At 37.0% G+C, this 123,785-nt stretch overlaps 3 protein-coding genes across 5 annotated transcripts; 1 reads left to right on the plus strand and 2 right to left on the minus strand.

Annotated features, from left to right (window-relative positions):
• Nucleotides 1–13,633: 13,633 nt before the first annotated feature.
• Nucleotides 13,634–51,099, minus strand: pkd1l3 (polycystic kidney disease 1-like 3). Its single transcript, XM_039762460.1, has 20 exons — nucleotides 51,029–51,099; nucleotides 46,059–46,120; nucleotides 45,520–45,582; nucleotides 43,983–44,153; nucleotides 43,076–43,203; nucleotides 41,139–41,265; nucleotides 39,368–39,496; nucleotides 38,195–38,417; nucleotides 37,829–38,010; nucleotides 33,150–33,380; nucleotides 31,951–32,052; nucleotides 29,416–29,594; nucleotides 29,142–29,288; nucleotides 28,461–28,663; nucleotides 22,867–23,066; nucleotides 22,614–22,749; nucleotides 21,311–21,518; nucleotides 20,541–20,763; nucleotides 16,713–16,791; nucleotides 13,634–13,842 (listed from the first exon to the last, which is right to left on the minus strand). Exons 1-20 carry the CDS (start codon nucleotides 51,084–51,086, stop codon nucleotides 13,805–13,807), a joined length of 2,889 nt encoding a protein of 962 aa, XP_039618394.1. The 5' UTR covers nucleotides 51,087–51,099; the 3' UTR covers nucleotides 13,634–13,804.
• A 1,282-nt stretch (nucleotides 51,100–52,381) lies between these two features.
• Nucleotides 52,382–62,754, minus strand: LOC120534871 (lithostathine). Its single transcript, XM_039762386.1, has 3 exons — nucleotides 62,349–62,754; nucleotides 54,146–54,292; nucleotides 52,382–52,560 (listed from the first exon to the last, which is right to left on the minus strand). Exons 1-3 carry the CDS (start codon nucleotides 62,752–62,754, stop codon nucleotides 52,382–52,384), a joined length of 732 nt encoding a protein of 243 aa, XP_039618320.1.
• Nucleotides 62,755–70,429: 7,675 nt separating this feature from the next.
• Nucleotides 70,430–109,809, plus strand: dhodh (dihydroorotate dehydrogenase). 3 transcript variants are annotated; one of them, XM_039763303.1, is made up of 10 exons: nucleotides 70,430–70,579; nucleotides 72,343–72,412; nucleotides 73,010–73,222; nucleotides 81,878–82,077; nucleotides 87,540–87,622; nucleotides 90,990–91,177; nucleotides 98,296–98,409; nucleotides 99,137–99,290; nucleotides 108,388–108,547; nucleotides 109,131–109,809. In XM_039763303.1, exons 3-10 carry the CDS (start codon nucleotides 73,016–73,018, stop codon nucleotides 109,276–109,278), a joined length of 1,254 nt encoding a protein of 417 aa, XP_039619237.1. In that variant the 5' UTR covers nucleotides 70,430–70,579; nucleotides 72,343–72,412; nucleotides 73,010–73,015; the 3' UTR covers nucleotides 109,279–109,809. The 3 variants fall into 3 exon arrangements, with proteins under 3 accessions (XP_039619237.1, XP_039619236.1, XP_039619235.1); XM_039763302.1 differs by having other exon boundaries at nucleotides 72,343–72,408; XM_039763301.1 differs by lacking the exon at nucleotides 72,343–72,412.
• Nucleotides 109,810–123,785: the final 13,976 nt, after the last annotated feature.

Genomic DNA, 123,785 nt, shown 5'->3' on the forward strand with positions numbered 1-123,785 from the left:
TGGAAAGTTGACATTGAAATAATGATGGAGAGTACAGTATTGGCTGTGCAATCACTTTGTATATAAGAGACACGAGACACACTGAGTTTGGTTACGTTGGCCTTTTCCCTTTCAGCAATTGGGATTTCTGAACTCATTTATAACCTTATGAGACCACGGACATATATGCGGTAGGTCTGAATGGATGTTATGTAGCGCATAGCTGTATTTACAAAAATCAAACTTGAGATTTGGAGCCACACTAAACAGTCCTACCCATGAACTTCTAGGACTTTTAAATACGCACACTCACACTTCTCTCTGTTTTCTGTGCAGAAGATTTCCTCCCAAGTTGGTCGTCAGTTTCTGTCAAAAGATGACCCTTAGTGTTCATAGTTTGGCCCAATCTCTGCTGATGCATATTCAGTCCCCACATATTAGGGAGCATACTATGACTCTGCCCAAGCGCTGTGTCCCATCCTGCAGCAACTCCATAAACTTAATACAGCGCTTCCTCATGTGTGTGCCTATCCTATGGCAGTTGCTCTTGCCACACAGTTCTCTCTTGAGCCCTATCTCTCTCATATGTATTCTTTACCATTGACCAGGACTTTTAACTCAGCTGTTATGGCTATTTTTTTTGCTTGGCACTACACCTTACTTTCTGCCCTCTCTCCTCTAGCCATGGTAGGTTTGCAACATACTGTTGACTTCATACACACTGAGCTGTGTGTGGACCATGTACTCCATGACCTACAAGCCTAGTTTATACTTAATTCATTGGTATACAGTGAAAATGACATCAGATTTGGAGATACGCTGGTGTTTTCACCGTGCACTGCATGTGGAAATGACTGTGTGATGTGATGGATGCGGCAGCTGTGTATCCAAAATGGTGAATTTCAGGGAGAAGATGATTATGTGGGAGCCTGAATAATGATCTAAGGGCTGATTGTGACGTAATAGGTTCTCAGAACACAAAGAAAGCCGTGCAAAAACATTTAAAATGCATCTGTTCATCAGGGAAGTCCCCCATTCATGAGAATATTACACTCACCCTTCCTTCACCGTGATTGGTCAGCAGGTCTGACTCCCCACCTTCTCTTTTCCTTCCTCTTAAAGTCAGTAACAGCAGGCAAAACTGTTCTTCCATAAGCAGAGTCTCACATCCTAGGCCTGCAATAATGACTGCCTTGAAGCATTTGCTTTTTTTAGCTGCTGACATTTTAAACGTTTACATGCTGCCTGTGTTATTTCACTTTGTTTTTTTAGATGAGTTTGAGTTTATTAAGCAAATAGAACTTGTGAGTCACCAGACTGAATAAATAAATGTTCAGCTGAAGAGAAACAAAGGAGGTTTTTGTTTTTTCCATGGAACACTGTTTTTCTTCATTACTGAATATTTAGTCTTTCAGGGCCAGAAATATATGTCAGGAGACAAGTAGAATTTTGCTTAAATGTAGTTAGATTTAATTAGACAGTGCACTGACTGTTGCATTTTTAAACCAATCCAATTCCTCATGAAGGCGGCGCTCAAAGAAGAGGCAGTAATTTTGACCTGCAAAGAACAATGATACTCTTGTTAACCTGGTCCAACAGACAGAAAGATTCTGAATATTATAAACTGTATACAGCTAAAAAGTCTCCCAAAAAAACCCTTATTACGCATTTATACTGTATGTGTATGACATGTGCGGAGAGCACAATGAATGAATTAAAAATAAACATAACCTGCTGCAAGGGAAAAACCTTTCTGTACAATCGGATTATACATTGGTATTCAAAAACATCAATGGACGAGTGGTAAACGTGAACTTTAACTTATCCCAGATGCCGTATGTGTTCTCTGTGGTTCAGTTACAATAATAGTGTCAGAGTCAATGTAAGGATGAAAAATATGGCAGCTATGTTTGTGAAAATATTTATTGCAAAATATGCATTCAAAGTAAACCGTGTGTCACACGCCGTCAAAAAGAGGTGAAATGGACTATTAAGAGAGTTGATGATGAAGAGCCACAGGAAATGCGGAATTTCAAAATACCTGAATCAAATTTGATTAAACCAGTAGAACAATGAAAGAGGATGCACAGCACCCACCTTCTTACTGCACGTCTAAACAAATACCTAAAACATAGCATTACTGTCTAATTGGAAATGCAAACATGTCATGCCAGAACATAGCTGCTGTATTTTAACTTGTAGTATATCAATCGATCACAATGCTTACCTAAATTCTGTTTACTGTGTGGACAACCGGGGTGCGTATAGCTGCCCTAACCTGACACAGACAGGCAGAGACTCGAATTGCCACACAACACACCTTTATTACGCCATATAGTGAGGCAATAGCCAAAATGACAGAAAGATATTGTAGCAAACAGAAGCACTTCTCAAACGCATGGAGCCAAGTGGCTGCAGTGGTCTGTTTGTGTGTTGTGTCACTGCGCTCATTATAATATGCAAATTAATCATTAAGCTTAAGTTACCTCGTGCTACTGAGTCCCTGAATTTTAGCTTTTAATTTTCTCCCAGTGTCAGGTTTTTTGTTTAGTTTCTTTTGCTCTCTCCCTGAAATCACAGCCATTTAAAGTGCACAGACTGGAGAAAATTGGAGGTGGGTGTTTTAGGAAGAAGCCCTGTGGGTGGCCTTTCCATTGGTGGATTACTCCACAATTCGTTACACACCTTTTAATGAATTGTCCCCAGAGATGTGTTCTCGTTCAAGTATCACATCTGGCAACATGAGAGTACTGAATATCCAAAGGGTGCCGTGCCAGTATAGTGAGCAGGGCTGCTTGGACCCCAGTGTGATCCCCCGGTGTAGTCTCTTACATGTTTGTTTCTTCATTCAAACCTGTCGGTTCTATTGACTTATCTGCTCTGAAATCTTTAAGTTGCCAGTTATACTTCTAGACAGTGTGGAGTTCGTCTCATCTGTGTGCACAATGTAAATAAATCTGACAAAGAAATTAATACTTTTTAAAAAATCTTTAACCAACAAGTTATTTGTAGGCACTGCAGTTTTTGGCCTTTATCAGGAGTGGATTGTAGCATTAGGCAATGGAACACGGCCGACGGCGGCCAGAGGGAGCTAGGACTATCTGTGGATACAGCTTTTCACTAAGCTTTGATTCAGATGCTTAGACGTCACTGAGTAATCCAGACATTTGTGTAGGAAATGCACAGGATGTGAGAAGAAGAATTGATTGCTTGATGTTAATCAATCAAATCATTTTCAGTTTTGTCTTTGGCAATGTCAATAATTAATTAAACAATTTGGTAAGGCTCCCAGTTTATTTTCCTTACCATTCTCTGTAGGAGGTGGTATCTGACAACTGAAGCCCAGTCCTTTTAAATAACAGAACAATGCAACTGATTGATAAACATATGAATTATAAGAATATGATAACTGCATATTTATATATTGACATAGAAGAAGGGACGCAAGACAGGCAAAGTTATAACATAGAAGGGACTGCCTTTAACTGGATGTTTAGCATTCTAATTGACCTTGGCACAGATAAACAATTTTATGATACCAAGTCTTTAAGGATGATGTCCAGTGCTGTGTGGAGTTGAGTGTTGTTCCTTCAAGTTCAAATAGAGGACTCTATTTGTGTAGGAGTGCACTCTTTGTCTTTGCTAAACGTTCCTTTGTTTGTGGTGTACTTTTCCCACCTCTTTTTTAGGCTCTTTGCTGTGCCTTCTTCAGCTTCATAGGGAATAGCATGACTCTTCATGGCACCAGAGTTTAGGCTCTGAAGTTCCCTTCTTGGAGAGTGGCTGCTTTTCATTCTTCTCAGACTGGGCTCAGTCACTGGCACAAAGCTTGGCTTCTGGGTGTATGGAGAGTCACTTCCAAGCCACAGTAAGTTTGTGAGCTTTTTGCTCCACAGATAGTGGATGGCTTCTCACCCAAAAAATGTGGCCTATCAGCTTTCAGCTCCCAAACAGAACAGATAGGCAGCTTTTCAGCAATCCTGAAGAGAGAGCAGCCCCTCAGCTTTCAGGCCCACCAAAGAAAGTGGATTTTCAGCCTTTATCCCCACAAAGGGACTGAAGAGATGAAAGCAGCTGGTTTTGAAGAAAAGTGTAACTTCGGGTGCCTGGATCAAGGTCCTTTTCAGTAGCACATCCAGTGCTTCCTTGATGGGATGCTATTTTGTTTATCACGTCCAGACAGGATTCAGTTAGAAGTTACATGCCTAAGATGAATGTCAATTTGGTTGCTGATTTGTCTGAACTAGCTTCTGCAGATGTGTCAGCTCAACTCTATATACCTTTGTAATCAGATGAAGTACAGAGCTGATCAAAGTGTTGGTTAAAGCTTATGATTTTGGACACTTCAGTCACCTCTTAATCTTTGCTTACCTAAACTGAAAGTATTTAACCCCTCTCCTAGTGGCTTATAACTCAGTCCCAAAATCAGCCTAGCTGGTCTCCTTTGGAGTTTTTCAAGTGCTATTATGACCTTTTTTGCAATATGAAGAGAAAAACTAACCACATAACTCCAAATGAAGTGTCAGTAATGTGTAACTTAAAGTAAAAATCCAAATTCCTCTTTCTTTCATAGAGTGCAGAGATGAAACTCCAGCTGAATTCTTTCAACTAAATAGTGAATCATTTATTTGAGGACATTAAACAGAAGTGTGTTTAAGTTAGGAAGCACTTCTTTACACAAAGATGTATGGAAAAGTTGAATAAGCTACAGGTAGGTGAAACAGAAAATTTTACAACTTTTAAAAAGTATTTGGATGAGATATTTGGGCATCTTGGCTCTTAGCTAACCAAATGAGATTTGGTGGACCAAATGTCCTCCTCTTGTTTGTCAAACATTCAGTAACTGTGGTGCCTATGCTTGTTCTGTAGAATGAAAAAAGTTTTTTATGGTGTGAAATTGATCAAACTAATGGGAGTCTACCAATGCACCAGAGTGAAATGGAAGGACACTCTGAGAGCACTGAGGTACAGAAAGGACGGGCTATGACTGAGACAAGGGCCTCCTTTCTGACTACTTCCTTTTTTTCTTTGCTCAAGATGATGAAATTGTGAACTTGGCGAACGTCACAGATAGCAAGTAATTGAAAAAGGGCAATGTCAGAGGATGGACATCTAAATGTAACTCTAAATAAGTGAGGCATGAAAATTGTTATGTTATAGGCAGGCCCTTGCTTTTTTTTATTTTTATTGTTGTTTTTTAAAGTATTTTTCATGTTTTATGTGTTTTCTGTTAATATTGTTATGTCTATTTTTTTTATCTAGTATTTATGTATTGTACAACGTTGTACTTCTGCATGAGCACCCCTTTATACTTCAACGTCATTGATTTCTGGAAAGCCTTTGTCAGCTTTAGCCTGTGACACCTTATGGAAAATCTTACGGTCATATGGAGTTCCTCCAAAGCTGGACACACTTATGGGGATGTTCTACCGTCAGTGTCATAGTTCACAGAGCCCTGTCAGAGTGTTTTCTGATGGAGTCCGGTGTGCGACAGGGATGTATCAACTCTCCAATCCTCTTTCTGCTTGCCATTGACTGGATCATGCAGATGACAACAGCTGATGAACGTAGAGGCATCCAGTGGACTCCATTATTCTAGGCTGAAGATCTTGGCTTTGCCAACAACCTAGCTGCCCTCTCCTTAAAATTACAACATTTGAAGGTGAAGATTGATAGAGTGAACACTTTTGCCAAGCAACATCAGTGCTTCTAAAGCACAAGTTATGTGCATAAGTGCCAATCCTAGTGCACCCATCACAGTAAATGATGCTCCACTTGAAGATGCTGAGGAGTTTACATATCTTGGCAGTCTTGTTAGTAAGGTCAGTATAGCACAAAAAGACATCAGAGCAAGACATGCGAAAGCATGCAGTGCATTTCCAAGACTTCAGCCCATATGGAAGTCCAAATAGTACAGCTTGAGGACAAAGGTCAGACTTTATAAAAGCAATGTCAAGCCTGTTCTTTTGTATATTACCCCTATACACATGGTGGCAGCATCCCTCTGGTGGAACTCCTATTTGTACAACCACAGGGCATATTGGGAGCTGTATTCCTGAGGGGCTGCCCTGTTGGGGCTCTTGGGTGCCGCCAAGGGGAGTTGCAGGGGAACCACTACTATGGGAGGCTTTGGGAAGTGCTTCCAATGTGCAGTGCTGTGGCACTGAAAGTACTGGGTCTAGCATAAAGAAGCCATCTCCTCAACATCAAGGATTCAGAGTTGGGAGGAGGTGGACAAGGCCTGTTTGGAGTTGGAAAAGAAAGGAAAAGAACAGAACTGAACTGTGACTGATTTATACGGTGATAGAAGCCTGTACAAGATATTGTTTCAATTGAGAACTTCTTTCATTGGACCTGTGACTGAGTGTTTGGGGTGCAGGTGCTCCCCTACAGGTCACAGTGCATAGTGTCTAAGAGTTCACTTTCAAACTGGCCAGTTTGGCCAATAATCTTGAGACAGAGAAGACTGTGTGACAAAGCCAAGATACAAACTCTTAAGTAAAGTAAAATGCCAATCTTTAGAAAAATTAGCCAATTATCAGTGACAAAACTCCAGGGCACCTGGTGTCAAATCAAGTCAAGTCAACTTTATTTATAAAGCACTTTACCGACAACAGCCGCTGACCAAAGTGCTGAACATAGACTAAAATAAATTTTAAACAAAACAAACTAATAAATAAGTAGATAAAATACAATAAATAAAATAAATTAAAACATAGTAAAAACAACTAAACAGAGTTTACACAGAGTAAAATCAACTGCTCACACAGGATCAAATGCCAAACCAAAAAGGTAAGTCTTAAGAGCAGACTTAAAAATGGGCAGTGAGGAGGCCTGTCTAATGTGGATCGGCAGTGAATTCCAGAGCCTTAGAGCCACAACGGAAAAAGCCCTATCCCCCTGAGCTTTCGCTGAGTCCTAGGCACATCCAGAAGCAGTTGATCTGAGTGAGCGGGAAGGAGAGTGCATATGCAGCAGCTCAGCGAGGTAGGGCAGAGCACGCCCATTTAAGGACTTAAAAACAAATAAAAGAATCTTAAAATGAACTCTAAACTGAACAGGTAGCCAGTGCAGTGAGGATAATACAGGAGTAATGTGCTCACTCTTTCGCGTGACATTTTAAAAGGCGTGCAGCAGCATTTTGCACCAGCTGCAGCCGAGACAGAGTGGACTGGCTAACACCAACATACAACGAATTACAATAGTCCAATCGGGTTGTAATGAAGGCGTGGATTACTGTTGTAAATTGATCTTTGGAAAGAATGTTTTTTATCTTTGCCAAACGTCTTAGCTAAAAAAAAACAGATTTCACCACGGCACTGATCTGACCGTCCAGTCTAAAATTCTCATCTATCCTAAAACCCAAATTCGTAATAACAGGCGTACCATATTGTGCAAGGGGTCCCACATCCACAGGAGCAGAAGTAGAAATAGACCCACTGGTGCCCCCAGGACCAAAAACTATAACCTCTGTCTTATTTTCATTAAAATTTAAAAAGTTCACTGCCATCCAAGCTTTCACCTCTTCTAGGCACATAACCAACGTTTGTATAGAGTAAGCATCCTTGCGTTTGAGGTGTACATAAACATGAGGATCATCTGCATAACAATGGAAAGCAATTTTATGCTTTCTAAGAATAGAGCCAAGAGGTAGGAGATACAAAGAAAACAGCAAAGGACCAAGTATGGAGCCTTGCGGAACCCCACACGATAGTGAAGCAGAGGAAGATCTAAATTCATCTAGCCTCACTGAAAAAGTTCTTTGAGTCAAATATGATTTAAACCATGCCAAGGCATTACCACGAATGTCCACACAGTGCTCCAGACGAGATAATAAAATACCATGATCTATAGTATCAAAGGCAGCTGTTAAATCAAGCAGAACTAAAATCACATAATCCCCTGAGTCTGTTGCCAAAAGGATGTCATTAAAAACCTTCAGTAATGCGGTTTCAGTACTGTGAAATGGCTTAAAACCAGATTGAAACACTTCTAGCACATCACTTTCATCTAAAAAGGCTTTCAATTGAATATACACACTTCTCTCCAAAATTTTGGAGAGAAATGGAAGCTTGGAAATCTGTCTAAAATTAGATAGTACAGTGGAATCTAGGCTTGGTTTTTTGATCAATGGTTGGACTATGGCATGTTTAAACAAATTAGGAACTACGCCTGAGGAAAGACTACTATTGATAATAGCAAGAACAGATGGCCCTAAAACAGAAATAATTTCTTTAAAAAGAGAAGGTGGGACAACATCAAAAGGAGAACCTGAGGGCTTCAATTGACCAACAATCTCATATAGACAAGAGAGTCACCGGCTCAAACTGATAAAAAACAGCAGAGCAGGGGAGAACGGCTAAGGGGTCAGAAACAGTGAGAGGTATATGAGCCCTAACATTATTCACCTTATCCACAAAAAAGTGCAAAAATTTCTCACATGTCTCAAAAGAGGGTTCCATACAGGCATTCTGTGGAGCATTTAAAACCCTATCTATAGTGTCAAATAACACACGAGGCTTGTGACAGTTTGACAGAATAATATTTGACATGTACACTCTTTTGGCATCTTTCACAATAAACTGATAACGACGCCAGCAGTCTTTCAATACTTGAAACGATACATGCAAATTGTCCCTTCTCCACTTGCGCTCAGCTTTTCGGCACTCACGTCTGACAGCACGAGTTGTGTCATTCAACCAGGGCTCGGATTTCATCTTAGGCTGCCTGGTTTTTAATGGAGCCACAACATCTAAAACAGTTCGGCAGGTGGAATGAAACCAGGAGCAGAGCTTCTCCGTATCGGAGGACGCAGATTCAGGAAGATCACATTGACTAAACAAAGCAGAAAAATGTACAGCAGTGGATGGATTAATGACACGACAGCGCCACGCAGAAGCACGGGGTTTACCAGCTTTACAAGGCAAGGTGATGTCAAATATTACAGGCTTATGATCTGAAAACACTGCGTCCAAAATTGTCAAATTCGACACAGAAAAGCCAAGCGATAGGACAAGATCCACCGTGTGCCTAAGTTCATGCGTCGGTCGAGACACCCACTGCATAAAACTAAAAGAGAAGGTGTCAGTAGATTGCCATTTCTTTTTCACAGATGGCAGTTGAGAAGATATACCTTCAATAGTCAGCCACCCTGGTAAGCGGCCATAGGCAAGTTGAATCCGTCTCCAGCATCTTCCCCTTCCTGCCTACAGCTCAGATCATTTCATTTCAAATTTGCACAGCTTTGGAGGCCTCAAATATGCCATCTTCTAGAAAAGGATTGGGAGTGACAATGATGTTATTGAAGAAGTTAAAAAGTGGCTACAATTGCTGAAGTTTTTGTTTGAGGTAAATGAAGTTTACAGACATTATGAGGAAAAATGATGAGTGGATTAAATACATCTGGCTATCCTTTCAGTAATTTCAAACAATTCTATAGTAAGTTAATAGTGTAGTAAAACTTTTTGGACAAACCTTACATAGTGTTAATACAAATAAAAAATCAAAGTTGCTTAACACAGTCATGGTGGGTGTTGACAAAAGTCCCCTAGCATGAATCGTTTGGTTTTATCTACTAAACCGCAGAGTCCTGCACACCTCAAGCATTCATTTTCCATACAACATGGTATCATATACAGACTATTGCTCTTGTAAAAAAAATAAAAAAATTTGCAGATACGAGATGTTCAAAAAGTTTCTGCACTTTTATATTTTTATTGGAAACGGTGAAGGCAGAAGGAGTAGTAATTGGGCATTAAAACGTTGGTAAGACGCTGGGAAAATTGCATCGTAGTATACATCGTACTATGTAGAAAAGTGAAATTCTTAATAGAGATTAACTTTCCTCTTATTTTACTTATTGTTGATGACTTGAATTCTACACTGTCAGATTGATATTATGAGCTGTCATACACAAGTGACAATATGATTGCTGCTGAATGTCCTGATTTGTGACTGACCGTGATATTACCTTAGAAATTCCCACAACTGGTATTTGGGAGGACAATCCAGAGTTTGAACACTGAAACCAGCCCTTGATGGTCTCTTTATGTGACAGATTAAAAAAAAAGAGATATGGGGTCCTGGTGGACTGTAAGCCAGCTGATTATTACAAATTGTTTTTCAAGAGAATGCATTTGAACTGATGACTGTTGTAATCAGAATATATGTTTAATGTCACTGTGGTCTGTGCAGATATTTTAAATCTGTTTTTCTTTTCATTCTACATGCACATCTGAGCCAGATTTAGCACACAGGGACTCAGCATTTAGAACTGCTAGGCAAGCATTAGAAGACGAGAAAGGGACAACTACGATAATGGGCATTGTACTATTTCTGTGTGCATGAAATTGAATTCTCTCTTTGCCTTGTTTGGAATGGCATGATTTACCTAAGTAAGGGCCTGCACATGGAGAAAGAGTATAAAGCCTTGGAACATTGCCCGGCACAGTTTGGAAGCCGACGGACGGATGGAAGATTACGTTATCCGATCCTGAAAATCCTTCTAGAGCAGGGGAGACTCTCACATGGGTTTGTCATTGACTTCCTCATCTGTTATGCTGCATAAATCGTTATTAAAGACAGCTAAGTTATTTTCTCTTATATGTTTTCTTACCTTTGTATCACTATGGGAGGGATATCGCCTTTTTACATTATATCTATATAGTTTCGGGTTACTTAAAACGCCGCAATTACAAAATAACTTATTCCAACCAGGGAGCTAGCGCTCCCTACTGGATAGAACTGTGGAGACAAACAAATATGCAAAACATTTCCTTTAATTCTCCCTGTGAGTTATCAACACATTCCTGTTTCCTAACTTTCCAGTCAGCTACATGAAGAAGCCACCCCGTGTAGCTTGTAGAAACAGGCAGAGGGAGCAGAGTCAGCAGTGCAACAAGCGTGGCAAAAAGAGTGACTTGCCAATGTTGAATTGTAAATCTGCTTCAAAATGATCATGTAGGGTTCTAGAGTTGGAAGACAGAACCATTTGATACAAATGTTGTAGGATCCTGTAAGACCCATCACAATGCAGAGACTCACTCACCCACTCACTGCACTGCAGCAAGTTAGATCTGCTGATCCACCGAATAGCACATCTTTATAAGGTGGGGCAAACTAGAATCGCCAGATTAACTCAGACAAAACAGGGAGATCATGCATACAATACACGGAAAAGAGCCACACAGTGTATCAAACTGGGATCTAAACTGTGTGGACATTACTATTTCAATCTAACATTTTCAGGGACATTTTTTCGAGTCAGTCCTGCAAACAAACTATAAGATCTTGGGAGCTTAGGAGAACTGTGAACTGCAGGGTAAAATTGCTTTGAAGAGCGAAACAACAGCAGGCTGGTTGAAGTCTGGCCTTGACTGCATAAAAGTCTATTTACAGAAAATCTTACTTGCATTTCATACTTAAGGCTGAGGATAAAAGTGGAGATTTTAAAAAGCATAAATGGGAACTAAAGATGACCACCATCTGTGTGTTGTTATCACGCGTGTGAATGTACCTTCAATCTTCAGCCCTTGTCTAGTGACCTTACTCAAAATGATCAGCATAGCTCTTGTGCAATCATACAAATATCATACATCACAGTGGACGTGCATTGACTGCCTGCAAAATGATTAACTAGAGGTCAGACATACCTGAAACACAATGTTTAATAGGACTAAAATAAACCTAACAGCAACATAGTAGGTGACCTTTAACACAGTGAGGGATTTCGACATGGCCCACAGAACAACACAAGCGCTGTGGTTGCCAGTTTTTATGAAAAATCAATGATGTCTCACTGTGACTGATCTTTTATTTTTACTCAAGTCAGAAGTTTTTTCTTCTGGAGTGTGTTTGTGGAGGATAATATTTGTTTGAGGAAGATATTTGTTATATTTATTTTTTTATTGAGCTTCTGTAAAATCTCATTTCCCCTTCATACAAATGATCTATCTATCTATCTATCTATCTATCTATCTATCTATCTATCTATCTATCTATCTATCTATCTATCTATCTATCTATCTATCTATCTATCCTTTACATGGGTGTAGGAAAATAAAATATAAAGTTAAAATACATAAATATATAGTGGTTTTGTCAAGTAATAATTATTAGCAAATCTAACTAGGGTGGCACAATGGGTAGTGTTGCCAATTATGGATACCATGTTCTTGGTTCAGATCCTGGGCCTGAATGTTGAATGTGTGGAGGCTTCTTGTTCTCTCCATGTCAGTATGGATTTCCCTCCTGGTGATGCCTAACTGGCCCTGTTGTGGTTGTATGACTGGGCACTGCAGTGCCCTGATAAGCATGGATTACTGCACCCTGCACCCAGTGCTGCCAGGATAAGATCGGACCCCCTTTGACCCTGGATTGGGGTAAATGGGTCTGAAGATGAACTGTGTTGAGAATCTGCACTGCTGATTATTAATGATACATGCAGACCCTGAACGTTTCCTTTACAAACCATCCATTTGCTGAGATACGAGTGCTGCAGAGGGTACTACTGCTACCAAATGAAGTCAGCATTGTGGATTTAATTTGTGTGCCTAGATTTTTTCCAGATGTATGGGTGAACTTTTCTTTAACAAGGTAAAAGTTAGATTGACCACTCTGATGTGTACCCTGTGATGGACTGGTGTCTAGTCCATCGCTTCAACAAGATTATTATATGTTACAAAGCAAAAACAATAACAGTACATGAAAATATTCTGAACATAAACCTCTAATAAATCTGTAACAACATTTGCTATTTATTCTCCTTAAATCTTTATTAAAGGGATACACAGACACACTCTGCTCTCTTTTCAGAATCTGGTTATCTGGACATCTTATCAAGTCAAAGCAGTGAAAGTTTCACATTTTGAAGGAAAGAGGAATGGTAAATTCACTATAAGTTGCTGTATCATTCTAATAAAATGAAGGGTCATGGCTGCTGTCTACCTGGTCCTTGAATCGGAGACCAGTCTCCCGGCAGGTCATTGGGTGTGTGGATTTTTTATGTTTTCTCAGTATGGGTTTTCTTCTGTAACTCTGCTTTCTTCCCTCACCTCAAAGACATACATGCTTGGGCTAAAAGTGAATAAATGCACCCCATGATTCACAGCTTTCCTGCCTTGTACTCAGTGCTGCTTGGATAAACATGTGAACTCCCCAATAGACAAAATACATCCACATTTTTTTTTCTCTAAATGATGTGTGTATTTTGGATAATTGATCACACACATTTGTGTTTTCAGTTCCAGAATAATGGAATCTGATGGTCAAGATGACACATGAATACCTCTGTTATCGGGAGGACATCACCTGTTGTGCGAGAAAATGCAAAACAATCCCAAGGATTTAGTAAAGGAAAGGCCGGCCAGGAATTTCTGACTCTTCAGATTTTATTTTATGATCAGTTGGCAAAATGAATTTGAAGTACTATTGCTTCAAATAAAAACTGTACAGGAAACATTAGAATTAGAATAACAGAACAGAAAGGGTAAACATACAGTAAATATTCAGAGAAAATATGATTTTATAATTTCCTTACAAAGCCGCTGATCTGATATTAGTTTTGCTCACTGCTCTATAACATGAATACATATTTAATTGAAACCATTTAATGAAAGAAAAATAGAAACAAAATAAAATTGGTTATGTTTAGAATGTTATATATATATATATATATATATATGAATGTCAAAATGTGACTAACATGCTGTAAAAATAACAATAATAGGGTCAGCTGCTGAGGTCCATTGTTGCTTCTGAACATGGCTGAAGTGCTTTCTCCATCCATGATCCGCTTTTCAGATCTATATGTTTTCATAGCTTTCTTTCAGATATGTGGTGGGCATAATGGAGTCCCAGTAGCACCTGCAATACCAATAGCAAGAGTCAGTTGGATCATTGTGGACTTCCAAGATGTTGAAAGCATACTTATGTAGTCTTACAAATAAGCCTGGCATGTTAGAATCCTCCTGAATACACTGTCAAGTAGCCTTTAATTACCCAGCACACTGATCTGGGCACACTGCTGACTTCTCAATCTGTGACAGCATCTCCCTTGTTTGAACAAGCAGGCAGTGCCAGGTAAAGCAGCTGGGAAGGCAGGCACAGATTGTGTTTGGAGGAGAAACAGAACAGACTCAAAACAGCTTTGAATACGGCATAGTAGTGGCACCTGACACAGCACCGTCAGTGTACCAGGAACCACACGTCTGGTGCGGCTTTGTCTCAGGGTTCACCAGACAAGAGACATTACTGTTATGGTGGTCAAAAATAGACCATTAATGAAAAAGGACCCCAGTGATCTAATTAAAAGTAAACGGCCCATAGGAACAATGCCAAGAGAGGCATATGATGGCAAAATGAGTTAACATTTGGGGGTATTCCTTCAGACATCTTAAAATCCAGTTCACCTTTTCAGATATGAGAAACTGGTTTCAAGATACCTCAAAACATGTTCCTTTACATTTTAAGATATTTGCAGCACATTTTGAGAAATCTCAGATGCATTTCAGGATATCTCAAATATATTTTCAGATGTTTCAAAATAACTTCCTGTACATTTCATGATAGCTCAGATAAATGTTAAGATATTTCAGACTGATTTTGCATGTATTTTAATATATCTGAAATATTTCAGAATCACTTACTGTGAAATTTCCTGCTGGGACACCTTTGTAATGGAATTATCTGGGGAAGGGACATTTTTCATTTAGGGGTGTACTCACTTTTGTTGCCAGTGGTTTAGACATTAATGGCTGTGTGTTGAGTTATTTTGAGGGGACCTCAAATTTACACTGTTATACAAGCTGTACACTGACTACTTTACATTGTATCACATTGTCATATCTTCAGTGTTGTCCCATGAAACAATATAATAAATATCCTCCTCTGATCGACTCCATGCCACGCCGCATTGCTGCAGTAATCCAGGCCAAAAGCGCCCCAACTATATATTGAGTGCTGTACATGTTCATGCCTTTCAGTTGGCCAACATTTCTAAAAATCTTTTCTTTGCATTGGTCTTAATTGATATTCTAATTTTCCGAGATACTGAATTTGGGACTTTCATTAGTTGTCAGTTATAATCATCAAAATTAAAAGAAATAAACATTTGAAATAAATCAGTCTGTGTGTAATGAATGAATCTAATATACAAGTTTCACTTTTTGAATGGAATTACTGAAATAAATCAACTTTGTCATGATATTCTAATTTTATGACCAGAACCTGTAAGTCCAAATGCATTTAGGGTTACACGAAACAAGAAAGCAAAAGCAAATTTCATGTTGTGCACAGAAGGTGATATTGGAAGCAGAGTGGACACTGGAGATGTATTTTAACGCTAAATAACTTAATCTGGTTAATTTATACATGGATACAATTCAGATATAAATCGCATGTTAGTGCCCTGTGTTAAGGTGGCATCTGTTCTAGATCTTTTTAACCTTCAGTTATCATTTTGCTAAACATTGGTGGTTGCTGAAGTGGTCCTCAATGCCTATGTAAAATATGTTGATGAATTAGAAAAACTCTACATACATGTAATTAATTAACCTGGAAAAGAAGTGATTTTGTTAGACTTCTAGCCTGCGTGCTCCCTTATCTAATCTCTGATCAAGTTGATAACATGCCAGGAGGGTTGCAGGGACACAACTTTTTTTTTGGGATACTAAGGGGCTTTGCCCCATGCTTGCCTCAATCGCCAACCCTCCCGGCCTGTGTTACGCGCCAGCCACTTCACGTCTCTGCCACTAGCGTATGAATATTTCACTTTCACGAAGCAACAAATCTTAATTCTCATGGATACGCCTCTTTATTGGGAAGAAAGTCTACTTTTCCCTGATGGCAACACAAATCAGATGATGTACAAGTCTCTGACTTAAAGTTTAAATCCGAACAATATATTCAATCTCTTTTTGCTCTTCTGTTATTTCATAGAGTAATAATTTCCATTTGTTTGCGCTAATACGATCTTTACTATCATTTTTTTGAGACTTTCGAATTTTAGTACTTTCATTATCTCTAACCTGATCTGCATGTGTATCGCACCAACATTTTTGAATTCTTTACGATGTTCAGCTTTGCCATCTACTCTTTGTCTTTTATTTCTGGCCCCAGCTGTGGTTAAATCTCTTGGCACAAAGTCTCGTCTCGCAAGATATGAAAGTAAAAATCACGTCTCGTCCCTGGCTAAAAAGTCTCATCTTGTTCCAGGACTTTTTATTATAATAGAGAGACATTTGTTTAGGGGTCTGAGCAATAGATAGCGGAGTGTGACTAAGGTGCAGGGTGTTGCCTGGTACTTTATCTTATATTAGCATTGTTTAATGTTGCATGTCTCTTTTTTATGTGAGGACTTCCAGTGCAAAACAGGTAAAGATAAAACGGATACTCTTCTAGGACAAAACAATACGTGCCACTTCATGCAACAGCACAAGTAAGAGCTCCCATTGAGAGCTTTGATGGCATGACATTAAATAATGAGACCTTTTACACACTTTGTAAAAAAATGGTTAAACACAATGTATTCCCTATTTAAAGCAATATAACATTTGAGGGTATTGTTTTGAATGCCTCTGTTCTTAAATTGGGAATTAAATTCAAGCATTTCTTATCCTTGAAAGCTTAAAGCAAATTACAGTTTGATATAAAAGAAAGAGACGTGAGTACAGCTAGCTGTACTGTAGGCACCAAAGCAAAATTCCTTAATGCTACATTTGCATTTCAGGCCTCACCTAAGAGAAGAGTCTCCACTTCTTCCTCTTCCTCCACCTTTTTAACAATCAGTGCAAAGAAGATTGCCAGGAATACAACCTTGTTGACAGGTAAAAAAAAAAAAATTCATGTTAAAATGCCAGTAGTGGCTTCATACGAGTTACTGTATGTAATTTTGGGCACTGACTGCACTTCTTGTTCTGTAAGTATTCTTGTTGAATATAAATAAGAGACATCCAGTAGGGAAAATAGGAACAATGAAGATTAGGTGTGTGAGGGGTTGACTGGGTGCTTGCACCGGGAATGTTAATAGAGCAACAGTGGAGAATTTTAAGAAGGTGCATTAGCTACAAAATGATGCCTATTTAGCCCTATATTTATGAATTAATGATTATGCCTTATTGTATTTTAGATGTATTCACCTTTCTTCTGATCAGGTTGTTGTATAAACTGTTGAGTTATTTGTGTAGATCTAGCAGAGTGGTGAAGGTTAAGCTATGGTCTGACTGATTATAAGAAATAATTTTTTTATTTATTTTTTTTTAATTTCATTTAATTTTTTTAAAATCAAATAACACTCCATACACATAACTCGAGTTTTATAAAAAGAAAAAGGTTCGAAATTAATCAACCCCCACCCCTGAAGAAATCATTTTTAAAGTAAACTATCAGAGCATACAATGATAAATGAAGCAGTGAAATCCCAAATTTCAGTGTACTTTTTGTTTCAGCAAAGCATCACAGGCCATGTAGCATATATAGGAGTTGCAACTCTTACCACTAAGACCCCTTTGCAGCTGAGTGTGTGCCTTTTACCAAGAAGGTAAATCTGTGAAACAGCTAAGAATTTCTGAGGCCAGGCTTCTTGCTCCCCAAGTGTTTATGGTGCTGATTTAAGTGAAACCTTAAAATCTCCCTTAGTCTGCTCCCTCAGTTATACCATTTAAGTGAACACTAAAGTGAACACTCTGCTTCTCTCTTGTTTTTTAGAGTTAGTCATTCACTCTCGGAGTTGGACTCCACTATACATTACTGGACTCTTAAATTTATTTTACTGTTTCTTATCAGCTTCTGCTTTATTGAATTTCTTTTTTTTAACAAGTGCAGTGAATAATATGAAAGTAGCACCGTATGAATGACTCTGTATACGGCATATATTTGATCAATTTGATCAATTATGATCATTTTTCTATCTGTTAACTAACAGGCTAAACGTAGTTATTATATATGCATTTCCATGTGCTTCCTTTGGAAACAAAATGTGAAAAACATAGAGGCCTTTTTGGCAAAATGGTAATCATAATATTTGAGAACATCAAAAAAGTAGAAAAAGATAATAGGTAAGATTTTCAGCCTCCTTTAATGATTTGAAGATTTCAGTCTAGGGATTAGCTAAGGCTGAAGTGATAGGGATTTGTTCTTTCTACCATATGTTGGATCTTTTCCAAGGTGGTCATTTTAACTTTTTATTTTGTGTAGGACTTCTCATCTCATACTACACAAGAATCTATTCCTTTACATGAATGACAGTTTTACAAGGTAGGTAAGTAAGTACTGTATGTGTGGCACCTCCAAATCAATCAGATATTACATATGTCAGTCGTGGTCTCAACTGCGTGCCATTGAGTCAAACTCAAATGTTGTCTGTGAGGCAAAAATAAATGTTTGTGGATACCTGACTGTCACACCTATGTGAGCTTGTCTTGGAAGGCATTCTGCAAGATCCTAGAGTGTGTCTGTGGGAATTTGTGGTAATTTAATTGTAGTAGGATGCTGTACTGTGTTAGCCGTAATGGATGCAATGAGAAGTCAGGCAAAATGACACCTTTTATTGGCTGACTAAACAGATTACTATATGCAAGCTTTCAAGGCAGATTAGGCCCCTACTTCAGGCAACTTGTAAACTAAATGAAAGCTGCTTGAAGAAGATGCCTAAGCTGCCTAGAAAGATGTCCCAAAGATGTCCACGAAAGTTGAGGTCAGGGCTCTGTGCAGGCCACTTGAGTTCCTTCACACCAGGTCTTTATGGACATGGCTTTGTGCACAGAGGTACAGTCAGGTTTGAACAGAAAAGGGCCTTTCACAAACTGTTACCACAAAGTTAGGAATGCACAATTGCCTAAAATGTCTTTGTATGCTGTAGCATTAAAGGTACCATACACTGGAACCAAGCGGTCTAGCCCAAACCCTGAAAAATCTCCACAGACCATTATTCCTCCTCCCAAAACTTCACAGTAGGCACTATGCAATCTGGATGGTGAAGCTTTCAGACAGTGAAGTGTGATTCATCACTCCATATAACATGTTTTCACTGCTCTGTATTCTAACGGTGGCATGCTTTTCATCACTGTAGTTGATGCTTTGCATTGTGTATAGTGATCTTAGTCTTGTGTGCAGCTGCTCGGCCATGAAACGCATTTCATGAAGCACCCATCACACAGTTTTTGAACTGACGTTTCTTCCAGAGGATGTGAGTGATGGAACAGAGGGTGGGTGATTTTTATGTGCTTCAAAACTCTGTGGCTCTACTCTGTGAGTTTATGCGGCCTACCACATTGAAAATGAGCTGTTGTTGCTCCTAGACGCTTCCACTTTACAATAATAGCAGTTACAGCAGAGCAGAAATTTCATGTACTGAACTGTAGCTAAGGTGACATTGTATGACAGTGTCACATTTGAAGTCACTGAGCTCTTCAGTTTGACCCAATCTGCTGCCAATGTTTGCCATTGGAGACTGCATGGCTATGTACTTGAATTTATGCACCTGATAACAATGGCTAAGGCTGAAACACCTGAACTCAGTAATTTGGAGGGCTTTCCACATATGTTTGGCTGTTCCTTTACACGTGAGTTCTACCGAGTCTGTTTGGTATCTCCATATCCATCAGATACTGTACTACATGTGTTCCATGTGCTAGATTACATCATGTCTTAATGTATGTTTTCATGAAGAGCAAGCTCAGTGTGAGCGAATGTATTATTATGCACTAAAGTGAAGGTCAGCGTGGAGTACTTAAATTTATATTAAATCAACATGGTTGCTGTCTGCAATGAGCACAACTCATAAAACCCAGTCAGTAGTCAGTAGGAATTATACGACAACAGTAAATTATGGAGAAAGTGATAATTTTTCCAAAATAACTCCTCCACTACTTTGCATCTGAATTCCCTGTCCATTGTAATTCTTTGGAATTAGCTGATGTCTCTAGAATCAGCACACTTTATGTGTTCTAGGTGCTTCACTATTTACTTATAAAGAACATTCTTTGTGATACACCATGAAGTCTGATGAATGTATGTGTATGAATGAGTGTGCCCAGTGATGTTATTTGGTCTGATGTCTCATTCAGTTTCAGCTTCTGCCTTTTGCTCTTTGGCACAAAAATCGATACCAGTTTACGCTGTAGTAGAATACAGTAGGCGGGTTAGGAAAATAACTAAATGAGTGAAACAGGATCTATCCGTCTCTCTTTTTTTTGGGCTTATCTTGTCTGCTACAGGATTGAGTGTACAAAAACAGCTTTTCACCCACAAAAACAAATCTCTGATTAACGTAATGCCATCTTTGGAATGTGGAAGAAAACTGGGAGTACCTGCACCTTTAGAAGACTCGTATCTACATGTCGAGAGCACACACATGATGAAGGATTAAGGAATCAAGTTGGAGTTGTAAAGAAGCAGTACACTCAATATTGCCTTGACATTATATAAAAATATTTCATTAGAGTACAGATCTTAAATATTAATTGTGTCTCATAAAACATTTCATTATCTCAAAGGTTGTCTTAGGAGCTACATTACTGAGATACTGGAAATGAAGAAAAATTGAAACTGATGTTCAACTGTACCTTTAATGGCTGAAGTATGAAGATGCTCTGAAACAAAGACAACCCCATGGATAAGACCCACTTGATAGACAAATCTTTTCCATAAACAAAGCCATATAACAAAGTAAAAAATGTAGAGACAACACTGATTGTTAGTAGCAGAGCCCATCCAACAAAAACAAACCACCAAGGCAATCGGCAGGTACAGCATGGGCGTTTGGGAGGCTTCACTACAGCAGATGGTCTAAACAAAGAAAAAAGTGTACAATTCTTATTAAATGTACAATGACCACTCATGTTTTCAAGTAAGAAGAAAAATACCAAGGATCATTCTTATAGAGGACCAGTATACCTTAAATCTGGCACTGTACTCTTTAGTTAAGGCAGAAAATGATGAGTAAATTATGAATGACAGTTATCTAAGCTGAAATAAATCAGGCTGACAGCACCGAAGTGTAACCATTCAAACACTTAGCATGCTGCTCACAATTAGAAATGTCATGAGGACAAACCTTCACCAGTCCTGTAGCAGTCCCAGAGAGGGTGACCAGCATGGACTCCAAAATTTAATTCAAAAACTGGTAGAAAGATTCACATACAAAGTAACAGACAACAAAGGGACACGTAGAGGCCATTTTGAATAGCATTTGCTGTATTAAAATGATCAGCATGACATTAAAGCTGATACCACAAATGTGTTTATAATATTCTCCAATCTGGAAAAAAATCAAAATTGTGAACAGAACATGTGTGACATAACATGTTAAGTGAATTGATAAATGTTGTCTTACATCTGCGGGCAGTAACTTGACACTAGTTTTGCCACTTGCTGTGCCATCTGCGTTAATCTTTGGTGTGAATATCTGTAATTCTCTTCAGAGCAAAATGACATTGGTCCCATCTCCTCCAGGCATGTGGAAATGTGCTGCATTCTGTTGTACAAATAGTGGCTACAGTAGATCCAGTGGAGATCACTGCTGTTTGGATTGTCCATGTTCCCTAGAAATCAAAAAAGAAGCTATTAAATACTGTTTCTCTTAGTGCGGTAAAAAAATCCAAACATGGGCTACTATTTGTTTCTACTGTTGGGGAGTTAAAGCATTGCAGACAACACTGAAAACCTTTCTAAAGAGCTAGGTGTAATCAACAGATTATTCAGGCAGAGCATCAAAGACATCAAGGAGAGGTTCACGTCAGTTTTTCAAGCTATGGTTTATGCAGTATTCAAAAATTGTAGTTTAGAAATTAATCGAAAGACGTCATTTTTATAGATCATACTGGGAAAATAATTAGCAGGTTTGTATGTTTCCTGCACCTGTGACTGTGTGAGTTTTTATTTCAATGTATTAATTGTTCTGCAACCCTTACTAGGATACAGGATGGATAAATTAATGCGTGTTTAGTATGTCTCTTTGCTCAAGATTTTTATTGTAAATGATTGAGGTCTTTGATCATTGTATATTCATATGGTCAGCCTATATCTGTTGTAAAACAGATACTGTGTATTAAATGTTACACTGACAATGTTAGCAATGACCCCATATACTGTAACACAAGAATGGGTAACTAGCTCACGTTTAAATGGCCTAGAAAAACAAACAAACATGTAGTTACATCACTTACATTTTCTGCCATAACTCTGGACAGTGAGATGACAGAAGGCATTTGTGAATTGCCCCATAGAAATACTCAAAAAACAGAACAACCTGCCCCTTCAAATTCAAGTCTGGCAACACTTTGAAACTGCATCAATTGTTGGGACCAGAACAACTGGACAGGAGCACCCTTTTAGTGTCCGCATATTCAGAATAAAGTGAAGGAGAGCCAAACAAGCAAAAATGAACTTTTATTATATGTGTAAACACAAGGGAGGGATGAACTAAAGAGAATACACAAAATAACATATAAATAGATTAAAAAACAAACGTTACTGCCACTTCTCGAATAACTATATGTTTTTTTCAAGGTAAGATTTTCAATGCTATTTAGACATTGAATTTGAAGAACTAACCTTCACTGGACTTACACAATAAAGTCTCACAATTTCTTTATTCCTGACATGAATTGTACATTTTTAATATAACTAATAATTACCCTGTAGTTGTAAAACAAATCCATCAATTACATCCAGTGCAATTAAGAAGTCCTGCTCAGTTTTCAGTTCTTTCTGCAGCTCTGCTATATCATTCTTTCTGCTTTTACAAAGTGTCACCACAAGGTCAGCTGTATCCTAAGAGATTATAGCCAAAGGATATAAAATGAAAAAAAAAATCAACTGAATACACAACTGAAGACACAGTGAGACATTTGCCGTTAAACTAAATCATATTGAATTGCCTTCTCTGACCTGAAGAAGCGTCTTCTGGGTTGGATCATTGTAGGTTGAGTTTTGTACCATTTTCTTTTTACTTTCTTCCTGCCTGCTCCAAGGATTTCTTGGCTGGATACTCCTGAAGATGGTGATAATGAGGATGTTTATAGGGAACATGAGGAAGGCACTTTCAATTCCAATCATCAGCTCCTGCCAGGTTAACACCACACTGTTAGCTGGGGAGGAAAGCAGCTACTGTTAGAGATTTTATAAAGGACAGACTCAGAATGTAACAGAACATTCCCAGGCTAAAAAGTGTGGTCAAAAAGGGCAATGTGATTCATTTGAAGGAGGGCTTAGAAAAGCAAACAAGATTATTTGAGTTTTTAATTCTTATTTAATGAAGCAAAATATGACAAAGTGAAAAAACAGTAGATAAAAAAACTGACAGTAACATTTACATTTGTTAAAAGTATTCTTCAAAAACCCACCCAAAAACAAACATCACTAAAAGTAATTTCATTCATTTTTTGTGATTAATGTTGCCTTCAATTGTAATATTTTAGTGGTCACAGTGCTAGGCAGTGCTGCCACACATTTTCAGAGACCAGGGTTGAATCACAGTTCACACATTCATCCCATGACCATGTGGGCTTTAGTTGGGTATTCCAGCTTCAGAGGAGTGCATGCAAGGTGGACTGATCTCGAAATCAGAAGTATAAGTGGGTGTGAGAGTGTGAGTGTGTCTTACTGTGGCCTGGAATCTCATCTGCCTTGGTTCTGTCTGGCTTGTTGTGAATCCACAAGGCATAAAGGAAATTCAGAGAATGGATGAGTTGATGAAATGTAAGCTTTTGTTACTCCATGTCTGATATAAAATAGCCAGGTAAGTAAAAAAAAAAAACAAAAAAAAAAAACTTGATGTGTACATTTTTAAACATGCAATTGTTAAGTTTATAACACTGGATCATTGATTATAACAAAAAAAAAGAAAAGGACTATAACTATTTTTACATGTCATTTTAGGATTTCAAATTTACTTCAAGCATTTGCAATCTTTTTGATTTTTTCTCACACTTATGTAATGCATATACTATATTTAAATACCTACATATGTATATCTATAATGCATTGCAAAAGTATCAGCCTCTCTTGTTATGTCAAAATTTGTCATATTTCAACTGAAGTACATATTTAAGCTTAAACATATAAGTTTAAATATAATGAGAAGTAAAGCAAAATGACCCATTTTGTTGGCACAACTCGCCTGAAGAAGGTCCCTAAGCTGCCTTGAAAGCTTGCATATTGTAATCTGTCCAGTTAGCCAATAAAAGGGGTCATTTTGCTTCACTTCTCATGGCATCTATAATGGCTAACACCCTATTACTAAGTTTAACCATCAACTATAACACAGAAATAGGCTGAAGAAGTACACTTTACAAAAAAAACAGAATTTCAGTTTGAACCAGCCATGTCTCTGTTATGTGGCTTCTAGTAATGCCACAGCGCACACCAGATAGGGTGATAAACACAGGTTTGTCCTTGTAATAAAACTCTGTCAGTTTGTCAGTTGATTGCTAATGGCAGCTGTTCTTAACACTTGCCAAATAGTGGGCTTTGACTATGTCGTTTAAAGATGGGCACTGTTTTCCCGATTATCTACTCTAGTTAATAATCTTTTCAATGCTTCATAACTTTGCTGTCCTTGTTCCATTCTGTAATGCTGCCACCATCCTGTTTCAATTTAGGGAGGATCTCAAATGGGTTAAACGTTTCATGTTGGTTTGCACCATATTTTAGTTAATACATCTAACTCATGTTCCAGTTTTGTCACCTTTACCATCTTTGTTATATTCTCTTTTGCATTCTGCATATGACAATAATTCTTTCTACATTACAGAGCAAAACCTTCTAAGAGACAAAGGCACTATTGACACATGCATTTCTGTACTCTTTCACAAATAGAATTTTGGGATTTTAGGTGGGATCCATTACTATATTCAGTTACCAGGGACTACTAGATCAGGACACAACTTGGACCTTTAGCCTCTTATTGATCGGCTTTACCTAGCTACAAAAGAACTTCATAAATAAAGTACATTTATTTGTTTAATCTAATTCAACAAAAGACCTGGTGCAAATTCAATCACAGTGTACACACATAAAAACTCCAAACCTGGGACAAATTAGTGCCACAACTTTACCCAATCTGTATGTCTCTGGAAATGTGAGAGATAAACTGGAGCACTTGGAGTTAAACTCACACAGATATAGGAGAACGTGCAAACGCTATACAGTCAAAGACTGGGCAGAGGATTTGAACATAGGACACTGGGTCCACTAGGAGAGCAGCACTAATCACTGTGCCCCAGTGCCACCCTCAATGTCATTTTGTCATTAAGATATTTGAAAAGCTCATAGTTTTCTGCCACCAGTACTGTTAGCCAACAGGGTGCTGGCAGAAATTGGGCTACTGTTGGCCAAAGAAGAAGGAGAAGAAGAGGGGGGAGACGTGTCCGGAGGCAGTAGGAGAGGAGGAAAGTAAAGAGAGTGTAACTGAGGGTAGGAACTTTAAATGTTAGCACTATGACTGGTAAGTGGAGAGAGTTAGCAGATATGATGGAGAGAAGGAAGGTTGATATATTGTGCGTGCAAGAGACTAAATGGAAGGGGAGTAAGGCCAGGGGGATTGGAGGTGGATTCAAATTGTTCTATCATGGTGTGGATGGGAGGAAAAATGGGGTAGGAGTTATTCTGAAGGAACAGTATGTCAAGAGTGTTTTGGAGGTGAAAAGATTGTCAGACAGAGTAATGATTATATGAAATTGGAGGTGTGATGATGAATGTTGTTAGTGCATATGCCCCACAAGTTGGGTGTGCAATGGGTGAGAAAGAAGATTTTTGGAGTGAGTTGGATGAAGTGATGAACAGTGTTCCCAATGGACAGAAAGTGGTGATTGAAGCGGGTTTCAAAGGGCATGTTAGTGAAGGGAACAGAGGAGATGAGGAGGTGATGGGTAGGTATGGTGTCAAAGAGAGGAATGAAGAAGGTCAGAGGATAGTGGATTTTGCCAAAATGATGGACATGGCTGTGGTGAATACATATTTTAAGAAGAGAGTGGAACATAGGGTTACGTACAAGAGTGGAGGAAGATGCACACAGGTAGATTATATCCTATGTAGAAGAGTTGGTCTGAAGGAGATTGAAGACTGCAAAGTGGTGGCAGGGGAAAGTGTAGTTAAGCAGCATAGGATGGTGGTTTGTAGGATGACGTTGGAGATCAAGAAGAGGAAGAGAGTGAGGGCAGAGCCAAGGATCAAATGGTGGAAGTTGAAAAAGGAAGACTGCAAGGTTGAGTTTAGGGAGGAGGTGAGACAGGCACTGGGTGGCAGTGAAGAGTTACCAGACAGCTGGGAAACTACAGCAGATGTAGTAAGGGTGACAGCAAGAAGGGTGCTTGGCGTGACATCTGGATTGAGGAAGGAGGAAAAGGAAACCTGGTGGTGGAATGAGGAAATACAGGAGAGTATACAGAGGAAGAGGATGGCAAAGAAGAAGTGGGATAGTCAGAGAGATGCAGAAAGTAGACAAGAGTACAAGGAGATAAGGCGCAAGGTGAAGAGAGAGGTGGCAAAGGCTAAAGAAAAGGCATATGATAAGTTGTATAAGAGGTTGGACACTAAGGAGGGAGAAAAGGACCTGTACCGATTGGACTGAGCTGGGAAAGATGTGCAGCAGGTTAGGGTGATAAAGGATAAAGATGGAAACGTACTCACAAGCGAGGAGAGTATGTTGAGCAGATGGAAAGAGTACTTTGAGAGGCTGATGAATGAAGAGAACGAGAGAGAGAAGAGGTTGGATGATGTGGAGATAGTGAATCAGGAAGTGCAACGGATTAGCAAGGAGGAAGTAAGGACAGCTATGAAGAGGATGAAAATGGAAAGGCCGTTGGTCCAGATGGCATACCTATGGAAGCATGGAGGTGTTTAGGAGAGATGGCAGTGGAGTTTTTAACCAGATTGTTTAATGGAATCTTGGAAAGTGAGAGGATGCCTGAGGAGTGGAGAAGAAGTGTACTGGTGCCGATATTTAAGAATAAGGGGGATGTGCAGGACTGCAGTAACTACAGGGGGATAAAATTGATGAGCCACAGCAAGAAGTTATGGGAAAGAGTAGTGGAAGCTAGGTTAAGAAGCGAGGTGATAATTTTTGAGCAGCAGTATGGTTTCATGCCAAGAAAGAGCACCACATATGCAATGTTTGCTCTGAAGATGTTGATGGAGAAGTTTAGAGAAGGCCAGAAGGAGTTGCATAGCGTCTTTGTGGACCAGGAGAAAGCATATGACAGGGTGCCTCGAGAGGAGCTGTGGTATTGTATGAGGAAGTCGGGAGTGGCAGAAAAGTATGTAAGAGTTGTACAGGATACATATGAGGGAAGTGTGACAATGGTGAGGTCTGCGGTAGGAGCGACGGATGCATTCAACGTTGAGGTGGAATTACATCAGGGATCAGCTCTGAGCCCTTTCTGATTTGCAATGGTGATGGACAGGGTGACAGACGAGATTAGACAGGAGTCCCCGTGGACTATGACGTTTGCTGAAGACATTGTGATCTGTAGCGATAGAAGGGAGCATGCTGAGTAGACCCTGGAGAGGTGGAGATATGCTCTAGAGAGGAGAGGAATGAAGGTTAGTAATACAAATGTGTGTAAATGTGTGTAAATGAGAGGGAGATCAGTGGAATGGTGAGGATGCAGGGAGTTGGTGAAGGTGGATGAGTTTAAATACTTGGGATGAACAGTACAGAGTAATGGGGATTGTGGAAGAGAGGTGAAAAAAAGAGTGCAGGCAGAGTGGAATGGGTGGAGAAGAGTGTCAGGAGTAATTTGTGACAGACGGGTATCAGCAAGAGTGAAATGGAAGGTCTACAGGACGGTAGTGAGACCAGCTATGTTATATGGGTTGGAGACGGTGGCACTGACCAGAAAGCAGGAGGTTGCAGAGTAAAAGATGCTAAGACTTGCACTGGGTGAGACGAGGATGGATAGGATTAGAAATGAGTACATTAGAGGGTCAGCTCAAGTTGGACGGTTGGGATACAAAGTCAGAGAGGCGAGATTGCATTGGTTTGGACATGTGCAGAGGAGAGATGCTGAGTATATTGGGAGAAGGATGCTAAGGATAGAACTGTCAGGGAAGAGGAAAAGTGGAAGGCCTAAACAAAGGTTTATGGATGTGGTGAGAAAGGACATGCAGGTGATGAGTGTAACAGAACAAGATGCAGAGGACAGAAAGATATGGAAGAAGATGATCCGCTGTGGCAACCCCTAATGGGAGCAGCTGAAAGAAGAAGATTTGTGTTTTGAGGCTCAAATATTACAGCATACCCAGGAGCTAGTCCTCCAAATGGGCAACTTCTTAAGACAGTATTAAATTAATTGGCTCTTTATCACTTATAAATAACAATATTTAACTTAAAAAAATAAAAATATGACATAATTAAGAGGTGGTTCCTTTGCAAGGCTCTTTACATGTAAGATGAACACAATCTTAACTTTAACACAACGGTAAAAAGAATCATTGAGCTAAACTGCAATATACTTCCAAACACTCCAACAAACAGTCCTTACAGATGTGAAAAATTACAGGTGACTGTGTGTCCTTGGGCAGATTCCAGAACATAATATTAATGGCCATAGTGCAGAGAAGCAGACACATGCAACAGGAGACCCTCTGTACTCGAGTGAAAGGGCTACGGTGAGGAGGATCCACTATCGATATCCAGATGTGCTCGTCTCGGAGATCATTTGTTGTCTTGCTGACAAAGATGTTGCTGTTCAGTATCACAGAAAAAAAGGATAGAATTACAAGTGGGTGCTTTGCATATCTTTTACATACACCTCCTTATCCTTAATGTTATGACTTTTCATGATCTCTTGCAATGCAAAGGCCAAGGTGTATTTTAGAGCAGTAAAATCCTGCTGTTTAATACATTTTCATTTACAGTATTCATAGATGATTGCTTTATATATTTTAATAACTATTTTTTATAACAGTTATCAAGCATCATGGTTGTCTGATAACTAAGGTAATGAGGTAACTCCATTAGTGAGGTGAAGTCAAGAACAGGCAGCATTTGGAGGTAACGGCAGACTGTACATTAGAGGAAAGGACAATCGTGTACAAATGGGCATGGCCATTGTGAGACATGATAATAGCATTAACATATCCTTATGATTAGTTTCCTTTTAAATCACATACATTATGTTAAAAATAGGTATAGTAACTTCGTAAGCTCCATGGCTTCTTACCTAAAACTAGTAACCTCCGTCATCTGTGCTGGGGTGAATGATTTTTCCACCTGGCCCTTGCCTGCCTCAGATCTTATCCATGTGTTGCACAGAAAGTGCCATCTCTGGTGGGTTTCCAGGTCCAGTACAACTACTTTACCTATATACCTGCAGATTATTATACAGCACATAATCAGCACAAAATTACACTACTCAGTGTTTTAGGTCATTTGCTACTACTGCCATTTCTTCTGCTCACTCAGTTTAAGCATCAGATCTTCACCAAATACCTCACCATTTAGGATTCTTCCCGTGGTCATCATGCCAGATCCGCAAACACTGTAGCTCACCAAGAGAAAAGGGTGTTGTCAGTAGGAACATATCAACATTTCCTCTCTCAAAAACTGGCTTCTCTGGGTCCATCAAGTAGTGGGGCTCAGTCTCCATCTCAGTGCCAACTAAGCAAATGTGGATCTATAGGGGAGACAAAGGCTTTACTACATGAACAGAAAGCCAAATAGTTGTTATTCGGTTTGTTGCTGCTATGGTAAAAATTGAAAGGGAGTGCTTATCATGTGATTCAATGTCCTATTGCTTTAATATGCACCCAGACTACCCCAACCTTTAGGTGTGTGTTTTTTGTGATGGCCATTATACTCAAGCACTTTTTAAAATTTGCTTGACCTCAATAAATAAAGATAACAGATAGCTCCTTCATCTATTCATGTCAGAATAATTGGAAATTTCCAACTGTGACACAGTTCTTTGATATAAACTACTGATTTTATAAGCAGAAAGTGAAAATACTGCCATATTCTAGCAATACATGGGACCGTGTCATGCACTTCATTTATTATATTCCTATTCCTCCTCTTCCAAACCCTTACCCATGCTGCCTGTGGCCTCCCATACGCCCCCACGCTGCTTTTCTCGATTCCTATTCCTCCTTCAGACTACCGCGTTCCCCGCTCCTCTCTCATGACCCAATTGGTGTCACTTCGCTCCTTGCTATTTTCGTTATACTGCGACGGTTGTTTCCTAAGCCATTGTTATAAAATGAATGACAGTATCTTCTCTGTCGATGGGTTTTTGTACAACGTCATCTCTATTCTGGGATCCGGCAACTGCCTGTTCCTATCAGTGGGTTATTTCTTGACACAAACAGTTGACGAAGGCAATGCACTCTCGCTACGACATAGGGCAGTAGATTTCGTTGCATCACATTGGGACAGATTTGGAGACGTTCTTCCTGTTGTTCTTTCTAATGCAAGTCGAGTTATCACAACAAGTCATGAGTACTATCAATACATGGCAACATCTGGAGTTAATGGCGGTGAAGCTGAAATTCAAGCTCTTTCCGAGATTCTCCGTACTACCATTGTCATTTATTTCAAACACGACCCCAACATCCCGCCTTGCATTACGTTTGCAAAGATTTGCGTTAATCTACAGTACAACAACCAGTCTTCAGCCACAGTCAGTTGTACGTGACTTTTTCTAGGGTTAGATCTTTCGACTCATTATCTGTCGTCTCCAGCAAAACACCTATTCACAACTTCGTCTTTCAAGAAGTATTTCTTTCTTCTTGATTTCTGAATTCCTTTCTCACCGTTTTCCGTTCCTATTCTTACACTGTTGTATGCTACGGTGGGTGTCGGCTAGTAGTAAATACTTTCAAAAGTTACTGAACTGTGATATTATATTTTAACCTGATTTTTATCATAATCTGTATTATTTCACAACAGTGATAATAAACTGCATATATAAAGTTTATTCATTCTTTACAAGTGTGAATAAATGAATTCTAAGTAAAAAAAACAGTGACAAAGCTAGCCAAACAGAAATGAGTATGGAAAATGGCTCCTAGAACGAAACAGTCAATTTTATTGTCAACATGAGGGGAATTTAGTTTGTGAGCAGGTGTTACAGACAGACCATGACATAACATTAAAAACACATAACAAAGAACATGCCATCAAACATAAACATAGTACAAATAAATAAAATAGAGTAGTGAGCCTAATATTTCTATTAAAATATTAGATCAAACATTTTAGACGTAATAATTAAACCAACATTTGCACTTGACTGCTGATTGGTGCAAATGCTAACTGTTTATCCTATGATTCAAGCCTGTGGATGTTTATTAAAGTATTTGAACCAGTTGCCTTTTATCATTGGAACCTTAAACAAGTAAAACTGTTTAAGATAAAGAGAAAACATGTTTAAAATTAATTTCTTTTACAAAATGGTTCAAAGTTCACATCACTAGTAAGTTGCATGTTGGCTGTGTAGAATATAAAGAGTTGGGTAGCAAGTGTAATTTAAACAAGTGAGACTATAAAATTCAATTCATACAGAGATTATTTTCTAGTCTGATTGGCTATCCATAGTATCCTTCATATATAGTTTATGCAAAAATATTAGAACACACATTTGTTAATATGTTTGCTGTTATACAGCAGTGATTATTTTTATGCAGTTTTTTCTCTATAGTTACACTTTTTTTTATAATTTACAATTATATTTTTTATCAATTTGTTAAAAATGCCTTTTACTTTTAAATGCATTATCCTGGCATATGCTTTAATAGTTAAAATGCATGATGACCTAGTCATCCACCTTCTGAATACAAATATGCCAAATAATATGTATCCTACAGTATATACTGCAAGTACAACAGATTTTATAATCTACTAACTTCACCCACTTCTGTTTATTTTAAAGAAGAACCAGCTACATTTCCAGAAGTATTAGAGGCTAAAAATATCCCCATACAGCTGTTACAGCAAGAATTTATTTTGTTGACTTCTCCAAATAAAGGTTTTACCTTGGCAGATGTTCCAGCTCCATGTCGATGTCCAGTCTGTATTGTTACCAAGTACCGATATTGAGCACCAGGCTGATTATCATGCAGAATTGTCAGCTTGCTCTGATTGACCAGCAAAAAAAAAAATGGAATTATATAACAAACATGACTTTTACATACTTTTAAGGAATATAATCCCTTGTGGCTATGAATATTATGAGATTTGTGAAACATTTAATCTTGTGGGTGGTGCAGTGATACAGTGGCTAGTGTTCCTGGCTCAATGATTCTTGGTTTTAACCCCTCAACAATTAGTTGTCTGTGGGGAGTTTATATGTTCTTACAGCGTCTATATACTAAGTTTTCATTTTGGTATTCCAATTTCGTTCAACTTTCCCAAAGACTAACATGTTATGTAACTTGGTGATTCTAAACTGCCCAAACATGAGGGAGTGTGTGCATGAGAGGGCACTGAGATGGATTGGCAAGTCCTTGTGTCTGATATTAAGGAACTGTGTGAATATCATTCTTTTTGCAAAGGGCAATGTGAATGTATTTGTGTACATTAAGTTGAACAGATGTATAATGGATGATTAGGCAGTTGAAGACTAATTCATTCTTTTGATTAATAAACACTTGGATTGCATGAAAGAGCAGAAAAAATGTTTAAAAAAAATAGCCCCCTGTTCTTACCTTACAGAAAATAACAGTGACACTACAAAGGGTGGGCTAATTGCCACTAATCACAGTATGATTTGGGCAGCTTAGTAGGTTTCTTGAGTTTCTTGTTCTTTAAATAATAATATAGTAAGGATTGTAGTGCAGGTTGGTACCATTAGGACCACTTGATTAGGTACCCATAGTCTGTTATATGTAGGCCTTGGCACCAGACATGTGATCCCACAGAGTGTCTCTGATACTATAATTGGGAACAGCAAGTAATGGCCCACTAGCAAGTAAAATGGTAAACAGCCGAAGATTACTGCAGACATCAGTCATTCTACAACACTGGAAATGAGTGAATCAGCTTAAAATTGGAGAAGGTTATCAACTTTTTCTGTATTGAGTACTTACAGGCTGAAAATGCTACACATTAAGCAAAAAGAGGCACACTTTTAAAATATCTTTTAATAACATTTTTTTGAGACTAAGAATTTTCAAATAGCAATGAACAAAAGGCAAGAATACACAAATAACCAGTGCAGTTAATTTTTTCTTACCTTACTAGTTGCCTTCCTATCTTTCCACCAAGCCCACACCACAGTAATTACATAAAGACTGAAGAACACTGAGAGAAGTATCACCACTACAGGATTGTCAGCAATGCGTGAAAAATACTCTGCTGTTTTGGATAGATCAACTTGGTTGGGCAGCACAAAGAAAGAGCTCCCAAAAAAAGTCAGATGGTTACACAAGCAATGTGTCTGCCAAAGCTGAGTATCCGGGCCAACCTGTGGGAACAAACGGAATTCAACACATTTTTACATTTTCCATAACTCCATTTCCAATTTTTTCTTGTCTAAATTTTAATGTCTATGCTTATGCATGCAAAGCAGAAGCCTTGATTCCAAATGGAGATACTGTACTTAAGCTTTACTACTTCTTCTTCTTCTTCTTTTGGCTACTCCCTTTAGGAGTTACCACAATGGATCATCTTCTTCCATATCTTTCTGTCCTCTGCATCTTATACTACTATATATTGGAAAACAGCTACAGTATATCACACCTTGGCCAAATGTCACAAGAAAAGACACACATTTCCTACCAACTAAAGATCACAATGCAAAGAATCAATGAAGAGGGAATAATTCTGTTGAATATTGCTATATTCTTTGTTGTGGTGTATCATCAATCATCAACGATTTTTATCATTTTATATTACGTGGCCACATGTCAATACATAGCATTAGTCTTCATTTAGGATTACAAGTTCAGACGGAAGTAAAAATCTTAGTGGTAACTGTTGACTGTAACCTGAATTTTAAATTGCATATTAATCAGATCACTAGGAGAGCACTTTTTCATTTAAGAAACAGACCTCTAATATCATTAAAAGATGCTGAGAAATTAATTCATGCTTTTGTTTTCAGTCGACTAGATTACTGTAACGCACTCCTCTCAGGACTACCCAAAAAAGACATAAATCATTTGCAACGAGTGCAAAATGCAGCTGCTAGAATCCTAACTAGGAAAAGAAAATCCGAACACATTTCTCCAGTTTTGATGTCACTACACTGGTTACCTGTGTCATTCAGAATTGACTTTAAAATTCTGCTTATGGTTTATAAAGCCTTAAATAATCTCGCTCCATCTTATATATCGGAATGTCTGACACCTTATATTCCAAATCGTACTCTTAGATCCTCAAATGAGTACCTCCTTACAATTCCAAAAGCTAAACTTAAAAGAAGTAATGAGGCGGCCTTCTGCTGTTATGCACCTAAAATCTGGAATAGCCTGCCAATAGGAATTCGCCAGGCTAATACAGTGGAGCACTTTAAAACACTGCTGAAAACACATTACTTTAACATGGCCTTTTCATAACTTCACTTTAACGTAATCCTGATACTGTCCTCTGTATGTTCAATTCATCATAATAACTATTCATAGTGGCTCTAAAATCCGTACTGACCCCAACTCTCTCTTCTGTTTCTTTTTCCGGTTTCTTTGTGGTGGCGGCCTGCGCCACCTCCACCTACTCAAAGCATCATGATGCTCCAACATTGATGGACTAAAAGCCAGAAGTCTACGTGACCATCATCATCAAGCCCTTCCATGAGAACCCTAAATACAAAGAGGACTATTTCATTTATGTTAGGTAGAATGCCCAGAGGGGACTGGGCGGTCTCTTGGTCTGGAATCTCTACAGATTTTATTTTTTCCTCCAGCCGTCTGGAGTTTTTTTTAGTTTTTTCTGTCCACCCTGGCCATTGGACCTTACTCTTATTCTATGTTAATTAATGTTGACTTATTTTATTTTCTTGCTGTGTCTTTTATTATTCTATTCTTTATTATGTAAAGCACTTTGAGCTACATTTTTTTGTATGAATATATGCTATATAAATAAATGTTGTTGTTGTTATTTACTTAATTTATACATACTGACATAGGTGCAGGGGAGTTGGAGGAAAGAGGGTGGGGAGGGGGAGTTTATGATTTCATTTTAATTTTTTCAATTCATGTTTCTGTATGAAGATTGAATCAAAGTCATATCACATAAGTGCTAAATAGGTTGTCTTTGAGAGGCACTATAATCAAAATAAGTCTCTAGTACCTCTGTATTTAACTTACCAGACTGCCACCCAACTTACAGTGCTGACTGCCATAATATAATGCCAAAATTCTATGAAATAGATGTGTAATGATTATCCCTACCCATGATGATTATGCAAAGAATGCAACATAACTATCCAAGTAATGCACTGTGTCCGTTTTTAAGTGAGATAGCAGCTACAGAGATCTTTTTAGCGTGCCAGGAACAAAGGTGTAGGTAAAGCAGTATTTTCCAACCATTTTTCTGTGGTGGCACATTTTTATAACCTAAAAATCCCAAGGCACACCACAGTTCTACCAACCACGAAAGCATTAAACCTCTTAGATATACTAAACCGTCCAAAGGGACGTGAGACAGGTGAGGTGGTAAAAAAAAAAGCAGCTCGGAGATTGCCATTCGCAGACACAGCACTTAGTGAGCACTTTGGATGCTTTTTAAGCTGCTTCATCCCTTTGCCTGCTCATACAGGCAGTCCTCTCTCTGCAATACTCCACTGACCTTCTGTAGGTCAGAGGCAACTCATATGGCCACTGTCCCTCAGCTCTGTGAGAATTGCTGGCGAACATACAACCCAGCAGATGGACCCTGACACATTTAATGGCTGCTAACGTGCAGTGATCACACAGTTGCTTTTATGTCGGCTTCTCCAGGTTGTCCCATCCTCCTCAGATAGGTCTCGACCACCTGAGGAGCGTGTCTCTCTCAGGTCAGGGCACTACACTGTTATTTTCATGGTGCACCAGTTGAAACACACGTGAGTAGAGTACAGCTGTGAAGCTGATGATGGTGATGAACAATTGATGAGAGTATTTGCAGATTTTTAACACAAGTTTTAATGTATGCCCATCAAAGATTTGCGTATTCTTTCAATTAAATCAGTCTTTAGCAGTGCTTTCAAAGGCAACCGTCGTTTTGATTGTTTCATTTTTACTTTAGCACGTCTGTGTCTCATATGCTATGCCAATTTTATAATGAATATATTGGCCTCATTTTCTTATTGCCTTCTTTTTAACTTGCCTTTCAGGAATGCATTCAAATTTAGGTTCTACTTGCTTAAGAATTATTTTGTTAAAAGTTCAGGTTTAAGGTCATTGTTTAAGTATAAACTATACAATTAATTTTTTTAATTCCTTTGTGTTGATTCTACCTTAAATTTGTAATTCAGTGTGTAGTTACTTCATAATTTATGTATTCATTTTATAATTACATGTTTTAATGTTAAATGCAATTAATTACATACATTTATGTGATTAATTAGTCTTTTTTAATCAGTTCCCAGCCTTAAAAATAACATAGGCAAAAGACAGAATTAATGTAAAGTGAAAAACAAATTATACATCTATGTCATAATTTAGCAATACCATAAAAAACATGAACTAATGCAAATGCACAAACTGTTAACAAGGCCAACAGACAAAGCCAATAAATCCAAAAAGTAGAAAAACAAAATGAAACAAGACTATAGTGAAAAGCAGATTCTACAAGAGTACTGCTGCACACTGGGAAAACTCAATGCTTCTGTGAAGACTGAAAGCTTGATCGGCCCTTTTATCAGAACCTCAGGGAGCTGCCATAATTAACAACACACTTGAGGGATTGGCATCCCACTCTGTCTGAAGTCTAAGTAGAAACTAATAAACAAAACTAATTAAAAGTCAGAAGAAGAGAACACAATTAGGAAAAAGAGTAGGGCAAGGGCTGAAGCTGCAGCATTACCAGGGCAGCCACGTTCAGTGTAAGTAGGCACAAAGTCCTGCTGTACACCACAAACTAGAGCTGTCTCTCCTCTCTTGGTAATGTTGCATTCTCAACTCAGTTATTGACTGTCAGATCTACTACAAGCATAAGGTTTTATCTCACAAAGAACTTTGCCCATGTACAGACAGAAATTGTTTAAGCATGTGTTGTGCACTAAGTATCACCTGTCTTATTGTGAAGACTGTTGAAACACAAATAAAAAAGATTTGAATGGGATGAATCAAATCAAGAGTTTTTCTCGTTAGGTTTGTTAGATTGACAGTTTTCCTATAGGAATGTAATTTCAACTTTAACTTTAAATTGCAATATATTTTAAAACATTGACAATGCCCTCCGTCTAAGTCTGCCAAGAGTAGAAAATGTTGCAGACAAGTTAAAAAGGACCAGGATATGTAAGGAAGTCAAAAAACAGGCTAAAGTAATCAACACAAAATTGTAAGCTGAACTGTCATCAAAAAATGCAGAGCAATGGATTGAGAGCTTGGTAGCTGAAATAAACAGAATACCAGACACATCAGGACCGAGTTTACAGTTGCATACAGAACCTTTTCAAACATTTGTTTTTTGTTAAGTGACTGGTTGAGCAACAAAACATGAGCAAACTAAAATACAATTGTCGTTTTAAAAATAATAGGCCTGAAAGACTTTTTTTAACTAAAGAGCGCTGAGAAAGTATGAATTGTTTATAAACAAAACATATACCTGAAAACTTACAAACCATTTTTATTAGACTATTACTTAATGACAACAAGGAGTTAGAAAAGTTCAGTATTTCTGTTGTCTTATGTGACAGTTTGGAAGGATTACAACTAATATCTTTGTAAGCAGCTGAGTTATTGTTTTTTAATTTACAGAATAGATACACACCTCACAGCCTTCATTGCTCCATTCCTTAGCTGTTTCATTCCAAAACACACACTGAGCACTAAAGGTGGATATACTTATTGTCATATTTGTCGTGTTAGTGTAATTGACTGGAGCAATTGAAAGAAACCATTCTCCTGTCCCCAGTGTTAGCATTTTTGGTGTCACAAGCCATCGATAGCCACCTGAAAGAAAATAGTGACCATGGATGACGCATGACTGACAGTAAAACAAGAACATAATGTAATGATTAATAAGCATGAGAAAGCAAATACCTGTATGCCATATATTTTTCAAAATACAAGGGTAATTAATATCTTATGAAATTTGAAGGTTAGCATCAAATTATCTTGTGTTATCTTGCCTTACCATTAGAATTTGATGAGAGAGTAGTCATGTAGCTGAAGTTTTTACTATTTGGCTGGTATCCTTTTGCTAGATACAACAACATGGAGACGTTTTTACTACAGGTTATAGAAACAACAACAGTGTCTCTTAGAGAGGAGATGTTAAAACTATTGATTACAGGGTCTCCAGATGTATTTACTGACATGACACCAGCACTGCCACTGCTTGAATGAGGAAGGAAAATCTGAAAAAAAAATGCAGATTTGATGTTTAGAAAATAATATGATGGTGCTTCCATCACAGCCCTGTAGTGTAACAATTGTAAACAATTCAAAAATACTATCTTGTACTGCACAACCAACTGTACACCTTGTAGTAGGCATGAAAATCTGACTAAAGCCATAAATGTACACATGTCCAGTTCATTTAAAAAAGGAACAATAACATCTCAGACTCATTTAGCTGTAGTGCAGTTTATTTTGATCAACATCTTAATGAAATGTTCAGAATTCATAATCAGCTACAAGCCTGAGAACAAAAATAAACAACTGGTATAACTCTATAGTTTATAAGGTAGAAATACGTATTATTCAGCAAAGAAATAAAAACGAGGATGATCTTTGTACCCTGTGACCCAGCGTTTGGATTGATCCTTTAGGAATTTAGATGGATAGTTGCTGAGGCAATATAAGTCTATATGTTAGGAACAGTTACTTTCTCATATTCCAAGCATGTTTTTTAATCCTTACTTAATAATTGGCCTTTCTCTTTAATGACACTCTGTGACATCTACACATTGATTTTTTGAATTGTATTTTTTATACTTCAGGAGTTGGAGCTTAAATATCGCAGCACCGGGCAACTCATTGCAGGACACATTTGCCTGCTTGTTCTTGGCAATTAGCCTGACACACAGGATTTATGGATTAGGAAGTAAACTGGAGTACCCAGAAAAACACTCTTCCAGACACATGGATAAAAGCAAACTCTGTCCAGAAAGTGACTGACAACCAAACCAAGGGCACTAAAGATCTGAAGCAGGAGCCACTGTTCTATTCCATAAGTGATTTACCTTTATAAATATAAAGCAGAACACTGAAGACCAATCATTTGCAGTAAAATATGCTTATGATATAGAAAATAGTATTGAATATTGATGCAGTGACTTTAGTGTTGTAAAGCTGTTCACAGTACCTCAAAGGGCTCAGATAAATTGTTTATCCTAATAGTTCTGCCATTTGATGTTAATGTTAGACTTCCAACAGTGCCTGTGATAGTTACATTTCCTGAGTTCTTGAAAGGGCTCTGGCTGTAGCTGGTCATCTGAAACCAAGGCACAAAGAAGAAATATGTTTTAGTCATACATTCTTAAAAAGTGTTAAAACAGTATTTAAGGACTGTGATTTAAAATTATGACATCGACAACATATAACAACATAAAATCTTATATATATATAAAGTGCGAGGGTCTGTCTCTATCTCGCACATTTATTCATGAACTATAAGAATTACAATCTTGATCATGGTTTTAATTGAAAGCATATGTTCTGGAAATTAAAAAAAAAAACATTATTAGGTCCAACGACCTTGTGGCTGTGACCTGTGGTGGTGTTTTTTTAGCAAAGTTACTGAGAAACCACGTAATAAGCACCTTAATGATGGAAAGAAAAAGAACAGCAGGAATATCTGCTGAATTTCAAGCATACCACAGAAGGCAATTAAGTAACAAATAACAAAAAGAATAAGCAGGTAAGATGCTGAAGCACATAGTCAAGAAAGGAGTAATCCTAAAAATTGGCTGATATGTTCTGGATATTCACAAAATATTAGGTTGTAGCAACTGGTGGCTACTTCACTGGTGGGCACAAAAGTTTTGGAATAAAAGTATGGTCCCAGCAAGCCCAATTATTGATAATCCTACAGGACATTGTACATACATGTTAATAATTCATAATCAAGTGTAAGTACTGTATATACTCACATTTAAGTTCTTGTTTTTTATCAGCATGCTGCTGCTGCTGGAGTATTTCCACTTGGGATTAATAAAGTATCTATCTATCTATCTATCTATCTATCTATCTATCTATCTATCTATCTATCTATCTATCTATCTATCTATCTATCTATCTACATACTGTTGTAGGCTCTTCAAACAATGTGTGGAAGGACTATATTATACTATATTATACAATACAGTTGATTCACCTCTCGCCATTAGAACTCTTAGAGTAAAGAGCACATTTTAATGACTGATCAATATTTCAGTAATACTAATGTAAAGGGTAAGATTTTTCACAAAAGCCCCATGGGACTATAATAGAGGCTTTCACTGTAAACCTCTCCACCATGACCACCTTAAAACTCTTTAAAAGACCACTCACTGGATCACAATGCTGTCACATATGACCAAGCATACTTGTAATGTTTGCTGCAAACCTGTGTAAGAGGTAATGCTGGCAGCTGTCCTACTGCATTTTATTTTCTTCTGCAGTAATAAATGGGTTCTTCCCTGGAATCCCATTCTTTTTTCAGCTTTCGTGTTTGTTCTTTTACCAAGAATATATAATTCTACACACATTTGGATTTTTCCATCAAACTATGGAAACATTGTTTTGAGTTTATAATAAAGGATGAAAACAAAACGCTGTTGCACAAAGCAGACTAAGCATATTTTTTAAACTGTAAGGTCAGTATTGAACGATTTCTTATTTGCAGAGAGAGAGCCTCATAAAGGGGAATATGACCCATAAATGGAATAATGCAAGTACAGTATTACAGCAGGTTATGAGGTAATGCATTTAGAGGCAGATTTATGGAATAACACTGGCAGATTTCCTTATGATGAACTTTCTTTTCATTTAAAGTCATTACCTTATACTGTATTATTCTTTCAGAATGGTGCATGATTCTACAATTCTATATTTTATAATGATAAAATGTTATTTAAAAAAAAGTTTAGACGTACCTGAACAGTTATGTAAGCATACTTGTTAACAATTATGTCTTGTAATGCTTTAGTTGACGGAAGTGTCACACTCACTTCATCACTTGAGATCTCCAGTTTCTTACTCATAAGTTCCGTTGAATTGTAACTGAAGAGCAAAAAGGCATGCACATATAATGTACTGCACATAGAAAAATAACTTAAAAAAACCCAAAATGTTAACTATATATGTGTTATAAGTTCTGTATGAAAAATCTGGTATAGATTATTTATTAAACCAGTTGCAATGACTAACACAAATAGATGTTGTGTAGTAAAATTTTCTTTACTACATCTTTTTTTGTAACTGAATCACACATTTTAAAAACTGACTCAATACAATGAGCTCGATGTTAAGTAACATTTAGTGGTTTTTAAAAATTACTCTGTCTACTCATTTATTGAACCTGCCTTTTCCAGTATAGGGTTATGTGGAACTAAAGCCTCAGATTCAAATCAGATAAGCTGAAGCCAACTCATTATACTGCTCTCATAAACACATATGCAAACACATTCAAACGGGGCTACCTTAGATTCACCACTTAGTTGAACTTTCATAACTTTGTGATGAAAAAGGAAACAGGAGTTCTGGGAGAATGCAGATGCAGTTCCCCTGGAGATATACAGGTAGGTGACACACTCAGCAAATACGTAACTCTTATAAGATGTACAGTCTGTAAATTATTATTAGCAAATAGTACCAGGAGGTGAATACACACATTAGAAACATGGTCAAAAAAACAGGTAGAGGTCAGAACCAAAAAGACAAAAAGTTCAAGTTACCAAAGCCAAATGGCAAAGCAAAAGTGAAAGTTATGGATCAAAAAGAGTTCATAGAAATCTGACCCAAGGGGCTTGACTTGAAAAGAGCTACTTCTAATATTCTTCAAAGATTGATCATTTATATCCATGAAGGGATGGCGAATGTTGTGAACAGGGGACCCTAAAACACCAGGATCTGTTGAAAACTGGAGATTGAAATTTTTGATCAATCTAAAGCTTTTGCTTCTCCCCAATAGGTGATAGGTTATGGTGGGGGAGGGGGCAAAGCAAAAACATGAACTAAATAAAATTATACATATAAAATACCAACTAACACTGCAGTATCATAAACATAAAAATATTGTTGGCACAGAATAAGTTAATGCTTTGGCAAGAATTCAGATTGTGTGAGAGAGAGACACAGAAAGTAAAAACAGCTTATGGTGAAACAATATCCTTACATTAACATGAAGAAAGAAGTTAAAACAATTGCCCAATGATACGTCCACAAGGACTTACTTCACTCTGCTCACTCTACACAAGTAATAAACACCAGAATACAAACCAAACCTCCAGCTGATAACAACTGCTTCACTGCTGTTATAAATCTACACAACCAAACAAAAAGCACTGTCAAGGATGCAAAAAGCTTCAAAAGACAGCAGCAGTATTACATATCAAAAGATACAGTCACTTCTTCAAAAAGAATAGATAGTGGGTAGATTTTACAATGCTCCAGGCCTACATTTTATATAAAAGAAAAGGAGCCACCAAAACGATGTAGTCAGCCAAAGTGAGTGATTTCACCACCAAGGATTCCTAAAGCTTTAAATCCGTATTTTCATTCAATGTTACAAGGTAAGACCTTCAGTGATCTTTGTTAAGTAGTTTTACAGTTACAGTATATCACCTGAATATGTCAATAATGTAACCTGTGAGTTTAATTTACAATAAAATAGATCATTTTTGTAAAGAAAACATTTATCGAATTTAGATTTCATTAACTTGCATAAATTATGGGGAAATCAAAATGTATGGTGTGAAATACCTCAAAACTGACTTTACATTGAAAATAGGCAAGAGTGACCAAGATTAAAAATACAATTATTTCAGTTTTACAATACTTTATCTACCATATTACCTGGAAGTACACCCACCTGTTGATGAAAATACTGCATATTGAGGTATCAATAACAATTGGTGCATGACCAGGCATCAAAGCCTGCGATGATGCCAACTGAACATTGTTCATAATTTCAATCATTTGGTCAGTTAAGATTTGTTTCTGAAAAATGTAGAAAGTTTGAAATTACTAGAATACATGGTTGATTAAGGTTAAGTGTACTGGAACTGCAGTTTAGCACTATGTTGCTTTGGCCCAATAATAAAAAAGTCCTAGAATTTTATTTTACTGGTTTAATATGTACATTGCACAGAAGGTTGCAGCTGAATCGCTGGAATTTATTCAGCTCTTAAAAATAATGAGTGCAATTTGTCCAAAACATTTCATAAAAATCAGTTCATGCTTTTGTGAGTTACAGTGTCTGCAAAATTTCTACTGTAGTCACACAAACACAGATGCATAGACACATCGACTCACAGACATATGTTTCCAAAAAAAAATGCATGTTTTTGCACTGAAAACTCGACTTTTTCCATGAAAGAAAAAGGTGATTAATCGGGCACTCATAGAAACATGAAAGCAAACCTTTTAGTCTTACCTAAATGTTTATGATAGAAAAAGAGCCTTTAGGTGAAATTTCTTAACTATAGTCATGGAACAACCACAAAAGCTTAATTGGTCATCAACCCCTATTCCCAGATATTGTCAGGCTTTTACTTTCTCAAACAGTTCTCTGTTTATTTGTGTACATGCAACTGTTGCCTTTTACATTGTAAAGTCTTTGAAAATCTTCTTAAATTTCTAGAACTCATTCCACATGTAATTCAATCTCAGGAATGAAATTTAATATATATATACAGTATATTGCAATATTTATTTTAGTTCTCACTGCAATGCTATCAATTTTTGAGAAATCTGCTTGGCATAACACTTATGTGTACCTGGTTAGATGTAATATTTATCTGAGAGCAGGGTGAAAGAGCAATTTGTAAGATGCCATTGGTTAAAAGCACAATATTTTTTAGTGTCCAGTTGTATGTATTCCAGTCTGAAAGAACTTCCTGCGAATGGAGCTTGACACTGATATTGAGAATCGAATCGAGGAAGTTTACCTACAATATAAAAATATTAAGAACAATAGATAGACATCTGAAAGGCAAGATCAATTGTCTTGACATTTTACTCTTGAATAAACAGTAAGAGATCTCAAGGTTATTACCATATTCAGACACTGTATACTGTATATATGAACATATGTTTCAATTACCTTTTATGAAAGAAATATATATCATTTTTGTTTTTATATATACCTTTTGACTGTTACATCATATTCATAATAGAAGGCTGCTATGTGTATCCATTTAATTTTTTTATAAAGTTATATACCATGGTGAGTACTGCAAAGAAACAGTTGAGCAGGATATATTAGCCTTTCCTTTCCTCAGAAATGGGACCCCCACTGTTTGCATGGAATATTCTAACATTCCCAGACAAACTAAGAGTCCTAGTCCTGCCACTGTCTGTGTGGCACTTGCACATAGTGTCTGGCCTCATGCCACACTGGACAGAATTGCAAGTTAGATTGACCGGCCCAGTATGGGATGAGTGCGTGTGGAGGTATGTGTCAGAATGCCCTTTAATAGGCCACCATTCTGGTCAGAGCTGGTTCCTGTCCTACTATATGTCCAATGCTTGGCTTGGTCTTCCCTTACTGTGATTCCATATTGGAGGAAATGGGTTTAGAAGTTGGATGAATAGATGTTCACTGACAATTCATTCATACTTTAACTGCATTATAATGTTACAAAATAAATATCTGTTAAGTTGTACAAATGACAAAAATGACATATTCACAGCATGTTCATTTTGTTATTCCATTCTTGGATGCTGAGTACTGGAAGTTAACCCACAATCACAGAACTAAAGTGCTACAAATTCTCATTGAATATTTAACAGTTAGATTTTATAATAAAACTGCAGCAAATTATAGATAATTGAGGATACAAAAAGAAGTTTGCAGAGCAGGTCAATTTGGTTCAGGCTAAGAAGTAAATAATTCATGCCAGAATCCAATTAGTTAAGCATTTGTGCCCATCAGCACACCAGGATATCTAGTAGCCACAGCCCTCCCACTGCCTAATAGCTTTGAAACAATAGTTTTGCCAAGAGAGGCTCTTAGCTGCTCTGAATAAATGATAACAAAAGGTCATCTCAAGTCTTAAAAATGATTAAATTATAGTAACAGGAATGCAATAAAAATATACAACCTCAAAAAACTTTACTATTGAAATTCTTCCTGCATTTCACAAATGTATATTTATTTTCATAACTTTTTAACTGCATTTGTATCTAAAAACACTTTGGAAACAAAACCCCTAATGTTAAACAAATAAAATCAATGTAAACTCTTAACAAAAATGTGCATTAAACCACATTTAAAAACATGTATCTAATATGAAGTTAAGTTTATACACATACAATTTGGTCAAAGGTGGGGTCCTCCGTGTTCATTTCTGTGCTGTTCAAAAACCTCTCAGCCATCTAAAAAATACAGTCATGTTAGAATGTAATGATCATCTCTGGCAATTCTAAGTTACTGAGGAAATGCAAAATTCCTACGGTCGCACACAATACATGCTGCCATTATTTTAGGAGCTTTCAAATTTTATGAACATGCCTATGTAAATTAGCAAATCACATCATGTATAGTCATTTGAATTAAACATTTTTACATAATGCTATTTTTATCACTGGGGTGCAAACCTGTGTTCTTACTTTTATGGAAATTTATAAGAAACTGTTAAAGGAGGGTATCTAAGAGGGTACCTGTTTATCCTTGCTATATTCTCTGACTACCTCAATAAGACATTATATATTTTTGTGCTATAAATAAACATAAGTTGAAATAAGTTATTTTTCAGGCTGTCAAAAATAGTATATTTTTGCAATAACAAGTCATAAAGGGTAAAATGTACTTATCAATTTAAGGAACATTAGTTATGTAAAAAGGTACTAACCTCTAGTGATTTACTAATAGTTATATTTGCAGTATTCATTTTATATAGTAAATCATCCAGGTCTGCAAACAAGACAAGAATATCACTGAAACATGCATAACAATGACAATGAGATTAATATTAAGAACTAAACAAAGAAATTTAAATGATCATAGTCAGGGCCAGGACAATGGTGAGGCAAATGAGGCACTTGCTTCATTAACAATTGGAAAGGGTGTCAAATTGATGAAAAATGAAAATTAATAAATTGCTAAATAAAAAAAGAAAAAAGCCAAATGTACGTTGCAATGTTCATCAAATACCTTAAGCAAACTGATGATTTGCCTTGGACGCTCTCACTCGATACACTCATTTCCCCGTATGATATGAGGAGTAATAGATATTTTAATATCACAGCTTAGATGGAGATATGAAAAACTAAATGGGATTTAATCTGATTTCAGATTTTTAACAGGTGAAAAATTAAAGTCGATGGAAACAGAAAATTTCAAAAAAGCAACATGTGATTTATCCCATAAATACTCAAACGATATAAATTCTGTAGAATTCTTATCAGAAATAATAAGTTTCAAAAATCAGGCAATAACGTTAATTCCAGACCTTAAAGCAGCTTTAAGTTTAGATCTTTTAAAAAATGATTCATGAATATAGTTTAGTTCAGTCCTATCCGAATTTAGATATTGCATTGAGAATAGTCCTAACACTACCTTGCTCAATGAAAAACTGCCAGATTTTTATCAATCAAACAGGAATTGACAAAACAAATTAATTTTGATAAAATAATTGATGAATTTGCTTCACTAAAAGCAAGAAAAGTAAAACTTTAAAAGATTTTATATTGGACATTTATTTAATTATTATTCATTGTAATTATATTACATTTTGTTTTGTCTAAAGTATTATCTATATATGTAATTCACTAAGGCAAGACAACCATGGAAAGCACGCCGGAAGGGGCGTGGATTCACTAAGCCGCCGACAAGTTAGACACCTATGGCGCACGCAGGAAAGAGCCACGCCCACCAACTCCAAGACCATTGGATACGACGACAACTCACAGAGCCACGACCACCAACTCGGACGCGACGACACAGAAAAACCGGCGTCATTTATATTCGTCTGTCGTAGAGATCACATGCAGCTCCGACCCACGTTGACTGTTAATAGAGGCATGTTTCTCACGGAGGTGAATCGCCATATGTGGCATGTAAAACTGTTTGCGAGGGGTATCCCATGGGATCCTTAAAACGTTCCTTTACAACTGAGGTTAAAACACAATGAAGTGAGCAGTCTTTAAAAACGAGTTTTGATTACGACCTTGCGACTGCGTGCACTATAGCAAACTGTTTTACACGCTACATACAGCAATTCACATCCGCGACAAACATGCGTCTTCTTAGATACTCCTGCACTTTGTACACACCCCCCTCCCACTGTGGTTGGGTGTCTTGGTGGATTATGTATAGAAAGGCAGCCAAAACCGCACAGAGCAATGAAAAGTCTACCTGAGTCACAGGTGCATCTGGACTGTACAAAGACGACAACAACTCGAGTGACGAGTTGGAGGTGGGCACATGAGCAGGCAGTGTATACTGAACGAGAAATCAGCAGACTAGCATGATGGAGGGAGTGGAGTGGATGTCCTTCTCCTCTCCTCCCGTTCCACCCTGAGCGCCGCACGGACGATTGTGTGTTGGTTCGTTCCGTGCATTGGTTAAAACCCAATGAAGGAAGCAGTCTTTAAAAACCAATAAGCCCTGTGCCTCTGTTTCATTACCGTCTCACCTGCTTCACCAATGCAGGCCCCGCAACAGGCGATCTGACGGCGTCATTCCCATGACCCGCCAGGCAGCCAACCGGGTAACCAAAGTCTTTGGGTTCAGGGGGGAGTATGATTACAAAGCTGAAACTTAAAGGAATTGATGGAAGGGCACCACCAGGTGTGGAGCCTTTCGCTTCATTTGACGCAACAAAGGAAACCTCACCCGGCCCGGACACGGACAGGACTGACAGATTGATATCTCTTTCTCGATTCTGTGGGTGGTGGTGCATGGCAGTTCTTAGTTGGTGGAGCGATTAGGCTGGTTATTTCCAAAAATGAACGAGACTCCCGCCTGCTAAATAGTTACACGACCCAACAGTGGTCGGCGTCCAAATTCTTAGAGGGACAAGTGGCTTTCAGCCACGTGAGATTGAGCATTAATAGGTCTGTGATGCACTTGTATGTCCGGTACTGCACGCGCGCTACACTGAATGGATCAACGTGTGTCTACCCGGTGCAGGGAGGCGTGGGTAAGCCGTTGAACCCCATTCATGATGGAGACCGTGGCTTCCAATTGTTGCCCACGAACGAGAAATTCCTAGTACATGAGGGTCATACTGATGCTTGCACTGATTACGTCCCTGCCCTTTGTAAAGCCCCCCATGGTCGGGTGACTTGGTGGATTATATATAAAAAAGCAGCCGGAACCGCAAAGAACAATGAAAAATCAACGTGGAAACCGACTGAGGCGGTGTTTGGAAAATTAACAGTCAACGTGACTCACAGGTGCGTGTGGACTGTACACAGACGAAAGCAACTCAGGTAGGGAGTTGGGGGCGGGCACATAAGCGGGCAGTGCGTACTGAACGAGCGCCATTCAACCCCATCCTTCGCTTTGGAAGGAGAAAGAGCGATGGTGCTCCTCCGGTTTTCAGTCACGGACAATTGTATGTTGGTTCGTAGCGTGCATTGTTGCAATGTTACTTTTCTTGGTGGTTTATTAAATTACGGATTTTTCAAATGTTTATTTTTTCCTCTGTGCTTAAAAATCATTTAAAAAGCGGCCTGATTATGCGGCGCATGCTACGCCGCGGGTTGGCTAGTTGATATTATTATGTCTCTATTATTAGATTAAATTACTGAAAAATGTGTAAAATTTTAATTCATCTCATGTGCATTACTTATTTTATTTTTCTTTTGTTAAGGTTGGTGTGATTTTATTTTTAATATGTGCAATTTTATGTTCCTATTACTATTGTACTATTACTGCTTTCTGTGATTTTTTTATTTAATAACTAGCAAAATACCCCTGCTTCGCAGCAGAGAAGTAGTGTGTTAAAGAAGTTATGAAAAAGAAAAGGAAACATTTAAAAAATATCGTAACATGATTGTCAATGTAATTGTTTTGTGACTGTTATGAGTGTTGCTGTCATCAAGGATTTGATTATCATTATTTCTTTCAATCAGGTTCGTATTTGGAGGATGTGTTGCGTTCAAGTTACATTCCGTGTTTGTCAACCGTTGTAAAGATAACAGGTTTCATTACCCAAATCGTTACTCATGAATCTAAGATGTTTAACAGGCATTCTCGGTATTAAGTTGTGGATTTGCCTGCGAATATTTAGTGGCAGCGTGTCTATGAACTTAATTTAAACTTAAGCTTTACACCTTGCTCTCCTATTGATATGTCTACAAAGGCTTGTTCAGATTCAGAGGGTTATTCCTTTCTTACTGCATTAATAAACAGCTCGTCTTCCTCTTTATCTGAGACATCACACACGGGATGCACGGGTTTACCTTTCCCAGTCCTGCAAACTTTAGTGAAGTGGTTCAATTTACCACATTTTTTACACTGTCTTCCTTTAGCTGGACATTGACTTTTTCCACCGTGTGCTTTGTTTCCGCAGTAGCTGCACTTAAGAATATGCTTGTATGTGTCACACGCTTCATATTCTTTTGCTGCCTTCTCAATTGTGTAATGCATTTTTTGTTCAGTGCTCTTTGGAGCTGTTGTTTTTTGTCTGCATACTGCGTTCACAGTCAAGTCACGTGAGCCGCTCGAAGTGCATGCTTCGAAGGTTCTCAGCTGTGGTTGTGCTATCTCGTGCAATCTTGCGATGTCCACGGCTTTATTTAATGTTAGCTCAGACCCGGCACTTAAAAGTTTCTCTCGCACTTTTGCTGACTTTGTGCCAAACACTATTCTATCCCTGACCATCTCATCTTCATTTGCATAAGCACAGTCCTTCACCAGCAATTTTAACTCCGTTACAAAGTGATCAAAAGTCTCGTTTATACCTTGCGTCTTCTTACTAAACTTGTATCTCGTGAAAATCGTATTCGTATTAGGCATGACAAATGCCTTGTAGCGGCAGTATGTCAATTGGATTGCTGCTGACAGACGGCCTTATATGGGCAGGCACTCAATTACGTGGGAGGCGTGGGGATGGGGGACGCTATATAGGCAGGCAGCCAACTACGTGGGAGGCGTGGTGATGGGAGACGCAACTCCGCCTCACACGGTGACTGAGCTGCAGGCTATGGACGTATATATGTATGTAAGTAGGATTCAGTTATGTTCGTTACGCATAGAATTTCAAAATGAAACCTGCCTAACTTTTGTAAGTAGGCTTCCTACACGGGAAGTTGGAGAATTAGTGATGAGTCAGTGAGTCAGTGAGTGAGTGAGTGAGTCAGTCAGTCAGTCAGTGAGGGCTTTGCCTTTTATTAGTATAGATTAATAAATTAATTTTGTTCTAAAAATCATTTATTTATTTACTTTTATTAAATTATTTTTAATTTTAGTAATAAAAAAAACTATATACATAGGGCCACAAATTTATCTTCCTGCCTCCTAGGCAAAGCTCTGATCAAAGTGTGTTTAAAACAGTAACATTTAATATAGACTTAATATAATGACTTTTTTCTCAACTTTTATTTCTGTCTTGGCAATACTGTCCTGATATCTTATGTAGTCATCTACAAACAAAAATTATTATCACAACAGCAGAACAGATGAGCATTTGTACGCCATAATATCTTTAAAAAGCTATTTCTTCAATGCAATTCAAACTCCAATTGTTACTAGCACTTTTACAAAAATAAAAACTGTCACAATATATGGCAATGATGAATATGTGAGCTCTCCATAATTAATGTATCCATTAATCATCCTTCATAGTATTTATAAATAGTCTGAAATGCTCACCTGTATTAACATAACTGGTCAAGCTTCTTTTTGACATGTCATATGGAAAACTCTCCATCACATCTGTTGTTATTTCCTATTACGAAAGTGTGCACACTCAGATTTTAGCAAAAGAAAAAAATGACAATTTAGCAAAGAATAACTTTGTTTTTGTACTTTGAATATCAAAATACTTGAGGCAATTTGTGTACATTTTGAACTTTATTAATTTGGTAATAGATAGCATCATTATGTTCTTATGTTAGCATCACATTTCAAGAACTGAAATCTTTGTTTGAGAGCCTCTCTCAGACAACCTGTGCTTTTAATTTTTTTCCTGAATGAAGCATGAAACTTTCCTCAAATAAATTCTATATATATTATTTCCCTAAATGTTACTATCCAGAGTCAGTTTTAATGTGTGAATTTTTCAAGAAAAAAAAAGATGCTTTCTAAGATGTTACTTTAATTTTAGTTTAATGAAAAATACAATGGTGTAACTTACAATGATGTCCTAATACTGAAATTTACTTTTCGATTCATCACAGGCTTGTTACAAAACATACATAATTTTGTGTGGTCTGCTGCTTTTCAAAAGGAATATTTGCACTGATCAGTGTGTTAAGTTAAAGATAGATTAAACCAACCTTCAGCTCACCACTCATTCTTTCCCTGAAAATATACCTTGTGTTTAGCCCAATAATGAATAATTGATCATCTGACTGTCCTTTAGGAGAATTATTTAAAAGCAACTAGATAGCCTACTGGTCATATAAATTGAAAACATTGATGAACTCAGTTAAAATGTACTTGTAGCTTTTGGAATTTTCTGATAAGGTGAAATAATAATAAATTAATTAAATTAATAATAAATCAATATCTTACAATAAATTACATTTACAGAGAATTCTGTAAAGGTCAGGGTATTTTATGTAAAGTTTCCAAAACAAGTGCTGAGTTTTAAAAGACTAAAAGAAAATATTTAATTACAATATTTATCTTAGACTATATATAGGAAATTCTGCCATTAAACTGTTACTTTATTATTTAATTTTTGAAGAAGCCCCGTAATGGACTAACCCTCTTTCCCACCTTGAGCTCAGTGCTTATAGGATAACCCTTAACAGGATTAATTGGGCCTCAAAATGTTTTATTAGGGTTTTGTTGAGGAAGACACCTTTAAACAGTACCTAGAAACACGCAATATTATTGAAAAGGCTTTTCTAATTCATTCTATAAAAACATACAAGGTGTTATAATATTTGAGCTACATTGTCAATTTAGTGAATTATACCATAAGCTATGTGCAAATTTCCATATACAACTTCACAGAAAAAAATATGTAATGTACTTTAGATATAGTTAGAACTCAGTTTAATCTAAATATGAATTTAGCACAAGATATTGACATTTTTTTGAATAGGAAATTATTTCCAAACTAGCTTTGTATGAATTGTTGTTACTTGCCAGAGGTCCAGTAGATAAAGCTGATGAAAGAACATCTCCTTGGACAACCAGGCTCCTCTTCCGTACAATGAGACTGTCTTGAGGGTCTAGGTGGTAAAAAAAAATCAAAACATTGTGGGTGATTGAGTACAATGTCTCTAATGACTAATAGTCTCTGGAAATAAACAGAAATATAATTCCAAGGATATTGGCTCCTTGTTTTAAGAGTGCTAGAAACTCTTGTAATAGGTTCTGACTTCTGTCCAGAAAGGCATGAACAGGATAATTCCTTCCCCTTTACAGGAATGAGCAAATGGAACACACCTAAGGATTGGTCTTCTGATGCAATGGTTTTGGCACTAACTATTATGAGTTGGTAGCAAATGAAAGATTCAGGCTTGTGAGCTGTAGGTACTGAAATGCTGGGCTGCATCAATACACTATGACACACTAAAGAAAAGAAGTCAAAAAGTGCAAATGAGATGTGCATAAACCTCCAACTGTAGTTTCCAGAAAATATATAGGTGGAAAAAATATTGTATTATTTGTGACACAAACAAAGGAGGTGTAATGTGCTGCATTTAGGTCAAGGAGTATAAAGCCAAGGAACAGGTTATAAATCAGAGTACAGCAAGTTACAGCCAGGGTGATTTAGAAAAGTCCATCAAAAGTCCAAAGTAGAGTAAAATAACAGAGAGTACAACCAGTCCTACAGTATCATGGAAAGAAGTGGGTTCTCAGAAGGCATAGGGAGAAATTGGTTAGAAAGTTCAATCCTGGAAGAATTTAAAAATCAAGGGATAATATCACTTGAAAGAAGGAAGAGATTTTTAGATTATGAAATTACACGATGCTCTTACAGTTTATGCTTTGTGGAATGCGGCTGGGGGTGGAGCCGGGACGCCCAGGAGGACCGGAGGAGGGCTTGTGCCTCCTCCAGACCACGAGGGGGCGACCGCCCTGGTTGTGTTGGGGTCCATGGGTAGAGGGCATGGAAGCCCAACCCTGTAGGAGCCCGTGGCCACCGCCAGGTGGTGCCCCGGTGCCTGAAGAACCCTGGACCTCAGCAATTCCGCCACACCAGGAAGTGCTGGGGGGAAGAAGACTGGGGACACCCGGAGGGCTTCCGGGTGCACAGCTGGCACTTCCGCCACACAGGGTTGTGTCCGCGGGGGATTGGCGGGAAGCAGCTGAAGCCCATCCGGGTTGGGATAAAAGGGGCCGCCTCCCTTCGTTCATTAGCAAGAGTCGGGTGGAAGAGGAAGGAGCTCGAGGAGAGGAGTGGAGGCGGCCAGAAAGGCAATTTGTGACTGTGAGGCCTGGACTTTGGGGGATCGGTGCTGGAAGCACTGGGCTTGTGCACTGAACTTTGTAAATAGTATATATAATAAAATTAGTGTGTTGGGTGAGAAACCGTTGTCCGCCTGTCTGTGTCCTGGTCCAGTTCCACAGCTTGTCATGAAAAAGAGAGACAGGGCAATCAGCAATTACAATACATTTAATTTCAAGTAAAAATTTATTGTTATATGTACACAGTACAATTAAATTCTTACTTGTGTGTCTCTTGCAGGCTAGTGATAATAGTGCCATATCAATCCCAGATAATAAAACCTTGGTAAGTTAGGTAATTATAATATAATATTATTTCAAGGACTGGTTTTAGCAAAGGAATTATAAGAGAAAACAACATACTATGCTGACAAATGAAGAAAAGCAATTGGCTGCAGTTTGATGAAGAAATTAGCTTGAATACAGGGTCCAAGATGACATATGTACAGAAACTGAATTGGTCAGATTGACTGCTCTTCATTTCTGATCCACTGATAAAAGGCTTTTTATCTGGAAATAAACAGAAATGTTAAATTAAGACTGTAATGCATACTCTCCAACCAAAACTCTTTAATTCATAATCATGTGCAATAATAGTATATTAATGATAAAAGAACACTTAAAATAAAATGTAGTCAATGATCTTAGTAACCTTTGGTCCTTTTGCCCAGTAGGCTTTTAATTTCAGAGCACTGAGCATACATAACCCATTACTGATCTCCCCAACCCTCTTCATTATGATCAGCAATCTTAAAGATGATGCCATTCAGGATCCTACACTGAAACACTCATTCATACATGTACTGTTTCTGTTCCTCATCTGAATTAGTAACAAGTTAGAAAATACACTGATACTATTACTTTCAGGTGTGTTTAGGGACTTAGTTAACTTATCTGAAAGTTGAAGTTTTTTTATATTCATTTAGCTACTTTATCAGAGTCATTAATCACATTTTTGTTTATTTAATATTTCTGTAACAGTGAGTCATATTCAAAAATAAATAATGATGATAATAGAATGCAATTATGTCCATTAGAAAGACTACATTAAATCCAAGTCTTTTAACAGCACTTTACAATGCAGTTAAAAATGTACCCCAAATAGCTTTGTGGTGGCTCAATAGCTTCCATAGAGAACAATTCAAGTGATTGATGTTGCAGGTCTATGTCTAACTGTAGCTCAAACTTCTTAAACATAACATTTCTGAAATATGTTCTTAAAGAAGAGATAAAATTTGATAAACGTGTTGGCTGCTTCAGACAATGATGGAGAGCAGACCTGGAGCTTTGCCAGTGAATTACAGCGTCAGAGAAATACTGAATCATTATAATGTACAGATAGTGCAACTGTGCTGTTGTTTTTAGTAGAACGCAGTGTAAATTCTATGTACTGTACTTGCTGTATCTGTTCACTCTATGCTTACAGAGTGACACATAATTCCTTTCTTTTTTACATTAATTTTTAGATAAGAGACGTTTGGATTTTTTACTTTAACAGCTGAATTAGCTCAAGTAGCAGGAGAAATGAACAGTTGTATAAGAGGCTTGCGTGTGCACCTCTCCCCAGCATGCCATTAACTTGTATTGGGATACATTTTTCCATCAAGAGCGGGTTTTGCTCGAGTAAAAGAGGCAAATATACAAAATGCACAGTTGAACTGACGTCTCTCAATGTAAATGTAAAACAGTAAACTACTCTGTAATTGAAGTTGCACACAATGTTTCTCTGTTTTAGGATACATTTGTTTGGAAAATTTTCAGTGTTTTTCAATGTGTACTAAAATGCATATAACAGAGACATAGGCATTGCATTGCATTGTTCACTGTCAATGTTAATGCTGAGGTCTGTGTTGACTACTTAGATTTCAACTCGTCTTAGATGGGTAGCACAGCTAGAATTTTTTTTTTTTAAGAGTGAGACGAATACAGTAATTTTCTTTTTGACAGGCTTCCACAAAAATTGTCAACTAAGAAAATGTTAACAATGATTCAATTATTATGTTTTACTGTACTAGAGTAGGCAGCGTGGTGGTGCAGTGGATAACACTACTACTTTACTTATTCAGCATCATGGGTTCCAGTTACATGCCCAGTGATTGCCTGTGTGGAATCTGCACAGTCTCCCTGTGTTTGTATAAGATTTACTCCAGATAATCTGTTTTTCCTCTGATATCCTCTAAACATGCAGATTGGGTTGACTGGTGACTGCAGAGTGGCCTCTGTGTGAGTATTTGTGTGAGTGAGCCCTGTGACGCACTCATGTTCTCTCCAGTGTTTTTTTTTTCCACTTTGCACCTGATGCTTTGGTCTCTTGTGACCTTGACTTGGATTAGGTAAGTATGTGTTTTGGATGATATGTCCTAGCACAACTGTAAGTTTTGATATTGTAGTAGTTCAGGTGTCTGTTTTGTTTAATTATTAACAAGTGTTTCTTATTATGCTGCTGAATGATGATAATGATTGGTTTGATTTTCAATTTAAAATATAATTCACTCATACAACCTTCTTTTACTTTTTTAGTCTTATAATCATTTTAATAGTGAATTTCAGTAAATTTCAGTTTGCTTTCATTATGATCGCTAAGACTACAAAACATGTGCAAGAGAATGTCTGAAGCACACAAACATTTACATAGTGAAATACAAACTGCAGAAACGCATAACTAATTTCCCTCATGCCAGTTAAAACTGGTCAGCTTGTTTACAAGCAAGTGTATCCTATTTCCACAAATTCATAGTAAAATTACCAAGTGCAGTTAAAGCTTAATATAAGGCTGTCTGCTGATTTCAGTGCTCTTATTTTCCTGTTTTTTGTCCTTATTTATTCTACATATTGTCAAACAGACACACACAAACAAAAATTAAAGTGTTGCAGTTACTGTTTCAAATTCTGAAAGGGACTTCACAGAGAGAATTTAAGCATCTGTTTCTCCTGCTACCCATTATGGCTACGGCTGAACATTTACAATAAACTGCCTAGTCTGATAAAATGAAGTGGAGATACTAATTAAAACTTGATAATACGTGCATTTTTTTAAATAATTAATTTTATGTTTTGCAAAATCTATCTATCTATCTATCTATGTATCTATCTATCTATCTATCTATCTATCTATCTATCTATCTATCTATCTATCTATCTATCTTGCAAAAGACATTTTAATAATTAAGAAGCTACAAAGATATGCTTTTATGTTTTCCATATAATGGTTAAAAATAGCAGAACAGATCTTTCATCATTTTTAAAATTTCAGTTGTTTTGTAGACTTCAATTTTTTCTTCAAAACTGCAGTGTCAATCTAACATTTGATGCAGTTATTTGATTCGTTATGCATAAAAATGAAATCATTTGCCATGTGGTTCTCCATTTTTAAAAGCAGTGCCTATAAACATCAACTTGAATTTGAAACTCATTAAATGTCTTTACATATTGAAGGGTGAATAGAACCCACGAGATCTAGCATATTAATTGGAGAATAGGATTTTCTTTTACAAACATCACATACTGTGTACACTTTAATCTATAGGTACTTTAAGTTCTTATAAACAACTCAATTATCAATTTGCATTACTAGTTCAGTCATTTTATTTGCAAATTATACATTATTAAAAAGCTCTGTAAATCGGAGAATGTATAATTGAAATAATTTGATTACATTTAAATTAACCTGTATAGAGGCATATTCATGCCAACAGTTAAGAGATATTAAATACAGGAAATATAAATATATTTAATGGCATCTACTGATGTCATTAGTTGGATCTGACTACAAGTTTTCTTTCATTGAATATCTTTTAAGTATTTTTAGTGTTTTTGTTTAGTGAAAAGTATAGTATTTGCTTCGTTTAACTAGCTGGCCATCACAATGAACCTCTTTCAATAGTTCTCACAAATTGAATTCTATAACCTTCTTTCTATTCTTCTTTTTTCTCATGTTTATCATTTTCTTATTAGACCATTGCCAGTATTTTGACTAAGCCCTTGCTGTCACCTTTACAAGGTGAGGCACAAATGCCTCTGCTTTCTTCTCTCATTTGCCCTGTTTATTCTAATCAACAACATTTTTTCATATAGCACATTTTCATACAAAAAAATGTAGCTCAAAGTGCTTTACAAAATGAAGAATAGAAAAATAAAAGACACAGTAAGAAAACAAAATAAGTCAACATTAATTAACATAGAATAAGTAAGGTCCGATGGCCAGGGTGGACAGAAAAAACAACCAAAAAAAAAAAACTCCAGACGGCTGGAACCACCCATTTAGGAACACACATCTCATTACATGGGAAAGGTGCTATATAAATAAAATGTATTATTATTGACACAAGCCCTTCATATAGCCTCAAAGAGTAACAACATAATTCAAGAAAACAATAAACCAGATTTACTTTGGAATTGTTAAGAACTGATTAGCATGAATTCTGTAAACTGTGGTTTATTGTGACAGAGGAGCAGGTATCAAGATATGTGGCAGCTAGAAACTACTCTTCGACTCTGACCGAGACCATACCTGTTTCCCTAAAAATTTTGGCACTTGACTGCTTAATTTCTGATATCAACACAGAACTTCACTTACATGCGCCATTTGTTAGCTAAAGAATTTATTAAGTTTAACAAAGTGCAAAAATGCTGAAGAATAGAGAGGAACACTATACCAGATGAAGATCAGAGATGGTACCATAGCATGGGTCCTAAGCTTAACTAATACATTTTATAATGGGGAGCATAATTACACAATCATTGCTTGACTTTGCAAATATAAAAAAACACAGTTCATTCATCCATCCATCCATTATCTTGCAAGTAGCAATTTTAATGCACGTAGCAAAAAGTGCGTGTTTTTACTTAATAACACATAAAAATACATTGAAGTAGTACGGAGAATGTATTGATACTTTACAGAATACCGTTTGCTGTTGACGCAGCTTTACCATAAATTATGGAATGTGACTCGTGCTGCCATTGTATGGTAAGTTTTCGACATGGTAGTTACGACACCTACCCTTTTAGGTAAATGCCATGGTAGCAAAAGATAATTGTTAATAACAATAATAATGTTTGCCATACACAATTCACTTTGAGTAAGGCAGTCGACAAATGATATCAAGATCCCTGTTCTTTTTATTTGAGATTAGTTCAAAATTGTTGCTTAATTTGATTATTTTTTTAATATAAACATTTTACGATTGGATACATTATTTCCAGAATGTGAAATTAAAAGATTAACACTTTTCTTATATTATTTCATATATTATTTCTGTTCACAAAATATGCCTAAGTAGCTTTAGCCGAGCAAAATAAAGTGATAATAACGATGTAGTGTAAAATATAGCTACTGTTTTGTGCAGCTGGCTAAGTTAATTGTTCTGGAAGTAAAAGAGTCTGAACACTAATCTGTAGTGTGCTTTAAGAAGCAAGTTCATTCATTTACATTTTCCTCTGATGATTTGAGTGATCTTGATTTTCCCAATAGGAATAAAGTTGAAAACATACAATCAGGTTGTAGTTAAAGAAAGGGTTATCCAGGTTCAAATCATCCCAGAAAGAATTACTACAGTATATTATGAGTGGCAGATATGTCTAATTTTATCACAAAGATGTGTCCACTCATCTCCAAAAAGTTCAAAAGATAGCACAAAATTATGCAAAGCTTTGCTCAAGGTAGAATTACCATAAACTCATGCTCCCTCATTCTGAACATATCCAAATTATGCATTGTTGTTATTATTCAACTCTCCTTATAGTCAAGACACGTGGCATCCTGATTTTTCCATAAACAGCATATGCTTCAATAATTTGAGTAATGACTTATTTAGTTTGAAAGACAAAATGAATGTACACAAAACGCTTGAATGTAGTTTGGCGTAACCCTGTTTGACAAGATTTCATTAAACCTTTTGAAGAGAAGCTCATTAGATTCATCCATCCATCCATTATCCAACCCACTATATCCTAACTACAGGGTCACGGGGGTCTGCTGGAGCCAACAAAGGGCACAAGGCAGGAAACAAACCCTAGGCGGGGTGCCAGCACACAGAGTTCAGTTTATTTTTAATGGATCATGAATGTGTAATCAGATGTAATGGAACTGTATCTGTGCCTCCTTTCTCATGAGAAGTTAGCTAATATAGCAAATTTGATCAGATTTTTCTTTTCAGACTGTAAGTAGTTAAAGTTTGTTTTCCAAAGAAAAAAGAGGAGTAAAAATCAAATAAGGCCATAGTGTTTGCACAGAAAGTGAGTATAAGCTTACAGAGCATGGAAATGCTATGGAAATGATGGAAATGGTCCTTAGAAGAGCAATCTTTTTTCCATAATGTTTAGAGGTGTCATCTTACTTGATTCAGACTTAAATGAAAACTGTCTTTAAAGCAGCTGTCTTAACAGAATGTTAACACTGGGAAAAAATAATAATTCTGCTAAATTGTTAAGGTGACCAAACTGACCAAAGAATCTTGGTTTCAAAATAGCTAATTAAAATATATTGCATTTGCTCTGAAATATTACACATATTAATGAAAGGACAAGTAATACTTCAAAAATTGAAATCTGCAATTAAAAGATACAATAAGACAAAAGAAAGGCTATTGCTATATGTATTTACAAATAAGTGCAAAAATATATTGTAAAATATATACAGATGCCTGTATATATATATATATATATATATATATATATATATATATATATTTATATATATATATATACTGTATATATATGTACATATACAGTATATATATTCATGTATATGCATTCTGTATGCAGCATTTATAGACAGAACATTCTAAAACTAAAAAAAAAATTGGGACCATGGTAACAAAATTTATTTTAAGATTTGTATGCCAAAAATATGAAAGACAAGCAATCATACATCCTCAAATAAAAAATAATGAATTAATCTTAAATTACACTTTAAAATGAGAAATAAATTGTGCTTTATATCCTAAAGCTCCCTGTGCTTATTAGCTTGTCTGACGGTATAACCAATTCTCATTTACTCTTCGATGGTTACATTTAAGCATATCATATACAGTATACCTTTGTCAATTCATTTTTAAGTCTTCTTATTAGAATAGGTATCTTGGGATACATTGCATATTGAAACTGAAAGTGGATCTTGTCAAATCATATGCTGTTTACTATGTTGCAAAGTTAGAAATGGTATTTGTTTCAGTTTAATTAACACATACAATGACTGTACAATAAAATTAAACTCAGTCACTTTTTGTCAGTCAGAATAGCTGAGGTGCCACCCATTGTACGGCTGACTCGGGTCCTATTCTGGGATCCTGAGGTGGCTCATCGCTGTATCAGTGCTGGCTCCTAACCTCTGCCACAGATGTGTAAACAGTATCATGGGAAATTTGGTCCTCTTAACAAAATTCTGAGACTTTTAAAATACATATGGATAGCACAATAGAGCACTAGTGTGCAATTTCCTTATAGCTTAAGGTACTTAGATTTTATTTCCTACACATGCAGTTTCTGTGTGGGGTTTTCAGTCCCGTATTTTCACCTGGGATTTCACTGGATACTATGGTTTCCTTACTCATCTTAAAAATGTGCATGTTAGGTTAGTTAGTGGAAGTAGGTATGTGTGTGTGAGTATGCTCTGTCAAGGCTTGGAGCTCCATTGAGGAGTAATTATTAATTACTGACTTGAGCCTGATTCTGCTTGCATAGGTTTCACAATGGTAAAGTGGGAACTGATAGATAAAATGCATGATAGCATTCATTTAGATGGCTTTGATGACATAATGTACAGTATCGTGTCATAACACAAATTACATTCAAATTGCTCTCTAATTCATATAATTTTCAAATAATAATGCATCGCCAAAACAAAATGTTGAAATGAAATTAGCAGGTTTTCTACACAGTTGTTCAGTGCTGAGTGATGATGTTTCAAACCTCGCTGTTAAATTCCCTTGTGTATGCATGGGTTTATCTCTGGGTACTCTGATATTCCTCCACCAAGACGTGTGTTAGCTTAGCTTGTGTGAGTGTGTGAGGGAGTTTGCTTTTTAATACACTGCCATTCCATCCTGGGATGATTCCAACCTTGGAACCAGTACTGCCAGTATAGGCTTATTTCTTCCACTATCCTGAATTGGATTAAGTAAATATGATAATGATTTAGAGTTGGATTTTGTACATATTAATGAAAGGATAAGTAATACTTGAAAAATTTAAAAAGATAGAATAAGACAAAAGAAAGGCTATTGCTATATGTATTTCCAAATAAGTGCAAAAATATATTGTAAAGTATATACAGATACCTGTATATATATACATGTACATATACAGTATATATATATTCATGTATATGCATACTGTATACAGCATTTATTATGTAAAATCCCAAACTAGGGTCCTCTCTATTAAATACTTTAAAACTTGTGAGTGATTCCAACTTGAGAAATATCTAATTAATATATTTTATGAAACTTTAATTTGTATATTTATATACATGATATTTTGCAAGTTTGCTTTCATGAAGTATTTAACAAAATTTTTCATGCAATAATTAGATACAGTGCCCTTAGTAACATTCAAGTAAACTCACCTTTGGGTGTGCTCTTAGACGTGCCATGTTGTTCTTTGTTTGATGCTTGATGCTGTTCTACCCACCAGGCTTTATCCCTTTCCAGTTTCCCTGAAAGGGTTTTCTGCACCCTCCAGTCTATTGTTCTTAACAGGTGTTGTCCATTCTTCTGGCAGAATTTCTGGGCTTCAGTCCAGTTTAAAGGCTGTCTAACAAACTTATAACAAACACTGTGAGAGTCATTTTGCTCTTCAACACAGTGGAGGTCCTCTGCTTTCACAGAATGGTGAGCCAGACTCCCAAAGTAAATCAAAAAAACACAAACAGCAAATCTGTAAGTCATTTCTGTCTCTCTTATGTGTGGCGATTTAGCCTTGGCATTGTACAAAAAGGCAACACTAGAGTTCTGGTTACTGTGTCTTTTCATTTTTGTGCTCACAGTTTCACTGTGAAATCAGAATCCATCCCTGAGCTGCTGCTTATTAGGGAAATCAGGGACATTCTAGTAGTTACAGGCAAATTTAAAGCTATTTGCCTGCCCCTTTGTTTAGCAGCATCTTCTTAAAATTTGGCTTGGTAACATCCCTCAGTGGGCAGTCTGGTGACCCATTGGTTAGAGTTGCTGCCTCATAGCTCCAGTGGACTTGGAAACAATTCTCAGGTTTCTTTCAGGATTTCCTCTACTACCTCCTACAATCCACTGGTATGCAAGTAAAGTTAAATGGCAACAAAATGAAAATGTGTGGGCACAGGTATAACAGCATTCCATATTAAGTTCAGGAAAGCTGCTGGAACAGACTCGAGTTATTAGGAAAAATTTAATGGGGGAAAAGCAAGTATTAAAACCAGATAAATGGAAAATCTCTTCCCCCCCTCCTGATATCTAACAAGCATTCACACTTTTTAAAGAAATTACAACGATCAATTGAAATACCAGTCAATATAAAAAATAGCCAGTAAAATGACACTAAAATTAATACTGTATATATATATTTTAATTCTGGAGCCCTCAAACAATAATAAGTAGAAACAGAAAGCTACTTTGAATCTGACAACTTCAAATGGGTGTCTCAGACTGCAACAAACTGTGCGTAGCAAACAAATATATTCATACATATGAAGTGCAAACTCATTAGATTAAAATAAGTGGCCAAAAAATAACATAATATTTGTAAATTATCAGTGCTTTGTAAAAGCATCTGTAATACAGTGCATCTGGAAAGTATTCACAGCGCATCACTTTTTCCACATTTTGTTATGTTACAGCCTTATTCCAAAATGGATTAAATTCATTTTTTTCCTCAGAATTCTACACACAACACCCCATAATGACAACGTGAAAAATGTTTACTTGAGGTTTTTGCAAATTTATTAAAAATAAAAAAACTGAGAAATCCCATGTACATAAGTATTCGGAGCCTTTGCTCAATACTTTGTCAATGCACCTTTGGCAGCAATTACAGCCTCAAGTCTTTTTGAATATGATGCCACAAGCTTGGCACACCTATCCTTAGCCAGTTTCACCCATTCCTCTTTGCAGCACCTCTCAAGCTCCATCAGGTTGGATGGGAAACGTCAGTGCACAGCCATTTTAAGATATCTCCAGAGATGTTCAATCAGATTCAAGTCTGGGCTCTGGCTGGGCCACTCAAGGACATTCACAGAGTTGTCCTGAAGCCACTCCTTTAATATCTTGGCTGTGTGCTTAGGGTCGTTGTCCTGCTGAAAGATGAACCGTCGCCCCAGTCTGAGGTCAAGAGCACTCTGGAGCAGGTTTTCATCCAGGATGTGTCTGTATATTGCTGTCATCATCTTTCCCTTTATCCCGACTAGTCTCCCAGTTCCTGCCAATGAAAAACATCCCCACAGCATGATGCTGCCACCACCATGCTTCACTGTAGGGATGGTATTGGCCTGGTGATGAGCTGTGCCTGGTTTCCTCCAAACGTGACGCCTGGCATTCACACCAAAGAGTTCAATCTTTGTCTCATCAGACCAGAGAATTTTATTTATCATGGTCTGAGAGTCCTTCAGGTGCCTTTTGGCAAACTCAAGGCGGGCTGCCATGTGCCTTTTACTAAGGAGTGCTTCCGTCTGGCCACTCTACCATACAGGCCCGATTGGTGGATTGCTGCAGAGGTGGTAGTCCTTCTGGAAGGTTCTCCTCTCTCCACAGAGGACCTCTGGAGCTCTGACAGAGTGACCATCGGGTTCTTGGTCACCTCCCTGACTAAGGTAGTTCTCCCCCGATCGCTCAGTTTAGATGGCCGGCCAGCTCTAGGAAGAGTCCTGGTGGTTTCGAAACTTCTTCCTCTTATGGATTATGGAGGCCACTGTGCTCACTGGGACCTTCAAAGCAGCAGAAATTATTCTGTAACCTTCCCCAGATTTGTGCCTCGAGACAATCCTGTCTCGGAGGTCTACAGACAATTCCTTTGACTTCATGCTTGGTTTGTGCTCTGATATGAACTGTCACCTGTGGGACCTTATATAGACAGGTGTGTGCCTTTCCAAATCATGTCCAATCAACTGAATTTACCACAGGTGCACTCCAGTTAAGCTGCAGAAACATCTCAAGGATAATCAGGGGAGACAGGATGCACCTGAGCTCAGTTTTGAGCTTCATGGCAAAGGCTGTGAATACTTATGTACATGTGATTTCTAAATGTTTTTATTTTTAATAACTTTGCAAAAACCTCAAGTAAACTTTTTTCATGTTGTCATTATGGGGTGTTGTGTGTAGAATTCTGAGTAAAAAAATGAATTTAATCCATTTTGGAATAAGGCTGCAACATAACAAAATGTGGAAAAAGTGATGCGCTGTGAATACTTTCCAGATGCACTGTATGAAGACACAGGGATTGTAATTTACTGTGGGAACAAGTGACCATTGACAGCAGATGGACATCTGTTGAGATAGCTCTCTAGATCCACTATTTTTTTCATCATTTTCCAGTTACATCTTTTTATAAACTGCTTTATTAATAAGCTTAAACCACACACGTAATTTCTACATTTGGAGATGCCTTATGGGTCAAGGAGGGCTATCTCTTTCTTTCTGCATTCTCCATCCCCTTGAAAAAGCCTTATTGTATGGAGACAACTATTTCTGAATTGCTGATGGATGTTAAATGGTCGCTCCTCAGATCCCTTTTTGTTTTTCCATATACTTCCTTGAAATGAAAATTGCATTCTCTAAATCTGGTCCCTTAACTTCACCTGTTTTTTGAATGTGCAGGAAAAAGCAGAAATAATCTCTCTCTCTCTTAATTTCTGGTATGCCTCTTTCTTTAATTGAGTCATGCTTGAATGTTCTGAAGCGCTGCTCAATATGGCATCAGCATCAGTGGTAAAAAGTAAGTATACTGTGGGGCCAGCTGTGTCATAACTGCAACCTTTCTTGATGATCTATTCATTCATTATATGCTTTTATCTGGTTCTGGACCTGCTGTGTTTGTCATGCCTCTTTAACCTGACCACAACAGCATCATTGCCTTTATAACCTCAGAGGACCACATTTTTGAAGGTTGAGGACAGGTTGGGTTATGAGAGTTATGTGCATCAAGATTCTTTGTTACCCATTTTTATAGTTAGTTTTAGCAAATGATCTTGTTTATATTTTCTATTAATTTTTAAAAAACAATTTGATCACAAAAAATGAATTAACATACAGTATATTAAAATGGAGAATGACAACTAGTTGCTTAGATTTACTCATCTTGTCTTGACTGCATTAAAATATAAGTTTCCCAAACAAAAATATGTCTTTAACATATACAGTGCCGTTATATTTATCTGTTCTTTCCATTTTTCTGTCTACTTTGTTTATTTTTAAATACGTCTTATGTTTTTATGTAGTTTTTGTTAATTTTTTTTCAGTATCCATATGCCTTGTTTTGTTCTCTGATGTTTCTTGTGTTTTGTGGGTGGAGCCCCAAGTGGTGGGACCACCCTTACATTACTGCTAAGGGACTGCTCTCAGCCTGTAATTGAAGTTGGGAAGCAATACCCTTGTTTGTTCATTCATTGCTGTTGGAATTGTATGTAGAGTGTTTTTTTTTTTGGTTCAGGTTCCTGCATTTCTTGCTTTTGTTTTTAGGATTACTATGGATTATATTAAATTAAGGATTGGATTTGTTTGCTTTGGATTGCCACTTTAGGCAAATCCTTTTTTGCCCTTATTTTGCCTTTTCCCAATGTGTGCTTCTTTTTTGTGTTTTTTAAATAAATATTGTAACCACCAGGGGACAACACACAGCCCCAAACCCAAGACACAGCAATAACCAAAACGTTTTTAGGATAAAATAAACAATATTTATTTATTTATACAAAGCATGTTTCCAAATCACTTTTTCAAGACCAGTTGCACAATCACAATAAATACACCAATTCTCCCTCCTTTCTTCCTCCTGTTGAGTGTTGCCTGCTGCCTCCCGACTCTGACTCCTTGATGTGAGGCAAGTGGGATCCCTTTTAAGACAAACCCGGGAATGCTTTCGGTGCCACGTGGTGTCTTCCTGGAAACACTTCTGGGCTATGCAGAAAGCAGGAAGGTCCTACCTGACAGTGCCCTCTATCAATTCCTAGGGACCCCAACAGTGTTCTACTTTCTCTCAATTACTCCTGCGGGTATCCCAACTGGGCTACCATACGAGGACCACAACCACCTGTTGTGTAGGGGATGGCACAGCTCCCAGCTCTTGGCTTCAACTGGTCTGTCCATCATTTTACACTAGCTGAGCACAAAGTAATTTTCCCCTCCAGCAGCCAATCTGTTCGTCATTCCACTCTGGCCCAATAAACCATCCTCCTTTCTGGACGGGATGCCGCTTTTTGTCATACAATATCTTTATTCATAAAGATTCTTTCCTCTAAATATCTTTATAAGCCAAAGTTTTTACAGTTTCTCGCCCCTGTAAGATATTTTTGAGATCACACTCTCTTTACTATTTTTGAACTTAAATGCCAGTTTCATTATTATTGGGCCTGTTTAGGCTGAAGCCTGCAGATAGTAGTAGTGGACCGGTTAGTTTGGAGTAAAGCTGTTTTTGATAGGTGGGTGAACATCTTGGCCTGTTTTAGTGGTCTTTTTGGAGGCCTCAACCCCTTTTTGTTATGGTCCTGACTCCTGTTCATGACACAGTAAATCCATCCATCCATCCATCCATTGTCCAACCCGCTATATCCTAACTACAGAGTCATGGGGGTCTGCTGGAGCCAATCCCAGCCAACACAGGGCGCAAGGCAGGAAACAAACCCCGGGCAGGGCGCCAGCCCACCGCAGGACACAGTAAATACTGTGCATAAATAAATAAAAACACACGGTCACAAAACAGTTCATCGCACTTTTTTTTCAAATGCATTAGTATATCATTTACACTTATTTTTTTCTTCCCTCTCAAGTCATAGATAGGAAGGTCTGACAATGTTCTCCTCACCAACATACCTTTATGGTACTGGGATGTTGAGGTAATGCTGGAGCCAATTAGGTGAAGCTCCGATAGTACAGATGTCATCTGCAGTGTGGAAGCACTGTAGTCCCCAGAGTCTATACAAAGAAGGAGGTATTTGGTTCATTAAATGAATGGACCATTGTTTAAAGTCTCTCTGACTAAAGGTATGGTGAGTTTAGAGTCGGGCTGACCTTTAGAGAGGTTTTAGTTTTTATTATTTGTACTTGCCAGTCCAACTATATACTTAAGCAAAACGCCCTTTTTTGTTAATAAATCATATTCTTTTTATTTACCTGAACCTGTATGATGTGTTTTGGGTTCATGGATATTGCTTGAATACCCCGTCAAGATCACACCTGATCAAACCTTGCATAATCACCCAGAACTTGCAGCCTCTAATTCATTAACTTAACACGGGTCTCTAGAGCAATTTAAAATGCTGCACCACCATGTTCTTTACTTACTATGTTTGTTATTTTTCCATTTTGGGTAAAAGAATGAATAAACCTCTTGGGGGGTGTTCTGATGTGAAGAAGTTGTATTAGGCTGAGATAAGTCCTGCAAACAGTTTCTGGGTGAAAGAAAGAAAGAAAGAAAGAAAGAAAGAAAGAAAGAAAGAAAGAAAGAACCAAACTGGAACAAAAGAAGCTCATCTACATTCCAAAGCAGGAAGATCAAATAAGAGGAAATAAAATTGCTTTTCAAAGCAGGTTAAATGTTTTAATAAAAATCAAATAATAGCTTTGACTAAAATCTGTGAGGTTTTCCACTGTTAAGAATTACTGCATCTTGTTTGTATGCTCCTCCTCTGCTAGATTACTGTTTTGAATCTCTACCATTCCCAAGCACAAAGTCCCAAAAAGTCCCAAAATGCCCACTAGAGGAGAAACTCTCAAACTCGGCAAGTAACAAGGGTAAGCTCAGCATCATTATAAAATAAAAGAATAAAAAATATATTTTCTTGGGGATCCATCCACAAAACAAATGGAACAGAACACATGCATCAGGAATAAAGCAAATAATTAACAAAAATTACACTAACATAAATAAACAACTCAAAAATGAACAAAAAAGACGTGAAACAAGATTCTGTACCCCAGAGAGGGGGGAACCTTACTTAAAAGCAACAAATGCAACAGAATGTGCAATATAATAAATATAAACAAAAAACAATCAACAGATATACCGTACTATTAAAATATTTTATGTCACAGAATCTAATGACTGCGGTGGACTGGCACCCTGCCTAGGGTTTGTTTCCTGCCTTGTGCCCTGTATTGGTTGGGATTGGTTCCAGCAGACCCCCGTGACCCTGTAGTTAGGATATAGCGGGTTGGATAATGGATAGATGGATGGATGAATCTAATGAGCTTCTCTTCAAAAGGTTTAGTGAAATCTTGTCAAACAGGGTTAAGCCAAACTACATTCAAGCATTTTGTGTACATTCATTTTGTCTTTCAAACTAAATAAGTCATTACCCAAATTATTGAAGCATATGCTGTTTATGGAAAAATCAGGATGCCACATGTCTTGACTACAAGGAGAGTTGAATAATAACAACAATACATAATATGGATATGTTCAGAATGAGGGAGCATGAGTTTATGGTAATTCTACCTTGAGCAAAGCTTTGCATAATTTTGTGCTATCTTTTGAACTTTTTGGAGATGAGTGGACACATCTTTGTGATAAAATTAGACATATTTGCCACTCATAATATACTGTAGTAATTCTTTCTGGGATGATTTGAACCTGAATAATCATTCCTTTAACTACAACCTGATTGTATATTTTCAACTTTATTCCTATTGGGAAAATCAAGATCACTCAAATCATCAGAGGAAAATGTAAATGAACGAGCTTGCTTCTTAAAGCACACTACAGATTAGTGTTCAGACTCTTTTACTTCCAGAACAATTAACTTAGCCAGCTGCACAAAACAGTAGCTATATTTTACACTACATCGTTATTATCACTTTATTTTGCTCGGCTAAAGCTACTTAGGCATATTTCGTGAACAGAAATAATATAAGAAAAGGGTTAATCTTTTAATTTCACATTCTGGAAATAATGTATCCAATCGTAAGATGTTTATATTAAAAAATAATCAAATTAAGCAACAATTTTGAACTAATCTCAAATAAAAAGAGCAGGGATCTTGATATCATTTGTCGACTGCCTTACTCAAAGTGAATTGTGTATGGCAAACATTATTATTGTTATTAACAATTATCTTTTGCTACCATGGCATTTACCTAAAAGGGTAGGTGTCGTAACTACCATGTCGAAAACTTACCATACAATGGCAGCACGAGTCACATTCCATAATTTATGGTAAAGCTGCGTCAACAGCAAACGGTATTCTGTAAAGTATCAATACATTCTCCGTACTACTTCAATGTATTTTTATGTGTTATTAAGTAAAAACACGCACTTTTTGCTACGTGCATTAAAAATGCTATTTGCAATTTTCAAACTTGAATGCCGATCTAGATAAAAAGACTCCTGTTGCAAAAACAATACCCATCTCACCGTCACAACACACCTATAACTAACTGCACTGCAGTGCCTGTCTGCTTACCAGGGCACAGAAATGAAAACACATCCCATTTCGATTGGAGTTTTGAAAATCTCGCGATATTTACTTGGAGTCGGAAGTCTTTCATGATGCAAAGTAAATTTGTAAAGTATCCAACCAGACATTTGGAATTGGGTAGAACCTGTCAGCGTTTTGTCCCTTCTACAGACTATATACTGTTTGGGAATCGGTTTACTGCTATGGCATTACAACTGTTTAAGGTAAAGCACGTAGGTTCATATTTCAATAGGTGTTTTTCATTTTGGTTAAAGAAATTTCCAAAAATTGTGCGAATGTTCGCTGTAAAGTAACACGTGGAGGGATTGCTAAATATCTTTGTTATATGCAGTTTTAGAAATGTGGAATGCTGCTAGACCGCGAAAATCGCTTTGCATTTGATCGCTAAAAAATCATAAAGGTGCAAATTTGGTCCCGTTAATAGTATGATAAGTAGTATTATAATCTAAATGTATAGAGCTGACAGCACCAAGAAAAATATGTCATTTAATTTAAAACAGCAGTAATCATTCCTTGCAACTGAAAGTTGCATACATCTTTTTTATTGCTTTGCTAAAGCCGATTTAAAATGTGACACCGTACTGTGATTCATTTTTAAGTGCCAATAATTGCATTTAGCTTTTCATGCACACATTTTTCGGTTTATTATAACTGTTGTCTTTCTGTGTCATTCAAAATAATTGCATTGAAGGTTTTTTTTTTTTTTTGTCAAAGTTATGGTACATAAATCCGGGCAAGAGAAAAACTTCGTTTTACATTCGTTTATTTATAAAACAAAAACAAGAATACGTAAAAATTGATTTTAATTACTTTTGAAACATTACTTCTGTCGCGAAGTTTCTAATGTCGTTAAATATAACATCGAAAGGGTCGAGGAGCGATGCGATATCTTGGTCGAGTGGCGGTCTTGTAACACACTAGTGCCGTTATTACTTTATCCATAATATTCCTTTATATTTTAATTGTAGTGTATTCTGTAAGAATCATATTATGATAAAAATTAACATGTATTTATTGCAACAATACACTGTAAATAGGCCAAAGTATTTTACATTAATATATTTATATATATATTTAATATATTTAATACTTTAACCACGTGTTAGTGGCTGATAATAGTATGTTTTTGAATAACTGTCCACCATGATGGTAAATAAGACCCTTGCCGTTTTTATTTTTAAAATAGTGCCCTATTGTGTTGGCTGTTTTATCTGTTTGTTTTTTTTTTTATTCTTGATCTCAGAGAGCAAGCATAGTGTACAATGGCTGTGTTCATCAATCTTCTGTCCATTATTGAACCAACTTAATCCAGTTCATAGCTAGGGTTCAGAGTCTGTCTTAGTATCACATGACGAGAACAAAACTCGGGAAATAGGGATGCACTTTCTTTCTTACAGGGCTAATTATGTTTCTGCAGTTCACTTAACACATGTTTAGGATGCAGGAGAAGCCCCCTCTCACACTGAGAGAATATGCAGACTTTTCACAGACTCGAGGTCATCTTCAGTGCGAAGTTCTCACTTTGTAGATCTAATAGCTAAATGATATCAAGCAGGCTTTTCAAAATTCATAAGATAGTTTTCAATACCCTAGCCAGATGTAACCATTCTGTAGCTCAGCACTTGTATTGTTTGTTTGTAAATTATTTTAACTGATGCCTGGTTATCTTTGTATGATTTTTCTTTGTTTCCAATACTGTTGCATATTTATTGGCATTTATTACTTAATATTAACATATAGTGGTCTATAATAGTGTAGACTATTAACTTGCACCTTTCGCAATACATTTTTACTTCTCTTATACCAAAGCAAAATGTGTCACTAATATTTAGTTCTCATGCTGATAATAGTTAAATGTTAATGAACTAATCAGGAGGAAAAGAGCACTTGATGCATTACATTTGTTATTTTAAGTAATTTGACCTTTTTCCTTTTCTCTTCTTCATTGTACTTCATGGCAACTTAGGTGGAGATGCACTTTAGTTAACCAAAATGGCAGCATACAAAGCATGCGGTGGAGTCTATGAAAACTGTAGGTGAATGTGAGGAGTGATTTCAGTTGATGTTTCATACTTTCTGTTTGATTACATTAGTCTGTTAGCCTTTAAACACTTCTGAAGCTGCAGAGACAATACTAGTTTACTGGAGGAGTGCTTGAAGTTTATAAGTATTGTTAAAATAATGTCATGTTTTGTATTAAGCTCTTTTTTTGCTGTAACGGTATGTAAAACCAAATGAACTTAAACATGGATAGAGAACTTAGAGTAGAAAATCTCAGCAGTACTAATATTTGCCTTATTCTATTAAAATGCATTTTGCTAAGCTTGTATTAATTAAATGCAATGTTTCTTTTTACAATTGATGCAAACATTAGATTCTCTTACCTACACAAGGCACAAAACATGCTAAATTCAAAAAACAGGGCCAAAAAAAAATTCCAGTATTTTTTTTCAGACCAATGGTGCTATATCTGTGCTGTGTGAAAAATATTACTGTTCTCTTCTATCTAGATTTCTCCTACAGCTAATAAGAAGTGTTTCATAGTATCATTATTTCAGTTTGTATTCTTGATTTGTATTCTTGTATTATTGTTACTAACTGATCTTAATGGTTCCTTTTTTCTCCATTTCTAGTGGCGCATGAAGGAAGCAGTAAGAGTTATCGGTGCTGGAGGGCTTTTGTTCGTCTCCTATTTAACTGTCACTGGAGATGAAAAGTTTTATGCCAATCAGCTGATGCCAGGACTACAGAGGATTGTGGGAGCTGAAACAGCACATGTTCTTGCAGTTCAAATGATTAGGCTAGGCCTAGTCCCACGATCCAAGCATAAGGATTCAAAAGCACTGGTGAGGCATGAATGACTTGTCTAGTACATAGAAGAAAACCTCCTACATCTCCTCTATAAAGTTCAGTGGTTTAATTAATAATTATATATACTGTACATTATTTCCCTTAAAATATTGCCAAGATTGCTTTACTTTTATGATTAATCCAAGTACATTTTGTATTATCATTGGAAGTCAATGTTCAGTTTGACATTAGAACATTAGAACACTTTAGACGAGAACAGGCCATTCAGCCCAACAAAGGTCGCCAGTCCTATCCACTTGTTTCCTCCAAGAAAACATCAAGTTGAGTTTTGAAAGTCCCTAACGTCTTACTGTCTACCACACTAGTTGGTTGCTTATTCCGTGTCTATCGTTCTTTGTGTAAAGAAAAACTTCCTAATGTTTGTGCGAAATTTACCCTTAACAAGTTTCCAACTGTGTCCCCGTGTTCTTGATGAACTCATTTTAAAATACAAGTCTCGATCCACTGTACTAATTCCCTTCATAATTTCAAACACTTCAATCATGTCACCTCTTAATGTTCTTTTGCTTAAACTGTAAAGGCTCAGCTCTTTTAATCTTTCCTCATAATTCAACCCCTGTAGACCTGGAATCAGCCTAGTCGCTCTTCTCTGGACCTTTTCTTGCGCTGCAATGTCCTTTTTGTAGCCTGGAGACCAAAACTGCACACAGTACTCCAGATCAGGCCTCACCAGTGCATTATAAAGGTTGAGCATAACCTTCTTGGACTTGTACTCCACAGATCGTGCTATATAACCTAACATTCTGTTAGCCTTCTTAATGGCTTTTGAACACTGTTGGGAAGTTGATAGTTTAGAGTCCACTATGACTCCTAAATCCTTCTCATAAGGTGTACTCTCGATTTTCCGACCGCCCATTGTGTATTCAAACCTAATATTTTTACTTCCTATGTGTAATACTTTACATTTACTGACATTAAATTTCATCTGCCACAAATCTGCCCAAGCCTGTATGCTATCCAAGTCCTTCTGTAATGATATAAGGGATACCAAATTATCTGCTAATCCACCTATCTTGGTATCATCTGCAAACTTAACCAGCTTGTTACTTATATTCCTATCTAAATCTTTTATATATATATTAAAATGTCTAATTATTTTTTGTGATCCAAGTTTTAAAGTATTAAATAAGTGCAAGAAATATATAATTGCATCTATCTTTACAACAGTACAGAAAATGGATTTACATATGCACTCTGGCACCAGCACCATTCCACATCCCTGTGATGAAAATCAAAAAGTGATAAATGCAGGCAGAATCAAGATAGCCCAACCATCACATCAAAATATGTGGTTAAGGGATGAAGGCAGTAAAGGATTTTGAGCTCTCCATGTCACCGACCACCCAGCTGATTCCATTTCTTAATATCTGAACTAGATGACTATAATGCAAAAAACCTGAGAAGCACCCAAATGTCTAACAAAGTCTTTCAGAAATAAGGCAGAAAAGCCTCAGATACAGTATATAGAGCTCATAATTTATATAATTAATATTAGAAGGCTCTGTAATATACTCTGTTTGGTTAGCATCACACTATACATATACAAGTCGGACAGCATGTTACACTTACCAAACTGCATTTGATTGTTCTCATTGCTGTGACATCACACAATTAAGAACTGCAGGCAATGCTGGATTACACAAGTCACTCATGACTTCTTGGCACAGTTTCAGATTTTCAAAGTATTGTTAACTTACTACAATTTTCAGCCAGTTAACATGTGGCCTCACAGCACTGGTGGCTGTACAAATCCTTTCAGGTATACTTGTTTCTGCTGCAGTCTCAACATGTCTTTTTCCTTTTCCAGGAGCCCATGTATGCTTCTCGTGTTGTTTAAGTACTTTTTATCTGCTTTTATAGAGCACTTAATGAAAACATATTGGTCTTTTTTATGGGTAGCATTTTAAGAAAGGTATATTAAGCTACTTGTTTTGTTTCACAGGTTTGGTTTAGCATCTTATGTTTTGGCTGATGGTTCCTCAACTTTTATTTACAGTACTTGCTATATAGATGATTTTGTGTTTTAATTTCCATATTAAATAAGCAATCTCACATTTGCTGATTGTGTCTTATTCTCCCTGTGGATCAGCTTTGGAGTGATACATTTTTGTATCTGTAGCCCTCTCTTACACAGGCCACTTCTTAGCATTTGCTGTAATTGGAGATGAGCAAGTATGTGTGTTAACTAACAACTGGAGTTCTCTGCATTGCATTGATTGCTTTTATGTAGTTTAATACATTTTAAACTAATATACTATTCAAATTCCTTTTCACTTTATTTCCTTTTGAAAACATTGAAAAGAGGCAGAAGGGCTTAAAATACAGAAGCTGTCAGAATCTACAAGTAAGTCATAAGCCACCTCCTTAATGTTAGCTACACATTTGAAACCCCACTGCCCAACAATTTTAAGGATTGTTCTCACTCAGCAGGAAACGGGTAACCAATTTTTTGATATGAACCGGGAGATGTGTGCAAAACGCAAACCAAAACAAATAAAATATAAATGAAGTGACCAAAATCCAGATTTAAATCAAGAAACAAAGTCAAAAATGTGTCAAGATACAAAGATCAAATAGCAAAAAGAAATTTTTTTTTTTTTTTTGTATTCAAGGGATTTATTGGCAGGTCGGATAAAGCTTGGTGCGAACGCTGACCTTTTATCCTGCCATGCCAATAAATTTCAGGTCACGACCCTGGAGACCACTCTCCTAGAAATGTGGGATGCGACCCTAACTATGATTACACCAAATGGTGTCTAATATAGAAAAAGCAATAGGACCCTAAATTCAGCCCTACCCAAGCATCAACCAATAGCATTAGCATAAAGCATGAAAATAACTAGCAGAGCCTTCCAGTGCTCAGAGTAATGTGCAAAAATATAAAAATTTTGAGGTCCTGTAGTTTGACCTTTTTAGTGCAGAATTTGGTGTAAACATTTACATGGTTCTGATTCTTTATAACAATCATTTACCAAATTTTAACACCTCTAGTTCAGATGTCCATTTATCATGTGATATAAGTACTCTACTTTTCTACTATTCTATATCTATGTTATGTAAACTCATATTGAGTTATATTTTTCTGCTTATTTGTTATTTTTCTTATCCAATTTAATTAGTTCTTCTTTTCTTGTAACTATTTCTTTGAAATTTTGTAAACCACTTTGATTTACATCCTGTGTATGAAAATGTGCTCTAGAAATCAACATTGCTGGCATGATGCTATTTGCCATAATAACGACAATGTGTTTCTTTTTCCATTAAAAAAATTGCACATGATTGCTGTGAACATTTGCAAACACATATATACAAAATATCTGCATTAGCAAGATGGGAATAGGTAACATTTTTGAAAGTAATATGTTTCATCTGTTGTTAGAAAATGGTTCAGATGTAAAAAGTTGGGCCATGAGCAGAAAACGGTTATCTGCATATTCTGTTTGTTGACAGTTTTAGCCAGTGGTGGCTAAAGAATAAATTTGTATGCAAAATATGGTGTCTTAGAGAAGCAGTGGTCATGGAATTTGAAAGAATGACAAGTGTGAATTACCACAGACAATAGTACAAACATGTCAAAGCTGTACAGCTTAATGACATCCATAAGCAAAAAGACTTAGGGATTCAAGGAGTTTAAGTGCTAATTTACACAAAAGCATTTGATAATAGGTAAAATGCAAAATAATTTAAAAAAAAAAGAATTAAAGCACAGATAGTTAATTTTAAATATAAAAAAGACTGTAGTATTTATACCAACAGTAAATAAATATATAATATATCTGTAAATAGGTAACCAAGATCATTTAAATGCTTGACCAAATAAGTAGCTCCTTTCCTTCATTAAAATTAAAGCAAATGTGTCTAATTGAAAGTGGCAAAGAATTCCAAACTTTTGGAACCAAGCATTTCATGGTGTAGTCTGTCCGAGGTTTATTCCTCCAAGGTAGACATAAGATAGGCAATACCACAATGCCACATCTCTCTATATATAAAAAAAATCCTGGAATGGAAAAACAAGGCGACAATACATAATCTTCTCGGAACTTCTCAAAAGACATTTTAAAGACCCGCAAGACAAAAAAGACTGGACACGGAGCGTCTTGCGGGGACTATAAACGTGAGACTTGGTGCCAGGAGATTGTCCCAGGGCAGTCTCACGGGGACGTGGAACATAAGATTCTTGCAAGACACACCCTTCTTATAAAATAAGAGCAAGGGCAGCTAGCAAAAAATTCAGTCATGTAAAGTCACATGGCACACACAGATCCTGTGCTCTCAGCAAAGAAGAAAGAGCAGCACAGACAAAAGGGACCCAAGACGTGATACATATGCAGAGAAAGGTACAGGATAGAAGCAGTAACAGTCGAAAGTATTGTAGCGTCCCAGCCAAGCTGAAGCCTTTTTTGTTTTAAGTGACTGTTAGGTCCGATTGAGGGAGGGCAGAGTGCAGCACGGAAGACTGATAGCTGGGTACTGATTGATGTGGTAAGGGGGAGGCGAGAGCCATGGGAGGAGGGGTTGGAGAGGGTGCTAGAAAGTTGTGTTTGGGGTTACGCAGTTAGTGATTGTTAAAGTTGAACTTTTGTGACACTTTAGTACGTCAGTCGCTACAGTATCAAAAAAAAGATAGCACAGATAGCATTGACACAAACAAAAGAAAATTAGTTTAAGTCAGAGAATTTCAAAACCGAGGATTAAATCACATGCATTTATTGTTTACTTTGCAAAAAAAATTAACTGCTGATGATGTGGATCGTTTTGTCTGTGCTGAAATTCCAAACAGAGAAACCTATCCTAAATTATGGTACAAAGTCATTAAACACAAGTCTCACAGACCTCATTTGAAAGATTCAGCATATTTGGACATGAAATATTCCAAATAGAAGTTCTGAAATAAAAGTGAAACTAATGAAATAACAACAATTCAAAGAAAAATAAAATCTTACAAGCATGTACTGTATCTGGAAAACCAAACACGGGGGTTGGCGAGTGAAGCGAGTAAGGGGCAAAGCTCCCTAGTAAAGGTAAATTGAAATCTAAGTAGGTCATTGAACTGCCATATAGAGCTTAAAAAGTCAATATGAGGATTTTAAGTTGTATTTGTTGATCAATAAGTAGCCAGTTCAAGCCAAACAATACTGTGGGTAATTTTCTTTCACAATCGTGATAGTGTGTGTCAATAATAAGCTGCTAAACTTTGAATTATATTATGGTATTTATTTAATAGGCACCTAGGAAGACTGGAGCACCACAGTGTTTGAATCATCAACGCAAGAATAAAAATCTCAGCAGCAGGATAATCTAAATAGTTACAAGATGAACTAGCTAACCAATAGTTAATAAGAAACCAGAGTTAATTCCAGGCAGTAAAACTTAACAGTTAAAGTTTTATACTCCTTTAAAATATGTTCTATTGAAATTATAAGAAAAAATATAACATGATAATACTATTAGCATCCATCATTAAAATTATACCATGTATATTTTATGCCATATTATTAATTCTGCTACTGACTACTGTGAATCCTGGGTTAGTCTAAAATCCATTACAAAATGGCTCAAAATGGAAATGAGTTTTTATAAATTACCACAAGTATATACAAGGTTTTCCAGCTGTTCCCTCACAGTAATATTAAAGCAAAGTCATAAGAGACCATCAAAAATTAAAAGAACTGTTTAGATTTGCAAAACCAATTGACAATGCTTCCCATGTCTGCTGAGAGTTTGGTTTGATAATGGTTTATTGCTGGGTTAATTTAGCCAGTTAACAGGCTGCACATTATGTTAGCATGGCTGTACATGATGAACATGATGAACCGTTTGGTGTATACAACCTGGAAATAAACACTCTTAAAACTGTGGAGATGACAGTGGACTTTAGGAATGGTCCCACAATATTATCTCCCCTCTTCATTCTTAATATTGCTGTGATAGTTGTGTAAACCTTCTAGTTTCTGTGGTCCATAATCTCCTGAAATGGGAGACCAATGTAGGGTTCATTATAAAAAATCGGGAATGGTCTCCCCTAGACTTTCTCGTATACTCAGATATGGGGATGGATATTTGAGGAGTAAACCACAAGACAATGATTATATTTTTAATTTATGTACATTAAATAATCATCAACAACAAATCAAATTAAATTAATTATGTATTGAACAATTTTTATAAAAGTTGAAAAAATCAGACTCTGCAGCTGCATGAATAAAAAGTAAAGTACCATAACGGAATAGCCCAAAAGTTGATGGAAATCTACGTTTTGTACCTAACTCTTGTATTCCAAATATTGGTTGTCCTAAGTGAAAGCGTACTCAAGTTGTCATGTTTACACAGACAAACAGACACACAGACATAATTCCAGAAATTGTATTTTCGAACTAAGAGAGGTCTAAAACACTGAGATTCATCAAAATCGCAACATTGAATCTTTGGACAATTACAGTACTTTACCTATACTTTGTATACCAGAAAGTAAAAAGGCACAAAAGCAATTGTACTTTCTACAACAGCTGAGGAAGTTCATTTAACCTTCCACAGGAGTAGCTGATTCAGTTCTACACAGCAGTAATTCATTCTGTTCTCGGATCATCAATAAGTGTGTGGTTTTGATCAGGGACTGAGAAAAACAGGGTACAACGAATAGTCAGGTCTACCAGAAATATCATTGATACCAGTCTGCCCACCTTACAGGACCTGTACTATTCCAGAGTCATGAAATGGGCAGTGCAAATAATAATCGACCCCTCACATACAGGCCGCGACCTTTTTGAACTTCTTTTGTCGGCCAGGCGTTCTGGATTAATATACGCCAAAACAAGCAGATATATGAACCGCTTTTTCCCCAAAGATCATCAAACTCACAGATGGTTATTTCAGCTTTATCAGGCTTGGCACACCACCCCCAGGTCTCCCAGGTTCTTGTATTACTGTTTACATATTGGTAATACCTGCGTTTCAGTGTTTATTTCAGCATTTCTTGCACTGAGTTGCACTCTGTACATTTATTGTATAAATGTACATTGTATGTACATTTATATATATATATATATATATATATATATATATATATATATATATATATATATACTAGCAAAATACCCACGCTTCGCAGTGGAGTAGTATTGTGTTAAAGAAGTAATGAAAAAGAAAAGGAAACATTTTAATAATAACATAACGTGATTGACAATGTAATTGTGTTGTCATTGTCATGAGTGTTGCTGGTATATATATATATATATATATATATATAATATATATATATATATATATATTGTCACACACGCGCGCATGGGAGGCAGCTAAAGGGCTCGAGTGAAGGCAGTTCTGAGCCATACCGGGATGTGGCAGAGTGCACTAACTCTCTTTCTCACTTCCCTGTAGACCTAACCCGGGAGGTTCCACCTGTCTCTCTGGACGTCACTTCTGGGACCGAGCCAATGGAGACAGACCTTGCCGGCCCCCCCTGATGTCACATCCGGGACTAATCCAATGAAAGATGAACACGTGCCCAATCCTTATGACCTCACTTCCTGCCTCCCCCTTTAAAAGCCTTCCCTTTTCCCTTCTCTGACAGTCTTGTTTTGGACTCTGTTGTAAGCACTTCAGTGCTGTATTTGGATGAAAAGAAAACGACTTTGCAGCCAGGATACCTAATTACATGGGTGGCTGCCCCAAACCTTTTTCTGTCTTTGTCTCGTTTTGTGACAATATATATATATATACTAGCAAAATACCCGCGCTTCACAACGGAGAAGTAGTGTGTTAAAGAAGTAATGAAAAAGAAAAGGAAACATTTTAATAATAACGTAACATGATTGACAATGTAATTGTGTTGTCATTGTTATGAGTGTTGTTGGCATATAGGATTTGATTATCATTATTTGTTTCAATCAGGTTCGTATTTGTAGGATGTGTTGTGTTCAAGTTACATTCCGTGTTTGTCAATCGTTGTAAAGATAAGAGGTTTCATTCATCGATTCGTTTCTTACTGCATCAATAAACAGCTCGTCTTCCTATTTATCTGAGACGTGACACACTGCATGCACAGGTTTTTTTACACTGTCTTCCTTTAGCGGGACATTGCCTTTTTCCACCGTGTGCTTTGTTTCCGCAGTAGTTGCACTTATGAATATGCTTGTATGTGTCAGACGCTTCATATTTTTTTGCTGCCTTCTCAATTGTGTAATTCGGTTTTTGTTCAGCACTTTTTGGAACTGGACATGAAATATTCCAAATAGAAGTTCTGAACCTTGTTTCTATACAGTTACACCAAACCCTTCCTATGAAATATCTGTTTCATTAAAACCTATACAAAAAATGCTTTCTTTTGAATGGATCAATACATTGTTAACATTTTGATAATGCTTTTATTCTTTTATTAATTAAAAGAAAGGAAATCTAAACTGCTTAATTTCTAATTTTCTTTTCTAATAATGAGGTTAAATAAGTATATATTCCCTTTGCTGATAAGGTAAACTGTAGTTTTGTTTATTTTGCAAAATGCGCCTAATTCTTTATAAAATGCTTCCAGATTTCCATAATGAGAGCAAAAAATTGCTCCTTAGAAAAGAAAATTACCCTGAATATATCATATTTAATATACTGTTTTGCTAAAGGTATTTTACTCTGTTTAGGAAGTACAAGTTCTTGGGCAGAGGTTTCAGAACCCTCTTGGCATTGCTGCTGGCTTTGATAAACATGCAGAAGCTGTTGATGGGCTATATAAAGTTGGTTTTGGATTTGTTGAGGTTGGAAGTGTTACTCCATTACCCCAAGATGGAAATCTCAAACCACGTGTCTTTAGGCTTACTGCAGACCAGGCTGTCATTAACAGGTAGGCCAAAGTTAAAAGGTTTTATTAGATGAATAATCATCTGTGTGTGTGTGTGTGTATATGTATGTATGTATGAGTGGTTCACAGATAAAGAAACATAAAGGTGGTGTAAATATTTCCTGAAATATCTTTACAAGGTTTTGTATGCAAAGGGCATTAGCAAAAAGCAGGGAAGAGCAGAGCTACATTGTACTCAGTTCTAATAATGTATAGCTGGTTTCTGAAATTGTGAATTTCCTTTTGATATTAATAAAGTTTATGTAACCTAATCAAGGCTAATTAAAGAGAAAAAGATTTTGTCTGTCTATTCTTGTTTAAATATGTTTCTAATTGTTTCTAAAAAGTGGTTGAACAAACCTGGCTAAAGAAATTAACAACGAAGGTGTAATTGTTTTATTAGCCCCTGTTTTAAATCTGAGATGTATTTATAGTTACGTGCATAGCATGCAAATAACACTTATTACATAACGCTATAAATGCACACCTATAAGCAGCTGTACATATGCAAGAAGACTGGCTGAAAAGATCACTTAATGTATTTTTATACTAGTACTTCAGCCTGTGGTGTCATTTGGTTTTTATTTGTTTTCATCACAGATGCCTAAAAGTTAAGGTTTTGGTTGTACATTGAATTTTACAAAAAGTGCTTCACTTTTTTGATTAACTGATCAGAACACTGAACATTCCCCAAACTTTGCATAAGATAGAACATATTATGACAGGCTATATAATAAGTTAATTTAAGATTTTCAAATGAATACTCCCCAGATGCCATTAATGCATTATCAATAGATCTTCACTTTCATGTGTTGTCATTTATTGTTTGGTCTGTTGTAAACATGGCCATGTCCTAAATAAACCTATCTTACTGCATATGGTAGTATGTGTGACATTCACACAGTGCAGGGTTGCATATTATGTGATTTTTCTCTGTACTCACCTATTGCTTCTTTTGTATCTATAAGGATTGAAACAAAGTGGGTTAAAACCTTGTTCAGAGAGAGAATTTAAAAAGGTGCTTCAGAAAAACAAATTGCTTAATAAAGCTGTCAGATCCTGCTTCATGTGTCAGTGTATTTTACATTTTGGATCTTTATTTTTATGGAGTATATGTATATTGTCTTTTTAGATTTGGCTAAGAACATGATGATATCCATTAGCTGCAGACAGAATACAATATCTGTTTCACCTTGTGCAGGTTATGCCTTCTAAGTTGTTTGATGTAATATTGAAAACACAGCATTACTGTCTGTCATATGAACATCATTGTGGGTTTTTAAAGTATCACTTTTCATGTAAATTCTGTACTCGTTGCCTAGAATTCTTATTGAGTGCAAAGTAAAAAATTTGAATAACAAATATTACCAATGTAGATGCCTTAGGCAGGGTAAACCACAGGCAGCTACAGCTAGAGGTGTGCCCTTTTTAAAATTTAGATTTATCTTTACTATTCAGGGCCATGTTTTAGTGGCTTTAAGTAAGATTTTGGTGGTGTAATTACTTTATGTACTGTAGTGGTGTGTTAGCCCCCATTGTATTGTTTTTCACATTCTACATTTTTATTAGGAAGAAATGCTCCTTACATTTACTTTTTTAAACAGAAGAGTTATTAGTCACAAATTTATATGTATTCTTCAGTTAAATTAATACATGAAATAGAAAGGGAAATATGCAAACAAGAAGGTGGATTCTTAAATTTATTATATACTAAAATGATTGCAGTTTGCAATAAAAACACCAAAAGTACTTAGATTGGTGATGACTATGTGTCAAAGTAATTTCATAGGTATTTAAAGTAAACTATTTAACAATATAATGGATGTCAGTTGGAACAAAAATGGCCTGTTTTGCATTGTATTTTGCATTGCAGGTTCGCATCCCTTGCAGTACATAATATTTTTAAATTTCTTACAAAAGTTACAAAAATTTTTCGAAAATATTTTATATTAATTGCATTTAATTTGAGTGAACCAGTTGATTTTTACTACGTTTGCCTCATGATGGTTTTGATGGACACAATAAGTTACAGTATTCCTTAACCTGCTTAAGTTAGAGCTGGCACTGGAAAGCCACTTTAAAAATATTTTAAGCTGGTGCTCCACATAAATGTAGGCACGCCGCCCAAATCCATTGTGTTTATACACAAAACTGAGAATTGGCTTCATATGGCTTTTGCGACCCAGGTATATTCATCCATTCCAACACTAAGCAATATGGATGTGTTTTTAATTTAATGCTTGCAAGACATTGTTGTAGTAGTTTCTGATTTGGCACTAATAGATGTTTTATTAATTAATTACTGGAAATGTTTCACTTCCTTGCAAATGGATGATTTGTCAAAGTAAAATAAAACTATGTACGCCTTATTATTGCAGTCTTTGAAACAGAATAATTTCACACTACATGAAATGCATGACTAGGCCCTTTCGTGACTCTTGCCTTGTGTTCAAGACTGGCAAGATAGCCTATACCCCAAAGGTATTCTGAGCCCACTTAATCCAAGATGGCAAAGGTGAGATCATTTATTCAGCTGTTCTTAAGAATTTCATCACTCATGCCTCTACCTGTCATGAAACAGCCATTTATACCCCGTCTTTGTTTTCACTTCCATTGTTAGGGATTGATGGATGGATGGATGGATAGGGGTGGCGAGTTCAGTTACGCTGTCGCTATACCTATCTGTAGGTAGGTGAAAAAGGACCTGAGTCAGAAGGCAAACCTCTCGATTTACTAGTTGATCTACATCCCTACCCTTACCTCTGAGTATGAGCTTTGGGTATTGACTGAAAGAATGAGATTGCGGATACAAGCAGCTGAAATAAGATTCCTCCACAAGGTGGCTGGATCCTCCTTTAGAAACAGTGTTAGAGGCACAGACATCCAGGAGATGCTCGGAGTAGATCTACTGAGCACTCTGCATTGAGAAGGGGGAGCCAATTGAGGTGTTTCAGGCATGCCTGCCTGTGGGTGTTTTATGGGCATGACCTGTTGGAAGGATACCCTGGGGAAAATCCAAGGCTTGCTGGGAGGATTATATCTCCCATATGGACAGGGAACGCCTTGGGATTCCAGAGTGTGACTTGGCAGGTGTAGTTGGGGAAAGGGATGTCTGGGCGTCACTGCAAATACTGTTGCCTCACGACCCGGTTTTAGGGTGTACTCCTTAATGTGCCCAATTGCAATTGTCCCCCTCCCTACTCCTCCCGCTGGCCTACATTCACACTGCGCTTTAACGTGAAGGCCTGGGCACACTTTCGTCATGACCATACGACTTTGTGTAAAGCCAAAACAAGATCTGAACACGAAGTGACAGCATGCATGTCAAAAAGATTTTGCTCTTTTTTGTGGTAGTTTAGGAGTTGTGTAGGGCAGGATAACACTCTACCTTTTTACAGATTTAATGAGCATGTAGCACAGTGTTTTGCTGTTAATCATGGCTACATGTACGGAAAGATTTTTACAGATACAAATGATGTTAAGGAAAGAATTTGCAAGTTTTCTTGCCAACTACAATTCACATTCATGTGTGTAAAAAAAAAAAAGTTTTTATCTCAAATGCTATTGAATGAAATGAGAATTGCACCATTTGCCTTGTTGCATCATTGACATCATATTTGTTTTCTGTGCTCGGGCACGTTTAACGATCACACCGTTCCCAAATGCTGCTGAACCATGATCAGGCCCACCTCTTCCAAGCAGGTCAGGGCACACAGTATGATTGGCCTGGCACACAGCGATCACACTAGTCAAACGAACTAGACTTTGTCAGGTTACATGTAGACAAACATGGTCAGGCATGGACCAAATTATCAGTATTAGTACTCCCTAAGGTAAGTGGTAGAAAATGAATGGATGAATGTTAGGGATTATCTGAAAACTTCCATGTACTACCAGACAATACAGCTACAGTTCACAAGCTGTCTTTTGTCATACAGCTACCTACTGATTCTTAAGCATACATGAAAAGACTAAGTGAAACAACGTACTCACATTCTGGATGGTTGCTGCAAATAATGGAGTTACACAACCTCTTACAGCCCCCTACTGCTATTGCACATTTTTTCTACTTTAAGACATGAAACTAACAGTTAATTAAACTATAAGTTGTTTTTATCTTTTCTAAAACCTAAAGGCCTGTCATCTGGGGTGCCTGAGCAGGTGCTACTTCAAATCTGCTTTATCACTGAACATCTTCACAGATTATACAGTACATTGAATGCAAACGTAAAAGTGCTTGGTCATGCAAATACATAAATCTAAAATGATTTGTATTACATTATTTAATCTGCATTTTTTATCTTGTGATTGAAAACATACACACAAAACATCTTTCTAGTACAATTTCAGCTGCTGAACAGAAGTTCAGAATTGCTAAACAGTCCATGTTTGTATTGTAAGTAACTGCTGAGCAAAGGCTTTCCTTTCCAAAATCTTTGCTCAGGTGTGCAATTTAGGTGTTGGAAAGAGTTTGGATACAATAGGTCCTCATGAGATGTGCCAACAACAAAATGTAAACATGTGACCGATGTTTGCTGGAGCGGACAATAAAATTAAGATTGTATAGTCTCTTTCTAACAGTTAATCCTTTCACTGTATTTTGAAATTTAGGTAAGAAATGAAATTATAGTAAATATTTCAATGTTTCAGTCAGGTTATGGGCTGGCTTTGGTAGTATGACAAGTCATGTTTTTCTATTTGTAGATAAACTATTATACCATTAGATGATTAACATGAAATTGCTTTGAAAATCATCCCACACCCTTGGGCATCAATAGTCTTTCTTTACAAGGCCCCTTGAAACTCTTGGTCTTGGTATGATATATAATTTTGCAAACAGTATATTAGGGTTGCAAAATTGGCCAAAAAAACAAGGTTTGAATGTTCAACTTAAAAATAAGTCAATATTTGAATATATCAAAACTTGTATGTACGTTTGTACACGCTATTTTATACTTTATTATTATAGTAACGCCTGCACTGGTGGCCACAGGAAGAACACAAATTGATAAAAAAAATCCAACAGTATTAGAGCAATTATTATTTAAATATAAGTGCCATGAACATCTAGTCTAGTACTGGTGGCGGGGTGCCAAAGTTCTTCTCGGTTTGGGGATGGCTTTCACTTTGATTAATCTTACTTAGATAGAATTTTTTTGTTAACATATTAGTATGTTTTTGGTGAATACAGTACTGCACTTTTTGTGTTGGGTTTACTGTTAACATGGTATTATTGAAATGCACTAAACTAGAAATCTGATTGTCATGCTCCTAATTAAACTGCAGTTACTGAACATTTACTCAGGTTCCTGTTCTTCTTCGACTGCAGCTAAGGTGAAAAAAGAAAACTTCACAACAGTATATGGAGCATACAAATAATAGTGAAGATTACAATATCATTTCTCATTAAGAAAGCCAACTAGCGTTTTATTAAATTGACTTTTTATATTTATTTTTTATTCTAGATATGGATTTAACAGTTATGGCCATGCAATGGTTCAAGAACGATTAAGTGCAAGGCAGGAATTGCAGTATGAGCTGACAAAAGGTAAAAATGAAAATACCAGCAAAAAAATACTCATTCTTCATGCTGGCACACTCATTAACTTGATATTATTTTGAATTATCTTAAAATGATTTCCATGTATTGTGTTTTTTTTCCAACACCTAGCTATTGTAACATCAAGGAAAATGTGAAGGGAGAGAGAGAGAAGAAAATGTTTAGATGTATTTCATTAAAACATTAGTATTCCTTTAGGGATACAATAGCTAAATTAAATTGTATTGTATCCAATTTATTAAGTTGCAGTTCTTTTATACAAGCTGTGCTTGTGTCTCTTTTTATTAGTGAGTGAGACTGGTCTATTTTCATTATTCTAAGAATCAAGTAATTTATTACTACTTTTGTGCTTACATTAATGTTTGATCAGGTGTCCATATATTTTAGAGATATACTGTAAATAATGCAGATTTATTATTATGACTGGTGGTTAAATAAAGATTAAAATGGATTTGTTGTATCTTTTATATATTGTATTAAATCAAATTAAAGTAACAGGTAAGATTCTAAACCTAGGTAGCCTTGTATCTGCTTTCAAAGTTCAACCAAACCTACTTCTCAGTAAAGTTTCCCCTTTTAGAAATAACATAAAATTCACAGCTTTGTTTGGCCTTTTATGGTAATATTAACATTCCAATTTATGAGGATGTCTTTATTAATACAGTGGGTATGGAAAGTATTCAGACCCACTTCAATTTTTCACTCTTTGTTATATTGCAGCCATTTGCTAAAATCATTTAAATTAATTTGTTTCCTCATTAATGTACACACAGCACCCCATATTGACAGACAAAAAAAAGAATTTTTGAAATTGTTGCAGATTTATTAAAAAAGAAAAACTGAAATATCACATGGTCCTAAGTATTCAGACCCTTTGCTCAGTATTTAGTAGAAGCACCCTTTTGAGCTAATACAGCCATGAGTCTTCTTGGGAAAGACGCAACAAGTTTTTCACACCTGGATTTAGGGATCCTCTGCCATTCCTCCTTGCAGATCCTCTCCAGTTCTGTCAGGTTGGATGGTAAACGTTGGTGGACAGCCATTTTTAGGTCTCTCCAGAGATGCTCAATTGGGTTTAAGTCAGGGCTCTGGCTGGGCCATTCAAGAACAGTCACAGAGTTGTTGTGAAGCCACTCCTACGTTATTTTAGCTGTGTGCTTAGGGTCATTGTCTTGTTGGAAGGTAAACCTTCGGCCCAGTCTGAGGTCCTTAGCATTCTGGAGAAGGTTTTTGTCCAGGATATCCCTGTACTTGGCCGCATTCATCTTTCCCTCGATTGCAACCAGTCGTCCTGTCCCTGTAGCTGAAAAACACCCCCACAGCATGATGCTCCCACCGCCATGCTTCACTGTGGGGACTGTATTGGACAAGTGATGAGCAGTGCCTGGTTGTCTCCACACATATCGCTTAGAATTAAGGCCAAAAAGTTCTATCTTGGTCTCATCAGACCAGAGAATCTTATTTCTCACCATCTCAGAGTCCTTCAGGTGTCTTTTAGCAAACTCCATGCGGGCTGTCATGTGTCTTGCCTCTCCTCAACCTGACAGAACTGGAGAGGATCTCTAAGGAGGAATGGCAGAGGATCCCTAAATCCAGGTGTGAAAAACTTGTTGCATCTTTCCCAAGAAGAATCATGGCTGTATTAGCTCAAAAGGGTGCTTCTACTAAATACTGAGCAAAGGATCTGAATGCTTAGGACCATTTGATATTTCAGTTATTTTTTAATAAATTTGGAAAAATTTCAAAAATTCTTTTTTTTGTCTGTCAATATGGGGTGCTGTGTGTACATTAATGAGGAAAAAAATTAATTTAAATGATTTTTGCAAATGGCTGCAATATAACAAAGAGTGAAAAATTGAAGGGGGTCTGAATACTTTCCGTACCCACTGTATATATTAGTAGTGGAAACTGCAACAACAGAAAACCTGTACAGTCATGTTCTTTAGATGTTAAGGCATTTTTTTCCAAATACTTTTTTGTCATAGAGTCTTCTTTCACTGACTGTGTTTTGTACATTTTATACAATATGAACATTTTCACAGATGTTAGAAGAGCACCCACCTACTCATTAAATAAATGCTGTAAAACTTAAAATACTATGTGTTCTGCATCTTGGGTAATATTTTACAGACTTCTCTTTTACATCTCAGGGACAGGTAACTGACATTAGTGTTAAACCGGAAATGGATTTATTGCAGGTTTTTGCAAACAAATTCCTGAGCTAGAAATAAGTGTTCTTCAGTCGCACAGATTAATGTGGGTATATTTTTGGAGTATGTTCAAGTGTATAGAAAAATATACCTGCATAGCTAAAATAGTGTATAAATAATCATACTTGGAATGTGGAAACCAAAAAGAACAAATTGTGTATCTGTACTTTTTATCAACCCTCCTTCAGTCATCACAACAGCTAGTACTGCTTAGGTTTGTTGTCGGCACAGTTGTCAACAAGTTTCACAAAGCTGATCAGCAAGAAGTTGAATTTCAAGAGTTTGTGATATTCATCTGTGCTGATGTAGCTTGACAGATATTCACCATTACTTGAGTGTCGGTTTATCCAGATATTGAACCCTGAGCTACAGTGTCTGAATATGCAGTTTCATGAATATTAGTGCAACAAGTTACACCTGTATTATTAGCAATTAAGATATAAATTAGTTAATTAAATGCCTTCCAAGACAGAACATAAAAAATAGCTATGGTAATTTTACCTATTATAATCCCAGTGATATGATTGGTTGAAAACTAACATACACAGCTGTTGGTAAGCTGAAAATTGAAAAGTTATCACTGTGCATTCCTTGTTACAAAGGGCTCCAAAGGGCTGAGTTTAGGCACTACACTGTAACAAGCAACTTACAAAGATGATGCACGTTAAAGGATTTATGAAAGGGAATTTTTGAAATGTAGGTATTTTTTCACCTTTTACGTAGTATAAACTTAATTTAAAAAAAATAAAATTCTGTTTTCATTTAATGCAAAATATTTAGTGAAAATAACACTGTGATCGCATCCTTTTTGTTAAGCTTATTTTGTTATTTATTGTTTGCTTGTAGAATATTCCAAAGAATGACAAAATCTTCAGTAGGACAAGATAATGTGATCATGTTATGAAAAAGTGGGTCCGTGTTTACTATTTGCAGGGAAGTAGTTTATATGTATTTATCCTTACGATAAACTGATATAAATACCAGGCAAGAAAATTTTACAGAATATTTATATGCTACACTAGAAGTTCCTAAACAAACATATTGATCTCCCTTGAATAGAAAAAAATACTGTTAAGGAAATAGTAAAATTACTGTATTTGTAGAAAAACAGCAGATTCATAACTTTAATGAATTGCACATTCTAGCTGGACGACCTCTTGGGATTAATCTTGGGAAGAATAAATTGTCCAAGGATGCAGTTTCTGATTACACAGAGGGTGTGAAAAGGTTGGGCCCATTGGCTGACTATCTAGTGGTGAATGTCAGCAGCCCAAATACCCCTGGATTACGGGACCTTCAGGGAAAGGCAGAATTACGCCACCTGTTAGACAAAGTAAGTCTTCACTTCAGGATTTGCAGTAGTCATTGTAAAGCCATAATAAATATTAATAAATTAAAAAAGCTTTTATGTTTGCAAATCTCTAATCTAATGTAATATGAGTGGGTTATTATTCATTAAATATTCTACAAATAATTTTACATAATTCTTCATTAAAAATATTAATAAAAGTTATGTACACCTTTTTGCAACAGAATCGTGGAAAAGACCCACTTGCAGATGGATGATTTCTTTAATGATATCTGAATGTCTTTTGTCATCTGCTACATTTTTTCTTTCTGGAATGGAAGTGAAACTACATTGAAAACCATTTGCTGCCTGCCATGCCTCTTGATGGAAAAGTTTGAATGGGTGACAATGATGTGCCTGATTTGCTACTGCCTGTACACTATTGCCTCAGTAGGGTGATGTGTTTCCACTTGCCAGCAGGCACTTAATGTGAGGAGAAGGGCACTTAAGTCCATTATGCTCCATTTGGCAAAAATGCGGCACCTCTACAAAAATCACTGATTTTTGATTTCATCTTTTAGTCCAGGCTGACAGTTAAAACATTTGGGCTGCTGTCATTTCTAGTCTGTAGTAATGAATGCAGTGCCTGTCATTACAGTACATTTTGAACATAAGGCTAGACTAATTCTGTTGTACTCTATGTAAGGTTTAGAGTTAGACTGACATTTTTAATATGCATTGTTCTTTTCAAGATAGGACATGCAGGTTTTTCTAAAACCTTAAAACAGAAATACTAAATTTGGAAGTGGTATTTGCACTTTTACAAATCTAAAAATGTGATCTAAATCTTATTTCTTTAAAGCCTAACAATAAACATTTTGAGAGATATGGAATCAGTGCTGTTTAGTGTTTGATTTAAGATTTCATTGTACAGGTATTTCCAGGTAGTGCTTTAAATAAAGATATGTATTTTTAGCTGTAATTTTACTTTATTTTTTTGTTGGCTGGCACAATGGCTAATCCAGCTGTTTCACAGTTTTTAGAGGCTATTCTCCAATCCCGTCAGGTCACTATTGGTATGGACTTTGCATGTTCTGTGTGGACCCAAACCAGGCACTCTGGTTTTTCCTGCAGCATTCCAAAAACAGTTTAACTTAATTGCTACCTTTAAATTGGCTTAGTAAGAGTTGATGAGTGTTCCAGGCGATGGAATTACTTTTTCACCATGGCTGGTCCCAGCCTTACACCCAGTGCTGCTGGGACAGATGTTGGTCCCCCACAAACCTATGAGGAATAGTGTTTGAAAATGGATACATTATTTATTAACCTGCTGTGCTGTCTTAAAGAGAACTCATATGATGCTTTTGTTAAAGTTATAATTAAGCAGGAATTCAATAAAATTTGACAGCAGTTCAATAAAACATTTTTTATTGATTTTATTAAAATCATGCAACATTCCATACAAATTAATTTTTACAAACATAAGATCGAAAACAAATAAAACAAAATCAATTAAACGATTTTAAATAATGTTTATTCTTTTTTGTCATCAGGGTGACATGTTTATTCTTGTGTTGCATTTTAGAAGCAGGCTTAACATTCTTTCAAATAATTTACCTTTTTTAACATGTCAAATGTACAGTATACTGAATTTACAGTTCTAATGTTTAGCAAGATAATAGCAATATGAAATTGTGGTCATTTTTTGAACATTAAAATTGGACCATTTTTAGAATTTTGTGTCAAATTTAAAGATTTTCATTGATTGGAGTGATTAACTGCCTTTTTTTGTAGTAACTGTTGCAGCTTTCTGCATACAATAGGTAGCTGCCTGTGGAAAATAGCAAGCTTCAGCCACATAATAATTGACCAATCAGAAGTTGGCTCAAAAGATTCTGTATTACTTCTATACAGTTCAAGTTAACAGACCTTTGAACCGCTTTTCTTACTAGTGGATCAAAAGGAACCATATAACAAGAGATTGGCAGCGTAAACTGGCCAATGTCAGGCTAGTAGTTCTTTTAAACAAGTGTGTTAGAAAAAGGTTGAAGGACAAACCTTTATCTTGCTATCCATGAATCAGATACTTTCTAAACAAACAAATGAAGAATTGCTTTTTGTTGACTAAATGTTTGTGTAGCTCTTAAACCCACAAATAGTGGATATAGTCACTTATTAGTAAGGAATGTAAAATTTTAAAACATTTTATTTGTCATGCTTTGTCAGTTTAGTGACACCAGGGGGCAGCATTGTGACACTCTGTTTATCAAGCTTATATGTTCTCTTTGCCTGTTAATGAGATTTTGCTGGATTCTGCAGTTTCCTCACATGTCCCAAACCATTGTTTATTAAGTGAATTAATGAATCCAAATAGTGCTGTGTGTAAGTAATTATGGGCATGAGTGTTCATGTCCCCTGTATGAAATAATGTAGCACTCCTGTATCTGCTTCTCACACTGAAATGGTATAAAGTAATTCATACAATAGGAAAAAATTGGATAGACTTGTGTGACCGCAAGCAAGTTGCATAAATCCATCTCTGCACATATTTTGAAAAATTTTGAACAAACTATGTAAGAAGCATTTGAAATGGTATACTATGTAGAGTAATTTGGCATTGATTGATTGATAGATAGATAGATAGATACTTTATTAATCCCAAGGGGAAATTCACATAATCCAGCAGCAGTATACTGATACAAAGAAACAATATTAAATTAAATAGTAATAAAAATGAAAAAAATTAAAATAAAATTAATGTTAGCATTTACTCCCCCGGGTGGAATTGAAGAGTCGCATAGTGTGGGGGAGGAACGATCTCCTCAGTCTGTCAGTGGAGCAGGACAGTGACAAAAGTCTGTCACTGAAGCTACTCCTCTGCCTGGAGATGACACTCTTTGAAATATTGAATACTTCACCACTAATAATATAAAATTTTCAATGTATACAAATGTTTTAATATGCAAGGTAAATTAAGATGTTTATGTTATAGCAGTATAGTGTTGCAATGTGCTGATTTTTAAATCCTGACCCAGCCACCATCTGTGTTGAATTTTTAATGTTCTCCCATTCTCTCCATTTTTTCCCTGGTATTTCAGTTGTATCTCCAGTATCACAAATTTGTGCATACAAAGAGAGTTTGTCATTATAACTTGACCCTGTAAAAGAGCGTATGCATAAATATAACCAACATTGCATTACCCCAGGTTACTTCCATACACCAATGAAGATTATGTTCCACCACTTGTGAGCAAGAAAATAAAATGATGGTTAGTGGTCTGGATTATCTATCGATCTTGTCCCTCAAGTATCCTTGTGGCTTCAGATTTTCATTCCAAAGACTTATTTTGCAGAGAATGAGTATGAGCAGTGATTTATTATTTCTAAATCATTTTGTTCTTCAATGTGAAATTAATTTGAATTTCTAATTCTCTCAAAGTTTTTGTCTTTGTCTGTTTTGGTAAAAAGAACACAATGTTCAACAGTTCATAGTTTATGCAACAGTAGTTTTATTATTTATCACATTTTATATTTTAATATTAGCCTGGACCTTAATTTCAAAGTCATTAAAGTATAAGTTATAAACTGACACAGCTGATCATATTTTTTTTGCATACTAAATTGTAGTCTCTGTAGTATATTATGTAAGTACAAATTAGGTGTCTTGTTGCTAATATCCAAACTGTCCAGACCATGGCACTTTTCTTTTTCAAAAGGCATATACATGTGTTCTTTTTGCTATTTTCCACAGACATCCCTCACTGCATGTGGTCTTTCTAATTTGATTTATGCTTTGTGGTTTGGTGTGGTAAAGGGTTAGACCATATTCCCCCCCATTTTTCAACATCAAGCCTAAAAACAAATGTTTAGCTGCATTTGTAAGAACTACAGTAACTGAGAATAAATCAAATTCAGTTGACAGTTGCCTACTCATCGGATTTGGAACCATAGTGTTTTTTTTTTATTTTATAGTCTTTAGTTCTCTTCAGTAAACATATACACCCTTACTATGATGTTAGCTCTCTAAAACCTAGAGAATGTGCTGGAACCATGTTGTCTTCACTCATATGTTTACACATTGTTCATATCCTTCAAAATGGATGAAGAGATGGTTTAAAATAAAAAAAGGAAATAAGTAACTGAGTCAATCAGGACGTCAACAGTTGAACCTGGACTGAGCAACACAATAGCTGATATCTGAAAATTTCTCCAGGTGCAGTGGAGATGCTGGAAAGATACCTTAAACTGTAGTCTCCAGTCTCAACTATGCTGGTGGCATCTGAAATGTGTCAAAATGAAATGGATTGGTGCACATTTACTAAGGTAGATATCGATGACAGATGATGTTGAAGGCACTAAAGCCTATAAAGTCAGCCGCATTGTGACCATGTCTGTCATCACACCCCCTCCATGAGATACAGAGAAATCACAGTTACTCCATGGTGGTGGAGGAGCTCAAACCTACTGTACATGGATATATGAAAAAGAGGTATGTTTCCAAAACCTTATCAGTTATTCAAATGAAACTGTTAAAATGTTGGCTTTTCAGTTAGCTGTAAAAGAGTTGTAAAAGAAGTTCCCATAATTAATTGCCAAAGGCTAATTTTTAAAGTGTGAACACCTCAAAGAATAGCTCACATCAACAGTGATTCCTCTTTTAAGATCCTCCATGTCCTGTCTAATCAAAATTGTGAGGAATAATTCTTCAGATTAACTACTTACACATCAGTGATGGAGAAAGTGGAGTGATTTTTAGTAAGTTGTGCAAGTAGAATTCGGCATAGAAAGTAAATAAATTTTGAAAAAAATCACTGAATGGTCTGTGGCAGCCACTAAGGCACTGAATATATTGTTGAATGTGGAATAATTGTAGAGTTCCTTTTTAATCTGAATTCAGCACCAAGTATATGGCTGCACAAGAGGCATTGAACCCAAGCAATAGGAAACAAATAAGGAATAATTCTGATAGCCCTGATCAAGTGGATGATTTTCCTGCTCTGTCAAAGAGGTCAAAGGATTCTTGTGCAGCTGCTGATCCTCATATGGGAAAATTAATGGATGAAATCTTGGCAAAGGCAATTCAAAAACAGACCCCTTTCCAGGAAGTTTGGGCATGCAATAATGGGTGTCAAAAAATGGGGTAAATACATTACACAAAGAAGAACACTAAGTAGTCTTTTTTTCACAGAGCTAGATGGCCAATCTATCATTGCCACCTCAGAATCAATCAGTTATGATAGGGCTTTGCTTTGCTTGATTTAAAAATGTCAAGACCCTGTTGGTAATTAATGCCACGCTGTGATCGAAAATTTTTCTTGCTGTTTTGCATTGTGCTGTAAAGTGAAAACTTGCATTACAGAGAGAGTAAAACAGGCTTGGTAATAACATTTTTGTTTAATTGTGATGTATTTTTTTTGTGATACGCTAAACATGTTTTTTAATTTTTACTAAAATGTTATTTTGGATGAGCTTCTTTGTTTTTTAACTTGCATTTTGTATGAAAGCAAAAATGATGATGATTTCATTCTTTTTCTACATCAGGTGCTTGAATTTATATTCCTAAGGACTTCTCTATAGAAGCAATGTTTTTTAGTGTTTACTGAATTTATTTAATTAAAAAGTAATGCTAAAATATGTGTTGAGTCTGTGTGTGCATTTAAGCAATAATTTACTATTAGATCATAGAAGGGATTGCTACAGTAAAGAGTTCACACAATTAATTCTCTGAGAATTAAAAAAAAAATTGAATCAAAACCAGGATGAGTCATAATTGAATATATCAAACTGGGAAATCTTTGCCAATACCCAACTCTGTTAAATATTGTATATTTTAAGGAGTGAAGAAAAGTATAATTAGTTTGTGTGATGTGATTGATAATAGCAGTTCAGCAGTTTGGTGTCACCTGCACTAACTTCAAATTCTGTGAATGTCAAACTGTTGAATTAATGCTATGCCTGCAGCAATATGCAGAGTTTGTGTTTACACACAGTGTTGAATGTATAAAAAGATAAGATAGCATCTTCTTTCCCTAGCTGGAAATGCTATTGACTGTTCATTTTCATCTGATTCCTAACAGTCATCAAATACTGACTTATGCTACCTTGTAGTTAAAAAAAAAAAATAGGCAGGTGTATGCATCTCATTTGTTTTGGTCTTGGAAAATTTGTTTTTTGTTTTTCTTTAGCTTGTGTCTCCTAAACAGTGTTACAACTATGTATGTTCTTTTTTAAAGAAAGTCTTGTTTTTAAAGTGTAAATGCTCTTGAAAAGATAGAAATTTTTTAAAATATTAGCATTATCCCCTGACAGAAGACTCCTAAAATTAAGTTTTTAAGAAGTCTTTCAACTTTTCTTTAATAGCGACTACATACATTTAACGTCAGTTCACATACCTAACTGGAACAGAAACAGAAACAGCTCTGTTGTGGTGTAAGTTGATCACTGGGATCACTAATGCATGCATCCACACTTGCAGTCACACAGAAGCCAATTTGAGTTGCCAGGTATCCTGGTGGGTTTGGCAAGGCGCTATCAGCCTATGCTCCCAACCTAAAGATATTATGATTAAGTTGTGGGATAACTTGTCGTGAACCCAGATCAGTTATATAAAGTACCATGTTTTAAAAACAGAGGGAAACTTTTTCCTTCAAGCAAACCATTTAGAATTTCTTGAGTCTGTTTATGATTGTGCAAGTAGGCAGCAAGTTGTTGAATTGCAAAAGCAAAAGGAGTTGGCAAACTGAAAACATCTATGAAGAATGATATGCTCTCAAGTGAAGAAATCCGCTGACACTCTTTATATGTACAAGTACAGAGTCTTCAGGGTTAAAGTTTAATAACTTATGATTCACTATTTTATTTTATTTTTTACACAATAATGGTGATAATTTGAAACATAAACAATTCTGACAAATTACGTTTGAGTGAATATTTATTATATATTATACATGATACAGTTTCAAAGATGCTTCCTCAAGGAAAAATTATGCAAAATAATTAATTTCATGTTGCAGTGCTGGTATTAGCCCCTTGGTAGATAAAGGAGTTGAATGGTTTTACAAATTAAAAAAAGTAAAAATCCTGACTCATTTTTGTGTTTAAGTAGTTGTAACTGTAAGGTATGCTGGTACTTGATATCTAATCACATTTTTTGATCTTGACAGGTATTAAAAGAAAGGGACAATCTTAAGTGTGAGCGGAAGCCAGCAATCCTGGTAAAGATTGCACCAGACTTAACACGACAAGATAAAATGGACATTGCTGATGTTCTGCTTGAGGTTAGAAATCCTCTGCAAGTTGAAATGCTGTGATGTTTAAGCTGATATAATAATATTGTGTCTGTTTTACATTATAAAAATCATGAAATTTCTCCATAAAATAAATTAAACCCCTACCTTAAAACTGATCTGCGTATTGTGTTCTTGAACTATTAGTACCCATAAAATCCATTAAACAGGATTAAATATTTGGCTGTATTAATCTTACATCAATATTTTATATTATATTATAATACTTAATGCAACTTTTACCACAGACAAATGTAATGTCCAATAATTTTGGAGGCACGTGGAAGAAATCCTGAACCTGTAATGAAGATTTTTTTTTTCAGAATGTTGAAACCAATACGTTTAAACCTGTAGACTTGTTGTTTCAACTCAGAAAACAGATACTTGGTTCGGTTCAATTTTATAGAGTTTAATTTTTCTTCTACTGTAAATAGCCAATTTATTGTTTTGTGGGTTGCGAATCACATTTTCTGGGACAAAATCTTTACCCTTAATTTCATTAATGATGACATTCATCTTAACAAGGGCTTCACGGACAGTGTTGGCAAAACAACCATTTACTTTAAACTTAAGGTTCTTTTTTGACTAATTCCTTAGCTTTTTTTTCTTGAAGGTTACTGATAATTGTAAACTCTGTGCAATAATTAGATGCTTCTATAATATATGTTGTATAGCGTTATGTTTGACCGTGGTAAATTTTGTTTCTTTCTTAATCTAGCTGGGAATAGATGGTCTCATTGTCACAAATACTACTATATCACGTCCTTCCACCTTACAAGACCCTTTGTCTTGTGAGGCAGGGGGACTAAGTGGACAACCCTTGAGAGAAATGTCAACACAAACAGTACGTGAGATGTACTGCCTTACTGGAGGTACTCTTTGATTTTTATTTTTATTCACTGTTTATTTTTATAATTTATGTAAGAAGTTCAGACTATTGAACTACACAATGATATATTAGATTTGATCCTGCCATCCAGTTAATTTAATGCATCTCCTTAACTTGCGTACTATGTTACCTGTTTATTTGATTTGTATTTTATTTAACCATTGTTTTTAATGTAAAACATTACAATTTTGTTTTAAAGTGTCATATTAGTATTTTAAAACTAGCAAAAATATAAAAATGTGTGCTTGTTTAACATTTTAGCAAAACTAAAAGACATACTAGTCATTTTTCTTTTTTTATGTTTTGGCAAAATGATTTAGTATAATCAAAGATCACATTATTAATATCCCATTCCATCCTGTCCTCTACTTATCTAACACACACACACACACACACACACACACTCACACTTCATTATTATTATTATTGTTGTTGTAATTACTTACCACACACACACTTTATCATTATTATTATTGTTGTTAGTATTTTTGTCATCGTCTTTTATTTTTACAACTATTGACAAGTTAAGCTACCTTTTTATTTATGTAATGCTTATGAATCATGCACATATACATAAAAGACACTTGAAACACCACACTTCACAAAAACTGGTCTCCCAAGCTCAAAGTGATCAAAGAGAAAGTGGAATGGGACACATTTCACAATCCTCCTCTGTATTTATAATGTGTATTAAAAAACACAAACAAAAGTGCTTGTGATTGCTCAAACATGTTAAGCAAAGGTATTAATCAATACTCTTTTCTGAGCAATGTTTTGTTAAATAAATAGATAATGCAGCCACTGGCTGATAGATTGGTAGTGTGGACCTGACTTGAGTAGAATCCCATGCTTTGAAGCATTGGATGTTATGAGAAGGAGCAAGTGGTCAAGGAATTACGTCTAGGACAAAAGTATAACCGGCTTCTCATTTTTCTTCTTTTACTGTTACAGCAAAATGTAATACAGGAGACCTTAAGGTTTGTTTTTCACTATTCCTGTTTTTGGCATTATATGTCATGTCAGTAGCTACCTAAAGCATATACTGCTTGTAAAAATTCATAGTTGACTAAGATAGCTAAAAGTTGACACTGAAAAGGCTCTTTACAACTGTGATTTTTAAATCTGTTATAATAACAAAAGGAAAATCTGTAATATGGGAGTTATTTTCCATGTCTTCAATGCTTTCTGTGTTGTTGTTATGGACACTAAAAATAATATGAGAATTACTGTGAAAAAATACAGAGGAGCTGATAAATGGTAGGCCAAAAGTAGCTGAAAGGCAGGCAAATGGTGAAAACCGAGAAAGCAAAAGCAAACCAGGCTGACAAGAATCAAATGGCAAAGAAGAATACATCAGTCTGATATGAAGTGAACATAAATACTAGGAATCAATCGTAACGCTATGGCTTACATAAACTTCAGCTAACTACACTAAGAAACTTTAGAATATAGAATCCACTGGGGAAGAAGACTGAACAAATTGCAGTTCCATTTGTAAATCACGTGTGAACTGTCACAGCCACATGTCTATAGAAAATGCTACCGTAACATAAAATATCTTTTTCTGAATCCAAAAATAAACCATGTGAGACAAATCTTTATAATTTAAAACCAAAACTAAACCCAAAATATACACAAATGTTTATATTATGATAGGAGGATACATTTCTACCTTAAAACAGTTCTAATTTGGTAATTTTGGGTTGAAGAATGAACCAAAACAATATCAGGAGCAGAATGAATGATACTTTTAGTGTACTAGAGAACTATTTAAAAAGGTCTGTTCTTAGTCAGCTTCCATGGCTTAGCGGTAAGATTTGCAGACACACAGTACAGTGAGCTTGCCGTGCCTCAGAGATCCAAGTTCGATTCCCCGTTGGGGAGAAAGTGTTAGGGTAGCACGGTGGTGCAGTGGGTAGCGCTGCTGCCTTGCAGTTAGGAGACCCAGATTCGCTTCCCGGGTCCTCCCTGCGTGGAGTCTGCGTGGGTTTCCTCCTACAGTCCAAAGACATGCAGGTTAGGTGCGTTGGCGATTCTAAATTGTCCCTAATGTGTGCTTGGTGTGTGGGTGTGTATGTGTGCACCCTACAATGGGTTGGTGCCCTGCCCGGGGTTTGTTTCCTGCCTTGCACCCTGTGTTGGCTGGGATTGGCTCCAGCAGACTCCCATGACCCTGTAGTTAGGATGTAGCAGGTTGGATGATGGATGGATGTTCTTAGTATAGCCCTTAGATCCAAAAGCAAATAATAAGGTAGATAAATCTTTCAAAATTCATTGTGAATGGGTGTGTTTAAGCAATATAATTCTGTCAGTTTATTAATGATATACAAGACAACCTTTCAAAATACTACTAGGGATAGGAATAATAGATTCTTGAAGTAATGTGTAAAAAGGGAGCTATGTAGTGTCATGGTACTTTAACAGAATGGCAAAATGTAAATTAATGGTTTTATTTTACATTCAAATGGTCCTTTTTTTCTTCCTTCATTGCTTTTTCCTTTTTTAAGTTACCTGCCTGATGTCCTATAAAACATAAATGACCTCAATGCCAGATTTCAGGTCAAGGGGAATTACATTCATGATTTATATAGCAGTAGTATGGCTAGAGTTGTTTAAATAACATTAAAACATTAGAATAACTGTGATGAAAATGGCCTAAAACAATCTTGAACAGTTAGCTATATTGAAACTGGATTATTTTCCACTAGCCAACCCGCGGCGTACCATATGCCGTATAATCAGGCCGTTTTTTTTTTTTTTTATGATTTTTAAGCACAGGGAGAAAATTAACATTTGAAAAATCGGTAATGTAATGAATCAGCAAGAAATGCAACATTATAACAATGCACGGAACGAACCAACACACAATCGTCCGTGACTGAAAACTGGCGGACCAATCTTGTTGATGTGAGCGAAGGAAATGTAGACGTGCGCCTTCTGTTCTGACAGATGCGTCGATGATGTATTGCTGGAAGAGTTTGCCACTGGAATGCAAGACACTAAATGAAGATCTCATAGCAAGCCTGAAAGCATAAAATTGGAGCTGTGTGACTCGCGTTCTTTTCGCGGTTTGCTTTTACTCAACATGGGTTAATTGTATGTGCTAGCCTGGATCTCCAAAAGGGAATAGCAGTGAGAACATATTGAGAACAGAGATATGCTTGCAAGCATCTCCCCTTGGATATATGCAAATGTCGCGTTGTGCAGGAGGTTCCCCGTCTTCACCTACAAAGCAGCAACATCGGTTTGACAGGACGGGGCGTTATACCTTCTCATATCCAGACCTGGATTTTCCTTGAACACCATTCGTACAGCAGTAACAGAGTAACCGTGATTGATAATGTCATGCATTTGCATGTAAGACTTTGCAAAGGGATTAACCTGGCATATCATGTTGTCTAGTTAAAGCAACAAAATGTCACTGCAAGCACTATTACATTCCTTTTGCAAACGTTGACTGGTAGCCTCAGTAGAATCGAAGATATATAGCTGACCGTATTGTGGTGACGTGTCAGGATTGTTATATAAAGGAGAGACCTGGGGCCTCATGTATAAACGGTGCGTACGCACAGAAATGTTGCGTAAGAACTTTTCCACGTTCAAATCGTGATGTATAAAACCTACACTTGGCGTAAAGCCACGCACTTTTCCACGGTACCTCATACCTTGTCGTACGCAAGTTCTCTGCTCGGTTTTGCAGACTGGCGGCACCTAGCGTCAAAGCAATGGTACTGTTCTTGTGTGATTACTCTTTATTTTCATGACGCGGCTTTATAAATACACAGAAACTAACCGCATATTGTTTATTAGTGTAATGCATCTGATTGTAATTAACTCGTTACAATATAATGGTCCAGGGAACAGCAGTATTCCAAATACCATAACTGCTTTAGCGTTGTTACTCTCACTGCACCTTCCTCTTCTTATTTTTCTTCTTCTTCTTTCAGCTCCTCCTGTTAGGAGTTGCCACAGCGGATCATCTTTTTCCATATTCCTCTCACTGCACCACTCGGAGTATTGTATTTATATTACTGTATCTGAGTGTGAATCACAGCAGCAGCTGATCGGAAAGAGAATTATCGGTGTACAGCTTTAAGGACACGCTGTCTCAGCCATGGCAAAACGTTTTAAAGCCTTTCCTGTACAGACCTCGCGGTTCAGAAACAGTTTAATCCCAATAACTTTAAATGCACTCAATCATTGCTCCTTGTAGAACTGTTTGTACTTATAAGTACAATTACCTCACTGTAAACTTGCACTACAGTTATAATATTGCACAACCTGAGCCACTTTATAAAGCACGTATTTACATATGATGACGATATCATTTTTAAGATGAAATGCAGCAAAATATGTTTATTATATTATACAGGTAAAACTTTAACTTCATTTAAATAATCTATATTCTTCACTGGGACTGGCGTGAAGGATTGAATAATTAAACATGTACTACGAAGATATTTCAGTGTTCCTTAAACTTTTTAAAGAATCAGCGCTCTAAGTTTACAGATGGCTTAACATCTATTACAGATGGCAATCGGTTACTTGGAGAAAGAAAAGCAAGAGCTGCATGGCGGCCACGCCAATATACATTGAATATAAAACAGAAAGAGAAAATAACGACACAGCTAAAAACGCAGCAGCAAATTTCGACAAAAGTTAAATGCTTGTGTCATGAGCACGAGGCGGCTATCCAGTGTCCGCAACTGACGTGGCCATCCGCCGTGCATAAGATACCTCACTGACATTGGCGGGCGAAGGACCCACCGATTCTTCCTCTGCCCAGTGCCACCACAAGCCTAGAGCCGCCCCTGAGTACTGCTGCAATAAATAATTTCATCGATGGTCGTGCACAATCGCTGCGCTGTAAAACCCATGTTTAATAACGTGCTTTAACTCTTATCATCATGAAAATGATATCACGTATACAACTTAGTATTTTAGTTATTGAGAGAGCTGTAACATCACGAATGTAATGGATTCTGTGTCCAGTCGGAGGAAGAGAGCCGGTTTAAGAAGCAAGTAGTGATTCACACACATTGGCACATAGAAGATCAAATACAAAACAAAACATTTAACGTGCTACTTTAATTACGATATGATTTGAGAAACTGGTTAATTAAATTATTTTAAGATGACGTTTATGATGTTCTACTTTAATGACTGACAAAATAAACTACATGATTAAAGTTGAAATTTTGAGACTGAAGTTGACATTTCGTGTATTTTTTCCCACTGTGTGCCTTTTTTTTTTCTCTGTACCCTAAAAAGCTTTCATATGACACTCAGACGGTAGGCTACGACTCGCCTTTTCACGGCGACTGATATCTGAGCTTTCAAGTTTCTCCAACACGCTATGTCACTCGATCAACTTCCTTTTGTTGATTATACCACGGTTTAATTAAACAAATAGTATATTTTTCCTTTGCCTCCACTTGGTATTCGCTGAAATTGTTATATTTTCCCCCGTGCTTTTCCCATTGTCTTTTCACAGAAGGCTGAACTTAGGGGCAATTTATATTGATTTGCATATTCAAAGAGGCGTAATTCGGGGAGGAGTTGGGGCGTTACATAAAGCGCGTGCACGAGCGTTAATTTTCACGCTGATCGGGATTTATGTAGCGGAAGAACGTGGAAGTTGGAGTACGCACAGATTCCTGCATCTGGATTTTTCTGTGCGTAAGCACATTTCAGCTTTTGTGCTTGCGCCATGTTATAGTGCGAGTTCTACGCATTGCGTTATACATGAGGCCCATGGTGATAAATTTGACCGTGGATTCTGAAAGCATACGGTCCTTGTCCAGATGGTTGAGCGATGTGTGCACCCATTGACGTGAAAGCTAAAGCAGAGTTGTATTCCCTGATATGATCACAGTAATCTTGGGACAGCAGGTTCTTGCCAGTCAAGAGGTCTTCCAATAAAAGAGGGGGCTTGGATAGCGGTGGCAAAGACACCTTGCCGGCATGACAACACTTAGTGTAATGTTCCGGATTTGTTGACCTCTGCTGGCCAATGAAGAGCATTGCAAGACGCACATAGTGCGGTAGGTAGGTAGGCCAATGTTATGTTCTTGGACGCGAAAGGCGGTATCTTCTTGAAAAGCTGCAGAAAAGTGAATGTGATGTTTGTGCATGAACGATTTAGTGCTGTGTTGACACTGAAGGGAATTGGAATGAGTTGTGTCGAAGCATTGCTGGCAATGTTCACATTGCATAATTCGTTCAGTGGAGTGTGCTTTTAAATGCATGTTGAGAAATCTCTGCACTCGGAATGTTTTTGAACAAATCGTGCATTCAAAGATCTTTTTAGAATGAGTTCGTTCAGTGGAGTGGGTGTGTAAATGTGCTTTGAGATATTTCTGGCGTGTGAAGGTTTTGGAACAGTGTTGACACTGAAAAGAATTCATCAGGGAATGTGTTTTGAGATGGTTAGTAAGGTATCTGTGTGCGTGAAAGTGATTGTCGCAAATTTTGCATACAAATCTTTGCATTGAATGGATCTGCATATGGTTGTGGAGATCCATCTCACCTGTGAAGTCCTCGTTACAAAATGTGCAATTGAAGGTGAGAGTGGAATTAGTTCGTAAGTGTTTTTTGAGAGCGAGTTGTCTCGAAGCATTGTTGGCAATGTTCACATTGCATCATTCGTTAGTGTTGTGTTTTTTCAAATGTGCGTCAGATATTATCTGTGCACTCTGAAGCTTTTGGAACAAAAGGTGCATTGAAAGTCCTGTGTGGAATGCGTGTGTTCAGGGGAGGGTGTCTTTAAATGTTTTTCAGGAAGAGGAGAGTGGGCAGGTGGCGTCACATTAGTGTGGCGAGCAAGTGGGTGCTCACGCTGTGTGCACATACAGACAAAGAGACATAGAGTCAAAAGATGTCACCAGAAGGTAATCACATGAGTATTTGAGAGGCATGAGAACCTCGTAATGCATGATCCAAAGGACCGCTAAAGAGCAGGGATATGAAGAGATGCTGGGCCGGATTGTAAACTTGAGGAGAGGCATGAGGACGTTCTTGAAAGTAAATGCTGATAGTAGACTCTGGACGTATTCATGTAATCAGCGTATTGTTGAGCAGACTGTATAACAATGCCTCTGAGACTAAGAACAACGGACACCACGTCACCGAAGTTATCCCAATGTTGGCAAACAAAGGTAACAGCCATGTTACGAAGTTTGAGAGCAACAGTTTCGTCAATGACATTTCTCCAAAACCCGACTGACAGAAACAAACAGTTACCTGAAGCAGGAATTTCTATAACATTGAAAGAAGTGTTGTTTCCATGAAATACATTTGAAGCGGTAGCCATGGAGGGCAAAGAATAGTCAATGTGGCTCACAGCTGGGTTTGGACCGCAGCACAGACCAAAGTGAGTGAATATGTGTTTGATGAGCTGTTTGATTTGGCAGGCAGTGGTCTGAGGTGCGTTCCTGAGCACGTGGGAGGAGGGGTAGAGTTTCTCGGCGGGGCTTTGTTGTACCTTTCACATGGTTTTTCATGGTGGACGCGGTCGGGTGTCGAAACCGAAAAGAATAATGAAAAGTCAACGTGGCTTAGACGTGCATGTGAACTCTTAGCACAGACGAAAGGGGCTAACTGGGTGGTCGGTGAGTTTTTGCGTCCGGGCACATGGGCAGGCAGTGTGAATGCCTAGAGAGCGAGGGTAGAAGCGGGCCGGTGAAAAAGGAGTGTTAGTGGGCAGGGAAACGTCTTCCGTATTTCTGCAGAAGCATCTAAGAAGATGCATGTTTGTCGCGGATGCGAATTGCTGTATGTAGCGTGTAAAACAGTTTGCTATGGTGCACGCGGTCGTGCATCGTAACCGAAAACTCAGTTTTTAAAGACTGCTTACTTCATTGTTTTAACCTCAGTTGTAAAGGATTGTTTTAAAGATCCCATGGGATACCCCTCGCAAACCGTTTTACATGCAGCATATGGCGATTTACCTCCGCGAGAAACATGCCTCTATGAACAGTCAACGTGCAGGTGCATGTAGCCTCTACGACAGGCGAATATAAATGACGCCGTTTCTTCTGTGTCGTCGCGTCCGAGTTGGTGGGCGTGGCTCTGCGAGTTATCGTCGTATCCAATGGTCTTGGAGTTGGTGGGCGTGGCTCCTCCCTGCGTGCGCTATAGGTGTCTCAGTTGTCGGCGGCTTAGTGAATCCACGCCCTTCCGGCGTGCTTTCCATGGTTGTCTTGCCTTAGTGAATTATATATATAGATTATGTGCTTGAGTTCAGCAGAATACTCCTGATGTAGACTTTTTATCAGATATGATTATACAAAATATTGAACTAGATGAAGCAGAAGATTTTTTTGAACGATTTAAAGACTTACTCAAACTTCAAAGTGCCTGAGAACCCTTTTTTGTTGTGTCATTTTAGCACCATCTCCTGTTCATCTGAAGCTCATTGATAGCTATGAAGGACAAGGTGTGATCTTTTTACATTTTACAAGAAACACCCAAATGACAAGTTTTCAGCTTTGAAAATGATGGAACGTGTCTTTATCACTGTTTATGTTAGCTAATACCATGTTAACAGATGTTCATGGATAAAGAAAACAAAATGAAGATCAGATCCAGACTCTGTTGCTGGATCCAAATTATGTCTAGGATAGTGACTGAGAAGCAAGCATGCAAGTCTGCATGCTAGAGTACTTCACTTGCCCAGCAAGGTTAATCATTTATTTTTTGTTAGTGGCTTGCTGACTCCCAGATTGCAGGAATTGATAGTGAGAAAAAAAGAGACTGCTCAAATCTCTACTGCCCATGTGTCGGGTCTGTGCACATCTGAGTTTGTCAAAAATGAATGACGTAAAGCAAATGTACTCGCTTGAAGCTCCACATTGCCCTAAGATTCTAATATAACATGTTTATGGCACTGCCAGATAAATCAGTACATATGAGCTACCAACACTAAATGTAGAACAAGAAAAACTGACAGCTGAATGTCTTTTTGCAGTATATTTTTATTTTGTGTCTCTTGTTTATGTGAACTTTACAAGATACACTGTATAAAGTGAAAAATGCATATGTTTATATTATTGCATCTTATTTTAATTGTCATTTTTTAGGTAAGATTCCTATTATCGGAGTTGGTGGAGTCAGTAGTGGCCAGGATGCTTTTGAGAAGATTACTGCTGGAGCTTCTTTGGTTCAGTTGTACACAGCCTTCACTTATCAGGGACCACCTATTGTTGGAAAAATCAAACGAGAACTTGAGGTTCTTCTTAAGTAAGTGTTATATATTATTTTAGTGTTGGCCAAGGTTTCCTTCATTCATTTCACATTTCCTCACATTTCAACTAAAGAGCTAAACATATTTTAGTATGGCACAGTGGTATAAAGTCAATGCTGCTATTATGGATCTAATTTGTTTGTGTGTATGTATGTGTGTGTGTTTTGTATATCTTAAAAAGCAAATAAATGCAAGTTATAACATGGTATGGATAGCATACTTGAAAATGAAAGCGATATGCTTAATCAACAGAAGGAAGTAAAACTTCCCCTGATCTGGTTTTGGTTGTACAGTTCGATCTTGAACATCTAATCCATTAGTTGCTTAGAGTGGTAGTATTAAATTAAAAACTAAAATAAGATAATTTAGTATTGTAACAGTATTAAAAAAAAAAAAAAAAAACATTTTCACATCATAATTGTTTGTGTTTAAATTATAAAATAAAGTGTGTACAGTATTTGTAGACCTGCCAATAGTAATCTTAGAGAAAGGAGTTTGATCAAAACACATGATTTATGAGTTTTGTTCAGTAATATTTGTTCAGAGTTTTTGAATATATATGTGCTTGTCCTCTTTTAGGGAGCAGGGATTTACAAATGTTACTGAAGCGGTTGGAGCCGATCACAGGACTGCAGATGGAAAACTGCAACTAACCTTTCCAGTTACTGACAGTTTTCATGTACTTTCTTCTAATTCCTCTGCAAAAGTGATAACACATAATAGATAGTTGTGATTTCTCCATATAAGTACTTGTTTTGTAATAATTTGAGATAAAAATTTTCCATTAATTTTGGGAATTGTGTAATTAAATTGACATATTGTCAGTAATGACTGATGATTAAATATCCCCATAAGTTTCATGTTTATAATTTTTATATTAAACAGATCAAACAATTTGTATTAATGTCTATTCTTTGAATTGCTAATGAAACTGATAATTGTTTAAATATTTTTCAGGTAAAGTAATCTACTTTAGATTGAAGGTGAATGCATCTGTTGTGTTTTTGTTTTTTACTAGACTCATAAATATTTGAGTCATGCAGTGGAATTTTCTTCTTTCGTACTTGAGTATTTATGAACAGTGCCTATAAACAGCCAAGTGCTTCCTGGGTTTATGTAAGTTGGTTTTTAGACATTGCTGGGTCATTTGAATTTAACAGTTTGAATTGTGAGAAGTAAATTCATTCCCATGCTTTTCGATGAAAGTTTAAACCTTACTGTATTAAAACAAAATTAAAATGTTTGTTATATTATTTAAGCTGATTGCATATGTCTTACTATAGATGACCTGGTATTCAAAATGTATTTGTGAATGTGTGAAACTCATGCATATCTGCATCTTTTAAATGAGAGAGAATGACTCTCAGTATTATTTCACAGATTATTGTAATATATCATATCTCTTCCATATCTGCCATACAAATTAATAATGGATATTATTGTAGTCCACTGTATAATACAGTCTAGGCTTAAAGCCTCTGAAATATTTGATGTTGGTCTCATTTTAATTTAAGCCAATTTATTTAAATAAGTATTGTTCTGCCATATTCATTTCAGTTACATTATATGCATGACTTCTTTGCAACCCTTGCCAAGTTATATTTCATTACAAGAAGAGACATCTTTAGATTAAGACTTTTGGACACAACTGCTTACTGAAGGAAAATACACAGAGTATTAAAAGAAGCTATTTCAATAAAAAGTTTGCTTATCTGTTAGACATCCCCTCCTATAATAGCTCTTGTTTGGGTGGTGTATTAGCATGCAATGGACAAGCAGTTGTTTTAACTTAGATCACACTGCTAGCAGGTCATCTTATCTTGCTTAAGCCGGAAGAATCCTAACCTACCTACCATAATAGGTAATGGATGTCCAGTTATGCATAAAATCGGAACACATCACATTTACAAGGAGCAAATAATTTTTTGGAGAGATTATGGCAGGCATTTATGAATGTTGTCTGGATACAGGCTGACTCTGTAAACTTAACTGAACATGCTAGACCATTATGTACCTAATAAAGCAGGCCGATCTTTTGCATATATACTATACGGTGGATAAGAAGGCTGAATCTTATTTAGTGCTTTTTGTTTCGTTATTTGTATCCATACAAGCTGTGCTACCAGTCTAAGACGAGTTGAAATCCAAGTAATCAATGTAGACCTTAATGTTTGCAATGCATATTTCTCTGTTACATGCCAGTGGATTGGAATTCATAAAAGCAGTGTTAATGTTTGTGGTGTGCCATCTGTTGGAATTACAAATGCAATGCATTTTATTACTGCAAATGTTTGTGATGCACCATCTTTTGGAATGACAGAGCTATAGCAACCAGATGGACGCAAAGAAGATGATTGCTAATTTACAACAAAACAGTTTTAGAAGAATGCCATGTTAAGACTAAATGTTGATAAAGGTAAAACAAAAAGATTACCAAATTTTGATTGTAAAATACTGGTGGATTGCTGAATTGGTAGACATTGTCCCTTTGAAGACCGAACAAAGCGTCAATCTCTATAACAGTGCAACAAAATGAAAAGACCAAGGTTCAGAAACATGTCACCCCATTGGGTTTAATGTTAGATCATTCAAGGAATTGTCTGAAGACAATGGGTACCTTATACACTAGCAAGGGAGTTGCCGCTCCATTTTTATGACTAGAACTGCCCCACTCTTTTCCTAAGATTTTGGAGCGCATCTGTGAGGATTTGTTTAGAGGAGAGAGATGGATCTTTTGAAATGTTTCAGACAAGGAGACAGACGTTTGGTGTCAAGGAAGTTTTACTGACTGGTCATGGAGATGGAGAGTGGTGAGGTGGTGCTCGTTGATTAGAACATATAACTTGGGTGCTGCCTTTTGCAGCTTGGAGTACAATCGACCAGCCGCAAGCCCATGGAGTTAAATGGTCATCGGTTAAGTGGAAATTTCACTGAGAAAAGTTATTTTTACAGTTGTAATAGTCAACCAGCAACACAATTGAGCCTGAAGAGCTTAGTTATGTAGTTAATAGAAATTGGTGTTGAAAGAGTAAAAGACAAAGCTATGGAAAATGGCTTATCTAAATTATAAATCATCCCATATTGTAGCTTCATCTACCAAACGGATAAGAAGTTACCAACAGATTCACTCAATTGTACCTGATAGTAAGACCAAGCAGTAAATGAAATCTTTTATTATATTGTGTGGAATGATTTCTTGTTATTCACTTTGCATTGAATGAGTAAAAATGTCGGAATTGCACTGCTACAATGTTGCCTGCCGCTGATTCCTGGATAATTAACTAAAGGAGAATAACTTTGTTCAGTCACATTAACTTTCTTAAGCACACACAGGAAAATGCTATTTTCTGTCTGCTTTTTGCACCATCATGATAATATGTAAAGCTGCTGTACGCAAACTCAAATGTCATTTCCCCTGCCGTTGTAAACCTACTTCACAGAATGAAAGCTTCACTTGAAACCATCAGAAGTGCTTAGTGAATGGCCTCTTCTTCAAAGTCTATTAAATATTTACCATGGCTAAATAGTGCTAAATGCAGAGCATGTCTCAGAAAAATGGCCGTTTTGTGTTTCTTCATAAAAAGCGGTTTGTGTGAAGGTCTAACCTTCTGCTAATGACTGTGCGTTCTTCCTTCCAGAGAGTCACTGGGAGAGAATGAGCCCAGCTCTGACCTGCCACTGGAGAAGACCACAAAGAGTTGAAACTTTGGTTCTTATTCCTTTAGGCAGAACAACACGGGGGCATTAGCATGTGGGGTCCTCTCACCAGCTTAATGTTGCTTTTAGACAAACACCAGAAACTGGAAAGAAAAAGGAGGGTGAAGGTGACAGCATGCCTGCCAGGGTCTTTTCATTATAAAGTAAGTAGAACCGTCCGCATTGATTGTACCTAATGAAGCACACAGATCTTTTGCATACATACTATATGGAGGATAATAAGGGGGAATCTAATTTTGGTGCACCTTGTTTTGGTTATTTATATTCATACAAGCAGTAATAACCCTCTTAAGACAAGTTGAATGAAATCAATGTTGACCTTAATGTTTGCAGGGGACCATGCAATATATGTGTCTGTGTTATATGCCATTGGTTTGGGATTTGTAACAGCAGTGTGATGCTCCATCTGTTGGAATTACAAATGTAATGCATGTTAGTGCTAAAAATGTTTGTGGTGCTCCCATCTTTTGGAATGACAGAGTCATAGCAACTTGACAGACTCACAGACACTTATCCTTTTTATTAAGGTGGATTAACTAATTTAATTTTTTACACTTGCCCTTGGTATATACTTTATTTAAGTTTTAATATATATACATATATATTTTTGCACTCTCTATATGGCTCTAGTTTTTTCATATTTTCTTATATATTTTTTCATCATGGAAGAAATTTTATAGAAATGTATTTTTTACATTTTTTATTAGCCCAAATAATAATAAACATTTTACAAACAGCTAGTAAAATAAAACCACTAATTAGAATGATTAAAAGTGGTGTCCAGATATGGCAACAGGTTCCACTGACCACAACACCACCACAGTCTCCTCACTGGTATTCACATCAGCATGGGTTTCAAATATAAAGGACAAAGAGAGTTGTGAAATTTGTGTGTTCCAGTGAATCCTGATCTGTTTGTTCCTGTTGTTTATTTAGTATAATAAATAAGAACCAGACCATCTGTTAATTTTTTTTGTGGCGGAAACTGGAGTAGCTGACAAAATTAAAGCATACATCCTCAATCACTTCCAAAAAGTCTTTAATACAGACCTCCACCGAAGATTCATTTTGAAACTATGAGCTGTAGGCATCTGAGGGAATTTACAATGCTGGATCAGAAGAGTTAACCAGCAGGAGACCAAGAATACAAAAAAGAGGAGAATGCGGCACGTGGACTGAGGTCCTCACAGGTCTGTCCTTGGAGCATTCGTTTTAATCGTTTACATTAATGACACAGATTCTGGTGGAGTTAGGAAACTTGTGAAATTTGTAGATGATAGTAAAACTGGAAGGACATCAAAGAAAATTCAGAAAGACCTGCACAATCTTCAGAACCGAGCAAGCGCTTGGAAAATGCAGTTTAAAGTGTAAAGTGCTACAGGTAGGCAAAGGGAACATCAATTATAAATACAAGATGGGCGACACCGTCCCATGGGAAGTAACATTTGAAAAAGATTTAGGGGTTACGTTGACACAACATTCTCAACATCTAAGCAATGCACAGAAGCGATTAAATAAAATGTTAGATTATGTCATAAACATTGTTGAATATAAATCAAGGTGCATTTTGCTCAGCCATGTGTGTGATCTCATCAGGAGTATTGTGTCCTGTTTTGGTGTCCACACTATAGAAAGACATAGCAGCACTTGAAGCTGTGCAGAGGAGAGCAACCAAGTGCCTCCCGTACTCCGACTGGCTCTGGGAATTGGGCCTCTTTAGTCTTGAGTTGAAGACACTGCATGCAGATCTAATTCTCCTTCAAACTGCTCAGAGGCCTTGATAAAATTGATCCAGGAGAATTATTTTGGCTTAATGGTGAATTGAATACTGAAAACACCAATGGAATTGTGATGGCTAGGAGTCGCCCTTGAGGTGGAAGGATGGGGGAGACAGCTTACGCAGGGCTTTTTCTCCCCCAGGACACAAGATGGCAGCAAGGTCAGGCTCAAATCTGAAACAGTTCTAAGTTATGTAGATAAAGCAGAAACCCTGACAATCTTAAAAAAGTATTTGGATAAACATTAGAACAGTCTAAATGAGAACAGGCCATTCTGCCCAAACAAAGCTCACCAGTCCTATCCACTTATTTCTTCCAAAAAACATTGCTGAGTTTTGAAAGACGCTAAAGTCTTACTGTCTACCACGCTACTTGTTAGCTTATTCCAAGTGTCTATTATTCTCTGTGTAAAGAGAAACTTCCTAATGTTTGTGTGAAACTTCACCCTTCACAAGTTTCCAACTGTGTCCCCGTGATCTTGATGAACACATTTTGAAATAACAGTCCACTGTACCAATTCACTTCATAGTTTTAAACACTTAAATCATGTCACCTCTTAATCTTCTTTTGCTTAAATTGAAAAGGCTCAACTCTTTATCTTTCCTCATAATTCATCCTGTTTAGCCCTGGAATCAGCCTGGTCGCTCTTCTCTGGACCTTCTCTAGCGCTGCTATGTCCTTTTTGTAGCCTGGAGACCAAAACTGCACACAGTACTCCAGATGAGGCCTCGCCAGTGCATTATAAAGGTTGAGCAGAACCTCCTTGGACTTGTACTCCATACATTGTGCTATATAACCTGACATTCTGTTAGCCTTCTTAATGGCTTCTGGACACTGTCGGGAAGTCGATAGCTTAGAGTCCACTATGACTCCTAAATCCTTCTCATAAGGTGTACTGTCGATTTTCAGACTCCCATTGTGCGTTTAAACCTAACTAACTGGCAAGTAATACTTTACATTTACTGACATTAAATAAGTCTGTATGCTGTCCTAGTCCTTCTGTTATTATTTAATGGATTCCAAATTATCAGCCAATCCACCTATCTTGGTGATATGCAAACTTAACCGGCTTGTTACTTATATTCCTATCTAAATCATTTATACATATTAAAAATAGCAGTGGTCCTAGCACTCTCAACATTGGCCAATTCTGATAAGGTTCCTTGCACCATCACCCTGTGCTTCCTGTGTCTGAACCAGTTCTGCACCCATCTAAAAACATCACCCTGAGCTCCAACTTCTTTTAGTTTGATGCCGAACCTCTCATGTGGTACCTTATCAAATGCTTTCTGAAAGTCACAATAAGTAATATCATAAGCTCCACTTTAATCATGTCATGTCAGGCCTCCTCATAGAATTCCAGCATTTTAGTAAAACATGACTTCCCTCTTCTGAACCCATGCTGACTGTTCAGAAAAACTCCTGTCCCTGCCATGTCCAGCTTAATTTTATCCTTAATTCATTCCATTTATTTTCCTGGGATGCATGTTAAGCTTACTGGCCTATAGTTGCTTGGATCTACCCAACTGGATATTAGCCATCTCACCAGCGTGCAGTGACTTCCTAAAAATATGTGTCAAGGTTTTATATATGTACTTGCTAGCCTCCTTAAGAACTTGAGGGTAAATGTTATCTGGTTCTGGTGATTTGTTGGATTTCTGCCTATTTAATCTGAGCAGTACTTCTCCTTCTACAATTTCCAAATCCTTTAGTACCTCCTTAGTATTCCCGTTTACTTCTGGGATGTTATCAACTTTCTCACTTGTGAAGACCTCAGAAAAATGCAAGTTCAGAGCGTCCGCTATTTCTATATCTTTTAATTTCCCTTTACTATTTCTGATGCACTTCACCTCTTCCTTGACTGTTCTTTTACTACTAAAACACTGAAAGAATCTCTTAGGGTCGTCTTTTGCTGTATCTGCTGTATTCTTCTCCAACTGTCTTTTAACCTTTCTAATATCCTTCTTAATGGTTGCCCTCATGTTCTCATATGCCCTACGATTCACTTTGAAGTTATTAGTCTTATATGCATTATAAATCTGTTTTTTCCTTTGCAGCTTCCTTTTTAACTCCTTATTAGTATGCCTCTGTGGAGTTTTTTTTTTTAAATTTCCCATTAATTCCAAATTTAGTTATGTACCTGTCCTGCATTACATGTATAACATTTGTAAACCTGTTCCACTGCTCCTCAACTGTTTCCACACTTAAAAGCTTATCTCAATCTATCCTCCTTAGACTTTGTTACATCTGCTCAAAATTTGCCCTGCCAAAGTTAAACTTAACAACTTTAGTCTTTGCATCCACACTCTTCCAAAAGACTGATAACTGTATTATATTATGGTCACCTGACCCTATTGGTTCAATCTCCTTTACACCCTCAATTCTATCCTGATTATTACAAAATACTACATCCAGACAGACTTTACCCCGTGTTTGTGCTTTAACATACTGCAGCCAGTCACTGATTACTTCTAAATACTCCTGCTCTTATGCTCCACCATTTGCAAGGTTATCACAGCTAATAAAAAAGATAATTGAAAGACCTCCATGACTATAATATCCCCTTGTAAACTGGCCTTTTTAATATTACTAAAAAAGATATGTGTTGAAATTGCTGCCTGCATTGGGTAGACTATAACACACTCCTAAAATAAGGCCTCTTTCCCTAATGCTTTCCAGGCAAATCCACATAATTTTCCTCTGCTACATACAGCTCCAACTCACCTGCCTTATTTGTGATAATTCTAGCATTAAGGCCAGCTATTTTTAATGTGTTACTCATTTTACATTTAAACATTGGGTTAGAATGTACATTATTGTGTTGGGACAGCTTAGTTACTAGCTATCCAACCTAACTTGATGGACGGAACCGTCTCCTCTCATTCGTCAAATTTCTTTTGCTCGTATGTTCCTTTAGGTTCATCTATCTATCTATCTATCTATCTATCTATCTATCTATCTATCTATCTATCTATCTATCTATCTATCTATCTATCTATCTATCTAATCAGAAAGTGCCATTAAATATACATAAGGTCACTTTTATTAAACCACCTGAAGCCCACCCTTCATTTAAGACAGTAACATCCTCCATTTTTAAACCATACCCAGTGATAGTCTGCTACCCAAATGTGTCTCCATCATTTCTCCAATTTAGACCTGACTCCTAGTGATCTCCTTTCAAACAAGGTACCCAATGTCCATCCTGTGGGACCCCCTGGTTTTTCTTCTAAGCTAATTTTGAATTAGAGGCCAGTTTAAGACTAAGTGACATTTGTCACCTGGAGATCCTCTGCCTTCTTATCTTGTAATAGAGCTGGCCTCCTCCTGGACATTTCTACAGCATCTTCACAGAAATACAGTGGTCTGTGCATTTTTAAAGGGGACATTCATTATTTTGGAAGTTGAAAATGGTGGTACATGTTAACATGTGTGGAAGGATCAGCCCTGCTACAGACAGAGATGCAGATCCACAATGTCCAGAACAACAACAACAACAACATTTATTTATATAGCACATTTTCATACAAACAGTAGCTCAAAGTGCTTTACATAATAAAGAATAGAAAAAAGACACAATAAGAAAACAAAATATATCAACATTAATTAACATCGAATAAGAGTAAGGTTCAATGGCCAGGGGGGACAGAAAAAACAAAAAACTCCAGACGGCTGGAGAAAAAATAAAATCTGTAGGGATTCCAGACCATGAGACCGCCCAGTCCCCTCTGGGCATTCTACCTAACATAAATGAAACAGTCCTCTTTGGATTTAGGGTTCTCATGGAAGGGCCTGATGATGATGATGGTCACGTAGACTTCTGCCTTTAAATCCATCCATCACTGTTGGAGCATCATGAAGCTTTGAGTAGGTGGAGGTGGCGCAGGCCACCACCACAAAGAAACGGAAAAAGAAACAGAAAAGAGAGTAGGGGTCAGTACGGATTTTAGAGCCACCATGAGTAGTTATTATAAGGAAATTGAACATACAGAGTATCAGGATTAAGTTAAATGAAGATTAAAATGAAGTTAAAGTAATGTGTTTTCAGCAGTGTTTTAAAGTGCTCTACTGTATCAGCCCGGCGAATTCCTAATGGCAGGCTATTCCAGATTTTAGGTGCATAGCAGCAGAAGGCCGCCTCACCACTTCTTTTAAGCTTTGTTCTTGGAATTCTAAGGAGACACTCATTTGAGGATCTGAGGTTACGATTTGGAATATAAGGTGTCAGACATTCCGATATATAAGATGGGGCGAGATTACAGGGGTCTTCAACTAAAATCTATCGAGGTCCAGTCAGAGAAAATTTCTTGAAGCAAAGGTCCGGTCCGTCTGAAGATCATGTTGTCTAACTATTTAGTATCATGTCTATTTAAGTAGCCTAGTAGTTGTATCAACATCTGCATGTAATTAATACTAGACTTTCAAATCAAATTAGTTTAGTACAATTCATAATACTTTTGACAATATTTATTTTCAAACACAGAACTGAACATTTATGTATGACTGCAAATATGTACTTTTTTGTTCTGTCAGTGTATAATTTCTTCTTTAATTTAATAAACAAAAGTAGGGCTGCACTTCAAAATAAGACAAAAATAAATTATGAAAACTGTGCATGCTTAAATAAAGTGCTAAACTTCAGAAGAATACAAAAGGAATGGAGAAAAAGCTTAACATTTCCCCTTTTCTGTTTCACATTTTGACTCAAGTCTCAACCAATTTCACAGATAACAAATCTCAACACATCTTAACAATGTAACAGGTTTAAATGCCCATTTTCTTCCCCTCTTATATTCATTGCCACACTTTTTTGCTCAGTGAGAGAATTGAGCTCTAGCTTGTCCTGCCAGGGTTTTAAACCTGGGCTTGAATGGAGTCAGAGCCATTCTCATAGACATGTGGAGGTGTTCAAAATCTTTATGCTTCGTCTCATAATGTCGTTTCACATTGGCACTTTTTACAAGTGCCACGGTTTCTGAACATATGAGACACACAGGTTTAGTGTTTCCAGTGGGAAGTATGAACAGAAATGAGTTTGTCCATTCTGGATTAAATACCCTATTTTCGCTGTCCACTTTCCTTCTTTTAGAGAGCACATTACAAAAGCTGCGCCGGGTAAAAATAGAAGCGCCCCATCATGTTTAAATGATAACCTTTTGTTTTGGCTGTAAGTCAAGGTCCATATGAGACAGCTTTGCGGTCCGGATGCGGACCGAGGTCCGCCTGTTAGTGACCTCTGATTTAAGGCTTTATAAACCATAAGCAGAATTTTAAAGTCAATCCTGAATGACACAGGTAACCAGTGTAGTGACATCAAAACTGGAGTAATGTGTTCAGATTTTCTTTTCCTAGTTAGGATTCTAGCAGCTGCATTCTGCACTCGTTGCAATCGATTTATGTCTTTTTTGGGTAGTCCTGAGAGGAGTGCGTTACAGTAATCTAGTCGACTGAAAACAAACGCGTGAACTAATTTCTCAGCATCTTTCAGTGATATAAGAGGTCTAACTTTAGCTATGTTTCTTAAGTGAAAAAATGCTGTCCTAATGATCTGATTAATATGATTTAAAATTCAGATTACAGTCAACAATCACCCCTAAGCTTTTTACCTCCGTCTTGACTTTTAATCCTAATGTATCCAGTTTATTTCTAATAGCCTCATTGTATCCATTATTGCTAATCACTAAGATTTCAGTTTTCTCTTTATTTAACTTGAGAAAGTTACTATTCATCCATTCTGAGATACAAGTCAGACATTGTGCTAGTGAATCAAGAGAATCGGGGTACAGCTGAGTGTCATCAGCATAGCTGTGGTAGCTCACGTTGTAACCTGAGATAATCTGACCTAATGGAAGCATGTAGATTGAGAAGACAGCGGACCCAGGATAGAGCCTTGTGGAACACCATATCGGATATCCTGTGTCTTTGAGTTGTAATTACCACAACTAACAAAAAATTTTCTCCCTGTCAGGTAGGATTCAAACCAATTTAAGACACTGCCAGAGAGGCCCACCCATTGACTAAGGCGATTTCTAAGAATATTGTGATCAATGGTGTCAAATGCAGCACTCAGATCTAAGAGGATGAGAACAGATAAATGGCCTCTGTCTGCATTTACTCGCAAGTCATTTACTACTTTAACGAGTGCAGTTTCTGTGCTGTGATTTGTTCTGAAACCGACTGAAATTTATCAAGAATAGCATGTTTATTTAGGTGGTCATTTAACTGCATAATGACTGCCTTCTCAGAACTTTACTTAAGAAGGCAGGTTAGAGATGGGTCTAAAATTTTCAAGAGCCGAGGGTCAAGATTATGTTTCTTAAGAAGGGGTTTAACTACAGCAGTCTTAAGACAGTCTGGGAAGACCCCCGTATCTAATGACGAATTTACTATGTCAAGAACATTATCAATTAGCACGCCTGATACTTCTTTGAAAAACCTTGTTGGTACTGGGTCAAGGACGCAGGTGGAGGTTTTAATTGAGATATTATTTTTGTAAATCAGGTAAATCTATCCTAGTGAAAGAGTTTAATTTGTTTATAACAGAATGCTGGGGTTTAGGAGGATCCTTAGTGTTGGAGGGATATACTATGTTATTTCTAATATCATTAATTTTTTGATTGAAAAATACAGCGATAGCCTCACAGGTTTTACTGGAAGTACTTAGGAGGCATTCCTTTGAGTTACCTGGGTTTAGTAGGCGATCAATTGTAGAAAATAAGACTCTGGGATTACTAGCATTGTTATTTATAATCTTGGAGAAATAGCAGCGTCTCTCAAGACGGACAGTGTTATTGTATTCTGTTATTTTGACTTTTAATATTTCGTGGTGGATAGTAAGTTTACTCTTCCTCCATTGACGCTCAGCTCTACGGCATGTTCTCTTTAAATCAGACACTCTTTGGGTCTTCCATGGTATAACAATGCTAGAAGATTTTTAACTGTCTTTTCAGGTGCAACTATGTCAACAGCAGCTCTCACTTTAGTATTAAATCTTTCCACCTTACTATTTACATTGTCCTCGCTATTATAGCTGGCACTATAAACGGACTGATTGCTTAGAATGTTTGTAAGTTTTAAAGCTGCTGCGAGTCAAAGAAGCGTTTTTAACAATATGCTTCTCATGAGTGTTTTTTATCATTATTTCTATATTAAAAAGTAGAAGAAAATGGTCTGATAGACCAATATCAATGATCTGTTTTATATCAACTTTCAGTCCTTTAGTAATCACTAAGTCTAACGTATGACCTGCTTTATGTGTAGGCTGATTTACGAGCTGTCTCAAATCAAAAGAATCCAGGAGGTACACACACTATTTATTTTTCTTTTCTCCTACACACAGCGCATATCACCCCCAATTAGGTTCAGTCCCAACTTTCCTTCTTTCTTTCTTTCTTTCTTTCTTTCTCCTCCACTCTTCTGGGATCCCTTATTGTGATTGTTGTGGCCTGTAGGGGGTGTAGCAGAGCCCCCCCCCCAGACACAAGTAGACCTCACAGGCCTTGGGTTCAAATAAAGGGGAAATTATTTAATGAGAATACCTTCTCAGAGGTTTTTCCTTTTCACGATTCTCCTTCCTTAATTCTCTGTCTCTTTTCTCCTCCACTCCTGTCAGGTGAGATTTCCCAGAATCCACTCCTGACTCTGACTCAGGTGAGCAGCTCCTTGTACTTCTGTTACGACAGCAGTGCCATCAAGAAGCATTTCCAGGTCAGGTAGATCCTCCGTACGACAGAGGATTGTCCTTTTGAAAGCCCCAAGCATCCCAACAGGGGGCTGCAGTTCTCATGCTGCCCTGTGGCTGCACAAATGGGAGGTCCACTAGAAGGATGTGGTCACCCAGCATACAGAGGGAATTCATGTCTCTGGGAGGACATCTCCCATTGTCTTTTCATTATGAAGGCTGGGAAAGATACCAGCTACCAACTCAGCTGGGATGACCATCCACCACATCCTTCATTCTGAAGGCTTCCATGCCAGGTGAGGAACCATCCACCCTAACCGGAATGCCATCCTTTACAGTGAGCAATCTCAAGATGCCTTGAAAAGTGGGCATATTTCGAAAGTCTTAAGGCTTTTTTCACATTGGGACCCTAGTACACATTAGCAGTATCATAAACTAGTTATTTTTAAAAATGTATAAAATTTACTTCATTTTAGAACACAATTTCATTGGATATGCCATGATTCTGAAAAATTACATTGACTTGAACAATACCAAACTTATTCTTTAAGAGATGGGCCTGGGATGGTGATCCACAGATGCGCACGTGTGACACTATTTAAAGGCACTGTATATAGATCCTTATATTAATCAATTACTATTTATTTTAAAAAGGCATTGTGCTTCAATGTGTGCAGGTGTAGCATACAAGGCATTGTTGGGAGCTGACAGTGAGAGATACAAGAAAAATCAGAATTCAGATATTTTAATCCTATATTTTACAACTATCAAATTAGAAACTGAAGTGGCATCTGACTCATTTCATAGCCATATATGTGTATATATATATATACTGCTCAAAAGAATTAAAGGAACACTTTTTAATCAGAGTATAGCATAAAGTCAATGAAACTTATGCGATATTAATCTGGTCAGTTAAGTAGCAGAGGGGGTTGTTAATCAGTTTCAGCTGCTGTGGTGTTAATGAAATTAACAACAGATGCACTAGAGGGGCAACAATGAGATGACCCCCAAAACAGGAATGGTTTAACAGGTGGAGGCCACTGACATTTTTCCCTCCTCATCTTTTCTGACTGTTTCTTCACTAGTTTTGCATTTGGCTACAGTCAGTGTCACTACTGGTAGCATGAGGCGATACCTGGACCCTACAGAGGTTGCACAGGTAGTCCAACTTCTCCAGGATGGCACATCAATACGTGTCATTGCCAGAAGGTTTGCTGTGTCTCCCTGCACAGTCTCAAGGGCATGGAGGAGATTCTAGGAGACAAGCAGTTACTCTAGGAGAGCTGGAGAGGGCCATAGAAGGTCCATAACCCATCAGCAGGACCAGTATCTGCTCCTTTGGGCAAGGAAGAACAGGATGAGCACTGCCAGAGCCCTAAAAAATGACTTCCAGCAGGCCACTGGTGTGAATGTCTCTGACCAAACAACCAGAAAGACTTCATGAGGGTGACCCAAGGGCCCCATGTCCTCTATTGGGCCCTGAGCTCACTGCCCAGCAGCATGCAGCTCGATTGGCATTCGCCATTGAATACCAGAATTGGCAGATGCACCACTGGTGCCCTGTGCTTTTTACAGATGAGAGCAGGTTCACCCTGAGCACGTGACAGAAGTGAAAGGGTCTGGAGAAGCCATGGAGAACATTATGCTGCCTGTAACATCATTCAGCATGAGCAGTTTGGTGGTGGGTTAATGATTGTCTGGGGAGGCATATCCATGGAGGGTCACACAGACCGCTACAGGCTTGACAAAGGCACCTTGGCTGCCATTAGGTATCAGGATGAAATCCTTGGACCCATTGTCAGACCCTATGCTGGTACAGTGGCTCCTGGTGCACGGCAATTCCTGGCCTCATGTGGTGAGAGTATGCAGGCAGTTCCTGGAGGATGAAGGAATTGATACCATTGACTGGCCACCACACTTTCCTGACCTAAATCTAATAGAACACCTCAGGGACATTATGTTTTGGTCCATCCAATGCCACCAGGTTGCACCCCAGACTGTCCAGGAGCTCAGTGATGCCCTGGTCCAGATCTGGGAGGAGATCCCCCACAACAC

Source organism: Polypterus senegalus, chromosome 9, assembly GCF_016835505.1.
Source record: "Polypterus senegalus isolate Bchr_013 chromosome 9, ASM1683550v1, whole genome shotgun sequence".
Classification (NCBI taxonomy): Eukaryota; Metazoa; Chordata; class Cladistia; order Polypteriformes; family Polypteridae; genus Polypterus; species Polypterus senegalus.

Bases quoted from the DNA above. Each gene is read 5' to 3' on its own strand.
- pkd1l3 (XM_039762460.1), bottom strand. From the start codon at position 51,086: ATGGAGAGTTTTCCATATGACATGTCAAAAAGAAGCTTGACCAGTTAT. The intron at 44,154-45,519 runs GTATGTGTATAA...TTTATATTGTAG, and splicing joins ACCCCACCTTTGACCAAATT to GTAAACTTCCTCGATTCGAT. The intron at 43,204-43,982 runs GTACACATAAGT...TACATTTTTCAG, and splicing joins TAAATATTACATCTAACCAG to AAACAAATCTTAACTGACCA.
- LOC120534871 (XM_039762386.1), bottom strand. From the start codon at position 62,754: ATGAAAAGACACAGTAACCAGAACTCTAGTGTTGCCTTTTTGTACAAT. The intron at 54,293-62,348 runs GTGAGTTTACTT...GTTTATTTCCAG, and splicing joins GTCTAAGAGCACACCCAAAG to ATAAAAAGCCTTTTATCAGT. The intron at 52,561-54,145 runs GTATGTTGTTTT...TTTACCACCTAG, and splicing joins TTTCTTCATTTGTCAGCATA to ACCCTCAAGACAGTCTCATT.
- dhodh (XM_039763301.1), top strand. From the start codon at position 70,445: ATGATGCAAAGTAAATTTGTAAAGTATCCAACCAGACATTTGGAATTG. The intron at 91,178-98,295 runs GTAAGTCTTCAC...TGATCTTGACAG, and splicing joins TACGCCACCTGTTAGACAAA to GTATTAAAAGAAAGGGACAA. The intron at 108,548-109,130 runs GTAAGTGTTATA...GTCCTCTTTTAG, and splicing joins GAACTTGAGGTTCTTCTTAA to GGAGCAGGGATTTACAAATG.